Source organism: Stegostoma tigrinum, chromosome 46 (assembly GCF_030684315.1).
Source record: "Stegostoma tigrinum isolate sSteTig4 chromosome 46, sSteTig4.hap1, whole genome shotgun sequence".
NCBI lineage: Eukaryota > Metazoa > Chordata > Chondrichthyes > Orectolobiformes > Stegostomatidae > Stegostoma > Stegostoma tigrinum.
The window spans coordinates 5068604-5208353 of record NC_081399.1 but is presented as its reverse complement, the minus strand read 5'-3'; the positions used below and the strand labels follow the sequence as shown (position 1 = coordinate 5208353).

At 55.6% G+C, this 139750-nt stretch overlaps 3 protein-coding genes across 7 annotated transcripts in view; 2 read left to right on the top strand and 1 right to left on the bottom strand.

Annotated features, from left to right (window-relative positions):
- Positions 1-123, bottom strand: part of LOC125449532 (antigen WC1.1-like) — a 111340-nt gene extending 111217 nt beyond the window's left edge. Inside the window, exon 1 of the mRNA XM_059642791.1 lies at positions 1-123. This exon is cut by the window's left edge and continues 69 nt beyond it. The gene's annotated coding sequence lies outside the window, so the exon portion shown is untranslated.
- Positions 124-18393: 18270 nt separating this feature from the next.
- LOC125449531 (solute carrier family 15 member 4-like) lies at positions 18394-61558 on the top strand. The gene is made up of 9 exons (XM_059642820.1): positions 18394-18821; positions 18894-18996; positions 28099-28382; positions 34875-35019; positions 40332-40427; positions 53520-53688; positions 57285-57443; positions 59453-59611; positions 60674-61558. The coding sequence occupies exons 1-9, from the start codon at positions 18394-18396 to the stop codon at positions 60886-60888; spliced, it is 1758 nt and encodes a 585-aa protein (XP_059498803.1). The 3' UTR covers positions 60889-61558.
- Positions 61559-66806: 5248 nt separating this feature from the next.
- On the top strand, positions 66807-105513 carry LOC125449500 (ribonuclease inhibitor-like). Of its 5 annotated transcripts, none has more exons than XM_059642870.1 (11): positions 66807-67812; positions 76338-76512; positions 78004-78170; positions 84072-84225; positions 86748-87111; positions 91068-91154; positions 93804-93974; positions 97406-97576; positions 101522-101692; positions 103091-103258; positions 105388-105513. In XM_059642870.1, exons 2-11 carry the CDS (start codon positions 76365-76367, stop codon positions 105473-105475), a joined length of 1689 nt encoding a protein of 562 aa, XP_059498853.1. In that variant the 5' UTR covers positions 66807-67812; positions 76338-76364; the 3' UTR covers positions 105476-105513. The 5 variants fall into 5 exon arrangements, with proteins under 5 accessions (XP_059498853.1, XP_059498852.1, XP_059498854.1 ...); XM_059642869.1 differs by lacking the exon at positions 66807-67812 and adding an exon at positions 68389-68478; XM_059642868.1 differs by lacking the exon at positions 66807-67812 and adding an exon at positions 68702-69241.
- The last annotated feature ends 34237 nt before the right edge of the window (positions 105514-139750 follow it).

Here is a 139750-nt window from a genome sequence, read left to right as displayed (position 1 = left end):
CCCATGGGCAATATCACCAGCAAGCAGACAGGAAGGAGGCAGGAGACAGAGGGAGGAGCGAAAGAAAGAGAGATGGAAAATTACGGGTGGGGAGAAATGCAGAGAGGAAGTCAGAGGGAGAGCAAAAAGCCAGGGAAAGATAGGGGCAGGTGGGGAGCGAGCGATCAGCGGTGGTGGGGGAAGGGGGGGGAGGGAAGACAGAGAGAGTGAAAGGAGGGTGGGAGACGAGATGGAGAGGGGAAAGTGGAGGAGAGAGAGAAAGAGAGAAGTGGGGAGGTCAGAGAAGGTAGGTGCAGACAGAGAGTGAACGGAAGGTGGGAGAGGAGATACAGAGGGGAAAGTGGAGGAGAGAGAGAGAGAAAGAGAGAGAGAAGTGGGGAGGTCAGAGAAGGTGGGTACTGACAGAGAGAGTGAACGGAAGGTGGGAGAGGAGATGGAGAGGAGAAAGAGAGAGAAAGACAGAAGGGGGAGTTTAGAGAAGGTGGGTGCAGACAGAGAGAGGGCAGCGAGGACAGAGGTGAAATGGAGTGGGCATTGGTAGGGTGGGGAGGAATGATCGGGGGAGAGGAGAGGGGGTAAAAGGGGGGTGAAGGTTGATAGAGAAATGCGGGGGGGGGTTTTGGTGAAGGGGACAATGGGGGGAAAGCTTTGAAGGGATTGAGGTTCTGAGGAAACAGAAGTTGTCTCAGGTCGCGTCTCAAAGCCTGCGCCGCAGTGAAATGCTTGCCAAAGAATTAATGTGAGAAAGAGAGAGAGAGAAGGAGAGAGAGGAGAGCGACGGGTGGGGAAAGGGTGTGGCCAGGGAAAGATGAGACGCTCAGAGAGCTGGAATACCCCCACGACCCTGCACCTCACGGACAGTTTCAGGGTCATGGGGGACAGCAGAAGCGAGCAGTGAAATACTAGGCAGAAGAAGCTGAGGTCAGGTTCGGAGCAAGATACAACTTGTGACACCGGCCAGCCTCAGGAAGTGGTGAGATGCGGTTGGAATCGGTGGAGGGGAGATGCGAGGGCGGATGGTGGGTTCAGCAGAGGCTCTGTGTGTGGGGGGAGGGTCGGGGGAATGCTGTGTGGGATGGAAGAAAGGGGGCACTAGAACACTGTGAGGGACAAGAACATGAGACTCCGCAAAGCAAAACACAGCTCCCCAGGCCCTCCCACCTTCACCAGAGAGAGAAAATGGCATCAGGACAACAGTTTCTTGGCACATACTGCACTGTCGGAGGGTCAGTGCTGAGGGAGCGCCGCACTGTCGGAGGGTCAGTGCTGAGGGAGCGGGCACGGCCAGAGGGTCAGTGCTGAGGGAGCGGGCACTGCCGAAGGGTCAGTGCTGAGGGAGCGGGCACAGTCGGAGGGTCAGTGCGGAGGGAGCGGGCACAGTCGGAGGGTCTGTGCTGAGGGAGCGGGCACGGTCGAAGGGTCAGTGCTGAGGGAGCGGGCACTGGCAGAGGGTCAGTGCTGATGGAGCGGGCACTGTCAGAGGATCAGTGCGGAGGGAGCGGGCACTGTCAGAGGGTCAGTGCTGAGGGAGCGGGCACTGCCGGAGGGTCAGTGCTGAGGGAGCGGGCACTGTCGGAGGGTCAGTGCGGAGGGAGCAGCCACTGTCGGAGGGTCAGTGCTGAGGGAGCGGGCACTGTCAGAGGGTCACTGCTGAAGGAGCGGGCACTGTTGGAGGGGCAGAGCTGAGGGAGGGGACACTGTAGAAGGGTCAGTGCTGAGGTAGAGGGCACTGTCGGCGGGTCAGTGCTGAGGGAGCGGGCAGTGTCAGAGGGTCACTGCTGAGGGAGCGGGCAGTGTCAGAGGGTCACTGCTGAGGGAGCGGACACTGTCAGAGGGTCAGTGCTGAAGGAGCGGGCACTGTCGGAGGGGCAGAGCTGAGGGAGGGGACACTGTAGAAGGGTCAGTGCTGATGGAGTGGGCACTGTCGGATGGTCAGTGCTGAGAGAGCGGGCACTGCTGGAGGGTCAGTGCTGAGGAAGCGGGCACTGTCGGAGGGTCAGTGCTGAGGGAGCGGGCACTTTCGGAGGGTCAGTGCTGAGGGAGCGGGTACTGTCGGAGGGTCAGTGCTGAGGGAGCGGGCACTGTCGGAGGGTCAGTGCTGAGGGAGTGGGCACTGTCAGAGGGTCACTGCTGAAGGAGCGGGCACTGTTGGAGGGGCAGAGCTGAGGGAGGGGACACTGTAGAAGGGTCAGTGCTGTTGGAGCGGGCACTGCTGGAGGGTCAGTGCTGAGGGAGCGGGCAGTGTCGGAGGGTCAGTGCTGATGGAGCGGGCACTGCCAGAGTGTCAGTGCTGAAGGAGTGGGCACTGTTGGAGGGTCAGTGCTGATGGAGCGGGCACTGCCGGAGGGTCAGTGCTGAAGGAGCGGGCACTGTCAGAGGTGCAGAGCTGATGGAGGGGACACTGTAGAAGGGTCAGTGCTGAGATAGAGGGCACTGTCGGAGGGTCAGTGCTGAGGGAGAATAATTTGATCATAATAACACAAGGTGCAATGACACAGTTGTGGTGATTTGTTCTCAACCCAGCACTAAACGTAAAATTGTCCCGTAGTGCCCAGGGATGTGCAGGTTAGGGTGGGTTGGCCGTGCTAAATTGTCCCATAGTGCCCAGGGATGTGCAGGTTAGGGTGGATTGGCCGTGCTAAATTGTCCCGTAGTGCCCAGGGATGTGCGGGTTAGGGTGGGTTGGCCGTGCTAAATTGTCCCGTAGTGCCCAGGGATGTGCGGGTTAGGGTGGGTTGGCCGTGCTAAATTATCCCGTAGTGCCCAGGGATGTGCGGGTTAGGGTGGGTTGGCCGTGCTAAATTGTCCCGTAGTGCCCAGGGATGTGCGGGTTAGGGTGGGTTGGCCGTGCTAAATTGTCCCATAGTGTCCAGGGATGTGCAGGTTAGGGTGGATTGGCCGTGCTAAATTGTCCCATAGTGCCCATGGATGTGCGGGTTAGGGTGGATTGGACATGCTAAATTGTCCCGTAGTGCCCAGGGATGTGCGGGTTAGGGTGCATTGGCCGTGCTAAATTGTCCCATAGTGCCCAGGGATGTGCGGGTTAGGGTGGATTGGCCGTGCTAAATTGTCCCGTCGTGCCCAGGGATGTGCGGGTTAGGGTGGGTTGGCCGTGCTAAATTGTCCCATAGTGCCCAGGGATGTGCGGGTTAGGGTGGGTTGGCCGTGCTAAATTGTCCCATAGTGCCCAGGGATGTGCAGGTTAGGGTGGGATTGGCCGTGCTAAATTGTCCCGTAGTGCCCAGGGATGTGCAGGTTAGGGTGGATTGGCCGTGCTAAATTGTCCCATAGTGCCCAGGGATGTGTAGGTTCGGGTGGGTTGGCCATGCTAAATTGTCCCGTAGTGCCCAGGGATGTGCAGGTTAGGGTGGATTGGCCGTGCTAAATTGTCCCATGGAGTGCCGGCTTTGCTGTTGGCCCCCAGTTGGAGTTTCCGAAATCCTGGTTGGTCACTGGTCTCCTTTCCAGTTCCCGCCATGTTTCTCCAACATCCTGCGTGTGGCCATGATGTGGGAGATTGATCCTCCTTTCTCCGTGTGTCGGAGGGAAAAGAAATGATAGAGTCTCGGCAACATCATTCTCTTGGGAACGCGCTTGGAAGGTCTTCTGCTCTTGGAAATTCTTCTCGAAGGGTGTCTGATGCCTTGGAACTTTTGAACATAGAACATAGAACATTACAGCACAGTACAAGCCCTTCGACCCTCGATGTTGTGCCGACCTGTCATACCGACCTCAAGCCCATCTAACCTACACTATTCCATGTACATCCATATGCTCATCCAATGACGCCTTAAATGTACCTAAAGTTGGCGAATCTACTACCGTTGCAGGCAAAGCGTTCCATATCCTTACTACTCTCTGAGTAAAGAAACTACCTCTGACATCTGTCCTATATCTTTCACCCCTCAATTTAAAGCTATGCCCCCTCGTGCTCGCCATCACCATCCTAGGACTTTTTTTCCCCAAAGGTACGTTAAGAAGCCCGGTAGATCATAGAATAGCTACGATGGGATCCATTCAGCCTCTCGGACCCACACCAAAGACTAACCCACCCAGGCCCATACTTCTCCCCCACCCCACCCGATCTTTGCAATTCCCAACAAAATGGAGCACAGGCAATTGGGAATGAATTGACGTGTTCCATGTAGCAATCCGACATTCCACTCCCTCGTCAGACAGATGCATCGCGCCGCTGCCCCATGCCGACCTGCCAATTGTCAAGCCGATGGGAGTTTTCGGGTCCCATCGCGAGAACCTTCCACAGAACACCCCCGGGTCTGGTGCTCCCTACTCCTCCCCGACTTCACCCTGCCCCACACCGCCCCGCCATGCCATCCTGGGTCCCCCTCGCGGCTGCCTCCCACGATGTGACTTCCTCAATCCCAGGCTGGGATTTCAGAAATCCCACCAAGCCCTCTCCCGGCACACCCCCACCGCACACAAATCCGGACCCAGTTCGCCACACAGTTGGTGCTTCAGAACCCGCTCTCGTCGCCACCTCTTCGCTTCGTAATTCTTCGGGAACCAGGAAAGAGGCAGAAAAAGAGCAAAAAATCCCAACTAGGAATCATGGCTGATGTCGGCGGCCCCAGCTGCACTGGGAACGGGCTGACCCCTCCACCTGGCACACCACCCTCCCCCAACACACTATCTGGAAGATCAGGCCACAGGTCACCAGACAGTCTCTGGCACGGCCCCCCATACCATCTGTTGACATGTTAAGGGCGTTGAATTCCCAGAATTCTCTCCCTCGTCGTCCTCGATTCCGAAAACCATGCGACCACCACCGCCTGAAGAGGCCACGAGAGACTGGCAGCATCTCTGGGCTTGCCCCTGGGTGCAGGGCCGGGCTAGTATAAGGAAGATGGGGTGAAGGGCCTCCCTCCTGCGCTCCGAGGGTCAGCTCTCAGTGTCTACGCGGGTGCAGCTCGCCCTCTGCTGGTGGGGCTTAGGATTTCAGCCGCCAGGGGAAATTGGGGTGAAAGCGAGGGCGAAGGGCACACGCCAGGGCCACTGGGACAGGGCAATAGGAAAAAGGAATTCAATCCCAGCATCATTTAATGCACTCGGCTCCTAGAGGGTGGTATTGACCCTACCTTCCTGAGGGGGCAACAGAGGAAACTGCAAAAGAGATAGGGAGGGGGTGTAGGGGCAGGAGGGGGTTACAGAGATAGGGAGGGGGTGTAGGGGCAGGAGGGGGTTACAGAGATAGGGAGGGGATGTAGGGGCTGGAGGGGGTTACAGAGATAGGGAGGGGGTGTAGGGGCTCGAGGGGGTTACAGAGATAGGGAGGGGGTGTAGGGGATGGAGGGGGTTACAGAGAAAGGGAGGGGGTGTAGGGGATGGAGGGGGTAACAGAGAAAGGGAGGGGGTGTAGGGGATGGAGGGGGTAACAGAGATAGGAATGGGGTGTAGGGGATGGAGGGGGTTGCAGAGTTAGGGAGGGGGTGTAGGGGTTGGAGGGGGTTACAGAGGTAGGGAGGGGATGTAGGTTCTGGGGGGGGTTACAGAGATAGGGAGGGGGTGTAGGGGATGAAGGGGGTTACAGAGGTAGGGAGGGGGTGTAGGTTCTGGAGGGGGTTACAGAGATAGGGAGGGGGTGTAGGGGCTGGAGGGGGTTACAGAGATAGGGAGGGGGTGTAGGGGATGGAGGGGATTACAGAGGTAGGGAGGGGATGTAGGTTCTGGAGGGGGTTACAGAGATAGGGAGGGGGTGTAGGGGCTGGAGGGGGTTACAGAGATAGGGAGGGGGTGTAGGGGATGGAGGGGATTACAGAGGTAGGGAGGGGATGTAGGTTCTGGAGGGGGTTACAGAGATAGGGAGGTGGTGTAGGGGCTGGAGGGGGTTACAGAGACAGGGAGGGGGTGTAGGGGGCTGTCGGGGGTTACAGAGATAGGGGGGTGCTGTAGGGGCTGGAGGGGATAAAAGAGATGTGAGGGCGGTAGGATCTGGAGGGGGTGACAGAGGTGGGAGGGTGTGTAGGGGCTGGAGGGGGTTACAGAGATAGGGAGAGGGTGTGGGGGATGTAGGGGGTTACAGAGATAGGTAGGGGCTGGAGGGGGTTACAGAGATAGGGAGGGGGTGTAGGGGGCAGGAGAGGGTTACAGAGATAGGGAGGGGGTGTAGGGGCTGGGGTGGTTACAGAGATAGGGAGGGGGTGTAGGGGCTGGGGTGGTTACAGAGATAGAAAGGGGGTGTACGGGCTGGAGGGGGTGACAGAGATAAGGAGGGGTTGTAGGGGCAGGAGGCAGTGACAGAGATAGAGAGGGGGTGTAGGGGCTGGAGGGGGTTACAGAGATAGGGAGGTGGTGTAGGTTCTGGAGGGGGCTACAGAGATAGGGAGGGGGTGTAGGGGCAGGAGGGGGCTACAGAGGCAGGGAGGGGCTGTAGGGTCTGGAGGGGGTTACAGAGATGGGGAGGGGGTGTAGGGGGCAGGAGGGGGTTTGCAGAGATAGGGAGGGGGTATAGGGATTGCACGGGGTGACAGAGATAGGGAGGGGGTGTATGGGGTTGGAGGTGGTTAAAAAATAGGAAGAGGGTGTAGGGGGATGGAGGGGGTTACAGAGATAGGGTGGGGGTGTAGGGGATACAGGGGGTTACAGAGATAGGGAGGGGGTCTAGGGGCTGGAGGGGGTGACAGAGATAGGGAGGGGGTGTAGGGGCTGGAGCGGGGTACAGAGATAGGGAGGGGGTGTACGGGGTGGAGGGTGTTACAGAGATAGGGTGGGAGTGTATGGGGTGGAGGGGGTTAAAAAGATAGGGATGGGCTGTAGGGGACACAGGGTGTTTCAGAGATAGGGAGGGGGTGTAGGGGATGGTGGGAGTTACAGAGAGAGGGAGGGGGTGTAGGGGCTGGGGGTGTTACAGAGATAAGGAGGGAGTGTAGGGGCTGGAATGGGTTACAGAGATAGGGAGGGGGTGTAGGGGCTGGAGGGGGTTACAGAGATAGGGAGGGGGTGTAGGGGCTGGAGGGGGTTGCAGAGATAGGGACGGGGTGTAAGGGCTGGTGGGGGTTACAGAGATAGGGAGGGTGTGTATGGGGCTGGTGGGAGTTACAGAGGTAGGGTGGGGGTGAAGGGGAATGGGGGGGTTACAGAGATATGGAGGGGGTGTAGGGGCTGGAGGGGGTTAAAAAGATAGGGAGGCGGAGTAGGGGATGGAGGGGGTTACAGAGATAGGGAGGGGGTGTGTAGGGGCAGGAGTGGGTTGCAGAGATAGGGAGGGGGTGTTGGGGCTGGGCGGGGTGACAGAGAGAGGGAGGGGGTGTACGGGCTGTGGTGGGTAACAGAGATAGGGAGGGGTGTAGGAGTTGGAGGGGGTTACAGAGATAGGGAGCGGGTGTAGGGGATAGAGGGGGTTACAGTGATAGGGAGGGGTTGTACGGAGATGGTGGGGGTCACAGAGATAGGGAGCAGGTGTAGGGGATGGAGGGAGTTACAGAGATAGGGAGGGTGTGTACCGGCTGGAGGAGGTTACAGATATAGGGAGGGGGTGTAGGGTCTGAAGTGGCTTACAGAGATAGGGAGGGGCTGTAGGGGCTGGAGGGGGTTACAGAGACAGGGAGGGGGTGTAGGGGGATGGAGGGGGTTACAGAGTTAGGGAGGAGGTGTAGGGGCTGGAGGGGGTTACAGATATAGGGAGGGGGTGTAGGGTCTGAAGTGGGTTACAGAGATAGGGAGCGGCTGTAGGGGCTGGAGGGGGTTACAGAGACAGGGAGGGGCTGTAGGGGGATGGAGGGAGTTACAGAGATAGGGAGGGGTGTAGGGGCTGGTGAGGGTTACAGAGATATGGAGTGTGTAGGGGATGGAGGGGGTTACAGAGATAGGGAGGGTGTGCAGGGGCTGGATGGGGTTACAGAGATAGGGAGGGGGTGTAGGGGATGGAGGCGGGTACGGAGATAGGGAGGCGGTGTAGGATCTGGAGTCGGTTACAGAGATAGGGACAGGGTGCAGGAGACGGAGGGGGTTACTCAGAGATGGAGGAGGTGTATGGGCCTGGAGGGGGTTAAAAAGATACAGAGGTGGTGTAGGGTATGCGGGGGGGGGGGGGTTACAGAGATTGGGAGGGGGTGTAGGGGAATGGAGGGGGTTACAGAGATAGGGAAGGGGTGTAGGGGATAAAGGGGGTTACAGAGATAGGGAGGGACTGTAGGGGCTGGAGGGGGTTAGAGAGATAGGGAGGGGGTGTTGGGGGGTGGAGGGGCTGACAGAGATATGGAGAGGTTATAGAGATTGGAGGGGGTTACAGAGATAGGGAGTGGGTGTCGGGGCTGGAGGGGGTTTCAGAGATAGGGAGGGGGTGTAGGGGATGGAGGGGGCTACAGAGATAGGGAGGGGGTGTAGGGGATGGAGGGGTTTTCAGAGATAGGGAGGGGGTGTCGGGGCTGGAGGGGGTTACAGGGATAGGGAGGGGTTGCAGGGGAAGAGGGGGTTACTGAGATAGGGAGGGGGAGTATGGACTTGGAGGGGGTTAAAAAGTTATGGAGGTGGTGGAGGGGATACGGGGGCTTACAGAGATAGGGAGGGGGTGTAGGGGCTGGAGGGGGTTACAGACATAGGGAGGGGGTGTAGGGGACGGAGGGGGTTACAGAAATAGGGAGGGTGTGTCGGGGCTGGAGGGGGTTACAGAAATAGGGAGGGTGTGTCGGGGCTGGAGGGGGTTACAGAGATAGGGAGGGGGTGTAGGGTCTGAAGTGGGTTACAGAGATAGGGAGGTAGTGTAGGGGCTCGAGGGGGTTACAGAGATAGGGAGCGGATGTAGGGGCTGGAGGGGGTTACAGAGATAGGGAGGGGTTGTAGGGGATAGAGGGGGTGACAGTGATAGGGAGGGGGTTTTGGGGCTGGAGGGGGCTACAGAGATAAAGAGGGGGTGCAGGGGCTGGATGGGGTGACAGAGATTGGGAGGGGTTATGAGGATTGGAGGGGGTTACAGAGGTAGGGAGGGGGGGTCGGGACTTGAGGGGCTTTCAGAGATAGGGAGTCGGTGTAGGGGCTGGAGGGTGTTACAGAGATAGGGATGGGGTGTAGGGGGTGGAGGGGATTACAGAGATAGGGAGGGGGTGTAGGGGCTGGGGTGGGTTACCGAGATGGGAGGGTGTAGGGGATGGAGGGGGTTACAGAGATTGCGTGGGGATATATGGGAATGAGGGTAGTACAGAGAGAGGGAGGAGGTGTAGGGGCTGGAGGGGGTGACAGAGAGAGGGAGGGGGTGTACGGGCTGTGGTGGGTAACAGAGATAGGGAGGGGGTGTAGGGGGATGGAGGGGGTTACAGAGATAGGGAGGGGTTGTACGGGGATGGTGGGGGTCACAGAGATAGGGAGCGGGTGTAGGGGATGGAGGGAGTTACAGAGATAGGGAGGGTGTGTACCGGCTGGAGGAGGTTACAGATATAGGGAGGGGCTGTAGGGTCTGAAGTGGCTTACAGAGATAAGGAGGGGCTGTAGGGGCTGGAGGGGGTTACAGAGACAGGGAGGGGGTGTAGGGGGATGGAGGGGGTTACAGAGTTAGGGAGGGGGTGTAGGGGCTGGAGGAGGTTACAGATATAGGGAGGGGGTGTAGGGTCTGAAGTGGGTTACAGAGATAGGGAGCGGCTGTAGGGGCTGGAGGGGGTTACAGAGATAGGGAGGGGTGTAGGGGCTGGTGAGGGTTGCAGAGATATGGAGTGTGTAGGGGATGGAGGGGGTTACAGAGATAGGGAGGGGGTGTAGGGGATGGAGGGGGGTACGGAGATAGGGAGGGGGTGCAGGATCTGGAGTCGGTTACAGTGATAGGGACAGGGTGCAGGGGACGGAGGGGGTTACTCAGAGATGGAGGAGGTGTATGGGCCTGGAGGGGGTTAAAAAGATATAGAGGTGGTGTAGGGTATGCAGGGGGGTTACAGAGATTGGGAGGGGGTGTAGGGGAATGGAGGGGGTTACAGAGATAGGGAAGGGGTGTAGGGGATAAAGGGGGTTACAGAGATAGGGAGGGACTGTAGGGGCTGGAGGGGGTTAGAGAGATAGGGAGGGGGTGTAGGGGGGTGGAGGGGCTGACAGAGATATGGAGAGGTTATAGAGATTGGAGGGGGTTACAGAGATAGGGAGTGGGTGTCGGGGCTGGAGAGGGTTTCAGAGATAGGGAGGCGGTGTAGGGGATGGAGGGGGCTACAGAGATAGGGAGGGGGTGTAGGGGATGGAGGGGGTTTAAGAGATAGGGAGAGGGTGTCGGGGCTGGAGGGGGTTACAGGGATAGGGAGGGGTTGCAGGGGAAGAGGGGGTTACTGAGATAGGGAGGGGGAGTATGGACCTGGAGGGGGTTAAAAAGTTATGTAGGTGGTGGAGGGGATACGGGGGGTTACAGAGATAGGGAGGGGGTGTAGGGGCTGGAGGGGGTTACAGACATAGGGAGGGGGTGTAGGGGACTGAGGGTGTTACAGAAATAGGGAGGGTGTGTCGGGGCTGGAGGGGGTTACAGAGATAGGGAGGTGGTGTAGGGGCTGGAGGGGTTTACAGAGATAGGGAGCGGATGTAGGGGCTGGTGGGGGTTACAGAGATAGGGAGGGGCTGTAGGGGCTTGAGGGAGTTACAGAGATGGGGGGTGGAGGGGATGGAGGGGCTGATTGAGATAGCGAGGGTTTATAGGAATTGTAGAGGGTTACAGAGATAGGGAGGGGGTGTCGGGGCTGGAGGCGGTTTCAGAGATAGGGAGGGGGTTACAGAGATAGGGAGGGGGAGTATGGGCCTGGAGGGGGTTTAAAAGATATGGAGGTGGTGTCGGGGATACGGGGGGTTACAGAAATAGGGGTGGGGTGTAGGGGAAATGGAGGGGGTGACAGAGAGAGGGAGGGGGTGTAGGGGATAGAGGGGGTTTCAGAGATAGGGAGGGGGTGTAGGGGCTGGAGGGTGTTACAGAGATAGGGATGGGTGTATGGGGTGGAGGGAGTTACAGAGAGAGGGAGGGGGTGCAGAGGCTGTGGGGGTTACAGAGATAGGGAGGGGTTGCAGGTTCTGGAGGGGGTTACAGAGATAGGGAGGGGGTGTCGGGTCTGAAGTGGGTTACCGAGATATGGAGGGGCTGTAGGGGCTGGAGGGGGTTACAGAGATAGGGAGAGGGTGCAGGGGAAGAGGGAGTTAATGAGATAGGGAGGGGGTGTAGGGGCTGGAGGGGGTTACAGAGATAGGGAGGGGGTGTAGGGGAATGGAGGGGGTTACAGAGATAGGAAGGGGGTGTAGGGGATAGAGGGGGTTTCAGAGATAGGGGGGGATGTAGGGTGATGGAGGGGGTTTCAGACATAGGGAGGGGGTGTAGGGGACGGAGGGGGTTACAGACATAGGGAGGGGGCGTAGGGGATAGAGGGGCTTTCAGAGATAGGGAGTCGGTGTAGGGGCTGGAGGGGGTTACAGAGATAGGGAGGGGCTGTGGGGGCTGGAGGGGGTTACAGAGATAGGTAGGGGTGTAGGGGTTGGACAGGGTTACAGAGATATGGAGGGGGTGCAGGGATAGAGCGGGTTACTGAGATAGGGAGGTGTGTAGGGGGCAGGAGGGGGTTACAGAGACAGGACGGGGGTGTAGACGTTGGAGGGTGTTACAGAGATTGGGAGGGTGTGTAGGGGCTGGAGGCGGTGACAGAGATAGGGAGTGGGTGTAGCGGCTGGAGGGTGTTACAGAGATAGGGAGGGCTGTAGGGGCTGTAGGGGGTTACAGAGATAGGGAAGGGGTTTCTGGGGCTGGAGGGGGTTAAAATGATAGGGTTGTGGTGTAGGGTATACGGGGGTTACAGAGATACGGAGGGTGTTTCGGGCCAGGAGGTGGTTACAGAAATAGGGAGGGGGTGTAGGGGCTGGAGTGGGTTACAGTGATAGGGAGGGGGTGTAAGGGCTGGAGAGGTTTACAGAGATAGGGAGGGGGTGTCGGGGAAAGAGCGGGTTACAGAGATAGGGAGGGGTGTCGGGTGCAGGAGGGGATTACAGAGGCAGGACGGGGTGTAGACGCTGGAGGGGGTTACAGAGATAGAGAGTGGGTGTAGCGGCTGGAGGGGGTTACAGAGATAGGGAAGGGGTGTACGGGCTCTAGGGGGTTACAGAGATAGGGAAGGGGTGTATGGGGCTGGAGGGGGTTAAAATGATAGGGTTGGGGTGTAGGGTATACAGGGGGTTACAGAGATAGGGAGGGTGTTTAGGGCCGGGTGGTGGTTATAGAGATAGGGAGGGGTTGTAGGGGCTGGAGGGGGTTACAGAGATCGGGAGGGGTGTAAGGGCTGGAGTGGGGTACAGAGATAGGGATGTGCTGGAGGGGGTTACAGAGATAGGGAGGGGGTCTAGGGGCTGGAGTGGGTTACAGAGATGGGGAGGGGGTATTTGGGGTGGAGGGGGTGATAGAGATCAGGAGGGGGTGTATGGGCTGGTGTGGGTTACAGAGATAGGGAGGGGTTGTAGGGGTTGGAGAGGGTTACAGAGATAGGGTTGGGGTGTAGGGGAATGAGGGGGTTACAGAGAGAGGGCGGGGTTGTAGGGGCTGGAGGGGGTTACAGAGATAGGGAGGGAATGTAGGGCTGCAGGCGGTTACAGAGATAGGGAGGGGGTGTAGGAGCTGGAGGGGGTTACAGAGATAGGGAGTGTGTGTACGGGAAGGAGGGGGTTACAGAGAGAGTGAGGGGTTGTAGCGGCTGGGGCTGTTACAGAGATAGGGAGGGAGTGTAGGGGCTGGAGGCGGTTACAGTGGTAGTGAGGGGGTGTAGGAGCTGGAGGGGGTTACAGAAATAGGGAGGGTGTGTCGGGTCTGTAGGGGTTTACAGAGATAGGGAGTGGGTGTAGGGGCTGGAGGGGGTTACTGAGACAGGAGGGTGTGTCGGGGTATGGAGGGGGTTACAGGGATAGGGACGGGGTGTCGGGACTGGAGGGGGTTACAGAGATAGGGAAGGGGTGTATGGGGCTGGAGGGGGTTAAAATGATAGGGTTGGGGTGTAGGGTATACAGGGGGTTACAGAGATGGGGAGGGTGTTTAGGGCCGGGTGGTGGAGGTACAGAGGTTACAGAGATAGGGAGGGGGTGTCGGGTATGGAGGGGGTTACAGACCTAGGGAGGGGTGTAGGGGCCGTGGTGCATCCCGATGGACCGGCGTTGCTATAAAAGTCCGTGCAGACATCTGGAATTTCCTTCGCACCCTGAGGATGTTGGTGTGAATTATGGGTGGGCCAGGATGGGGTACCAGGGGTGGAGTCAGGGGCTCAGGACACAGCTGAACGGTGTGGAGGAAGGGGTATTGCTCACCTATCCCTTCCTGATTGGGGTCGAGGACTGGTTAGACCACTGAACTGCCCTTTCTCTCCATCCAAAACAGATTATTTCCCCCTTTCTTTTTGAAGCATTTGGCTGTCTTTCGTTTTATTCATCCGTTGGATGTGGGGGTCGCTGTCTGGGTCAAAGTTTCTTGCCCCGTCCCTTGTTGCCACACACACACACACACCCCGGCCCCTTGTGAATGCGGGAGTGAGCTCCCTCCTTGAACCATTGCAGTCCGTGTGCTGGTGTGCTGTGGGTTGACCCGCAATGCCCCCCCCCCCCCCCACTTAGGGAGGTAATTCCAGGGATTCTGACCCTGTGTGTAAGAGTGGGAGAGTTCACAAGGAGATTAGTGTCCCAGCTGGGAGAGTTCATCATCGCCTCCCTGGAGTGCACAGTAATTCGCCTTAAGCGTTGCAACCTGGCCAGTAGATTGGAAATGTCTGTGTTTTGTTTTGAGAGAAATAAGGGCAGAAACACACTGATGGACGAAGCAACGGAAGCAGCTGTTACATTCTTTAAAAGGCATTTGGATAAGTACATGAGTGGAGAAAGAGTTCGGAGGGATAGGAGCCAGGAGCAGGCAGATGGGGCCAGCGTGGTTTGGGATTGCGGTCAGCATGGGCTGGTGGGATCTAACGGCCTGTTTCCGTGCTGTAGGGCTCCATGAGTCAATAAGTAGTGAGGCAAAACAGTAAGATATGGTCTAAATTCTACCATCTCCAACAGCTCGTGTCATCAGGATCCTGTTTTTGCTTGTCGGTCTCTTGGAAAGTTTATTCGAGGCTCTGTGCACCTTGATGCGCTGCCTATGCGTGATATCGGCTCAACACTGACGGAAAACGGAAAATTGAGACAGATGGGACTTTAGGGATACAGGAAAGTGAACATGAGGAATGTGCGATCAGCCGCGATCCTGTTGAATGGCAGACCAGACTGGAGGGGCTCGCTCCTGTTCCTATTTCTGTTGGACTTATGAAAGGATGGCAGCAAAGACCTGGGGAGTTGGTGAAGGGTGGGGAGTGGGGCCGACGGAGAAGGAAGGAAAGAGAGGATGAGAACTGAGCACACAATGCTGGCACTAGGGGGGCTTCGGTGGGTTAGCGCCGCTGTTTCACGGCACCAGGGACCCGGGTTCGATTCCACCCTTGGGCGTCTGTCTGTGTGGGGTTTCCACATTCTATCTGTGTATGGCTCTGGCCCAGTTTCCTCCCATGGTCCAAAGATTCGAGTGGGTTCCTAACGTGTCCAGGAACGTGCAGGATAGATGCGTGGGAAAAGTGAAGGTAGGAGCGGGGGGTGTTGGGTTAGGGTGAGATGGTCTTTGGAACGGAATTTGATGCTTCCCACGTGTGTATATGATTCCTGACTCCGTCACAGAGAGAGACAGGGAGAGACTGAAGGTGAGGGATGGAGGCTTGGGAGCAGAACTTGTGCAGGAAACACAGAGAGCAAGCACCCAGGGAATCAGGAAGGGTAAGGGAATGTTGTTCCTTATTTCAGGGGATTTGGAGTCTAAGAGTGGGGAGGTTTTACTGTAACTGTACAAGGTGCTGGTGAGGCCGCAGCTGGAGCACAGCGAGCAGCTTTGCTCCTCTTATTTAAGGAAAGATATTATTTCATTGAAAGCAATTCAGAGAAGGTTTGCCGGGATGATCCTGGTTATAGAGAAACTCACCGAAGTTTAGAAAAATGAGAGGTGACCTAATTGAGATAGATGGGATTGTTAAGGGGCTCGACAGGGTAAATGCTGAGAGGGTGTTTCCCCTCATGGGAGGGTGTAGGACCAGGGGGCACAGCCTCAGACTAAAGGGGCACCAATTTCAGACTGAGATGGGGAGGAATTCCTTCTCCCAGAGCCTTTGGAACTCCTTGCTGCAGGGAGCTCTGTGTGTTCGGAAGGCTGGGATAGTTTCTGGATCAGTTGGGAAGACAGGGGTACAGGGAAAGCACAGGAAAGTGAACGCGAGGGACGTGGGATCAGCCACGATCCTACAGAATGGCAGACCAGGCCCGCTCCTGCTCCTATCCCAAACGGGCTGATGGAGGCGACAGCATATAAGATGGGAACGAAGTTGGGGGTCGGGGGAAGGAAACAGGGAAGGAGAGAGGAAGAATGAGAAGGAGAGAAAACCGCGAGCAGAATCGGGCCGTTCGGCCTGTCGAGCCTGCTGCGCCCTTCGCTCCAGAACCCCGTTGGGAAACCGAGAATGAGAGCGAACACTGAAAGTACGAAAGCAGAATGGTTTTGTGGGGGGTGGCGGGGGGTGGCGGGCGGTGGGGGGGTGGGGGCAGGCAGAGGAAAACCAGATGAAGCAGAAAAGAGAGACTTGGGGGGGTGGGTGGGTGGGGGAGGCCAAAGGAATGGTTGAATGTGGGGGTGGGTGGTGGGGTTGAAAACGTAGAAGCATAAGTTAGGAAGACCCTCATCTGTGGGCAACGGAGTAACATTGAGGAGCGTCAGCAACAGGAGCACGCAGAACCCTGCTACGAGCAGTGCACAGGAAGATCCCACATTGAATGGGAATGAAGTAGTGACTGCAATTCGAGCTGGCTGTCAGCAGGGGCCACCAGTGGACCCAGATTGAGGCTTTCCCAGTCGATCAGCTCAAATGGCGAGGACTAGTGTTACTCCTCCTGGATCCATATCTCCCCCCCCCCCCCACCCCCGCCCCCAGATCCTCAACCCATACGGCGTGGAAACAGACCCTTCGGCCCAACTTTTCCATGCTGGCCAGGTATCTGCATTACCCCAGGGGGGCAGTTGAGAGCCAACCACATTGCTGTGGGTCTGGAGTCACGTGTAGGCCTAGACCGGGTAAGGATGGCAGTTTCCATCCCTAAGGGACATTAGTGAACCAGGTGGGATTTTCCTGACATTGAGCAATCATTAGATCCTTAATTCCAGATATTTTATAGTGGATTCAAATTCCACCATCTGCCATGGCAGGCCCCCAGAATGTTAGCTGAGCGTCTGGATTAATAGTCCAGCGATAATGCCATCACGTCCCCTCACCCCTGGGGCCAGTTCCTTCCCCCCACCCCCCCTCCTCAGTTTTCCAGTCTGCACATTCCCAAGTATGGCTGTTTCTCCCCCTCAGTCTGTGCCCACGTTTTCCTCAGCTCTTACCACCACCCAACAACCCTCACCTACCCACCCCACCCATTCCCAAATCCCCAGCTTTAGTGGGGTTTGTATCAGCCTGCCTCACTTTCTCTCTCTCTCACTCTCTCTATCTACGCCCCTCTCTTTCTCTCTCCCTGTCTGTCTCCCTCCCTCCCGCACCCATCTTTCATTTTGTCTCTCTCATATCTCTCAGTATCTCTCTCGTACTGTCTCTCCCTGTTTCTCACCCTCAAGCTCTCCAGCTGCTTTCTCAGGCTGTCACTCTCTTTCCCTGCCTCTCTCTCTATCTCTCTCTCTCTCTGTCTCTCTCCCTCTCTCTCGTCATGTTCTAAGCCTGTCTCTCTCTGTCTACTTCTCTCTCACTGCCTCACCCCCTGTCTCCCATGCTCTCTCCCTGTTTCTCTCACTCTGTCTCTCCCTATCTCTTACTGCTTCACTCCCTTGCTCTTTCTCCCAACCACCTCCCACCAGTTTCTCTCTCTCCATCTCTCTCCTAATCTCTCTCTCTCTCTGTCTCTCCCTATGTCTCACTGCTTCACTTCCTGACTTTCTCTCTCTATCCATCTTTCTCTCTGTGTTTTTCTCTGTCTCTCAATCTGTTTTGCTCTCTCTGCCTATCTCTCACTGCTTCACTCCCTCTCTCTCACTCTATCTCTCTCTGTCTCTCCCCATCTCTTACTGCTTCACTCCCTCTCTCTCACTCTATCTCTCTCTGTCTCTCCCTATCTCTCGCTCCCTGTCTCTCTCTCTCTTTCATTGCTCTTTCTCTCTCCATCTCTCTCTCACACAATCTCTGCATGTCTCTCTTTCTCTCTTTTATCCCTCTCTCTCTGTCTCTCCTTGTCTCTCACTCTCTCTTTCTCTCTCTTTCATTGTTCTTTCTCTCTCCACCTCTCTCTCAATCCGTCTCTCTCTCTCTCTCCCCCCCTCTCCAGTTGCTCTTTCTCCCTCCACCTATCTCTCAATGTCCGTCTGCCTCTCTCTCTCTCTCTCTGTCTCTCCCTATCTCTCAATCCCTGTCTCTCTTTCCCTCTTTCATTGCTCTTTCTCACTCCATCTCTCTCTCACACACACAATCTCTGCCTGTCTCTCTCTCTCTCTCTCTTTTATCCCTCTCTCTGTCTGTTTCTCCCTGTCTCTCTCTCTCTGTCTCTCGCTCCCACTATCTCAGACACCAGGACGGTGGCGATGGTTTGGCTGGTGGGGGTGGGGGTGAAGGGGGTTGGAGGCTGGAGGTTTGGGTCATGTAAGACAGAAAGAGAAAGAGGAACTGTTACTCACAGGAGGTTGAATACTTGGAGCGGAGTAAATCGAGCGCCGGGTGGAGAGGGGGAGCGGAGCGAGCAAAGGGAGAGAGAGAGACAGAGACATTTGGGGGAGAGAGAGATATTGGGGGGAGAGGGAGAAAGAGAGAGAGATTGGGGGAGAGAGACTGGGGAGAGAGAGGGAGAGGGCGAGAGAGGGAAGAGAGAGAGTGAGGGGAGGAGAGAGAGAGGGTGGGGAGAGAGAGGGCGCGGAGGAGAGAGATATTGTGGGGGGAGAGGGGGAAAGAGAGAGAGATTGGGGGAGAGAGAGACTGAGGAGAGAGGGGGAGAGGGCGAGAGTGAGGGAAGAGAGAGAGTGAGGGGAGGAGAGAGAGAGAGTGGGGAGAGAGAGAGGGGGGACGAGAGGGGGGGAGGAGAGAGAGAGTGGGGAGAGAGAGGGGGGACAAGGGGGGGGGAGGAGAGAGAGGGGGGTAGACAGAGAGGGAAAGGTGGGGAGAGAGAGGGAGAGAGAGAGAGCGGTGGGGAGAGGGAGAAGAAAGAGAGAGAGGTGGGGAGAGAAAGAGGTGGGGGAGAGAGAGGAAGAGAGAGAGGTGAGGAGAAAGAGAGAGGAAAAGAGGAAGGTTGGGGGGAGAGAGAGAAAGAGAGAGAGAGAGTGGTGGGGATAGGGGGGGGGAGAGAGAGAGAGAAGGGGAGACGGATAGGGAGAGGGAGAGGGAGAGAGAGACAGAGAGGAATAGTGCAATGGAACGTGCTGGGGAGAGGCACCCCCTCTTGCCGCGGCGCACAGAGAAGGCGCCCGTGGAGCCTGGGGCCTTCAACGGCCGGAGGCTGGCATGCGGCGCGGTGCTCATGGTCGAAGCCCTGGAGCGGCTGGCGTTCTATGCGGTGGTGGGCAACCTGGTGCTGTACCTGAACGGTTCGGCCTTCGGCTGGGACGGCCCCAGGGCCACCAGCGCCAGCCTGGTGTTCACCGGCGCGGCCTACCTGGCCTCACCATTCGGGGGGTGGCTGGCGGACGCGTGGCTGGGCCGCTACCGCACCGTGGCGGCGGGCCTGGCCCTCTACCTCTTCGGGATGCTGGCCCTGCCACTGACGGCCGATCCGCGGACCCGGGGCCTGGTGTGCGGCAACAGGACGGCAGGACGCCACGGCGACGGGGAGGAGGGGGCGTGGCAATGGGCCGGAGGCCTACCCAGCTTTACCCACCAGGCCCCGTCCACCGGGGACGGGGGCATTGCCAGGGACGCGGATTACTGCCGAGGCTTCATCTATTCGGGCCTAGTGGTTGTAGGTCTAGCTGTGGGCTGCGTCAGATCGAACATCACGCCGTTCGGGGCGGACCAGGTGAGGGGCATCTCTACATCACACCCTCGCACCAACTCCTCAAAACCCCCGGCTCCCAAAATCGGAGGGTCAGTGCTGAGGGAGCGGGCACTGTCAGAGGGTCAGTGCTGAGGGAGCGGGCACTGTCAGAGGGTCAGGGCCGAGGGAGCGGGCACTGTCGGAGGGTCAGGGCCGAGGGAGCGGGCACTATCGGAGGGTCAGTGCCGAGGGAGCGGGCACTGTCGGAGGGTCAGTGCTGAGGGAGCGGGCACTGTTGGAGGGTCAGGGCCGAGGGAGCGGGCACTGTCGGAGGGTCAGTGCTGAGGGAGCGGGCACTGTCAGACGGTCAGTGCTGAGGGAGCGGGCACTGCCGGAGGGTCAGTGCTGAGGGAGCGGGCACTGTCGGAGGGTCAGTGCTGAGGGAGTGGGCATCGGTCGGAGGGTCAGTGCTGAGGAAGCGGGCACTGTTAGAGGGTCAGTGCTGAGGGAGCGGGCACTGTTAGAGGGTCAGTGCTGAGGGAGTGGGCACTGTCGGAGGGTCAGTGCTGAGGGAGCGGGCACTGTCGGAGGGTCAGTGCTGAGGGAGCGGGCACTGTCGGATGGTCAGTGCTGAGGGAGCGGGCACTGTTAGAGGGTCAGTGCTGAGGGAGCGGGCACTGTCGGAGGGTCAGTGCTGAGGGAGCGGGCACTGTTAGAGGGTCAGTGCTGAGGGAGTGGGCACTGTCGGAGGGTCAGTGCCGAGGGAGCGGGCACTGTCGGAGGGTCAGTGCTGAGGGAGCGGGCACTGTCGGATGGTCAGTGCTGAGGGAGCGGGCACTGTTAGAGGGTCAGTGCTGAGGGAGCGGGCACTGTCGGAGGGTCAGTGCTGAGGGAGCGGGCACTGTTAGAGGGTCAGTGCTGAGGGAGTGGGCACTGTCGGATGGTCAGTGCCGAGGGAGCGGGCACTGTCGGAGGGTCAGTGCTGAGGGAGCGGGCACTGTCGGAGGGTCAGTGCTGAGGGAGCGGGCACTGTCGGAGGGTCAGTGCTGAGGGAGTGGTCACTGTCGGAGGGTCAGTGCTGAGGGAGCAGGCTCTGTTAGAGGGTCAGTGCTGAGGGAGCGGGCACTGTCGGAGGGTCAGTGCTGAGGGAGCAGGCTCTGTTAGAGGGTCAGTGCTGAGGGAGTGGTCACTGTCGGAGGGTCAGTGCTGAGGGAGCAGGCTCTGTTAGAGGGTCAGTGCTGAGGGAGCGGGCTCTGTTAGAGGGTCAGTGCTGAGGGAGCGGGCACTGTCGGAGGGTCAGTGCTGAGGGAGCAGGCTCTGTTAGAGGGTCAGTGCTGTGGGAGCGGGCACTGTCGGAGGGTCAGTGCTGAGGGAGCAGGCTCTGTTAGAGGGTCAGTGCTGAGGGAGCGGGCACTGTTGGAGTGTCAGTGTTGAGGGTATTTGTCCAGAGACCTGAAGAGGCTGAGATCAGTGGGATACGAACCCTATTAAATATCTCAATATTTAGAGAACTTTTGGGTGGGTACATGGATGGACGGGTTTAGAGGGATGTGGACCAAATGCAGGTGATTGGAACTAGCTGAGTGGGCATCATGGTGAGCACAGACCAGTTCGTTTTCATGCTGTAATACTCTATGACTCTCCAACTTTAGGCTACAGACAAAAAGAGAGAGGGCAATAAGACAGCCGATAGATAGATAGACAGAGAATCAAACACCAACATCAAAGGTAGCATGTTAGAAAACATTAACAGGAATGGGATAAGGAACAAGCAAAAACGAAATCCTGTGGAGACTTTGTTCCTGAACACACAGAAATAAAGTGGACGCATTAACTGCACAAATTGGCTTGGGACAGTCGGCATTCTAGAGAGATGGTTGCAAGGTGACCAGGGATGGGAACTCACTATGTTCAGAGGTATTTAGCATTTAGGAAGGACAAGCAAGAATATAAAGCTGGTGCATTTCCATTTCTGGTTAAAGAGGACATAAACACAATGCAGAACTGTACAGCACAGGAGCAAGGCCCTTCGGCCCACAATGTCAAACATTACACCAAATCAAACTAATCCCTCTGCCTGCCCTTGGTCTGCATCCCTCCATTTCTTGCACATTCATGTGCTTATCTAAAAGCGCCTTGAACGTCCCTATCGTATCTGCCTCCACCGCCCACCCCTGACAGCGTGTTCCAGACTCCTACCACTCTCTGTGTGCCCCCTCACATCTCCTTTAAACTTCGACCTTCTCACCTTAAATGTACGCCCCAACTTTAGACATTTCAACTCTGACCATCAACCCTATCTCGCGATTTTATAGACTTCTATCCAGTCTCCCCTCAGCCTCTGCTGCTCCAGAGAAAATGACCCAGGCATTTCCAGCCTCTCCTTACATCTCACACCCTCTAATCCGGGCAGCATCCTGGTAAACCGCTTCTGTTCCCTCTCCAAAGCCCCCACACCCTTCCTGTAATGTGGCGACCACAAGTGAACGCAGCACTCTAAGTGTGGCCAAAACAAAGTCTCCTAAAGCTATAAAGCCTCAGTTTTATTGATCTGTACATATTCGCTTCCTAAGATCTGCCTGTGCTGCTCGTAAACAAAACTTTTCACTGTACTTTGGTACACGCAACAATAAATTACATCCATCAGAGATGCGTATTACAAGTGACTTTAATCTGCATGTAGATCAGGCAAATCAAATGAATCATAATAACATAGAACAGGAGGGAAAAACTGTTTCAGTGATAGCAGGAACTGCAGATGCTGGAGAATCTGAGATAACAAGGTGCAGAGCAGGATGAACACAGTAGGCCAAGCAGCATCAGAGGAGCAGGAAGGCTGATGTTTCGGGTCTAGACCCTTCTAGATTCCCCAGCTCAGGGGAACCACCTTCCTTGATTCTAAGAGACAGTAGGAATTGCAGATGCTGGAGAATCTGAGATAACACGGTGTAGAGCTGGATGAACACAGCAGGCCAAGCGGCATCAGAGGAGTGGAAAAGCTGACGTTTTGGGCCTAGACCCTTCTTCAGAAAATTTGGTCTGCTGCGTTCATCCAGCTCTACACCTCGTTATCTCATTCTCCAGCATCTGCAGTTCCTACTGTCTCTTAGAATCAAGGAAGATGGTTCCCCTGGACTGGGGAGTCTGGAAAGGTCTAGACCCAAAACATTAGCTTTCCTGCCCCTCTGATGCTGCTTGGCCTGCTGTGTTCGTCCAGCTCCACACCTTGTCATCTTTAACATAGAAGAGGGATCTCCACAAAGTGTAGCTTTTGTTTTCAGACCGAGGCATTGGGGAACCGAAAACTGGGAGATGTTATGCTGGATGTTAATTGTGACTTGGGGATGAGTGATCATAACGCGATAGAATTCTTTATTAAGATGGAGAGTGAGGCATTTGACTCCGAGAGCCGTGCCCTGAGTCTTCAGAAGGAAAAATACACTGGTACTTCAGAGAACTGAGACAGGGATGGGCCAAGATGGATCTGGAAATGTTACTGTAAGGAATGACAATGGCGAACACTCTAAGGGGTGAATGTCAAAAATTGTTTGACCTATCTGAGTGAGCTTACAAACGGGAGCTAGAAATAGCATTTAGATGCAAAAAAAAGCATACAAATTGGCAAGATAAAAAAAAGAGTGTACCTGAAGATCAGGAACAGTTTTATAAGCCAGCAGAGGGAGGGGAAATTGAAGGATAAGAGTAAGCTTGCAGGGAAGCGGGCTGCAAAATATTTCTGTAGGCCTGTGGAGAGAAAAAGGCTGGTGAATGCTATGATCCTGACAGTCAGAAACAGGGGAATTTACCATGGGGAACAAAGAAATGGTTAACAGACTAAATCCGTACTTCTGTCTTTGCAAAGAAGGCCACAAATAACTTGCTAGAAATAATGGGGCCCACTCAGAGGGAAGAACTGAAGCAAATCTATATTCATAGAGAAACAGTGTTAGAGAAATGCCCAGGGCCTGAGATCCTACACCCAGGAGCACTGACATTTGGATATTTCGGACAGCTAGATGGACGGGAAGGGTTTAGAGGGATACAGACAGTTGGAACTGGCTGAGTGGGCACCAGCATGGACCAGTTTGGGCCAAAGGGCCTGTTTCCATGCTGTAATAACTCTGATGCACACTTTCCAAGACTCAATAGACTCTGGGACAGTTCCTACAGAATGGGAGGGCGATGGGGCAGCTCGTGTAACCCTGCTGTGGATGCAGGAGCAAACAGGGAATTTGAGACCTGCGCGTTCTGATGTCAGCAGTGGGGATGATGCGAGAGCCCGTTATGAAGGATATTAAATCCGAGAGCCAGGGAAAACAGAGATGGATAGAAAATAGGTTCGCAGTCAGTAAGCAGAGAGTAGGAATAAACAGGATTTCTCTTCCCCAAATGGTATGCAATGCAGCAATGGGCACCAGGGCCCCAGCTATTCACAACATTTGTTAATGATTTAGATGAGGCAACCAGGTAGAATATATTCAACTTTGCACACGACAGAGGGAAGAGGATAAGCAGTAAGGAGGATCCAGAGATCATAGCATCGTGACAGCATGGAAACAGGCCATTCAGCCCTACAAGTCCACACCATCGCTCTGAAGGGCATCCCACCCAGGCTCATTCTCCTATCCCTGTAGTTCATCATGTCCAACCCGCACATCCCTGGGCACTATGGGACAATTTAGCACGGCCAACCCCCCCAACCCGCACATCCCTGGGCACTATGGGATAATTTAGCACGGCCAATCCACCCTAACCTGCACATCCCTGGGCACTATGGGACAATTTAGCACGGCCAACCCACCCTAACCTGCACATCCCTGGGCACTATGGGACAATTTAGCACGGCCAATCCACCCTAACCCGCACATCCCTGGGCACTATGAGACAATTTAGCACGGCCAATCCACCCTAACCCGCACATCCCTGGACACTATGAGACAATTTAGCACGGCCAATCCACCCTAACCCGCACATCCCTGGGCACTATGGGACAATTTAGCACGGCCAATCCACCCTAACCCGCACATCCCTGGGCACTACGGGACAATTTAGCACGGCCAATCCACCCTAACCCGCACATCCCTGGGCACTATGGGACAATTTAGCACGGCCAACCCACCCTAACCTGCTCATCCCTGGGCACTACGGGACAATTTAGCACGGCCAACCCACCCTAACCTGCACATCCCTGGACACTACGGGACAATTTAGCACGGCCAATCCACCCTAACCCACACATCCCTGGGCACTACGGGACAATTTAGCACGGCCAATCCACCCTAACCTGCACATCCCTGGACACTATGGGACAATTTAGCACAGCCAACCCACCCTAACCTGCTCATCCCTGGACACTATGGGACAATTTAGCACGGCCAACTCACCCTAACCCGCACATCCCTGGGCACTACGGGACAATTTAGCACGGCCAACCCACCCTAACCTGCACATCCCTGGGCACTATGGGACAATTTAGCACGGCCAATCCACCCTAACCCGCACATCCCTGGGCACTATGAGACAATTTAGCACAGCCAATCCACCCTAACCCGCACATCCCTGGGCACTACGGGACAATTTAGCATGGCCAATCCACCCTAACCCGCACATCCCTGGGCACTATGGGACAATTTAGCACGGCCAATCCACCCTAACCCGCACATCCCTGGACACTATGAGACAATTTAGCACGGCCAATCCACCCTAACCCGCACATCCCTGGGCACTATGGGACAATTTAGCACGGCCAATCCACCCTAACCCGCACATCCCTGGGCACTACGGGACAATTTAGCACGGCCAATCCACCCTAACCCGCACATCCCTGGGCACTATGGGACAATTTAGCACGGCCAACCCACCCTAACCTGCTCATCCCTGGGCACTACGGGACAATTTAGCACGGCCAACCCACCCTAACCTGCACATCCCTGGACACTACGGGACAATTTAGCACGGCCAATCCACCCTAACCCACACATCCCTGGGCACTACGGGACAATTTAGCACGGCCAATCCACCCTAACCTGCACATCCCTGGACACTATGGGACAATTTAGCACAGCCAACCCACCCTAACCTGCTCATCCCTGGACACTATGGGACAATTTAGCACGGCCAACTCACCCTAACCCGCACATCCCTGGGCACTACGGGACAATTTAGCACGGCCAACCCACCCTAACCTGCACATCCCTGGACACTACGGGATAATTTAGCACGGCCAACTCATCCTAACCCGCACATTCCTGGGCACTATGGGACAATTTAGCACGGCCAACCCACCCTAACCCGCACATCCCTGGGCACTACAGGACAATTTAGCACGGCCAACCCACCCTAACCTGCACATCCCTGGACACTACGGGATAATTTAGCACGGCCAACTCATCCTAACCCGCACATTCCTGGGCACTATGGGACAATTTAGCACGGCCAACCCACCCTAACCTGCACATCCCTGGGCACTATGGGACAATGTAGCACGGCCAATCCACCCTAACCTGCACATCTTTGGACTGTGGGAGGAAACCGGAGGAAACCCACGCAGACACGGGGAGAATGTGCTAACTCCACGCAGACAGAGGCCCAAGGGTGGGATCGAACCCGGATCCCTGAGGCAGCAGTGCTACCCACTGAGCCACCACGCCACCGTCTCCAAATGCCATAGCATTGTGGGAACAGGAGCAGGCCCACACGCAACTCCAGACGCACAGTGAGATAGTGAAGCGCCCATGGAATGGCCCAACGGCACCGGGCTAATGGAAGGCTTGGAATTCGAAATCAGAAGGGTCAAAATTTTGGTGGTGGGAATGCATTGGCAATTAAACAGCCGCGCCAAAGCCCCAAATCCTCCCCTGCAACATCTAGGAGTGAGTGCCCGAAACTAGGAGATCTACCTCGCAGTCTAGCCCTGCAATAGCGCCATGCTGCCTTCAGCCAATCTGATTTCACTCCACACGATATCACGAAACGGTTGGGGACGCAAGCTGCATTGTGCCCGAAAACCCTCCCCTCAAAGCTGGAAGGCAGGCCCTTCCATGGGCTCAGGCCGGAGGCCACTCATCCCGTTGACTTCGGTTCTTTCTGGGAGGCGATGGGGAGCCGCAGCCCGGCTGTAAGGGAGCGCGCGCATTAACAGGCTGTCTGGGTGAAGCAGCTTCAAAGCCCGCCACAGCCCAGTTCAGTTGCTCACATCTGGAGTTAAACATGAGGAGTGGGCCGTTGGGCCCCTCGGCTCTGCTGCCCCGTTCATGGATCTCAACTCTGCTTTCCTGCACACTCTTAAACCCATCACGAACGCAATTATGGAAAAAAAACTATCTCCTCCTTAAATTTACTCAATGTTCGTGGGACTCGAGGGACAGCTCCTCCAGAAGGTTTCTGCAAAACAGTGTCAAACTCAGAACCAAGTCCTGCAGGTCAAAATCGCTCTGTCTACGACTTCAGCCTAACATTGTAGCATTCACATCTCAGCACAGCGCTGGTGAGAGTTCGAATTCCGTCCGCGAATCGGAAATATTAAACGAGGGCTTAGAAACGGTGACACAAAATGATCATCAGTTGTTGTTGCAAGCCCATTCTGTTTCGCCACGGGCCTTCAGGAAAGGGTTTCCTTTATATGTCCACCCGGAGATGAGGGCGTCACTGGCCAGGCCAGCATCTATAAGACCATAAGGCATAGCAATGGATGTAAGGCCATTCGGCCCATCGAGTCCACTCCGCCATTTAAATCATGGCTGATGGGCATTTCAACTCCACTTCCCTGCACTCTCCTCGTAGCCCTTGATTCCTTCTGAGATCAAGAATTTGTCGAGCTCTGCCTTGAAGGCATCCAACGTCCCGGCCTCCACTGCACTCTGCAGCAATGAATTCCACAAGCCCACCACACTCTCGCTGAAGAAATGTCGTCTTATTTCAGTTTTAAATTTACCCCCTCTAATTTTAAGGCTGTGCCCATGGGTCCTAGTCTCCCGGCCTAATGGAAACAACTTCCCAGCGTGAACCCTTTCTGAACCATACATTATCTTGTAAGTTTCTATTAGATCTCCCGTCAACCTTCTAAACTCTAATGAGTACAATCTCAGGATCCTTAGCCGTTCATCATACGTTAAACCTACCACTCCAGGGATCATCCGTGTGAATCTCCACTGGACACGCTCCATCCCTCATTGCCCAGAGGGCAGTTCAGTGTCAACCACATTGCTGTGGGCCTGGAGTCATGTGTAGGCCCAGACCAGGTAATGACGGCAAATTCTCGAATGCAGGGCTTCAGTTACTATTGCCAGGGCATCGCCGAGTGGCAAGCCCGCATTATCTAGTGTCCCCAACCGTTTTGCGATATCGCGTGGAGTGAAATCAGATTGGCTGAAGGCAGCATGGCACTATTGCAGGCTAAACTAGTTCTCCTGGTTTCGGGCACTCACTCCTGGATGTTGGTGAGGAGGATTTGGGGCTTTGGCATGGCTGTTTAATTGCCAATGAAATAGGAGCAGGAGCGGGCTACTTAGCCTCGAGCCTTCTCCCCCAAATCAGTGAATCATAGCGGCACAGACCTGTTCTCTCTCCAAATTCAGCATGAGGGGGTGATCTGATCAAGAAGTGGACAGGGGAACAGGACAGGGCCGGACCGAGGTGAATGATTTCCACTGCTCAGAGGTTCTGGAACGAGGGTCTGAGAATGAGGGCTGGGAGAGATGTTAGGGAGCAGGCTGACACGCAGAGGGTGGGAGGGTTTTGGGACTCTATTCCACACACATACAGCAGCAGATGCTGGATCAGAGATAGTAGGATGCTGGAGAATGTGAGATAACAAGGTGTGGAGCTGGATGAACACAGCACGCCAAGCAGCATCAGAGGAGCAGGAAGGCTGACGTTTCGGGCCTAGACCCTTCATCAGTTGATCAGTTTAAATCCGAGAGAGTGATAGGTTTTCTCGTTGAGCGAAGGTATTAAGGGATAAGGGTTGGAGGCACGTTTGCGGGGTTAGGTGCAGATCTGCAGTGATCCCACTGATGGACGGAACAGGGCCGAGGGGCCGAATGGACAACTCTGACATTCCAATGTTACTGAATGGTGTTGAGGCCCTGAGGGGCCGAGTGTCCTGTTCTTGTTGCAGTCTGAACCTATGCTTTGTTAATCCAGGTGACGGACAGAGGGCCTGAGGCTGTGAGGCGTTTTTTCAACTGGTTTTATTGGTTCATCAACATCGGCGCCATTCTGTCCCTCTTCCTGGTGTCCTACATCCAACAGAACATCAACTTCTTCATCGGCTACGTCATTCCCGTTATCTGCCTGGTCCTGGGTCTCCTCATATTCCTCCTGGCCGGACCAACCTTCATCACCAAACAGGCTGATGGCAGCGCGTTCACAGGAATGGCCCGCTCACTCTTCAGATGCTGTTGCCCAGGGACAGGCCGCCTGACCAGGTCAGTCAGCAGAAGGATGGACGGAGGGATGGAGGTGGGAAGGGAAGGATGGTGTCCCTATCCTGTACGGTTCGAAGCCCCAAAGCTCAGGAAGAGGCTGCACCAACCCACCAACGGGGCACGCTCCCTCAACGCTGACCCTCTGACAGTGCCCGCTCCCTCAGCACTGACCCTCTGACAGTGCCCACTCCCTCAGCACTGACCCTCCGACATTGCCCGCTCCCTCAGCACTGACCCTCCGCCAGTGCCCACTCCCTCAGCACTGACCCTCCGACAGCGCCCGCTCCCACAGCACTGACCCTCCGACAGTGCCCACTCCCTCAGCACTGACCCTCCGACATTGCCCGCTCCCTCAGCACTGACCCTCCGCCAGTGCCCACTCCCTCAGCACTGACCCTCCGACAGTGCCTGCTCCCTCAGCACTGACCCTCCGACAGTGCCCACTCCCTCAGCACTGACCCTCCGACATTGCCCACTCCCTCAGCACTGACCCTCCGACAGTGCCCGCTCCCTCAGCACTGACCCTCCGACAGTGCCCGCTCCCTCAGCACTGACCCTCCGACAGTTTCAATTCGCTCCACACTATATAAAGTCACAATTGGAGACATTGGATACTGCGAAGGCTATGGGCCCCTGACAACATCTGGCAATGATACTGAAGACTTGTGCTCCAGAATTTGCTGCTCCCCCTAGCTAAACTCTTCCAGTACAGTTACACACTGGGATCTACCCAACAGTGTGGGAAATTGCCCAGGTATGTCCTGTACACAAAAAGCGGGATAAATCCAACCCGGCCAATTCCCGTCGCATCAGTCTATCCTCGGTCATCAGTAAAGTGATGGAAGGTGTCACTAACAGTGCTATCGAACAGCACCTGCTCAGCAATAACCCGCTCAGTGACGCCCAGTTTGGGCTCCGCCAGGGCCACTCAGCTCCTGACCTCGTTACAGCCTCAGTTCACACATGGACAAAAGAGGGAGAGGGTGAGAGTGACAGCCCTTGACACCAATGCTGTATTCGACCGAGTGTGGCATCAAGGAACCCTGGCACAACTGGAATCAGTGAGTATCAGGGGGCAAACTCCCTGGTGGTTGGAGTCAAACCTGGCACATCGGGAGACGGTGGTGGTTGTCCCAAGATATCCCTGTAGAGTTCCTCAGGGGACTGTCCCAGCCTCAACCTTCTTCAACTGCTTCATCAATGACCTTCCCTCCATCATAAGGTCGCAATTGGGGACGTTGCCCGATGATTGCTCAATGTTCAACTCCATCCATGGCTCCCTCAGATACTGAAGCAGCCCGTGTCCAAATGCAACAAGATCGGGACAATATCCAGGCTCGGGCTGACAAGGGGAAAGTGACATTCGAGCCTCACAAATGCTCAGGCTGTGCCCATCACCAATAAATGATAATCTAACCAGTGCCCCTTGACATTCAATGGTGTTACCATCACTGAACGCCCCACTACCCACATCCTGGGGGCTACCATTGACCAGAAACTCAACTGGACCCACCACATAAACACAAGAGCAGGTCAGAGGCTGGGAATCCTGCAGCGAGTAACTCCCGTCCTGTCTCCCAGCCAAAGCCTGTACCACCATCTACAAGGCACAAGGCAGGAGGGTGAAGGGATACTCCCCACTTGCCCCTGGATGGGGGCAGCTCCAACAACACTCGAGAAGCTCGACACCATCCAGGACAAAGCAGCCCCCGCTCCATTGGCACCACATCCACAAACATCCCACTCCCCCCCACCACCGACGCTCAGTCGCAGCAGTGTGTACCATCTACAAGATGCTCTGCAGAGATTCGCCGAAGATCCCCAGGCAGTACCTTCCAAACTCCACGACCCACTTCCATCCAGAAGGACAAGGGGCAGCAGATACACAGGACCCCCACCCCGTGCACGTTCCCCTCCGAGCCCCTCCCCATCCCGACTTGCAAGTACATCGGCCGTTCCTTCAGTGTCGTCGGGTCAGAATCCCTGGAATTCCCTCCCTAAGGGGACACTGTGGGCCTGCATACATCCCACCATCTCTCGCAGTGAGAAGATCCCTACCATTTGTCAGGAGCAACTTGGGATTGGCCAAATGAAATGCCCACACTTGGTCGAACAACATTCCTGGGCAATTTTCCACATTGTCGGGTAGATGCCACTGTTGTGACTGTGCTGGAACAGTTTGGCAAGGGGGAACGGCGGGTTCTGGAGCACACATCATCAGTGCTATTCTCAGAGTGTTGTCAGGGCCCATAGCCTTTGCAGTGCCCAGTGTCTCCAACCGTTTCTTGCTATCACGTGGAATATCCTGGTCCATTGGCCAGGGGGTTGTCGATTTCAGTGAAATTTATCACACTTTGACAATGGAAGCGAGGGCAGAGATCGCAGGACGCTGGGATCATGGTCCAGGCCCCGCACGGCCTCAAGGGGAGGTCCTGGGAGACTGAAGAATCCCACATTTTATGGCCTTTTCCAGGGACGACCCCAGGAATTGCAGCTCAGTCTATCACACCTCAGCAGCGAGAAGGATCGATCTTTCGCGATAGAAACGCACGGGTCAAAACAGGGATGGATCAATCACCAATAGATTTCAAAATGGGAAATTCTGTTTGAACTAAGTTGCAGGTGGTTTTCCAAGAGGAAGCGGCATTCAGTTGTGGGCGCAATGTTACAGGAAGGATGTGAACAGAGAGAAAGAGCACGGAAGTGATTTATATGGACGGGTTCCAGGAATGAGGAACGATAGTTACGCGGGCAGATTGGGGCCGTTCTCCTGGGAGAGAGGAAGATCTCATGGGCATTGCTCAAGCAATAGGAATGGGCCGTTCCAATCTGAATGGGAACAGGCATGAGGATTTAAAATGATGGGAAACACAGCGAGACAGAGGTCAGGGTAAAGGGAGGAGGCAGGGGGTTGGAGGCAAAGTCGGGGAGTGTGCTGAGGCAGGGTTAGCTGAGGCATTCGATGGTTGTTTGTACGGAGCCAGTGCATGGGGTGAAAACAGGAAGTGGCCACTGGGGAATTAACGTGCAAGTACGCAGGGCAGAATGGCCTCCTGATGTACCTAACAGCTTTGTGCTACTTTCCCTGTCTCCGTAACCCCCTCCATCCCCTACACCCCCTCCCTATCTCTGTAACCCCCTCCAGCCCCTACACCCCCTCCCTATCTCTGTAACCCCCTCCAGCCCCTACACCCCCTCCCTATCTCTGTAACCCCCTCCAGCCCCTACACCCCCTCCCTATCTCTGTAACCCCCTCCAGCCCCTACACCCCTCCCTATATCTGTCACCCCCTCCAGCCCCTACACCCCCCCTATCTCTGTAACCCCCTCCAGCCCCTACACCCCTCCCTATATCTGTCACCCCCTCCAGCCCCTACACCCCTCCCTATCTCTGTCACCCCCTCCAGCCCCTACACCCCCTCCCTATCTCTGTCACCCCCTCCTGCCCCTACACCCCTCCCTATCTCTGTAACCCCCTCCAGTCCCTACACCCCCTCCCTATCTCTGCAACCCCCTCCAGCCCCTACATCCCCTCCCTATCTCTGTAACCCCCTCCACCCCCTACACCCCCTCCCTATCTCTGTCACCCCCTCCAGCCCCTACACCCCTCCCTATCTCTGTCACCCCCTCCGGCCCCTACACCCCCTCCCTATCTCTGTAACCCCCTCCGGCCCCTACACCCCCTCCCTATCTCTGTAACCCCCTCCAGCCCCTACCCCCCTCCCCATCACTGTATCCCCCTCCAGCCCCTACACCCCCTCCCTATCTCTGTAACCCCCTCCAGCCCCTACACCCCCTCCCTATCTCTGTAACCCCCTCCAACCCCTACACCCCCTCCCTATCTCTGTAACCCCCTCCAACCCCTACACCCCCTCCCTATCTCTGTAACCCGCTCCAGCCCCTACACCCCCTCCCTATCTCTGTAACCCCCCTCCAGCCCCTACACCCTCTCCCTATCACTGTAACCCCCTCCAGTCTGTCCCCTAGCTGTAGTTTTGTGAGGAACACTGCAGCCAAACAGTTTCACAGTGAAGTGGAGTGTAAATGGGAATCAGTAGGTTTGAGCCGCTCGTCCCCTCATGTCCTTACTGGCCGCCCGCACTTTAGCCATTTCACTCTCTCACAGGTGAAGGCAACAATGCAAATTGTGCCCAGCTGGCCTGAGCCGGGACAGAAGGCCATTCAGCCCCTTCTCCAGCCTGTTACACAGGGGGACATCAGGAGGCCATTCAGCCCCTTCTCCAGCTTGTTACACAGGGGGGCGTCAGGAGGCCATTCAGCCCCTTCTCCAGCCTGTTACACAGGGGGACATCAGGAGGCCATTCGGCCCTTTCTCCAGCCTGTTACACAGGGAACAGCAGGAGGCCATTCAGCCCCTTCTCCAGCTTGTTACACAGGGGGGCGTCAGGAGGCCATTCAGCCCCTTCTCCAGCCTGTTACACAGGGAACAGCAGGAGGCCATTCAGCCCCTTCTCCAGCCTGTTACACAGGGGGACATCAGGAGGCCATTCGGCCCTTTCTCCAGCCTGTTACACAGGGAACAGCAGGAGGCCATTCAGCCCCTTCTCCAGCTTGTTACACAGGGGGGCGTCAGGAGGCCATTCAGCCCCTTCTCCAGCCTGTTACACAGGGAACAGCGGGAGGCCATTCAGCCCCCTTACACCTACTGTGCAAGAACAGCAGAAAGCCCTGTTCCCCCTCTTCAATCCTGTGAAGCAGCAAATGGGTCGCCCCATTTTGATGCTGATATTTGGGAATATTAATTCAGCGATCAATGTCTGCTATTGAACAGTCCAGGCACAGATTCCAGGAGCAGGGAGGCGATGTGGGAGCTGTACGGGTCTCTGGTGGGACCACAGCTGGGGAATTGCGTTGCACGGTTCCTGTCCGCACTCTCTGCAGGAATTGTCCCGGGGTGGGGGTTGCAGAGGGAGATTCGTCACCCTGGGATGGAGCAATCCAGCGATGGAGAGAGGCTGGATAATCTTGGGCTGTTTGCGTTGGAGCACGAAAGGCTGAGGGAGCATCCTAACAGTGAGATTATGAGGGGCAAGGACAGGATTTCATTTATTGTTGTCACATGTACCGCAATACAGTGAAAAGTTTTGTTGTGCATGTAAACCTGATGAAGCACACCTTTGAGATAGCAAGATTGTCAACATACCTTCAGTCATGGAAAACAGCTAATACCCTTCACTGAAGGCTCAGTCAAAAAAAGGGGGCATGATGCTGAAGTGAAAACAGGAGGGAGATTTGTGCAGAGGGATCTGGGAGTCCTTGCACATGAATGTCAAAAGGCTGGCTTGCAGGTGCAGCAGCGACTTAAGAAGGCAAATGCAACATTTCTGATGAAGGGCCTCGGCCCGAAACGTCAGCCTTCCTGCTCCTGTGATGCTGCCTGGCCTGCTGTGTTCATCCAGCTCCGCACCTTGTTACCTCAAATGGAATATTCATTGCGAGAGGGATGGTGTTTAAAAACAGGGAGGCTATGCTGCAGCTGTATAGGGTCCTGGCAAGACCACACCTGGAGAACTATATACAGTTTTGGTCTGCTTACTTGAGAAAGGATGTACTGGCAGTGGAGGTTCACTAGGTTGATTCCAGAATTGAGAAGGTTGCCTCATGAGTAGACTGGGACTACACTCATTGGAATTTAGAAGAATGATGGGGGAATCATAGAGAAATATATAAAGTTATGAAGGGAAGAGGTAAGATAGAAGCGGGGAGGTTGCTTCCATTGGCAGGTGAAACTAGAACTAGGACACTTAGCCTCAGTAAGGAGGAGCAGATTTAGAACTGAGCTGAGGAGAAACTTCTTCACCCAAAGGGTTGTGAATCTGTGGAATTCCCTGTTCAGTGAAGCAGTTGAGGCTACCTCATTGAATGTTCTTAAGGCAAAGATAGATTTTGGAAGGAATTAAGGGTTATGGTGAGTGGACGGGTAAGGGGAACCAAGTCTACAATAAAGACAGGATCTTATTGAACAGACCACACTTACTCCTGAGGGAATGATGGGTTTTGCTCCCTTCACCCAGAGGGGTTGGGGGCCCGGGGACGGGAGTTGAGGCTGGAGCTCCCGAAAGAAGTCAGGGCTGAGCAACGTTCAGCAAAACGCACGGCGGGCCGGGGTGGCGCAGTGGGGCAGACCCTCTGGGGTTCCACCCACGCAGCCTGACTCTCAGGCCCAAGGGTGCGCAGCACGGTGCGGGGGGTGGGGGGGGGGGGGGGGGGGGGATCCGGGTGTGAGGTGGGGGTACGCCAGGGTGCACAGACACTGGTTGGAGGGTCCGGGAGACGCGGACGCTGCCGCTGTTCCTGGCTAAACATCCCGCGCCCGGACCGGGGACCTCATCGGAAGTCCCGCGTTCAGCTCCGTTTCTCCTTGGAAGCCATTCCTTGTTTGACTCCCCCTTCTCTCTCTCTCTCGCTCTCTCTCTCTTCCCCCAATTCTTTGATAACCACGCACCCTCCACCCCCAACCACTCCTCAACAGATCCCCCTACAGTGACCTATCGGAGGAGATGCTATTTGGCCATGGGAGGCAGCCCGCAGACCCCACTCAGGAGAACGTGAAGGTGTTGAGGAGGGTCATCCCAGTCTTCCTGATGTTGATCCCCTACTGGATGGTCTACTTCCAGGTCAGAGGCGAGGCGTCCCAGTCAGAGGAAGCCAGGGGGAGAAGCGGCCGGGGGGGGTGGGGGGGGGGGGTGGTGGGGAGAGGGAGGGGTGCACGGGTGGGGTAGGGGGTGGGAAGAGGGAGGGGGTTGCAAGGGGAGTGGGAAAGGGAGCAAATGTTGTCAATGTGTTTCAGGGGGAGAGTGACAGTCATGGTGGGAGCCAGCGAATGGGGAGGGGGGTACACATTGGCACAGTGGGATAGGGGCCGAATGGCCTCCTGCTGTTCCCCTGTGTAACAGGCTGGGGAAGGAGCTGAATGGCCTCTTTCTGTTCCCTGTGTAACAGACTGGGGAAGGGGCTGAATGGCCTCCTGCTGTTCCCTGTGTGACAGACAGGGGAAGGCGGGGTGGGTTCCTTTCTGAAGGGAGTGTAGCACTTCCTGTTAGGGGAGGTCTAAGGATCAGTGGGTATGCTGTTACACAGGGAGGAGGGTGTCACTCATTCTCCATCTCACTCGCACAGTAAAGCTCCCTCTACACTGTCCCCCCATCAATCAATCCCCAGGACAGGGACAGCACGGGGCTAGATACACAGTAAAGCTCCATCTACACTGTCCCCCCATCAAACAATCCCCAGGACAGGGACAGCACGGGGCTAGATACAGGGTAAAGCTCACTCTACACTGTCCACCCATCAAACACTCCCCTGGACAGGGACAGCACGGGGTTAGATACTGGGTAAAGTTGACTCTACACTGTCCCCCCATCAAACACTCCCAGGGACAGGGACAGCACGGTGTTAGATACAGAGTAAAGCTCCCTCTACCCGCTCTTTTCGATGAGTTTGTATAGGGACACAGAGAAGATTGAGCAGGACACTGTCGGGGAAGGTGTAACGGAATACCTATCCATCAGTTGGATCCTCATGTGAACCGTGAGCAGGCCGCGATGAGAGAGAGACCCCTCCCCAGTGAGAGAGACCAATCCCCGGTGAGAGAGATTCCTCCCCAGTGAGAGAGACCAATCCCCAGTGAGAGAGACCACTCCCCAGTGAGAGAGATTCCTCCCCAGTGAGAGAGATCCCTCCCCAGTGAGAGAGATTCCTCCCCAGTGAGAGAGACCAATCCCCGGTGAGAGAGATTCCTCCCCAGTGAGAGAGACCAATCCCCGGTGAGAGAGATTCCTCCCCAGTGAGAGATCATTCCCCAGTGAGAGAGACCCCTCCCCAGTGAAAGAGACCCCTCCCCAGTGAGAGAGATCCCTCCCCAGTGAGAGAGATCATTCCCCAGTGAGAGAGATCCCTCCCCAGTGTGAGAGGTCAATCCCCAGTGAGAGAGACCCCTCCCCAGTGAGAGAGATCAATCCCCAGTGAGAGAGACCCCTCCCCAGGGAGAGAGATCCCTCCCCAGTGAGCGAGACCCCTCCCCAGTGAGAGAGACCAATCCCCAGTGAGAGAGATCCCTCCCCAGTGAGAGAGATCCCTCCCCATAAGAGAGATCAATCCCCAGTGAGAGAGATCCCTCCCCAGTGAGAGAGACCCCTCCCCAGTGAGAGAGATCAATCCCCAGTGAGAGAGACCCCTCCCCAGTGAGAGAGATCCCTCCCCATAAGAGAGATCACTCCCCGGTGAGAGAGATCTCTTCCTATTGAGAGAGTACACTCCCCGGTGAGAGAGTTCACTCCCCGGTGAGAGATCACTTCCCAGTGAGAGAATTCCCTCCCTGGTGAGAGAGATCACTCCCCAGTGAGAGAGATCACTGCCTGGTGAGAGAGATCACTTCCCAGTGAGAGAGTTCCCTCCCCAGTGAGAGAGATCCCTCCCCATAAGAGAGATCACTGCCAGGTGAGAGAGATCACTTCCTAATGAGAGAGTTCACTTCCCAGTGAGAGAGTTCCCTCCCCAGTGAGAGAGATCCCTCCCCATAAGAGAGATCACTCCCCGGTGAGAGAGATCACTTCCTAATGAGAGAGTTCACTTCCCAGTGAGAGAGTTCACTCACCGGTGAGAGAGATCACTTCCCAGTGAGAGAGTTCACTCACCGGTGAGAGAGATCACTTCCCAGTAAGAGAGAGATCACTCCCCGGTGAGAGAGATCACTGCCTGGTGAGAGAGATTACTTCCCGGTGAGAGAATTGACTCCCGAGTGAGAGAGTTCACTCCCCGGTGAGAGAGATCACTCCCCGGTGAGAGACATCACTTCCCAGTGAGAGAGTTTACTCCCCGGTGAGAGAGATCACTTCCCAGTGAGAGAGTTCACTCCCCGGTGAGAGAGATCACTTCCCAGTAAGAGAGAGATCACTCCCCGGTGAGAGAGATCACTGCCTGGTGAGAGAGATCACTTCCCAGTGAGAGAGTTCCCTCCCCAGTGAGAGAGATCCCTCCCCATAAGAGAGATCACTGCCAGGTGAGAGAGATCACTTCCTAATGAGAGAGTTCACTTCCCAGTGACAGAGTTCCCTCCCCAGTGAGAGAGATCCCTCCCCATAAGAGAGATCACTCCCCGGTGAGAGAGATCACTTCCTAATGAGAGAGTTCACTTCCCAGTGAGAGAGTTCACTCACCGGTGAGAGAGATCACTTCCCAGTGAGAGAGTTCACTCACCGGTGAGAGAGATCACTTCCCAGTAAGAGAGAGATCACTCCCCGGTGAGAGAGATCACTGCCTGGTGAGAGAGATTACTTCCCGGTGAGAGAATTGACTCCCGAGTGAGAGAGTTCACTCCCCGGTGAGAGAGATCACTCCCCGGTGAGAGAGATCACTTCCCAGTGAGAGAGTTTACTCCCCGGTGAGAGAGATCACTCCCCAGTAAGAGAGAGTTCACTCCCCGGTGAGAGAGATCACTCCCCGGTGAGAGAGATCACTGCCCAGTGAGAGAGTTCACTCCCCGGTGAGAGTGATCACTGCCCGGTGAGAGAGTTCAGTTCCCGGTGAGAGAGATCACTCCCCAGTGAGAGAGATCACTCCGCGGTGAGAGAGATCACTTCGCAGTAAGAGAGAGTTCACTCCCCGGTGAGAGAGATCACTTCCCAGTAAGAGAGAGTTCACTCCCCGGTGAGAGAGATCACTTCCCAGTAAGAGAGAGTTCACTCCCCGGTGAGAGAGATCACTGCCCGGTGAGGGAGTTCAGTCCCCGGTGAGAGAGTTCACTCCCCGGTGAGAGAGATCACTTCCCAGTGAGAGAGTTCACTCCCCGGAGAGAGAGTTCACTCCCCGGTGAGAGAGTTCACTCCCCGGTGAGAGAGCTCAGTCCCCGGTGAGAGAGATCACTCCCCGGTGAGAGAGATCACTTCCCAGTAAGAGAGAGTTCACTCCCCGGTGAGAGAGATCACTTCCCAGTAAGAGAGAGTTCACTCCCCGGTGAGAGAGATCACTGCCCGGTGAGGGAGTTCAGTCCCCGGTGAGAGAGTTCACTCCCCGGTGAGAGAGATCACTTCCCAGTGAGAGAGTTCACTCCCCGGTGAGAGCGTTCACTCCCCGGTGAGAGAGTTCAGTTCCCGGTGAGAGAGTTCACTCCCCGGTGAGAGAGTTCAGTCCCCGGTGAGAGAGTTCAGTCCCCGGTGAGAGAGTTCACTCCCCGGTGAGAGAGTTCAGTCCCCGGTGAGAGAGTTCACTCCCCGGTGAGAGAGTTCAGTCCCCGGTGAGAGAGTTCAGTCCCCGGTGAGAGAGTTCACTCCCCGGTGAGAGAGTTCAGTCCCCGGTGAGAGAGTTCACTCCCCGGTGAGAGAGTTCACTCCCCGGTGAGAGAGATCACTTCCCAGTAAGAGAGAGTTCACTCCCCGGTGAGAGAGATCACTTCCCAGTGAGAGAGTTCACTCCCCGGTGAGAGAGATCACTCCCCGGTGAGAGAGTTCAGTCCCCGGTGAGAGAGTTCACTCCCCGGTGAGAGAGATCACTCCCCAGTAAGAGAGAGTTCACTCCCCGGTGAGAGAGATCACTTCCCAGTGAGAGAGATCACTTCCCAGTGAGAGAGTTCAGTCCCCGGTGAGAGAGATCACTTCCCGGTGAGAGAGTTCACTCCCCGGTGAGAGAGATCACTTCCCAGTGAGAGAGTTCACTCCCCGGTGAGAGAGATCACTCCCCGGTGAGAGAGTTCAGTCCCCGGTGAGAGAGTTCACTCCCCGGTGAGAGATCACTCCCCAGTGAGAGAGATCACTTCCCAGTGAGAGAGAGTTCACTCCCCGGTGAGAGTGATCAATCCACAGGGAACAGCCCCAAGGCGGTCGGTGATTATTAATGTCTCTGTCTGTGGGCTCTCACTCACGGAGCCTCCGCCATCCGTTCAATATCCTCCGGCAATCACACCCCCCCGTCTCTGTAACTCCCTACACCACCACCCCATCTCTGTAACCCCCTCCAGCCCCTACACCCCCTCCAGCCCCTACACCCCCTCCAGCCCCTACACCACCTCCCTATCTCTGTAACCCCCTCCAGCTCCTACACCCTCTCCCTATCTCTGTAACCCCCTCCGGCCCCTACATCCCCTCCCTATCTCTGTCACCCTCTCCAGCCCCTACAAGCCCTCCCTATCTCTGTAACCCCCTCCAGCCCCTACACCCTCTCCCTATCTCTGTAACCCCCTCTGGCCCCTACACCACCTCCCTATCTCTGTAACCCCCTCCAGCCCCTACACCACCTCCCTATCTCTGTAACCCCCTCCATCCCCTACACCCCTCCCTATCTCTGTAACCCCCTCCAGCCCCTACACCCCTCCCTATCTCTGTAACCCCCTCCAGCCCCTACACCCCCTCCCTATCCCTGTAACCCCCTCCATCCCCTACACCCCCTCCCTATCTCTGTAACCCCCTCCAGCCCCTACACCCCCTCCCTATCTCTGTAACCCCCTCCAGCCCCTACACCCCTCCCTATCTCTGTAACCCCCTCCAGCCCCTACACCCCCTCCCTATCTCTGTCACCCCCTCCAGCCCCTACACCCCTCCCTATCTCTGTAACCCCCTCCAGCCCCTACACCCCCTCCCTATCTCTGTAACCCCCTCCAGCCCCTACACCCCCTCCCTATCCCTGTAACCCCCTCCAGCCCCTCTATCCTGTGTGGAATGTCGGAAAGTTTCCTGAAGTATTACACCTGTTTGTCTTCCCTTTGGACCCCGCTGCAGAACATTTTTATCTCTGACCAACCGTCTGTCACCACCCCCAGGCCCCACCACCGACGTCTTCCGTGGGGGCGACATGTCAGTTTTTGCTTGATGTATGGTTGCCTGCAGTGTGTCACGTTGTTCAGCCACAGTCAGGATGCTATGGAAATGCAGGACATTGTTGTTGCAGTGTGCGATGGTCTCCCTGTCTCTCTCTCTCTCTCTCTCTCTCGGTGCAGATGGAGAGTACGTACGTGCTCCAGGCTGTACATCTCCAGCTTCCCTCCCTGTTTGGGGACCGTCCGACGCACAACGGCACAGAGCATCTGCAAACAGTGAGTTCACAATCTGACCTTTCTACACTCAGCCCCTTCTCCAGCCTGTTACACAGGGACTAGAGGCCATTCAGCCCCTTCCCCAGCCTGTTACACAGGGACTAGAGGCCATTCAGCCCCTTCCCCAGCCTGTTACACAGGGACTAGAGGCCATTCAGCCCCTTCCCCAGCCTGTTACACAGGGACTAGAGGCCATTCAGCCCCTTCCCCATCCTGTTACACAGGGACTAGAGGTCATTCAGCGCCTTCCCCAGCCAGTTACACAGGGACTAGAGGCCATTCAGCCCCTTCTCCAGCCTGTTACACAGGGACTAGAGGCCATTCAGCCCCTTCTCCAGCCAGTTACACAGGGACTAGAGGCCATTCAGCCCCTTGCCCAGCCTGTTACACAGGGACTAGAGGCCATTCAGCCCCTTCCCCAGCCAGTTAAACAGGGACTAGAGGCCATTCAGCCCCTTCCCCAGCCTGTTACACAGGGACGAGAGGCCATTCAGCCCCTTCCCCAGCCTGTTACACAGGGACGAGAGGCCATTCAGCACCTTCCCCAGCCTGTTGCACAGGGACGAGAGGCCATTCAGCCCCTTCCCCATCCTGTTACACAGGGACTAGAGGTCATTCAGCGCCTTCCCCAGCCAGTTACACAGGGACTAGAGGCCATTCAGCCCCTTCTCCAGCCTGTTACACAGGGACTAGAGGCCATTCAGCCCCTTCTCCAGCCAGTTACACAGGGACTAGAGGCCATTCAGCCCCTTGCCCAGCCTGTTACACAGGGACGAGAGGCCATTCAGCCCCTTCCCCAGCCAGTTAAACAGGGACTAGAGGCCATTCAGCCCCTTCCCCAGCCTGTTACACAGGGACGAGAGGCCATTCAGCCCCTTCCCCAGCCTGTTACACAGGGACGAGAGGCCATTCAGCACCTTCCCCAGCCTGTTGCACAGGGACGAGAGGCCATTCAGCCCCTTCCCCATCCTGTTACACAGGGACTAGAGGCCATTCAGCACCTTCCCCAGCCTGTTACACAGGGACTAGAGGCCATTCAGCCCCTTCCCCAGCCTGTTATACAGGGACTAGAGGCCATTCAGCCCCTTCTCCAACCTGTTACACAGGGACTAGAGGCCATTCAGCCCCTTCTCCAGCCTGTTACACAGGGACGAGAGGCCAATCAGTCCCTTCCCCAGCCTGTTACACAGGGACTAGAGGCGATTCAGCCCCTTCTCCAGCCTGTTACACAGGGACGAGAGGCCATTCAGCCCCTTCCCCATCCTTTTACACAGGGACTAGAGGCCATTCAGCCCCTTCCCCAGCCAGTTACACAGGGACGAGAGGCCATTCAGCCCCTTCCCCATCCTGTTACACAGGGACTAGAGGCCATTCAGCCCCTTGCACATCCTGTTACACAGGGACTAGAGGCCATTCGGCCCCTTGCCCATCCTGTTACACAGGGACTAGAGGCCATTCAGTCCCTTCCCCATCCTGTTACACAGGGACTAGAGGCCACTCAGCCCCTTCCCCAGCCTGTTACACAGGGACTAGAGGCCATTCAGCCCCTTCCCCATCCTGTTACACAGGGACTAGAGGCCATTCAGCCCCTTCCCCAGCCTGTGACATGGGGACTAGAGGCCATTCAGCCCCTTCCCCAGACTGTTACACAGGGACGAGAGGCCATTCAGCCCCTTCCCCAGCCTGTTACACAGGGACTAGAGGCCATTCAGCCCCTTCCCCATCCTGTTACACAGGGACTAGAGGCCATTCAGCGCCTTCCCCAGCCTGTTACACAGGGACTAGAGGCCATTCAGCCCCTTCCCCATCCTGTTACACAGGGACTAGAGTCCATTCAGCCCTTTCCCCAGCCAGTTACACAGGGACTAGAGGCCATTCTGCCCCTTCCCCATCCTGTTACACAGGGACGAGAGGCCATTCAGCCCCTTCCCCAGCCAGTTACACAGGGACTAGAGGCCATTCAGCCCCTTCCCCAGCCTGTTACACAGGGACTAGAGGCCATTCAGCCCCTTCCCCAGCCTGTAACACAGGGACTAGAGGCCATTCAGCCCCTTGCCCATCCTGTTACACAGGGACTAGAGGCCATTCAGCCCCTTCCCCAGCCTGTAACACAGGGACTAGAGGCCATTCAGCCCCTTCCCCATCCTGTTACACAGGGACTAGAGGCCATTCAGCCCCTTCCCCATCCTGTTACACAGGGACTAGAGGCCATTCAGCCCCTTCCCCAGCCTGTTACACAGGGACTAGAGGCCATTCAGCCCCTTCGCCAGCCTGTTACACAGGGACTAGAGGCCATTCAGCCCCTTCCCCAGCCTGTTACACAGGGACGAGTGGCCATTCAGCCCCTTGCCCAGCCTGTTACACAGGGACTAGAGGCCATTCAGCCCCTTCCCCAGCCTGTTACACAGGGACTAGAGGCCATTCAGCCCCTTCGCCAGCCTGTTACACAGGGACTAGAGGCCATTCAGGCCCTACTCCAGCCTGTTACACAGGGAACAGCAGGAGGCCATTCAGCCCCTTCTCCAGCCAGTTACACAGGGACGAGAGGCCATTCAGCCCCTTACCCAGCCTGTTACACAGGGACGAGAGGCCATTCAGCCCCTTCTCCAGCCTGTTACACAGGGACTAGAGGCCATTCAGCCTGTTCCCCAGCCTGTTATACAGGGACGAGAGGCCATTCAGCCCCTTCTCCAGCCTGTTACACAGGTACGAGAGGCCATTCAGCCCCTTACCCAGCCTGTTACAAAGGGACGAGAGGCCATTCAGCCCCTTCTCCAGCTTGTTACACAGGCACGAGAGGCCATTCAGCCCCTTCCCCAGCATTTTACACAGGGACTAGAGGCCATTCAGCCCCTCCTCCAGCCTGTTACACAGGGACGAGAGGCCATTCAGCCCCGTCCCCAGCCTGTTACACAGGGACGAGAGGCCATTCAGCCCCTTCCCCAGCCTGTTACACAGGGACGAGAGGCCATTCAGCCCCTTCTCCAGCCTGTTACACAGGGACTAGAGGCCATTCAGCCCCTTCCCCAGCCTGTTACACAGGGACGAGAGGCCATTCAGCCCCTTCCCCAGCCTGTTACACAGGGACTAGAGGCTATTCAGCCCCTTCCCCAGCCTGTTACACAGGGACAAGAGGCCATTCAGCCCCTTCCCCAGCCTGTTACACAGGGGAACAGCAGGAGGCCATTTGGACCCTTCTCCAGCCTCTTACACAGGGAACAGCAGGAGGCCATTCAGCCCCTTCTCCAGCCTGTTACACAGGGGGACAGCAGGAGGCCATTCAGCCCCTGCCCCAGCCTGTTACACAGAGGGGCAGCAGGAGGCCATTCAGCCCCTGCCCCAGCCTGTTACACAGGGACTAGAGGCCATTCAGCCCCTTCTCCAGCCTGTTACACAGGGACTAGAGGCCATTCAGCCCCTTCCCCAGCCTTTTACACAGGGACTAGAGGCCATTCAGCCCCTTCCCCATCCTGTTACACAGGAACGAGAGGCCATTCAGCCCCTTCTCCAGCCTGTTACACAGGGACTAGAGGCCATTCAGCCCCTTCCCCAGCCTGTTACACAGGGACGAGAGGCCATTCAGCCCCTTCCCCATCCTGTTACACAGGGACTAGAGGCCATTCAGCCCCTTCCCCAGCCTGTTACACAGGGACTAGAGGCCATTCAGCCCCTTGCCCATCCTGTTACACAGGGACTAGAGGCCATTCAGCCCCTTTCCCAGCCTGTAACACAGGGACTAGAGGCCATTCAGCCCCTTCCCCATCCTGTTACACAGGGACTAGAGGCCATTCAGCCCCTTCTCCAGCCTGTTACATAGGAACGAGAGGCCATTCAGCCCCTTCTCCAGCCTGTTACCTAGGGACTAGAGGCCATTCAGCCCCTTCTCCAGCCTGTTACACAGGGACTAGAGGCCATTCAGCCTGTTCCCCAGCCTGTTATACAGGGACGAGAGGCCATTCAGCCCCTTCTCCAGCCTGTTACACAGGTACGAGAGGCCATTCAGCCCCTTACCCAGCCTGTTACAAAGGGACGAGAGGCCATTCAGCCCCTTCTCCAGCTTGTTACACAGGCACGAGAGGCCATTCAGCCCCTTCCCCAGCGTTTTACACAGGGACTAGAGGCCATTCAGCCCCTTCCCCAGCCTGTTACACAGGGACTAGAGGCCATTCAGCCCCTTCCCCAGCCTGTTACACAGGGACTAGAGGCCATTCAGCCCCTTCGCCAGCCTGTTACACAGGGACTAGAGGCCATTCAGCCCCTTCCCCAGCCTGTTACACAGGGACGAGTGGCCATTCAGCCCCTTCCCCAGCCTGTTACACAGGGACTAGAGGCCATTCAGGCCCTACTCCAGCCTGTTACACAGGGAACAGCAGGAGGCCATTCAGCCCCTTCTCCAGCCAGTTACACAGGGACTAGAGGCCATTCAGCCCCTTCCCCAGCCTGTTACACAGGGACGAGAGGCCATTCAGCCCCTTACCCAGCCTGTTACACAGGGACGAGAGGCCATTCAGCCCCTTCTCCAGCCTGTTACATAGGAACGAGAGGCCATTCAGCCCCTTCTCCAGCCTGTTACCTAGGGACTAGAGGCCATTCAGCCCCTTCTCCAGCCTGTTACACAGGGACTAGAGGCCATTCAGCCTGTTCCCCAGCCTGTTATACAGGGACGAGAGGCCATTCAGCCCCTTCTCCAGCCTGTTACACAGGTACGAGAGGCCATTCAGCCCCTTATCCAGCCTGTTCCAAAGGGACGAGAGGCCATTCAGCCCCTTCTCCAGCTTGTTACACAGGCACGAGAGGCCATTGAGCCCCTTCCCCAGCGTTTTACACAGGGACTAGAGGCCATTCAGCCCCTCCTCCAGCCTGTTACACAGGGACGAGAGGCCATTCAGCCCCGTCCCCAGCCTGTTACACAGGGACGAGAGGCCATTCAGCCCCTTACCCAGCCTGTTACACAGGGACTAGAGGCCATTCAGCCCCTTCCCCAGCCTGTTATACAGGGACGAGAGGCCATTCAGCCCCTTCCCCAGCCTGTTACACAGGGACTAGAGGCTATTCAGCCCCTTCCCCAGCCTGTTACACAGGCACGAGAGGCCATTGAGCCCCTTCCCCAGCGTTTTACACAGGGACTAGAGGCCATTCAGCCCCTCCTCCAGCCTGTTACACAGGGACGAGAGGCCATTCAGCCCCGTCCCCAGCCTGTTACACAGGGACGAGAGGCCATTCAGCCCCTTACCCAGCCTGTTACACAGGGACTAGAGGCCATTCAGCCCCTTCCCCAGCCTGTTATACAGGGACGAGAGGCCATTCAGCCCCTTCCCCAGCCTGTTACACAGGGACTAGAGGCTATTCAGCCCCTTCCCCAGCCAGTTACACAGGGACGAGAGGCCATTCAGCCCCTTCCCCAGCCTGTTACACAGGGGAACAGCAGGAGGCCGTTTGGCCGCTTCTCCAGCCTGTTACACAGGGGAACAGCAGGAGGCCATTTGGACCCTTCTCCAGCCTCTTACACAGGGAACAGCAGGAGGCCATTCAGCCCCTTCTCCAGCCTGTTACACAGGGGGACAGCAGGAGGCCATTCAGCCCCTGCCCCAGCCTGTTACACAGGGTGACAGCAGGAGGCCATTCAGCCCCTGCCCCAGCCTGTTACACAGGGACGAGAGGCCATTCAGCCCCTTCCCCCGCCTGTTACACATGGACTAGAGGCCATTCAGCCCCTTCCCCAGCCTGTTACGCAGGGACTAGAGGCCATTCAGCCCCTTCCCCAGCCTGTTACACAGGGAACAGCAGGAGGCCATTCAGCCCCTTCTCCAGCCTGTTACACAGGGACGAGAGGCCATTCAGCCCCTTCTCCAGCCTGTTACACAGGGGCTAGAGGCCATTCAGCCCCTTCCCCAGCCTGTTATGCAGGGACTAGAGGCCATTCAGCCCCTTCCCCAGCCTGTTACACAGGGAACAGCAGGAGGCCGTTCAGCGCCTTCTCCAGCCTGTTACACAGGGACTAGAGGCCATTCAACCCCTTCTCCAGCTTGTTACACAGGGAACAGCAGGAGGCCATTCAGCCCTTTCTCCAGCCTGTTACACAGGGAACAGCAGGAGGCCATTCAGCCCCTTCTCCAGCCTCTTACATAGGGGAACAGCAGGAGGCCATTCAGCCCCTTCTCCAGCCTGTTACACAGGGGAACAGCAGGAGGCCATTCAGCCCCTTCTCCAGCCTGTTACACAGGGGAACAGCAGGAGGCCATTCAGCCCCTTCTCCAGCCTGTTACACAGGGGAACAACAGGAGGCCATTCAGCCCCTTCTCCAGCCTGTTACACAGGGGAACAGCAGGAGGCCATTCAGCTCCTTCTCCAGCTTGTTACACAGTGAACAGGAGGAGGCCATTCAACCCCAAATGCCTTTTGAACGTTCCCATTTCCAGTTTGTGAGACGGGCCCCGAGGACACAGCAGTCAATCATTTATTTTCTGCCCAGCTCCCACCCTCAATGGTTCACAGCTCTCTGCGAGGCACACACTCACACTCAAACATTCCCACTCACACACTCCCACTTACACACACACTCACACACACACACACACATACACACACACACACTCACACACACGCACACACACACACTGACACACGCACACAGACTCACATGCACACACGCTCGCACACACACACACACACACACACATACACTCACTCTCACACACAGACACATGCACACACACTCACACACACACACACACATACACTGACACACACACACACACACACACACACACATACACTCACTCTCACACACAGACACATGCACGCACACATGCACACACACACACACTCACACACACACACACAGACAGGACTCAGTTAGCCCTGTCAGAGTGGAACCCGTGCTTTCTCAGTTGGTAAAGAGTGGGGCGGTCCCACTGTGGTCACAACATGAGGCGTCACTCTTTATTTTTGTCTGTAATTTCAAATTCCCCTTTCCTCATAACGCAGAACTGATTGAAAGTGAAAGGGGATGTAGCTGTACTCAGACTTCAACAATTACATTTGGACAATGGCATCCAAGTTGCCGTCTTCCTAAATGTGGCTCACCCAGAAGGATTACCCGCTATTCGGCCCATCACACCCACACTGTCCCTCTGAGGAGCATCCCACCTAGACCGACGCTATTCCTCAAAACCTGCATTTCCCCTCAACAAACCCACCCTAACCTGCACATCCCTGGGCACTACGGGACAATTTCGCACGGCCAATCCACCCTAACCCACACATCCCTGGGCACTATGGGACAATTTCGCACGGCCAATCCACCCTAACCCACACATCCCTGAACTGTGTGAGGAAAACCACACAGTCAAGGGAAGGTCCTGCAGACCCCACAGTACCAGTTGCCAAGGCCGTGATCGAACCCAGCTCGCTGGTGGTGCTAACCACTGAGCCAGTGTGCCACACCTGTTGGGGTGCCAACGAAGAGAAGTAATCCAGAAAACACCAAAAAAAACACCCGTCATTTCATTCATTGATTCTATTGAAAGTTTCTACATTTCTTTTTTGCCCTTAATGTTGATGGATTCCAAGCAGTTGTTTCATGTGTAAATATTTCCAACTTTCCAGTTTGTGAGTGACTTGGGGAAACGAGGGGCCCGTCCTCTCACTGCCGGCCTTTTGAAAGATTCCGAAAGTTGCGGGGAAGCTGGAAATCTGAAAGAGAGGCATAAATTGTGAGAGTAACTCCGCAGACCTGGCAGCATTGTCAGAGAGAGAAAACATGTTTCCTGCTGGTGGTCAGGACTGTGCTTTCTGTCTCTCTCACCCTCTCTCTGCTCCACAGATGCTGCCAGACCCTGCCGAGTTTCTCCAGCAATTTCGGCCCATCTTGCGCAGGTTTGCCCCTGCCTGATTTTGAGCACCGCGTTTCAACCTCCCCCTTTCATCGTCCACGCTTGCATTTGATTCTGACTTGATCTATTTTCGTCACGTGCACCACGATACAGTGAACAGTGTTGTTTTATGCTATCCAGGCAAATCAAGCCATCCAAGGGATTACAAAGCTGGGGAAGGGACGTTCAGTGGTCTACCACTGCCCCCTGCATTCACAAAGTTGACCAAAAGGGTCCTTGTGCTGATCAGACTCCTCAGTCGTCCTTCTCTAGATGCTTCCACTGGTTTGCAAGAGGCATGGAGTGACTGGCTCACACTTTGAAAGTCTCTAACTTATCAGACCTGGCAAACAACTGTCAAAGTTGGTGTGGGGTTGGGCGAGTAATAACCTGGGTTTCCTCCCTTGATTTGATTTATTATTGTCACGTGCTACAGTGAGTACTTTTGTTTGCAGCCAGTCTGGCACGGTGCTGGGGGAACACAGCAGGTCGGGCAGCACCAGAGGAGCAGGAGAGTCGGCGTTTCGGGCCTAGACCCTGTGCTGTCCAGACAAACCATGCGTTACAGAAGTGCGTCAGGGTAACAGGCCAGAATCCAGGGCTCGGTGTTACAGCAAGAGAGAAGGCGCGGAGAAGGGATTGCTCCAACACACGCGAGATCCGTGGATAAATCCGATGTCAGTGGGGAAGAAGCTGTCCTTAAATCTGTCGGCACGTATTTGCAAACTTTTGCCTCCCCCCTACCCAAGGGAAGAGAGTGGGTGGGGGCGAAAGTGGTCTTAGATGATGTTGGCTGTTTTCCCGAGGCACTGGGAAGTGTAGAGGGAGTCAGTGGGTGGAAGGCTGTGCGAGGGACGGTGCTGTGACTCTCAGTAACTTCTCGCAAACCAAGCCGTGGTGCATCCCGATGGACCGGCGCGCGGACATCTGGAATTTCCTTCGCACCCTGACGATGTTGGTGTGCATTATGGGTGGGCCAGGACAGAGCGTTCATCATATCCGCTCCTGGGAACTCCACACGATGCGGTGGGGGAGCGGGGGGGCACCCCCTTTGGGTGTCGGATCGTGAACAGCGACGACACAGAGTACTGGAGGAAGCGTTCAGTTGTAGGGCCTTTCCATCAGGAAGAACTGCTGGACCCAGAGACAACAGGAAAAAAACGGGTCGGTCCAGAGACAAAAGATCAATCGAAGAAGGGTCCCCCACCCCGAAAACACTGGCTTTCCTGCTCCTCGGATGCTGCCTGACCCTGCTGTGTTCCTCCAGCTCCACTCTGCGTCGTAGCTCCCTGAGTTGCCACCCAGGTGGATAAAGCTAAGAAAGCATGTGGTGTTTTGGCTCTCATTATCAGGGGGATCGAGTTTAAGAGCCGCGAGGTTATGCTGCAGCTCTACAAAACCCTGGTGAGACCACACTTGGAATATTGTGTCCAGTTCTGGTCGCCCTATTATAGGAAAGACGTGGAGGCTTTGGAGAGGGTGCAAAGAAGGTTTACCAGGATGCTGCCTGGACTGGAGGGCTTGTCTTACGAGGAGAGGTTGACTGAGCTCGGACTTTTCTCTCTGGAGAGAAGGAGGAAGAGAGGTGACCTGATTGAGGTGTACAAGGTAATGAGAGGCATGGATAGAGTCGATAGCCAGAGACTTTTCCCCAGGGCAGGATTGACTGCCACGAGGGGTCATAGTTTTAAGGTGTTAGGAGGAAGGTATAGAGGAGACGTCAGAGGGAGGTTCTTCACCCAGAGAGTTGTGAGCGCATGGAATAGTTTACCAGTGGTAGTCATGGAAGCGGAGTCATTAGTGACATTTAAGCAACTGCTGGACATGCACATGGACAGCAGTGAATTAAGGGGAATGTAGGTTAGGTTCTTTTATTTTTGGGTTAGGAATATTCCACGGCACAACTTCGTGGGCTGAAAGGCCTGTACTATGCTGTACTTTTCTATGTTCTATGTGAAACGGAAGAGTTAGCTGCTGACTTTCGGAAGCTGAGTGCAGGGGACGACCCTCCCTGCATCAGCGTTGCTGAGGACGATTCTCTCGAGGGAAACTTTGCAGATTGAGTCAGTAGTCAGGAAGGCAAATGTAATGTTGGCATTTATTTTGAGAGGACTTGAATATAAAAGCAGGGATGTACTACTGAGGCTTTACAAGGCTCTGGTCAGGCCACATTTGGAGTATTGTGTGCAGTTTAGGGCCCCATATCTCAGGAAATATGCACTGGCCCTGGAGTGGGTTCAGAGGAGGTTCACGAGAATGGTCCCAGGAATGGAAAGCTTAACATTTGAGGAACATTTGAGGGCTCTGGGACTATACTCATTGAAATTTAGAAGGATGAGGAGGGAATCTGATTTAAACTTACAGAATACTGAATGGTCTGGACTGAGTGGATGTTGGGAAGATGCTTCGATTGGTTGGAGAGTCTAGGATCTGAGGGCACAGCCTGAGAGTAAAGGGAAGACCTTTTAGAACGGAGATAAGGAGAAAATTCTTCAGCCAATGAGTGGCGTTTCTATGGAATACACTGCCACAGAAGGCTGTGGGAGGCCATGTCGTTGAGTACATTTAAGACTGAGATAGACAGGTTCTTGATGATCAAGGGTTACAGAGAGAATCAGGAGAACAGGGTCGAGAAACTTATCAGCCGCGATTGAATGGTCTAGTTTCTGCTCTGATGCATTCCGATCTTCAAATATAACAAGTTGACTGAGTCGAGCCCCTGGGACTATCGATCAGCAACAAACTGTCCTGGTCCGGCCAGCTCAACAGCGCTGTCCAGGAAACATCAGCTTCCTCAAGAAGGTCAGAGCCCTCGTGCCCATTTTGATAAATGCACCAAAGAATGTATCCTATCTGGAGGATTCACACAGCTTGGTATGGTAACTATGCTTCCGAAGATCTCAAGAAAATACTGAGAGTCGCGAACGTAGCCCAGTCGAGAGCACAAAGCAGCCTTGCATCCATTGGCTGCATCTGTGCTTCCCACCGCGTCTCAGCCAACATCATCAAAGATCCCCTCTTCCCCCGACCCAGTCACACCCCCGACCGTGGGGCGGACGGTACAAACGTTTGAAATCAGATTCAAGAGCAGCTTCTTCCCTGGCTGCGAAGGGGCCCCTTTTCAATCATTTCTCTCTCTGCGCTCAGTTCTGCCGCCCCTCTGCTTGACACTGTACCTCGCTGCAACGGGCGACAATACATCGAGGAATGTCGGCTTCCTCGCAGCATCTCATCGCTGTTTAAGATCTGGCCCTCGATGGATTCCAAGGGGGTCAGTCCCGGAGTGCCCTGGGTCCCCGAGCCACTGAGCAAAAGGTTTCCTTTCTCTGGTTCTGTCTGGGTTATTAGCCTCATGTTGGCCACGGCATGTTGACGCGAGTGGGATCAGCCCTGAAAGAGATTCAAGTCAGCACCAGGGATGAGCATCGGCACGGTGGCTCAGTGGTTAGCAAGGCTCCCTCACAGCACCAGGGACCCAGGTTCAATTCCACGTCCTCCCTCTGTCTGTGCGAAGTTTGCCTGCTCTCCCCGTGAGCGTGCGGGGATCAGCCCAAACTGGGGTGGGGGGGCGGTGCAGGCTAGGGTGGGTGGCCTGTGCCCAATTTGGACGAAGATGGGTTAGCCACAGAGTGTGCAGGCCGAGCGAATTAACCACAGGGGTCGCCGAAGTGTGAGTGTGGGAGCTCGACGGGCTGAGCGGCCTGCTTCCGCACGGTGGGGTGCATTTGCAAATCGAAGGGCCGTGGTCAAGTGTTGTCGCTCCAGCTGGGATGTTCACATCCGAGTTTTCCGAAAAGCCTTTCGAGAGGAATCTTGAGGAGGACAGATCCAGGATTATTTCACACCCCCTCGGAGTGAGCAGACACCGACGATGAAATCCCACATCAATTCCAGTGCCCCAAGGGAAATGTTCAGAAGCTTGAGGGACAGACAGTACAAAGCCTGACACCTTAAACCAGGCTATGACCATTTCCAATAAATGACAATCTAACCACTGCCCCTTGACATTCAATGGTGTTACCATCACTGAACCCCCCACTACCCACATCCTGGGGGCTACCATTGACCAGAAACTCTCCTGGACCCACCACATAAACACAGCGGCTACAAGAGCAGGTTAGAGGCTGGGAATCCCGGAGCGAGTAACTCCCGTCCTGTCTCCCCCCAAAGCCTGTCCCACCATCTACAAGGCACAAGGCAGGAGGGTGAAGGGATACTCCCCACTTGCCCCTGATGGGGGCAGCTCCAACAACACTCAAAAAGCTCGATACCATCCAGGACAAAGCAGCCCCCGCTCCATTGGCACCACATCCACAAACGTCCCACTCCCTCCCCCGACCGATGCTCAGTCACAGCAGTGTGTACCATCTACAAGATGCTCTGCAGAAATTCACCAAAGATCCTCAGGCAGCACCTTCCGAACCCCATGACCCACTTCCATCCAGAAGGACAAGGGGCAGCAGGTACATGGGACCCCCACCCCCTGCATGTTCCCCTCCGAGCCCCTCCCCATCCCAACTTGCAAGTACATCGGCCGTTCCTTCAGTGTCGCTGGGTCAGAATCCCTGGAATTCCCTCCCTAAGGGGACACTGTGGGTCAATCCACAGCACATGGACTGCAGCTGTTCAAGGAGGAAGCTCACCCCCGGACCTTCTCAAGGGGGGCAACTAGGGACGGTGGTGCGGGGGGGGGTTAATAAATGCTGGGCCAGGCGTGCGATGCCCACACCTGATGAAGGAATGAAATAGGAGTGTATAAATCTTTTCAGCCATGTTGAACCGAGCTGGGCATCTGCAAACTTGTCTCAATGACCCTGATATCCCCTTGCTCACAATCTCACCCAGTTTTCTGCGTCCCTGGCAAACTTTGAAATGTTGTGTTAGTTCTCCTCCTCCAGACCGTAGCTTCGGGGCATCAGGCCCCGCTCCCTGCGCGGCACCTCTGTCCGAATGTTAACAGTGGATTCTTGCAGGCATCATTTGAAGACCCAGGACCCACTCGCGATCAATTCTCCACCCTGCAGAAAAACTCCTCAAATCCCAAGTGGAATCATATTTATTCCACACCAGTCTCCCGTCAAATAAAGGGGAGAGGCGTACTCAAGAAGGAGGCATTGAAATGGCCATGAGAGGCCAGGCTGGGATAGTAGAGGGAGGATGGAAGGGCTGGAAGGCCTCCGAGAGACACAGGCGCTAACGCTGTCTTCCTGTCTGTTAGTTCCCAGCGGCCTGGCTGACCATGTTCGACGCCGTCATGCTATTACTCCTCATCCCTCTCAAAGACACGGTCATCGACCCATTCCTGACAAAGAGGAATCTCCTCCCGACGCCCCTCACCCGGATCAGCCTGGGAATGATCTTCGCCATGTTCTCCGCCATCGCTGCAGGTAACGCCGGGGGGGGGGGTGCTCAGCGCCCGATGGTCGTCCGTCTCGCACACCCCTCCTCCATTCCCATACAACCCCCCCCTCCGTTCCACTACAACCCCCCCTCTATTCCCCTACCCCCCTCCTCCATTGCCCTACACCCCCTCCCTATCTCTGTAGCCCCCTCCAGCCCCTACACCCCCTCCCTATCTCTGTAACTCCCCAACCCCTACACCCGCTCCCTATGTCTGCAACCTCCTCCATCCCCTCTACCCCCTCCCTATCTCTGTAAACCCCTCCATCCCTTACACCCCTCCCTATCTCTATCACCCCCTCCAGCCCCTACACCCCCTCCCTATCTCTGTAACCCCCTCCATCCCCTACACCCCGTCCCTATCGCTGTAGCCCCCTCCAGCCCCTACACCCCCTCCCTATCTCTGTAACTCCCCAACCCCTACACCCACTCCCTATGTCTGCAACCTCCTCCATCCCCTCTACCCCCTCCCTATCTCTGTAAACCCCTCCATCCCTTACACCCCTCCCTATCTCTATCACCCCCTCCAGCCCCTACACCCCCTCACTATCTCTGTAACCCCCTCCAGCCCCTACACCCCATCCCTATCTCTGTCACCCCCTCCAGCCCCTACACCCCTCCCTATCTCTATCACCCCCTCCAGCCCCTACACCCCCTCACTATCTCTGTAAGCCCCTCCAGCCCCTACACCCTATCCCTATCTCTGTCACCCCCTCCAGCCCCTACACCCCCTCCCTATCTCTGTAACCCCCTCCAGCCCCTACACCCCCTCCCTATCTCTGTAACCCCCATCAGCCCCTACACCACCTCCCTATGTCTGTAAACGCCTCCAGCCCCTACACCCCCTCCCTATCTCTGTAACCCCCTCCAGCCCCTCCCTATCTCTGTAACCCCCTCCAGCCCCTACACCCCCTCCCTATCTCTGTAACCCCCTCCAGCCCTTAAACCCCTTCCCTATCTCTGTAACCCCCTACCCCCCTCCCTATCTCTGTAACCCCCTCCAGCCCCTATCCCCTCACCTACCCCTCCCATGCGCACACACCTTGTAACTTTTACGTTTAGTCATTAATGGGATGTGGGCATCTGTGGCCCCGCCCAGCATTTACTGCCCCCTGCCCCTAGTTGACCCCCTTGAGAAGGTCCAGGGGTGAGCTGCCTCCTTGAACTGCAGCAGTCCATGTGCTGTGGGTTGACCCACAGTGTCCCCCTCAGGGAGGGAATTCCAGGGATTCTGACCCAGCGACACTGAAGGAACGGGGATATATTTCCAAGTCGGGATCGGGAGTGGCTCGGAGGGGAACTTGCAGGGGGTGGGGGGTCCCATGTATCTGTATTTTGTGCATTAGTCTTCTGCCATCGTGGGAGATGTTTGACGCAGAAAGCTTCCAGTCCCCTGTGAATTGGGGCATTGAAGAAAGATGCGGGCTCTGACTTTGAGTGTTTGAAAGACACTGTTCGGGGTGTCACAGTTGGTTGTCGAGCCCAGCCCTTTTTGGAAGTATATCCTGGCACCGCAGGGGGTGCAGGGGTGGTTTGTGCAAGTGTTCAGAGATGGGAGACCCATTCCCGAAGATGGATTGGCGGGGTTGGAAACCGAAGAGGGTCTTGCTGCCGTGGAGATCTGATAGAGGTTTTCCACATCGTGCTGGGGCTGGACAGACCGGAGAGGGGCCGAAGGGCCGTTCCTTCCTGTTAGGTCAGTGACAAGGCTTGGATCAAAGCGTTTGGCTGAAGATTTGATTCGATTTGATTCGTCGCTGTTGCACGCGCCTTGGTAGAGTGGAAAGTTTTGTTTTGCGTGCAAGTACAGGCAGACCGTGGCAAACAAAGTGCATTTGGGAGATAGAACAGGAGGAGGGGTCCCATTCATCTGCATAATAACAGCCTCCAGCATCTGCAGTTCCTACTATCTCTGAAACAATTTTAACCCCATCCTCTGATGCTGCTTGGCCTGATGTGTTCGTCCAGCTCTGCATCTTGTTATCTCCGATTCTCCAGCATCTGCAATTCCTACTGTCTCTTAGAATCAAGGAAGGTGGTTCCCCTGAGCTGGGGAGTCTAGAAGGGTCTAGACCCAAAACATCAGCCTCCCTGCTCCTCTGATGCTGCTTGGCCTGCTGTGTTCATCCAGCTCTACACCTTGTTATCTCCAATTCCCCAGCATCTGCAGTTCCTATCGTCTCTCAGCATCAAGGAAAGTGGTTCCCCTGGGCTGGGGAGTCTGGAAAGGTCTCGACCCGAAACGTCAGCTTCCCTGCTCCTCTGATGCTGCTCGGCCTGCTGCATTTATCCATCTCCACACCTTGTTATCTCAGATTCTCCAGCATCTGCAGTTTCTGCTATCCCTCTGCTCCTCTGATGCTGCTGGGCCTGCTGTGTTCATCCATCTCCACACCTTGTTATCTCAGATTCTCCAGCATCTGCAGTTCCCACTGTCTCTAAGGATCAAGGAAGGTGGTTCCCCTGGGCTGGGGTGTCTAGGAGGGTCTAGGCCCAAAACGTCAGCCTTCCTGCTCCTCTGATGCTCTTGTTATCTCCAATTCTCCAGCTTCTGCAGTTCCTATTATCCCCATACTTGAACCTGTAGTGTGTTCGAACTCCTGTATCTTCTGCCTGACCAAAGAGGTTGGAACACGTGGTGTTTGATGATATTGACCGCCTTCCTGAGGCAGTGGGTGGAGTGGATGGTTGGATGGTGTGATGGCCTGGGGCTGCGTTCTGTCATTTCTTACGGCCCTGGGCAGAGAGGCTGCCCTCCCGGGCCGTGAGGGTGACGTCGAGCTGACTCAGTCACAGCTTTCGAAAACAAGGGACGGTCCTCAGTGAATGGGTTAGGAAGCTCAGAGGGGCAGTGGGGATGGTGGCACGCTTGCTCACAGCTCGCTGAAAGTGGCGGGGCAGTGTTAATAAGATGCTGAGGAGGGGGCCAGCCGAGAGTCGGGGCATGGATCCCGGGAGCAGGGAGGCAACGTGGGAGCCCTGAGGGACTTTGGTGGGACCACAGCTGGGGAACTGTGTTCTGTTCCCCGCTCCCTGCGGGAAGTGGAGTTGGAGGGGGGTGTGCAGAGGGAGATTCGTCGCGGGAGAGAGGCTGGATAGTCTCGAGCTGTTTGTGTTGGAAGGTTTGAGGGGTGGGGAACGGATAGGAGTGTGTAAGGTTACAAGGGACACAGACAAGCTCAACATGAAGCAGCAGTTCTCCTCAATCGAAGGGCCGTGATCAAGGGACATCATTTTAAGGTGGAAGGCAGGAGGTCTTGAGGGAAAAACTTTACCCCGGGGGTGGGGGCATTTGTTATTCCCTGCCTGGGAATGACATTTGACATTAGATGCCCCCACAACCTTTGAACAGCACTTGAGTGACCTCTTGAAGTGCCATGGCATCCAACGGGCCTTAGGCCTAGCGCAGGGAAGTGGGCCTAGTGTAGGCCACGGGCGCTGGATCGATGGGCCGAAGGTGTCGGGAGTTCTTCGGTGGCGGGGGGGGGGGCAGGGGGGATGGCGCGCGGGGGAGGGCAAGAGGGTGGCGTCGACGTAGCTTCTGACCTCCTCCGCCCCGTTTCCCTCCTCCTTGCTCTGACAGGCGTACTGGAGAGCCAGCGTCTGGTCCACGTCCGAAACAATGAGACGGTCAGCCAGACGGTGGGGAGCACCACGTACGTGGCCGCCCGCCTCGCGATCTGGTGGCAGGTGCCCCAGTACCTGTTGATCGGGATCAGCGAGATATTTGTCAGCATCCCGGGTAAGACCAACCCACCTCGCAAAGGCGCGCCAACCCATCGAGCCATCCGGCGCGGAAGCAGAGCCTCCTCCACCCCTCTACCCCCTCCCTGCCGCGGTATTATCGCCTGACAGTTTTACGCCAGATGACGTCCCGGGGACCCGGGTTCGAACACCGCCACGGCCCGTTGGCGGAATTTGGATTCGGTAATTGTCTGGCTTTAAAAATCCGATGATGACCGTGAGTCTGTGGCTGGGAAAAACCCCATCTGGTTCACTAATGTCCGTTTAGGGAAGGAAGCTGCCATCCTGACCTGGCCTGGGCCTACATGTGACTCCGGACCCACAGCAATGTGGTTGACTCCGAGCTGCCCTCTGGGCAATTAGGGATGGGCAATAAATGCTGCCGGGTCGGAGATGTCCTCATCCCATGATGAACAAGATAAATAAAACAATCCAACTCATCCATTCTGACCCAGATATCCTAAATTAATCCGGTCCCAGTTCCCAGCATTTGGCCCATATCCCTCTATGCCCTTCCTATCCACGTGCCCATCCAGGTGTCTATTAGATGCTGTAACTGTACCAGCCCCCACCACTTCCTCTGGCAGCTCATTTCATACACACGCCACCCTCGGTGTGGAAAAAGTTACCCCTCAGGTACCTTTTAAATCTTTCCCTCTCACCTTAAACCTAAGCCCCTCTAGTTTTGGACTCCCCTGCCCTGGGGGGAAAGACCTTGTGTAATCACCCTCTCCACGCCCCTCATGATTTTATAAATCTCTATAAGATCACCCCCTCAGCCCCCAACGCTCCAGGGAAAATAGCCCCAGCTTATTCAGCCTCTCCCTGTAGCTCAAACCCTCCAGCCCTGGCAACATCCTCGTAAATCTTTTCTGAGCTCTTTCAAATTTCACAACATCCTTCCTATAGCAGGGAGACCGGGACTGAACGCAGTTTTCCCAAAGTAGAGTAAGGGAGCCGAAAACTAGAGGGGCATAGGTTTAATACAGTCCCCTGAGGAATTCCTGCAGAAATGTCCTGGGACAGCCACGACCATCTTCCAATGTGCCAGGTATGACTCCAACCGCCGGAGTGCCTACCCCCAATACCTGCAGATTCCAGTTGTGCCAGGGTTCCTCGATGCCACACCCAGTTGAATGCAGCCTCGATGCCAAGGGCTGTCACTCTCCTCTCACCCTCTAAAATTCAGCTTTTTGTCCATGTGTGAACCGAGGCTGTAATGAGGTCAGGAGCTGAGTGGCCCTGGCGGAACCCAAACTGGGCGCCACTGAGCGGGTTATTGCTGAGGAGGTGCTGTTCAATAGCACTGTTACTGACACCTTCCATCACTTCCAGCACTGACCGAGGATAGACTGATGGGACGGGAATTACATGTGTCCTGCTTGTGTTGTGTAGTGGACATAGAACACAGAACACAGGACATAGAACATAGAATAGAACACAGAACCTAGAACGTAGAACATAGAACACAGAATAGAACACAGAACATGGAGCATAGAACACAGAACATGTAACACGGAACACAGAACATAGAACGTAGAACATAGAACACAGAATAGAACACAGAACATGGAACACGGAACACAGAACATAGAACGTAGAACATAGAACACAGAATAGAACACAGAACATGGAGCATAGAACACAGAACATGGAACACGGAACACAGAACATAGAACGTAGAACATAGAACACAGAATAGAACACAGAACATGGAACACGGAACACAGAACATAGAACGTAGAACATAGAACACAGAATAGAACACAGAACATGGAACACGGAACACAGAACACGGAACATGGAGCATAGAACACAGAACACGGAACATGGAATAGAACATAGAGTATAGAGCACAGAATAGAACACAGAATGTAGAACAGCACTGCACAGGCCCTTCGGCCCACAATGTTGTGTATTAGATGGACTTGGGCTATTTTCCGATGCGATTGTTATCCTGTTCTCTGTCATTAATTGTCCTCATCCCTTGTTTCCTTTCCGGGAAAGGTTTGGAGTTTGCCTATTCCGAAGCCCCCAAATCCATGCAGTGTGCCATCATGGGCCTCTTCTTCTTCTTCTCCGGGATTGGTTCGTTTGTTGGGTCCGGGCTCCTGGATCTAGTATCATTCCCATCCATTGGCTGGCTGAACTGCCAGCTGGACCACGGTAAGTGTTCCAATTGGGCAGCTCAGAGACAGGGGGAAGGGGGCAGCATGACAGTGAGGGAGAGGGAGACAGGTTCAAGGGGAAGGAACGGAGGGGAGCGGGCAATCAAATACAGGGTGACAGTGCCCGCTCCCTCAGCACTGACCCTCCGACAGTGCCCACTCCCTCTGCACTGACCCTCCTGCAGTGCCCACTCCCTCAGCACTGACCCTCCTGCAGTGCCCACTCCCTCAGCACTGACCCTCTGACAGTGCCCACTCCCTCAGCACTGACCCTCCTGCAGTGCCCACTCCCTCAGCACTGACCCTCTGACAGTGCCCACTCCCTCAGCACTGACCCTCTGACAGTGCCCCCTCCCTCAGCACTGACCCTCCGACAATGCCCACTCCCTCAGCACTGACCCTCTGACAGTGCCCACTCCCTCAGCACTGACCCTCTGACAGTGCCCACTCCCTCAGCACTGACCCTCCTGCAGTGCCCACTCCCTCAGCACTGACCCTCTGACAGTGCCCACTCCCTCAGCACTGACCCTCCGACAGTGCTCGCTCCCTCAGCACTGACCCTCCGACAGTGTCCACTCCCTCAGCACTGATCCTCCGACAGTGCAGGTCCATTGCAGGATGTGAGGTTGGGGGGGGTTAGTGAATGACATTGATGGGGCTGGGGCTGGTGGCTGACTGTTGTGATGTGGAGCTCTGGGAAACAGGAACCGAGCCGTGTGCTGGGGGCGTGGGTGAAGCGGGCTGAGGAGGTGGGTGCCACTTTCAAGCAGAAACGCCAACGTGCCCTGAACGGGCCGAACGGCCTCCTCCTGCATTGAAATGGTGCCTCGTACATTTCACATCCGCAGGAAAATATTTTAGACGCGTACAGGAGCATTCAGTGGGGCCCTTAGGAAATGCTAGTGAGATCAATTGATAAGTGGATGGGCCAAGGCGCAGGAGGATGTTGGGATTGTGTTGTCCAAGTGCTAGCAGGGGCAGGATGGGTAGAATGGCCCGCTCACTACCCCGTGTGACTTGTATTCTGTCTCCTTCCTCCCCCAAACCCCGTCTCCTGAAGGGAACATCAACAGTTGCCATATGGACTATTATTTCTATCTCCTTGCTGGCCTGCAGTGCGCAACATTGCCGCTGTTCATCTCTCTCACAGTCTGGCATGAGAAAGGCCGGGACAGCAGCTCTCGGCCCCCTGTCTGTCAGGGCCTGCGCTCGGGGAGACCTGCCCCCAGCTCCAGGAGCTCCCCGGCCCGTTTCCAGGCAGGCCGCAGGGTCTAGGAGCGAATCTGACGCTCACACACCCACCTGCACACACTCCGGCACTCTCACACTCACCAGCACACACTCCGGCGCTCACACAGTCACCGACACACACTCCGGCACTCTCACACAATCACCGACACACACTCCGGCACACACAGTCACCGACACACACTCCCGCACTCACACAGTCACCGACACACACTCCGGCACTCTCACACAATCACCGACACACACTCCGGCACTCTCACACAATCACCGACACACACTCCGGCACACACAGTCACCGACACACACTCCGGCACTCTCACACAATCACCGACACACACTCCGGCACACACAGTCACCGACACACACTCCGGCACACACAGTCACCGACACACACTCCCGCACTCACACAGTCACCGACACACACTCCGGCGCTCACACAATCACCGACACACACTCCGACATTCACACACTCACCTGCACACACTCCGGCACTCACACACTCACCAGCACACACTCCGGCGCTCACACAATCACCGACACACACTCCGACATTCACACACTCACCTGCACACACTCCGGCACTCACACACTCACCAGCACACACTCCGGCGCTCACACAATCACCGACACACACTCGAACACTCACACTCACCTACACACACTCTGACACATTCACACAATCACCTGCATACACTCCAACACCAACACACACACACACACACACACACACAAACAGACACACACAGAGACACACACACACACTCACACACACAGACACACACACACACACGCACACACACTCCTCTCTCCCTCTCACACACACACACACAGACACACACACACACTCACACACACAGACACACACACACACACACACACTCCTCTCTCCCTCTCACACACTTCTCTCTCACACACACACACAGACACTCACACACACACAGACACAGACACACACACACACTCACACACACACACACACAAACACACACACACACTACACACACACACTACACACACTCACTCACACTCACACACTCACAGACACACAGACAAACACACACACACACACACATACACACTACACACACACTCATACACACACATACTCTCTCACACACACACACACTCACACACACACACTCACTCACTCACTCACACTCACAGACAGACACACAGACAGACACACACACACACACTCATACACACACACACTCTCTCACACACACACACACTCACACACACACACTCACTCACTCACACTCACACACTCACAGACAGACACACACACATACACACACACACACACTACACACACACACTACACACACACTCATACACACACACACTCTCTCTCACACACACACACACACACACTCACTCACTCACACTCACACACTCACAGACAGACACACAGACAGACACACACACACATACACATACACACACACACACTACACACACACACTACACACACACACTCATACACACACACACTGTCTCTCACACACACACACTCACTCACTCACACACACACACACACACACACAGACACACACAGACAGACAGACAGACAGACACACACACTCACACACACACACACACACACACAGACTCACACACACACACACACACACACACACACACACACACACACACACACATACACACACGCACACACACAGTTGCCTATCCCAGATGACTGAAGCCTTCTGCAGCAATTCCCCCAAATGCCTCACCACTCGCCTCTCGGAAGGAGTGAGCTCCCATTGGATCTGACCGGAACAGGAATGGGTCTCTCTGATCTGACCTTGGGAATACAGCGAGGGAGGGGAAACTGGCAACGAAGCAGGGAGAGCGCTGGGCGAGGGGGCGTGCGCTGTATTGGGGGTGGTCCATGTGGCGTCCTCAACGGGAACGTCAATGTGAGCTGGAATACACAAACCAGTTGGCAGGGGTGTTGGAGGTGGATGGGTGTGAGGTGGGGGTGGGGTGGATTTGGGGGGGGGGTGGCGGTCGCTATTATTGCGGGTTGCCACCGTGTCACATCTCGGGATTGTAGGGCAAAGAGTCAGGACTAGCAGTTTGTTTGAAGAGGTTTTAGGGATGATAGATTGAGAGAGAGAGCAAGAGAGGGAGAGTGAAAGAGACAGAGAGAGAGGGAGAAAGAGACAGAGAGAGGGAGCAAGAGATGGAGAGAGAAAGAGACAGAGAGAGATAGAGAGGGAGGAAGAGAGAGAGGGACATAGGAAGAGACAGAGAGAGATAGAGAGAGAAGGGGAAGAGAGATGAAGAGAGTGTGGGAGAGAGATAGAGAGAGTGGGAGAAAGAGACAGAGAGAGATATAGAGAGAGAGGAGGACACAGAGAGAGACAGAGTGAGAGACAGAGAGAAAGAGAGAGAGAGACAGAGAGAGACAGAGACAGAGAGTTAGAGAGAGATAGACAGAGAGTGACAGACAGAGAGAGACAGAGACAGAGTGTACAGAGAGAGAGAGGGGAGATAGAGAGAGAGAGAGACAGAGAGAGAGGGGTGGGGGGAGATAGAGAGCTGGGTGGGGGAGATGCTGGTGGAATTGAGAGAGAATTACCCGCAGGCAGCCGAAGGCCAATGCACTGATGGTGGGAGATTACAGTCAGAGCGGCCAAAATTTCAAACCTACAGAAAATGATGAAGCCCGTCAGCCCCGCTGAGGCTGCCTTGTCACTCCAAGTCATGGCTGATCTGATTGGAATCTCAAATCCAGATCCCCACTCACCGCGAAAAGTACCCGCGTCTCAATGGCCTGAAATATGGTCATCGACAATTCAAAGTGTCTGGCTGCAGATCATAGAGGGGGCGGGGGGGGGGGGTTAACAGAGATGGGGGGGTGTAGGGGCTGGAGGGGGTTACAGAGATAGGGAGGGGATGTAGGGGCTGGAGGGGGTTACAGAGATAGGGAGGGGGTATAGGGGCTGGAGGGGGTTACAGAGATAGGGAGGGGATGTAGGGGCTGGAGGGGGTTACAGAGATAGGGAGGGGGTGTAGGGGCTGGAGGGGGTTACAGAGATAGGGAGAAGGTGTAGGGGGACGGAGGGGGTGACAGAGATAGGGAGGGGGTGGAGGGGCTGGAGGGGGTTACAGAGATAGGGAGGGGGTGTAGGGGCTGGAGGGGGTTACAGAGATAGGGAGGGAGTGTAGGGGCTGGAGGGGGTTACAGAGATAGGGAGGGGGTGTAGGGGCTGGAGGGGGTTACAGAGATAGGGAGGGGGTATAGGGACTGGAGGGGTTTACAGAGATAGGGAGGGGGTGCAGGGGCTGGAGGGGGTTACAGAGATAGGGAGGGGGTGTAGGGGCTGGAGGGGGTTACAGAGATAGGGAGGGGGTGTCGGGGCTGGAGGGGGTGACAGAGATAGGGAGGGGGTGTAGGGGCTGGAGGGGGTTACAGAGATAGGGACGGGGTGTCGGGGCTGAAGGGGGTGACAGAGATAGGGAGGGGTTGTCGGGGCTGGAGGGGGTGACAGAGATAGGGAGGGGGTATAGGGGCTGGAGGGGTTTACAGAGATAGGGAGGGGGTGTAGGGGCTGGAGGGGGTTACAGAGATAGGGAGGGGGTGTAGGGGCTGGAGGGGGTTACAGAGATAGGGAGGGGGTGTCGGGGCTGGAGGGGGTGACAGAGATAGGGAGGGGGTGTAGGGGCTGGAGGGGGTTACAGAGATAGGGACGGGGTGTCGGGGCTGGAGGGGGTGACAGAGATAGGGAGGGGGTGTAGGGGCTGGAGGGGGTTACAGAGATAGGGAGGGGGTGTAGGGGCTGGAGGGGGTTACAGAGATAGGGAGGGGGTGTAGGGGCTGGAGGGGTTTACAGAGATAGGGAGGGGGTGTAGGGGCTGGAGGGGCTTACAGAGATAGGGAGGGGGTGTAGGGGCTGGAGGGGGTTACAGAGATAGGGAGGGGGTGTCGGGGCTGGAGGGGGTGACAGAGATAGGGAGGGGCTGATGGACAGAAGTATTATAAACAAACATATAACTTTCAAAACCATGCTGTTGCTTAAAGGTGTAAGCTCACGAGAAACTGTACAATGATGAAAACACGGCCGGTTTGAATCAGAGCATGTTTCAGATTGACTGAATACAGTGGTGTGTGGAAGATGGGAGAGCACTGGAAATGCTTTCTGTCTTGTGTCTTTATTTTGGATATCAGGGAGAGAGTAGTACCGTGACATACCACGATGCACTGTTTATCTGTTCACTGTGTTTGATGGTGTTTGTGAAGGTTAAAATTAAGCGTGGGAGCAGTTCCGCCTCTCTAAATGTGATGTTCTCACTTGTCATTTGCAAATCTGTAAATAAATGGGTTTGTGTGTGTGGGACGATGGACCCTGGGTCTAGCATTCATGGACTGGCATTTCTGGATGACGGTTACCGGCAGAGATTCGCAGATTACAATGACAGTGACCGAGTTCCACACAGTGACATCCCACAGGCACACCATCCATGAATAGGCAAGCTCCCACAGCGATGTTGGGTTGAAACAATAAAATGTCATCCCAGGAAATGTCTTACAATCTTCCTGGATGCGGATCCAACAGGAATTTTTAACGAAGGATATGGACCAGTCCTTGGAACAGCCTGTTCTGGGGGCAATGAAGAGAAAGTGATTTGGAATTGAGATGCACTGGACAGTTGTTCCAATGGCAAGCACAGAAAAGATGGGCCAAATGTCCTACTCACTATAAGCAGTCCCACATAAACTAGCGAGATCTGTACTGGAGAGAGACAATTCACATCACACCTCCCTACAGCAAACATATTCAGGTTAGGGTGGATTGGCCGTGCTAAATTGTCCCATAGTGTCCAGGGATGTGCAGGTTAGGGTGGGTTGGCCGTGCTAAATTGTCCCATAGTGTCCCAGGGATATGCAGGTTAGGGTGGGTTGGCTGTGCTAAATTGTCCCATAGTGCCCAGGGATGTGCGGGTTAGGGTGGGTTGGCCGTGCTAAATTGTCCCATAGTGCCCAGGGATGTGCGGGTTAGGGTGGATTGGCCGTGCTAAATTGTCCCGTAGTGCCCAAGGATGTGCAGGTTAGGGTGGATTGGCCGTGCTAAATTGTCCCGTAGTGCCCAGGGATGTGCAGGTTAGGGTGGATTGGCCGTGCTAAATTGTCCCATAGTGCCCAGGGATGTGCGGGTTAGGGTGGGTTGGCCGTGCTAAATTGTCCCATAGTGTCCCAGGGATGTGCGGGTTAGGGTGGGTTGGCCGTGCTAAATTGTCCCATAGTGCCCAGGGATGTGCAGGTTAGGGTGGGTTGGCCGTGCTAAATTGTCCCATAGTGTCCAGGGATGTGCAGGTTAGGGTGGGTTGGCCGTGCTAAATTGTCCCGTAGTGCCCAGGGATGTGCAGGTTAGGGTGGGTTGGCCGTGCTAAATTGTCCCATAGTGCCCAGGGATGTGCGGGTTAGGGTGGGTTGGCCGTGCTAAATTGTCCCATAGTGCCCAGGGATGTGCGGGTTAGGGTGGGTTGGCCGTGGGAAATGCAGGGATCGTGTCTGGGGGTGGCTCTGGGTGGGACGCCTTTCAGTGGGTCAGTGTGATTGCGTTGGGATGCATGGACTCCTTCCACCCTGCATGGATTGTATGATAAACGAGGGATACATGATGAATGGTGGGACCCTGGAAAACATGGATCTCCACAGCCCCCTGCATGTCTGGCACATTTGGATACAATGCTTATGAAGGCAGATGGTAACCCAGCCTTTATTAGCTGAGGCCGAGAGTTGAAGAACATGGAAGTGACGCTGGGAACTGGATAAAACTCTCGTCGGGCCCACACGCAGCGAGAGCCTTGTGCGCGGATGTTGAATCCACATTATACAAGGGGATGTGACAGCACTGGGGAGAGGGGCGCAGAGAGACAGACATTTACCGGGATGCTGCCCCGGGCTGGAGAGTTTCAGTGACAGAGAGAGAGAGAGATGTGGACAGGCTGGGTTTACCTTCGACTAGAGGAGATTAAGAGAGGGGACATTGTGGAGGTGGGAGACAGAGAGAGTGTGCATGTGTGTGAGTGAGAGTGAGAGAGTGTGTGTGTGTGTGTGTGTGTGTTTTGAAGTGTGTGTGTGTCTGTGTGTATGAGTGTGTGTCTGTGTATTTGTGAGTGTGTGTGAGAGAAAGAGTGTGAGAGAGAGTGTGTGTATAAGTGTCTGTGTGTCTGTGTATGAGAGTGTGTGTTTGTGAGTGTGTGTGTGAGAGAGAGTGTGTGAGAGAGAGTGTGTGTATGTGTCTTTGTGTATGTGTGTGAGTGTGTGTCTGTGTGTGTGTATGAGAGTGTGTGTGAGAGAGAGTGTGTGTGTGTATAAAAGCCTGTGTGTGTGTCTGTGTGTATGAGTGTGTGTCTGTGTATGAGAGTGTGTGTTTGTGAGTGTGTGAAAGAGAGAGTGTGTGGGTGTGTATAAGTGTGTGTGTGTGTATGAGAGTGTGTGTGTGACAGAGTGTGAGTGTGTGTAAGTGTGTATGTATGTGTGTATCTGTGTATGTATGAGACTGTGTGTGTTTATGTGGGTGTGAGAGAGGGTGTGAGTGTGTTACTGTGTGTGTGTGTGTGTGTGTGTGTGTGTGTGTGTGAGTGTGCAAGTGTGAGAAAGACTGAGGGACACCCTAAGGGATGGATTTAAACCCGGAAACCATGGACCGAGGAGATGTTCCGATAGTGGCCTTGGAGCCGGACGCTTCAGGCTCAAGCACAGCCAATGTTGAAGGAAACATCGTGGTCAAAACCTGCTGAGCGCCCATCGCAGCCCTTTCCGACTCACACCAACGGTGGGAATGAAGAGCCAGGAAGAGATTCCCGGGAGGAAATCGGACCCTGGACCATCAGTCTCCGTGGGCACAGGCCATAACCAGCCGTGGCAACTCGAGTCCTTTGGTGGACTTTGGTGCCCATGGATGTAGTGGGGGCCTACCTCTTGTACCGGCCAAGGTGGGTGCCCAAGAACTGATGGGTAGAGAACAGAAGGAGCACAAGATGATGTTTCAGGGTTGGGGGGTGGTGAGTTCATGGCAACTGTAAAGACACACCATTCAGGAGCTAGACGGTCACACAGAGCGTGATGAGAACACAGGACGTGGGGGAGCCTTGGCTGGCCCAGCAGAAACGGCCGCAGGGCTGTGAACCCAGAGGTCGGTGGAGGGGGTGCACGGGGACCCTCCAAGGCAGATTGCGAGTTTGGCAAAGTTCCGATTTTAAGAGCCGAATGATGACCATGAGGGAAGGGAGAAATGCCGTCTGGGTCTCCAAAGCCCTTTGGGGAAAGGAAACTTGGTCTACATGTGACTCCAGATCCACAACTGCTCCCTTTGGGGAGTTAGGGGAGGGCAGTGCAGGACGGCAATGTTAGAGAGGGGGCTGACACAGAACTTTGTGACGCCGGCCCCTCCTGTAAACAGCCTATAACTTTCCTGTTCGCGTGCGCTGTTCTGTTCTGAAATTTGGCCCAGGGTGGGGGACAGGCTCCAAGTGTTTATCTCCCCTGGGGAGGGGCACATCCAGAGGGCTGTCCTGTCCCGATATGGCTAAACCTCCCACTGAGTCACACCCTACAGTCAGTGGGCTGCCATTTCCTGGAAGGCCCATCACAAGCTCAATGTGAGTAAGGGATACTTTTAAGAACAGGGTTGGGGTATTCTGAGATGTGGCCGGTTATTGGCGCGATGCGGGGAGGAGTCGGGGTGTTGGGGGGGGAGTTGGGGAGTGGGGGGGCTGCGTGAGAAGGTTTTCTGATGAAGGGTCTCAACCCGAAACGTCAGCTTTTGTGCTCCTGAGATGCTGCCTGGCCTGCTGTGTTCATCCAGCTCCACACTTTGTTGTCTCGGATTCTCCAGCATCTGCAGTTCCCATTATCTCTGATAAAAGTTTAACCCCACGTCAACCCAAAATGCGTCCTAGACCCGAAACGTCAGCTTTCTGCCTGGACCCTGCTGTGTTCCTCCAGCCCCGTGCTGCCGCAGCTGAGGCCTGAGGGAGCTGGGAGGATAATGTTGGGCAGGAGGCCCACAATGAATGGAGCTCTAGCCGCAGAGACAGACAGGCCAGCGGGATCACGGGTGCGGCAGAAATGCCCAACGTGAGGCTGGATGAGCGCAAGCGGGGAATTTTACCAAACGGGAGGAGGACATTCGACACACCAAGCCTGCACCAGCCCCCATTCTTCAGCCCGAAGCGAAGAACTTAACCAGGATGTTGCCGGAAATGGGAGGTTCGAGTTATGAGGGGACCCAGTTTATCAACTGGAGCGTCAGAGGCTGAGGGGTGACCTTACAGAGGTTTAGAAAATCGTGCGGGGCATGGATAGGGTGAGCGGCAGGTGGATTTCCCTCGGGATGGGGGTTTTCAAAGGCACACTTTTAAGGTGAGACAGGAAAGATTTCAAAAGGGCATGGGGGCAATTACTTTACACAAAAGAGGGTGGTTCATGTGTGGAATGAACTCGCGGATAAATTTAAGGATGTGGGTACAATTACAGTGATTAAAAGGCATTTGGAAATGTACAGGATTCGGAAAGGGCTGGGAGGGATAGGATCCAGGTGGGACCGCTTGAGTTTGGGATTAGGGTCAGCACGGACTGCTCAGACAGAAGGGCCTGTGTTCCATGCTGCGTGACAGTGCCCGATCTCTCAGCACTGACCCTCCGACAGTGCCCGATCCCTCAGCACTGACCCTCCGACAGTGCCCGATCCCTCAGCACTGACCCTCCGACAGTGCCCGATCCCTCAGCACTGACCCTCCGACAGTGCAGCACTCCCTCGGCACTGACCCTCCGACAGTGCCCGATCCCTCAGCACTGACCCTCCGACAGTGCTCACTCCCTCAGCACTGACCCTCCGACAGTGCCCGCTCCCTCAGCACTGACCTGCCGACAGTGCCCGCTTCCTCAGCACTGACCTTCCAAAGGTGCCCACTCCCTCAACACTGACCCGCCGACTGTGCCCACTCCCTCTGCACTGACCCTCCGACAGTGCCCGCTCTGTCAGCACTGACCCTCCGACAGTGCCCGCATCCACAGCACTGACCCTCCGACAGTGCGGTGCTCCCTCAGCACTGACCCTCCGACAGTGCCCGCTCCCTCAGCACTGACCCTCCGACAGTGCCCGCATCCACAGCACTGACCCTCCGACAGTGCCCGCTCCCTCAGCACTGACCCTCCGACAGTGCCCGCTCCCTCAGCACTGACCCTCCGACAGTGCCCGCTCACTCAGCACTGACCCTCCGACAGTGCCCGCTCCCTCAGCACTGACCCTCCGACAGTGCCCGCTCCCTCAGCACTGACCCTCCGACAGTGCCCGCATCCACAGCACTGACCCTCCGACAGTGCCCGCTCCCTCAGCACTGACCCTCCGACAGTGCCCGCTCCCTCAGCACTGACCCTCCGACAGTGCCCGCTCACTCAGCACTGAGCCTCCGACAGTGCGGCGTTCCCTCAGCACTGACCCTCCGACAGTGCCCGCTCCCTCAGCACTAACCCTCAGACATTGCACGCTCACTCAGCACTGACACTCCGACAGTGCCGCTCCCTCAGCACTGACCCTCCGACAGTGCCCACTTCCTCAGCACTGACTCTCTGACTGTGCCCAATCCCTCAGCACTGACCCTCTGACAGCGCCCGCTCCCTCAGCGCTTACCCTCTGCCAGTGCCCTCTCCCTCAGCACTGACCCTCCGACAGTGCACGCTCTCTCAGCACTGACCCTCCGACAGGGCCTGCTCTGTCAGCACTGACCCTCCGACAGTGCCCGCATCCACAGCACTGACCCTCCGACAGTGCGGTGCTCCCTCAGCACTGACCCTCCGACAGTGCCCGCTCCCTCAGCACTGACCCTCCGACAGTGCCCGCATCCACAGCACTGACCCTCCGACAGTGCCCGCTCCCTCAGCACTGACCCTCCGACAGTGCCCGCTCCCTCAGCACTGACCCTCCGACAGTGCCCGCTCACTCAGCACTGAGCCTCAGACATTGCACGCTCACTCAGCACGGACACTCCGACAGTGCCCACTTCCTCAGCACTGACTCTCTGACTGTGCCCAATCCCTCAGCACTGACCCTCTGACAGCGCCCGCTCCCTCAGCGCTTACCCTCTGCCAGTGCCCGCTCCCTCAGCACTGACCCTCCAACAGGGCCCGGTCCCTCTGCACTGAACCTCCAACAGTGCCCGCATCCACAGTACTGACCCTCCAACAGTGCCCGCTCCCTCAGCACTGACCCTCTGACAGTGCCCGCTCCCTCAGCACTGACCCTCTGCCAGTGCCCGCTCCCTCAGCACTGACCCTCCAACAGTGCCCGCTCCCTCAGCACTGACCCTCTGACAGTGCCTGCGCTCTCAGCACTGACCGTGCAACAGTGCCCGCATCCACATCACTGACCCTCCGACAGGGCCCGCTCCCTCTGCACTGACCATCTGACAGTGCCCGCTCCCTCAGCACTGACCCTCCAACAATGCCCATCCCTCAGCACTGACCCTCCGACAGTGCAGCACTCCCTCAGCACTGACCCTCTGACAGTGCCCGCTCCCTCAGCACTGACCCTCCGACAGCGCCTGCTCCCTCAGCACTGACCCTCCGACAGTGCCCGCTCCGTCAGCACTGACACTCCGACAGTGCCCGCATCCACAGCACTGACACTCCGACAGTGCCCGCTCCCTCAGCACTAACCCTCCGACAGTGCCCATCCCTCAGCACTGACCCTCCGACAGTGCCCGCTCTCTTAGCAATGACCCTCCGACAGTGTGGTGCTCCCTCAGCACTGACCCTCCGACAGTGCAGCGCTCCCTAAGCACTGACCCTCGGACAGTGCCCGCTCCCTTAGCACTGACCCTCCGACAGTGCCCGCTCCCTTAGCATTGACCCTCCAACAGTGTGGTGCTCCCTGAGCACTGACCCTCCGACAGTGCAGCACTCTGTCACCACTGACCCTCCGGCAGTGTCCACTCCCTCAGCACTGACCCTCTGACAGTGCCCGCTCCCTCAGCACTGACCCTCGAACAGTGCCCATTCCCTCAGCACTGACCCTCCGACAGTGCCCGTTCCCTCAGCACTGACCCTCCGACAGTGCCCGCTCCCTCAGCACTGACCCTCCAACAGTGCAGCGCTCCCTCAGCACTGACCCTCCAACAGTGCCCGCTCCCTCAGCACTGACCCTCTGACAGTGCCCACTCCCTCAGCACTGACCCTCCGACAGTGCAGCGCTCCCTCAGCACTGACCCTCCAACAGTGCCCGCTCCCTCAGCACTGACCCTCCGACATTGCGATTCTCCCTCCGCACTGACCCTCCAACAGTGCCCACCCCCTCAGCACTGACCCTCCGACAGTGTGGCGCTCCCTCAGCACTGACCCTCCAACAGTGCCCACTCCCTCAGCACTGACCCTACGACAGCGTCCGTTCCCTCAGCGCTGACCCTCTGCCAGTGCCCGCTCCCTCAGCGCTGACCCTCTGCCAGTGCCCGCTCCCTCAGCACAGACCCACCGACAGTGCCCACTCCTTCAGCACTGACCCTTCGACAGCGCCCACTCCCTCAGCACTGACCCTCCGACAGCGTCCGCTCCCTCAGCCCTGACCCTCCGACAGTGCCCGCTCCCTCAGCACTGACCCTCCGACAGTGCCCGCTCCCTCAGCACTCAACCTCCAACAGTGCCCGCTCCCTCAGCACTGACCCTCTGACAGTGCCTGCTCCCTCTGCACTGACCCTCCGACAGTGCCCGCTCCCTCAGCACTGACCCTCCGACAGTGCCCGCTCCCTCAGCACTGACCCTCCAACAGTGCCTGCTCCCTCTGCACTGACCCTCCGACAGTGCCCGCTCCCTCAGCACTGACCCTCCGACAGTGCCCGCTCCCTCAGCACTCAACCTCCAACAGTGCCCGCTCCCTCAGCACTGACCCTCCGACAGTGCCCTCTCCCTCAGCACTGACCCTCCGACAGCGCCTGCTCCTTCCATCAGTCTGAACTTTACTTGTGGATCTGCTTCAAGATATGTATTCGTGCTGAGTCCCTCTCCTTCTACGGTTCTTACCCTGTGTCTTTTCCTTTCTCTGTCTACTTCTGCGTCGTATCTCCCTCTCTTTCACTCACTTCTTTCTTCCTCTGTCTCTCCTTGCCATGCTTCTATTCATTCTCTCTCTCTCTCTCTTTGTCTATTTGCTTTCAGTCTCCTGTTGCACCCACTCACCTTCATTTCTCCTCCCTCTTTCTCTCTTGCTTTGTGGTCTCTCGTATCCTGTAAGTATGTCGCACTCGCTGTCTCTCACTCTTCCCGACCCCTTCCTCTGTCTGTCCGATCTCTGTCAGTTTTAGTTTGCAGCTTGCTCTCACTGTGTGTATGTCCCTCTCTGTCTGTCTCCTCTCCTGCTTTGTCTCGCAGACTGTCCGCTTTCTTTCTGCCCTCCATGCGTTTTCTTGTTGACTTTTTCATCTTCATTTGTCTCTCCTGAACCTTCTCACCCAGTCCCTTTGTCTTACTGTCCCTCTATTTTCCTCCCCCTGTTTCCTCCCCTCTTCCTCATTTGGATCATCCCCATTTGGAGCTCGATGCATTGGAAATGTCGAGAGATGACACACGCTCAACAGTACAATTTCGAGCGGAGCAGAGGGACTCCTGTGCTTAACTTTCTGAAGTTAGCTGGGCCAGTTGAAACAGCGTTTACGAGGGTCACTGGGATCCTTGACTACAGAGTACTGAAGCGAGGAAATCATGGGACATTGTCACAAATCATGGGTCAGATCGCATCGGGGCTAATGTGTTCAGCTCTGGGCACTGTATTTGTGGAAGGACGTTAAAGCCTTGGAGAGAGTTCAAAGGAGATTTGCTGGGATTGTAGCAGGAATGAGGGGCTTTAGATACAAAGTAAAAATCATCAAGCTCTACGGCATGAAAACAGACCCTTCGCTCCGTCTTGTCCATGCTAACCCAATATCCTTAACTAATCTAGTCCCACTTTCCAGCATTTCCCTCTCAACCCTTCCTATCCATGTACCCATCAGATGCCTGTAACCAGCCCCCACCACTTAAGCTCAAACCCTCCAACATCCTGGTAAATCTTTTCTGAACCTTTTCAAGTTTCACAACATCCTTCCTGTAGCGGGGAGACCAGAACAGAGCGCAGTATTCCGAAAGTGACCCTAACCAAAGTCCTGTACAGTCGCAACATGACCCTCCCAACTCCGAGACTCAATGCACTGACCCATAAAGGCCAGCGGACCGAACACCTTCTTTGCTATCCTATCCATGTGGGACTCCACTTTCCAGGGACTATGACCCTGCACTCCAAGCTCTGTCTGTTCAGCAACACTCCCCAGGGCCTCACCATTAAATGTATAAATCTTGCCTTTCCAAAAATGCAAGACCTTTCGTGGGAAGCTCCGAATTCAGAGCAATGTATTTGAGCCTGCCTACTATTGAAAATGGCCAAGAGGTGGTCCTCAATGGGCCTGGTTAACACAGCTTTCTCAAATACTCAGTAAAAACCGAAAGAACTGCGGATGCTGTAAATCAGGAACAAAAACAAAGTTGCTGGAAAAGCTCAGCAGGTCTGGCAGCATCTGTGGAGGAGAAAACAGAGTTAATGTTTCGGGTCCAATGACCCTTCCTCAGTACTGATGGTGCCTGAGAAAACATCAGTTTATATGCATAAAATCGGGAGGTGGATGGGGTAGGGAGTAAACGATAGGATTGAGCCTAAAGAGAGAGAAAGACAGTTGGACAGACACAGAGTTAATATCGGTCTGGCTGGGAGGGTGGATAGTTGTTAATGGGGACTGTTAGTGACTAATAACAGGGGGTGTGTAATGGCAGGCTGTGGTAACAAGGGGTGTGTGGGGTTGGGGGCTGGTACATGGGAGAGTTTAGGCCCTAAAATTATTGAACTCAATATTGAGTCCGGAGGGGTGTAGGTCCCCAAGCGGAAGATGAGATGTTGTTCCTCCAGCTTGCCCTGGGCTTCACTGGAACACTGTAGTGAGCCAGAGACAGAGATGTTGGCCAGGGAGCAGGGTGGTGCATTGAGGTAGTTCAGGGATAATGGGAACTGCAGATGCTGGAGAATCCGAGATAACAAAGTGTGGAGCTGGATGGACACAGCAGGCCCAGCAGCATCTCAGGAGCACAAAAGCTGACGTTTCGGGCCTAGACCCTTCATCAGAGAAGGAGGAGGGGGAGAGGGTTCTGAAATAAATAGGGAGAGAGGGGGAGACGCACCAATGTTGTTCAGTGTCTTTTTTTGTGAGCAGAACATAGATAATCTGCAAAGAGGTCACCATATGAATAATATATGTAATAGAAATGTTTACCTGTTCAAACACACCGAGATCCTGCTCGACAATGATCATCTTGTGTACACATTGCCAGGGTTTGCTCACCTCACAGAAGGGTCACCTCGCTCTGAGGAATTCAGTTACATTTTACTGCAGCTCCTGGTAGATACGACAGATGGTGCGTTGACCCCACCCCCCAACCCGATAGCGAGAGGATTGGAGGACATGACAGGCGTATCCTGCCGCAGCCATATGAGGGGGGGGGGGACGGGTGTGGTTCTTGGGGAGACTCCCACCTGGAGGATTGTGCAGAGCTGGGGGTCTCCCTTACCTGAGGATGGAGGTCCTGGCGATGGAGGGGGGAGAGCAGCGACGAGTTCCCCAGACTGACCCCTGGGATGGCAGGGCTGACGTACAGAGAGAGGGAGACGGGATCAATTCGGATTATATTCCCGGGATTTAGAATAGTTGGGGGGTGGAGTTTGATAGAAACCTATAAAATTCTGATGGGATGAGACAGGGTAAACACAGGAGGGATGTTCCCTGTGATCTGGGGGGGGGGGGGTCACAGTTTAAGGATACAGGGTGGGGACGTTTCAGACTGAGATGGGGGAGAAATGCACAGAGAGTGGGAGCCCCTGGAATTCGAGGATAAAACACTGAATGTTTTCCAGAAGGATTTAGTCAGTGTAACTCGGGATACAGTGGGTTATTGGCAGGGGTGGGGGGGCGCGGAAGGAGGGACAGGGGACTGAGCTGGGCGATTAGTCACGATCCTATGCAATGGGGGCAGCAGGCTGAAAGGGCTGAATGGCCCACTCCTGACCTTTTTGCTGTGATTGTCAACGTAACATCAAACACTCACAGGCATGCCGTTAAGCTGGGACAATTCCGATGCGGTTGGGCCCAATTCCGATAGCCTGCCATGCTGCTGCTGGAGGGCTCGGGAAGATGGAGTGGGAGGTTCCACACCATCGACTCACTGGGCAGTGAAACAGTGAGGGCATCCCTCGGGAGGTGTGACAGAAAGGTCTAAATTATTTTAGAGAGGAGCAAAATACTGAGGCAGTTGAGAGAATGGGCGTTGTCCACTCTTTGGCTGTATTAAAATGTGCAGGAGGAGGTTCGACGGGCAGCAAGGTCTACTTTCCAGGTTCCGAGGCCGGACCTGGGTTTTGGGAATGTTGTGACAGTGAGGAATATTACAGGAGGATCCAGACAAAGGGAAATACACGATGACGGAGCGGGAGGCGAACGTGGATGCACCAGAGATGCTGGGAGCAAGAGCGGCGAATGATGGAACGTTTTCGGGACTAGGGGCCATCATGGAGGAAGGGGACGATTGGCCACATGAGGTCACGGGAAGGCCGGCATCACCAGAAGGTCAGCCATTAAATGTTCTGCCTTTCTATAGCGCCCGGAATGTCAATAAACATTACAAGAAACTCCTTGGATGGCTTCCATAAGCAGTTTAACACTGAGGGAGAGAGAGGGAGGTTAGAACAACGCACAGAGAATCAAATCAAAGAGCCAGTTCAAAAGGATTCCTGAAAAATAAACAGGAGGTCAACTGATAGGGCAGAGGGGGTGAGTACTGAGGGAAAAACCACACTGTCGGGGGGTTAGTACTGAGGGAGCGCCACACTGTCGGGGGGTTAGTGCTGAGGGAGCGGGCGCTGTCGGAGGGTCAGTGCTGAGGGAGTGGGCACTGTCGGATGGTCAGTGCTGAGGGAGCGGGCACTGTGGGAGGGTCAGTGCTGAGGGAGCGGGCACTGTCGGAGGGTCAGTGCTGAGGGAGTGGGCACTGTCGGAGGGTCAGTGCTGAGGGAGTGGGCACTGTCGGAGGGTCAGTTATGAGGGAGCGCTGCACTGTCGGAGGGTCAGTGCTGAGGGAGTGGGCGCTGTCGGAGGGTCATTGCTTTGGGAGCGGGCACTGTGGGAGGGTCAGTGCAGAGGGAGCGGGCACTGTCGGAGGGTCAGTGCTGAGGGAGTGGGCACTGTCGGAGAGTCAGTGCTGAGGGAGTGGGCACTGTCGGAGGGTCAGTGCTGAGGGAGCGCTGCACTGTCGGAGGGTCAGTTATGAGGGAGTGGACACTGTCGGAGGGTCAGCGCTGAGGGAGCGGGCGCTGTCGGAGGGTCAGTGTTGAGGGAGTGCCGCACTGTCGGAGGGTCAGTGCTGAGGGAGTGGGCACTGTCGGAGGGTCAGTTATGAGGGAGCGCTGCACTGTCGGAGGGTCAGTGCTGAGGGAGTGGGCGCTGTCGGAGGGTCATTGCTTTGGGAGCGGGCACTGTGGGAGGGTCAGTGCAGAGGGAGCGGGCACTGTCGGAGGGTCAGTGCTGAGGGAGTGGGCACTGTCGGAGGGTCAGTGCTGAGGGAGTGGGCACTGTCGGAGGGTCAGTGCTGAGGGAGCGCTGCACTGTCGGAGGGTCAGTTATGAGGGAGTGGACACTGTCGGAGGGTCAGCGCTGAGGGAGCGGGCGCTGTCGGAGGGTCAGTGTTGAGGGAGTGCCGCACTGTCGGAGGGTCAGTGCTGAGGGAGTGGGCACTGTCGGAGGGTCAGTGCTGAGGGAGCGCTGCACTGTCGGAGGGTCAGTTATGAGGGAGTGGACACTGTCGGAGGGTCAGTGCTGAGGGAGTGGGCACTGTCGGAGGGTCATTGCTTTGGGAGCGGGCACTGTGGGAGGGTCAGTGCTGAGGGAGCGGGCACTGTCGGAGGGTCAGTGCTGAGGGAGCGGGCACCATCGGAGGGTCAGTGCTGAGGGAGTGGGCACTGTCGGAGGGTCAGTGCTGAGGGAGCGCTGGTCTCTACTTCAGTGAGCACCTTTGTTTTGTGGTTTATTTCCTGTTGATTGGCCTGAATGTGTCTTTTCCAGATGCCAACACTGGGATTAAAGGAGCAGAGGACATTCCCTCAGACATACATCTGTACAGTGTGAGCAGATTCTACTGTCAGCGCCTCCTACAGGCAATGAATGAGTTCACAGACAGAGTCACAGTCACACCACTCGATCAGGCTTTGTTCTACAGCCAGGAGCAGGAGGTACAGTTACCCTTCTGTGGAATCATCCCAATGACCTGGATGTGGTTTTGAGAATTGGATGAGGATATGATGCCAAGTCAGACAATGTCGATTTAGATTTTACTGGGAGAAATGCTCACTGACATACGATAAATTCAACACAAGGACATTCAATTCTCCCTTGAGATAATTACCTTCACGCATTTCCGTAGGGCCCTGAGATGTAGGAGCTGGAGTAGGCCATTCTGCCCATCATTTCCACCTTGCCTTTCAATGAGATCGAGGCTCATCTGATGACCCTTAATTCCACTTGCCTCCTTACTCCACTTAGAATCTCGTTTCTACTTAAGAATTCCAGACACTCACTCCCCTCAGAGGGAAGAAATTCCTCCTCCAACTGGTAGGCCCCCGTATTCTGAGATGAGAGCCCACCCCCCCGAACCTGTTGGCCCTGGACTCTCGCACAAGTAGAAACTTTTCCACATCCACCCTGTCATGCCCTCGAAGAGGCTTGTGTGTTTCAGTGAGGTCCCCTCTCAAGTTCTCCTGTATTCCAGTGATTAGAGACCAGCCTGTGCTCATAAGGCAGTCCCTGCAGGCCGGAGCGACCCTCCTCTGCGCGGCTTCCGAAGCCAATCTATCATTCCTGTTCAATCACCTATCCCCTCGCCCCACCCCAAGCTGCATTCCCATTTCCTACCTACTGACCCCATCCCACGCCTTGACCAGTCCGGATTGACCTATCCCCTCCCTACATCCCCACCTACACTCACTTCTATCCCCACCTCTTTGACTTGTCTGTCTCCTCTCCACCTATCTTCTCCTCTGTCCATCTTTGGTCCGCCTCCCCCTCTCTCCCTATTTATTTCAGTTCCCTCTCCCCCTTCCCCTTTTCTGATGAACGGTCTAGGCCCGAAATGTCAGCTTTCCTGCTCCTATGATGATGCCTGGCCCTGCTGCCTTCCTCCAGCTCCACACCGTGTTCCCTCAAACGTTCCCAACTCCGCTGAATGCCGTGGGCGGCACAAGGTGAAATGATTCACGTGAGCGACAGCGAGGTAACGTCTGCGCGGAAGCACAGAATGGTAACGTGGCAGAATTGGGCCATTCAGCCCATCATGACCGCCCCTGCTTCATTCAATCTGATGCCTTTATCCCCATCTCCCGTTCCCATCGAAATAACCATCCCCAGTTCCCGCTCCGCCTCAGTTCAAGCTGCTCCCACTAAATTTCCAGGCAGTATAGCGCACAGTTTGGGTCTGCTTACTTGAGAAAGGATGTACTGGCACAGAAGGAGGTGCAGAGGAGGATCACTAGGTTGATTCCAGAATTGAGAAGGTTGCCTCATGAGTAGACTGGGACTACACTCATTGGAATTTAGGAGAATGATGGGGGAATCATAGAGAAATATATAAAGTTATGAAAGGAATAGGTAAGATAGAAGGGGGGAGGTTGCTTCCATTGATAAGTGATAATGGGAACTGCAGATGCTGGAGAATCCAAGATAATAAAATGTGAGGCTGGATGAACACAGCAGGCCAAGCAGCATCTCAGGAGCACAAAAGCTGACGTTTCGGGCCTAGACCCTTCATCAGAGAGGGGGATGGGGAGAGGGTTCTGGAATAAATAGGGAGAGAGGGGGAGGCGGACCGACGATGGAGAGAAAAGAAGATAGGTGGAGAGCAGAGTATAGGTGGGGAGGTAGGGAGTGGATAGGTCAGTCCGGGGAGGACAGACAGGTCAAGGAGGTGGGATGAGGTTAGTAGGTAGGAAGTGGAGGTGCTGCTTGGGGTGGAGGAGCGGGATAGGTGAGAGGAAGAACAGGTTAGGGAGGCAGAGACAGATTGGACTGGTTTTGGGGTGCAGTGGGTGGAGGGGAAGAGCTGGGCTGGTTTTAGGATGCGGTAGGGGGAGGGGAGATTTTGAAGCTGGTGAAGTCCACATTGATACCGTTGGGCTGCAGGGTTCCCAAGCGGAATATGAGTTGCTGTTCCTGCAGCCTTCGGGTGGCATCATTGTGGCACTGCAGGAGGCCCATGATGGACATGTCATCTAAAGAATGGGAGGGGGAGTGGAAATGGTTCGCGACTGGGAGGTGCAGTTGTTTATTGCGAACCGGGCAAAGCGGTCCCCAAGCCTCCGCTTGGTTTCCCCAATGTAGAGGAAGCCACACCGGGTACAGTGGATGTAGTATACCACATTGGCAGATGTGCAGGTGAACCTCTGCTTAATATGGAAAGTCATCTTGGGGCTTGGGATGGGGGTGAGGGAGGAGGTGTGGGGGCAAGTGTAGCACTTCCTGTGGTTGCAGGGGAAGGTGCCGGGTGTGGTGGGGTTGGAGGGCAGTGTGGAGCGGACAAGGGAGTCACGGAGACAGTGGTCTCTCGGAAAGCAGACAAGGGTGGGGATGGGTGGTGGGGTCGGATTGTAGATGGCGGAAGTGTCGGAGGATGATGCGTTGTATCCGGAGGCTGGTGGGGTCGTGTGTGAGAACGAGGGGGATCCTCTTTGGGCAGTTGTGGCACGCGTTGGGTGTTAGGAATGTGTAGCGGGAAATGCAGGAGTCACGGAGGAGGGCGTTCTCGACCACTGTGGGGGGAAAGTATTCTAGGTAGCTGTGGGAGTCGACGGGCTTGAAATGGACATCGGTTACAAGCTGGTTGCCTGAGATGGAGACTGAGAGACCCAGGAAGGTGAGGGATGTGTTGGAGATGGCCCAGGTGAACTGAAGGTTGGGGTGGAAGGTGTTGGTGAAGTGGATGAACTGTTTGAGCTCCTCTGGGGAGCAAGAGGCGGAGCCGATACAGTCATCAATGTACCGGAGGAAGAGGTGGGGTTTGGGGCCTGTGTAGGTGTGGAAGAGGGACTGTTCCACGTAAGCTATAAAGAGGCAGGCATAGCTGGGGCCCATGCGGGTGCCCATGGCCACCCCCTTAGTCTGTAGGAAGTGGGAGAAATTGAAAGAGAAGTTGTTGAGGGTGAGGGCGAGTTCGGCTAGGCGGATGAGGGTGTCGGTGGAGGGGGACTGGTTGGGCCTGCGGGCCAGGAAGAAGCGGAGGGCCTTGAGGCCATCTGCATGCGGAATGCAGGTGTATAGGGACTGGACGTCCATGGTGAAAATGAGGTGTTGGGGGCCAGGGAATTGGAAGTTCTGGAGGAGGTGGAGGGCGTGGGTGGTGTCACGGACGTAGGTAGGGTGTTCCTGGACCAAAGGGGAGATAATGGTGTCCAGATAGGTGGAGATGAGTTCGGTGGGGCAGGAACAGGCTGAGACAATGGGTCGACCAGGGCAGGCAGGTTTGTGGATTTTGGGAAGGAGATAGAAATGGTCCGTGCGGGGTTGGGGAACGATGAGGTTGGAGGCTGTGGGTGGGAGGTCCCCTGAGGTGATAAGGTCATGAACGGTGTTGGAGATGATGGTTTGTGCTCGGGGGTGGGGTCATGATCGAGGGGGCGGTAGGAGGAGGTGTCGGAGAGTTGGCGTTTGGCCTCAGCGATGTAGAGGTCTGCGCCATACTACCACTGCGCCACCCTTATCTGCAGGTTTGATGGTGAGGTTCGGGTTGGAGCGGAGGGAGCGGAGGGCTGCCCGTTCTGCGGGAGAGAGGTTGGAGTGGGTGAGAGGGGTGGAGAGGTTGAGACGGTTAATACCTCTCACCCATCCCTTCCTCCCACCCCAAGTCGCACCTCCATCTCCTACCGACTAACCTCGTCCCACCTCCTTGACCTGTCCGTCTACCCTGGACTGACCTATCCCCTCCCTACCTCCCCACCTATACTCTCCTCTCCACCTATCTTCTTTTCTCTCCATCTTCGGTCCACCTCCTCCTCTCTCCCTATTTATTCCAGAACCCTCACCCCATCCCCCTCTCTGATGAAGGGTCTAGGCCCGAAACGTCAGCTTTTGTGCTCCTGAGATGCTGCTGGGCCTGCTGTGTTCATCCAGCTTCACACTTTATTATCTAGGTTGCTTCCATTGGCAGGTGAAACTAGAACTAGGACACATCTCAATAAGGAGGAGCAGATTTAGAACTGAGCTGAGGAGAAACTTCTTCACCCAAAGGGTTGTGAATCTGTGGAATTCCCTGTTCAGTGAAGCAGTTGAGGTTATCTTGTGGAATATTTTAAAGGCAAAGGTAGATAATAGAATGAATTGAGGATTCAGAGAAGCATAGAACCCCTACAAAGTGCAAACAGGCTTTTCGGCCCAACAAGTTCATGCAGACGCTCACATCATCCGACCCAGACACATCCCCCTATAATCCATCTAATCAACACATTCCTGGGCACTATGGGGCAATGTAGCACAGCCAATCCACCCTAACCTGCACATCCCTGGGACACTATGGGACAATTTAGCACAGCCAACCCACCCTAACCCGCACATCCCTGGGCACTACGGGACAATTTAGCACGGCCAACCCACCCTAACCTGCACATCCCTGGGCACTATGGTACAATTTAGCACGGCCAACCCACCCTAACCCGCACATCCCTGGGCACTACGGGACAATTTAGCACGGCCAATCCACCCTAACCTGCACATCCCTGGGACACTATGGGACAATTTAGCACGGCCAACCCACCCTAACCCGCACATCCCTGGGCACTATGGGACAATTTAGCACGGCCATCCCACCCTAACCTGCACATCCCTGGGCACTATGGGACAATTTAGCACGGCCAACCCACCCTAACCCGCACATCCCTGGACACTACGGGACAATTTAGCACCACCAATCCACCCTAACCCGCACATCCCTGGGCACTACGGGACAATTTAGCACGGCCAATCCACCCTAACCTGCACATCCCTGGGCACTATGGGACAATTTAGCACGGCCAACCCACCCTAACCCGCACATCCCTGGGCACTATGGGACAATTTGGCACGGCCGCACATCTTTGGACTGTGGGAGGAAACCGGAGCACCCGGAGGAAACTCACGCAGACATGGGGAGAACGTGCAAACCCCACACAGACAGTCGCCCGAGGCAGTTATCGAACCCGGGTCCCTGGCGCCGTGAGGGAGCAGCGCAGACCACTGAAGGGGTGGGTAAGTGGAGCTGAGTCCACGATAAAAATGAGCCCTGATCTTAGCGAGCGGTGGAGCCGGCTGGATGGGCCTACCCTCTGCTCCTAATCCTTATATTTTTGTTTTCACACATTGCCTTTTCCTTATTGATCACGCCACTTCAGATTAGTGCCCCTCTCGCTCGTGTTCCTTTTCCAAGCGGGAAACACTTCTCCCCGATCCGTTTGGTGATTTCGGAAACCTCTGTCAGACCTCCTTCTCCTGTCCTTTTTCTCTCCAAGGAGGAGAGAGCCAAACTTCATTCCACCATCACTGAAAGAGGGGCACAGTTGGTATCGTTGGCACATTTGTGATAAAGAGTGAGGTCGACGAGTGCGGTGGGCACCAAATCTCAAGATTGCCAAGCCTACCATGAAGTCACGTTCTTCTCTAGCTCTCCCCCTCACTTGAGGCATGGTGCCCATCAGGTTAAACCTCCCCCCATCTCCAGTCATCTCTCTCTGTGTGTCTAATGAGCAACTTTGTGGTCCTCAGGACTGTGACTGTGCTATCATATCACCTAAACCTCATGCCGAGAACTGAACGTCGCTGACACACCAACCCAAAACGCAATGGCCCCAATGTTGACATTCGGTCGTATGTCTCCCGTCAATTCGAGAGAGGCGAGAATGTGGAAACCGCTCCCAGAGTTTGGGGGCAGAGGTGGGGCTGGGGTTGGTACGGTCGAGGGGGTAGCAGTGTAGAGAGGTGGTTGGGAGGGGCGGCACAGGGGCGAGATGATGGCGGGGCAGCAGTCTCGTGCACAGAGTGGAGACTAGCCCCGAGCTATCGGGCTGAACGGCCACTCAATTGAGCTCTGGAGTCAACGCTGTTCTGTGCTTTTCCAGGGAGTGGAAGCTGGGAAGGACAGTTCGACCCATTTCCTGAAGCTGCTGGAAGAGAGAGATAAGCCGTTCGGAGAAACCATGGTGCATTTCTTGGAGAGGTTGAGAGAAGTCAAGCAGGAACTACAGAGTGTCTTGAAGGATATTAATGATCGAGGTATGCACAGCTCCAAAGGACCAAATTCTGATTCCCTTCCAGTAATTATCCAATTGCTCTTTGTAAGCTAATTGCTCTGTACCTGTGGGCAACTTCTCCTCACTCACAACTCACAGGCTCATAGAATCATAGAGTAACACAGCGTGGATCCGACCCTTCACTCCAACACATCCATGCCAGCCCATAATCCCAAACTAAACTAGTCCCATGTGCCAGCATTTGGCCCATGTCCCTGCGAACCCGCCCCCTTCATCTACTCTTCCTGCTCCAAACCCTTCCCATTCATCTACTCTTCCTGCTCCGAACCTTTCCCCTTCATCCACTCTTCCTGTTCCGAATCCTTCCCATTCATCTACTCTTCCTGTTCCAAACCCTTCCCATTCATCTACACTTCCTGCTCCAAACCCTTCCCATTCATCTACTCTCCCTGTTCTAAACCCTTCCCCATCATCTGCTCTTCCTGTTCCAAACCCTTCCCATTCATCTACACTTTCTGCTCCGAACCTTTCCCCTTCATCTACACTTCCTGTTCTAAACCCTTCCCCATCATCTGCTCTTCCTGCTCCAAACCCTTCCCATTCATCTACACTTCCTGCCAGGCCTGCTGTGTTCCACCAGCCCCACACTGTGTCCCTCCAGCCCCACACTATGTTCCTCCAGCCCCACACTGTGTTCCTCCAGCCCCACACTGTGTCCCTCCAGCCCCACACTATGTTCCTCCAGCCCCACACTGTGTTCCTCCAGCCCCACACTATGTTCCTCCAGCCCCACACTGTGTTCCTCCAGCCCCACACTGTGTTCCTCCAGCCCCACGCGCTGTGTTCCTCCAGCCCCACGCTGTGTTCCTCCAGCCCCACACTGTGTTCCTCCAGCCCTGCGCTGTGTTCCTCCAGCCCCACACTGTGTTCCTCCAGCCCTGCGCTGTGTTCCTCCAGCGCCACACTGTGTTCCTCCAGCCCCACACTGTGTTCCTCCAGCCCCACACTGTGTTCCTCCAGCCCCACGCGCTGTGTTCCTCCAGCCCCACGCTGTGTTCCTCCAGCCCCACACTGTGTTCCTCCAGCCCCGCACTGTGTCCCTCCAGCCCCACACTATGTCCCTCCAGCCCTGCGCTGTGTTCCTCCAGCCCCACACTATGTTCCTCCAGCCCTGCGCTGTGTTCCTCCAGCCCCACACTATGTTCCTCCAGCCCCATGCTGTGTCCCTCCAGCCCCACGCTGTGTTCCTCCAGCCCCGTGCACTGTGTTCCTCCAGCCCCACACTGTGTTCCTCCAGCCCCACGCGCTGTGTTCCTCCAGCCCCATGCTGTGTTCCTCCAGCCCCACACTGTGTTCCTCCAGCCCTGCGCTGTGTTCCTCCAGCCCCACACTGTGTTCCTCCAGCCCTGCGCTGTGTTCCTCCAGCGCCACACTGTGTTCCTCCAGCCCCACACTGTGTTCCTCCAGCCCCGCGCTGTGTTCCTCCAGCCCCACACTGTGTTCCTCCAGCCCTGCGCTGTGTTCCTCCAGCCCCACACTGTGTTCCTCCAGCCCCACACTGTGTTCCTCCAGCCCCGCGCTGTGTTCCTCCAGCCCCGCGCTGTGTTCCTCCAGCCCCACGCTGTGTTCCTCCAGCCCCGCACTGTGTTCCTCCAGCCCCGCGCTGTGTTCCTCCAGCCCCACGCTGTGTTCCTCCAGCCCCACACTGTGTCCCTCCAGCCCCGCGCTGTGTTCCTCCAGCCCCGAACTGTGTTCCTCCAGCTCCGCGCTGTGTTCCTCCAGCTCCACATTTTGGTTATCCAAGCCTACCTAACCTTGTCTTCATCACTGAAATTTTCTAGGCCTGGTAGAAACCTCCTGTGCACCCCCTCCCCCCGCCCCGCCTCCTCCAGTACCATCACTTAGAACTTATCCAACACAGAAACAGACCCTTTTGGAACAAGTTGTCATCCTTCCCATAATATGGTAACCAGATGCGCACAGAGTACGCGAACTGCGATCTGACCAAACCTTTGTACGGCTCCATCATGACCTCCCTGCTTCTGCAACCTACGCCTAGTTTAAGAGATACTTCTTCTGGAAAAGTACGTCCAGTTCTGGTCGTCAGAAGGACACAATTAAGCTGGCAAGGGATCAAGAAGAGATTTACCAGGACGCTGCCGGGAATGGAGGGTTTGAGTTATGCTGGGATAGCTTGTGGCTTTTCTCATCGGAGCGTCGGAGGCTGAGGGGTGACCCTATGCAGGTTTATAATAGCACCAGGGGCATGGAGAGGGTGGATGAGAGGCGTCTTATCCCCAGGGTGGGGAATTGCAAGATGAGGGGTCCAAATGAGGAGGAAAAAAGACACAAGGGGCAGTTTTTTTGGTTTTAAACACAGAGCGGGGGCCGTGTGTGGAATGAAATTCCTGAGGAAGCGGTGGACGTGGACACAGCTGTAATGTTTAAAAGACATTGAGATAAGTGCGAGGATGGGAAAGGGTTTGGAGGGATGTGGGATGGAGCGACCCATTCTGAAACGCTATCAGTTGGCTTGATTTCCAGAAGGGTGTGAGGAAGCTCCCGACAAGTGGGGCGAGCGTGCCCGGGCCTGGGGCACGGACGGCGCCAGCCGGCAGCGGGAGGCTGGGATTGAGGAGGCCGTGAGGAGGAAGAGGAGGTTGCTGGAGGCGATGCACTTCATGGCGGACAGCTGCAACAGCAGGCTTCTGCAGATGGGCCGGATCGCTCTGGGGGACCCTCTCCACCCTGGGAGGGCGCTGAGGCTGTGCCCTCTGGATTGCTCTGTGTTGGCGGTGAGCCTAGCCCCGATGGCTACCATCGAGGAACTCAATCTCGGCCATTGTTGGATTGGCCCAGAGGGTCTGCAGAGATTATCCGCCATATTGCCTCAGTGTCGGAGCCTCAGGTAAGGTCTCGAAAAGCCTCCGTCTGAAGGCGCAATCCAATGTGAGGCTCTCAGGCTGCAGCAGAATTGGGCCATTCAGCCCATCAATGCTGCGGTGTCTATTGATCGTGTCTGATATTTTTCTCAACCCCCATTCTCCATCTCACCATCGATGCCCCTCACCACCCAAGAACCTGTCTACCCCTGTCTTAAATGCACTCCACTTGGCCCCCGCAGCCCTCTCTCGATGGCAATGAAGCCCGCACACTCCCCACCCTCTGACCGAAGAACTTCCTCCGCATCTCCCCTCTAAAGGGGTCGTCCTGAAGCTGTGCGCTCGGGTCCTGGTCTCTCTCTGCCGGTAACACTGTACTCCATAAGTTTCCATCAGATCTCCCCTTATCCTCCTGAACTCCATCGCGTACGGGCCCAGAATCCTCAAACACTCCTCATACGACAAGCCCTCCATCCCCCGAGGGTCGTTCCTGGAAACCTCCCTCCGACGTCAGCTCATCTTTCCGCAGATTTGGGAGCCCAAAACCGCTCGCAATATTCCAGATGTGTTCTGACCAGAGCCTTGACACAGCCTCTACACCCCCTGCTCTTGAATTCTAGCGGGAGGCTAATGTTGCATTCCCAACTGAACCTGCGTGTTATCCTCCAGGAGAAATCCCAAGCCAGGGCTCGCTGGTCCATCCATGCTGCAGCTTTCCGAAGCCTTTCCCCCTTCAGACATACCGCCTGAGGGGTCCTGGTTCCTCATTTCCTCATGTTGCATTCCATCAGCCTCTTCTTTGCCAACTCTCCTGGTCTATCCAAGCCTCCTCTCCACCTCCTCACCTCAGGCTCTCCCCTTGCACCGTCTGCAAGGTCAGCAGCTCTCGGTGAACCCTGTCCCAGGCCATTCCCGTGCAACGCGAAGAGCTGTGGTCGCAACCCTGACCCCCCTCGTGATACTACATCGTGAGAAAAGGACAGATTTGTCCACTCACTCTCCTCCTTCTGCCAGCCAGCCAATCCTCTACCCATGCCAGTGTCTAGCCCCCAACTCCATGGGCTCAGCAGTAACTCCAAGGTGATCGACTGGGGAAACGGGGAGGAGGTGCGGGCGCCCCCCCCCCGACAATGGGCCAGTTGCTGAGGGTAACCTGTTTTGCAGGAGTAGTGAGGAGTGAGGGAGGTACTTTGACGCCCCCCCCCCCATAGTGAGGGGATTGGAGGACAAGGGCAGGGCATATCCTGCTGCAGCTGTATGGGAGGGAAGAAGTCCTTGGGGAGACCCCCACCTGGAGGATTATGCAGAGCTGGGGGTCTCCCTTACCTGAGGATGGAGGCCCTGGAGATGGAGGGGGGAGAGCAGCGAAGGGTTTCCCAGACTGACCCCTGGGATGGCAGGGCTGGCGTACAGAGAGAGGGAGACGGGATCAGTTAGGATTATATTCCCAGGATTGAGAATAGTTGGGGGGCGGAGTTTGATAGAAACCTATAAAATTCTGATGGGATGAGACAGGGTAAACACAGGAGGGATGTTCCCTGTGATCTGGGGGGGATTGGGGGGGGGGTCACAGTTTAAGGATACAGGGTGGGGACGTTTCAGACTGAGATGGGGGAGAAATGCAGAGAGAGTGGGAGCCCCTGGAATTCGAGGATAAAACACTGAATGTTTTCAAGAAGGATTTAGTCAGCGTAACTCGGGATACAGTGGGTTATTGACGGGGGGGGGCGCAGAAGAAGGGACAGGGGACTGAGCTGGGCGATTAGTCACGATCGTATGCAATGGGGACAGCAGGCTGGAAGGGCCCATTCCTGTTTCTATTGTCAGCGCTTAAAATATTCCTCAAGGCCAGGATGGAATGCAGGGCTGACTGAAATAGGATGCACACATGACCAGGAATATTCACCCATTGAAAAAATGCACCCATCTCTCAGAACCAAACCTCCGACTGCGCCCACTCCCTCAGCGCTGACCCTCCGACAGTGCCCACTCCCTCAGCACTGACCCTCTGACAGTGCCCACTCCCTCAGCACTGACCCTCCAACAGTGCCCACTCCCTCAGCACTGACCCTCCAACAGTGCCCGTTCCCTCAGCACTGACCCTCCGACAGTGCCCGCTTCCTCAGCACTGACCCTCCGACAGTGCCCGCTCCCTCAGCACTGACCCTCCGACAGTGCCCGTTCCCTCAGCACTGACCCTCCGACAGTGCCCGCTTCCTCAGCACTGACCCTCCGACAATGCCCGTTCCCTCAGCACTGATCCTCCGACAGTGCCTGCTTCCTCAGCACTGACCCTCCGCTAAAACTGTAGACGGTGCGAGCCAGACCACAGCTGAACACAGCGAACAGTTCGGGTTCCTTATCTCGGGAAATGTGGACTGGGTTTGGATTGGTTTCTGCACTCATTGTAGTTTAGAGAGGAATGAGGGGTGACCTTATTTACGCTTATGAGACCCTGAGGGGACATGACATCTGTGGAAAGGATGTTTGCCCTTGAGGGTGAGCCCAGGGAATTTGGGGCATAGCCTCAGGATAAACATTTGCCTGTTGGAGACAGAGAGGAGGAGGAATCCCTTCGCTCAGAGAGGAATGAATGACTCTGTGGGATTGTTTACCGCAGGGAGCTGATGAGGCTGGGGCCCTGTATGTCGCTGGTGTGGACGTGTCGATGGTTGTACTGTGATGGAAAATGTCAGTAGTCGCACAAACACAGGTTGTGGGAAAGGATTTAGAGCACAGAATGTAGAATGTGGAACAGTACAGGCCCTTCGGCCCACAATGTCATGCCGACCTATTATCCCACTAAGATCAAACTACCCTGCACACCCTACACTTTACTGTCCTCCATGTGCCTATCCAAGAGTCGCTTAAAAGTCTCTGAAGCATCTGACTCCACGACCACTGCCAGCAGCACATTCCACACACCCCCCACCCTCTGTGTAATGAACCTCCCTCTGACATCTCTCCTATACCTTTCTCCAATCACCTTAAGATTATGACCCCTCCTAATAGCCATGTCCTCCCTGGGGAAAAGTCTCTGACTATCCACTTTATCTGTGCTTCTCATCATCTTGTACATCTCTATCAAGGCACCTCCCATCCTTCTTCGCTCCAATGAGAAAAGCCCGAGCTCCCGCAACCTTTCCTCATAAGAGCTGCCCTCCAGCCCAGGCAACATCCTGGTAAATCTCCTCTGCACCCTCTCTAAAGCTTCCACATCCTTCCTGTAATAAGGTGACCAGGAACTGTACACAATATTCCAAGTGTAGTCTAACCAGAGTTTCATGCAGCTGCAGCATACCCTCACGGCTCTCAACCTCAATTCCCTACCAATGAAAGCCAACACACCAGACGTCTTTTTTACAACCCTATCAACTTGTGTAGCAACTTTGAGGGATCTATGGACGTGGACCCCAAGATCCCTCTGCTCCTCCGCACTGCCGAGAATCCTGCCGTTACTCTGTGACCCCATTTACATACACATACTAATCAATTAAATCCTACCAACTGATTAATAAAGATTTAACAGCGTCTCAGGGTTGTTTAATTCATCCTCATCAGTGGTGTCACCCTTTCAACTTTGACATATAAGGTCTGAGCCTGATGCGACCCCTCTCACTAGCACCTGAAGGAGGAGCAGGGCTGTGAAAGCTTGCGCTTTCAAATAAACCTGTCAGACGAGAACCAAAGGTTTTTAAAACCAGCCGGCGATTCAAGAAAGGGCGGGAAAGCAGAGCTGAGAGTTATCAGGTCGAACTTGGCCGCGTGGAATGGGGCAGCAGGCTCAATGGGCCGAAGGGCCCGCTCCCGGTCCCGCGGGCCTGTCGACTCTCTTGTCAGCTCGAGCCAACGATTTCCACTGCGCGCCCCCCCACCCCCCAACCCCGTTCCTCCCTGGGCAATGTGCCGGTGTCCAAATGGGAGTTGGGGGGGGGGTGCAGTTTGGTTGTTCATGGGATGCTCTGCGATGTTGTGTTTGCAGGTTGAACTGGAACGGCCTGGGAGACTCGGGAGCGAAAATACTGTGCTCCGCGCTACGCGAGCCGGCCTGCGTCGTCCGGGAGCTCTGGTGAGTCACGGGGTTCACGGGGATTTGCTGCCCGCCCCCCCCCCCCCCCACCTTTTACAAGGCCCTGAACCCCAGGGCCAGAGGTACGTTCAGAGTCAGCCATTTTAGCATTCTGTAGGCCGCAACGTGGGGAGGGCCTGAGGCTTGCAGCCCCAAAATGGGGGACCGTGAACCGGAGTGGGACGGGGTGGGGCGGTGGTTTGCGAGAATTTACTAGGCCGCAGCTCGCCCAGCTTCTTATCTCCAGAATGTTCCGGCTTTCACCCTGTCTCAGTGATCTGAACTCCCAGAGCTCCCTACCCAGTTGATCAGCCCGCTGGTCCTGTACCTCCATCCCAAAAACACCGCACTTGTTGTGGGGGGGTTTGTTCTGAGGAATTTCAGGTCAGGCATGAGACCAGGAGAAGGCCATTCAGCCCCTACTCCAGCCTGTTACACAGGGAACAGCAGGAGGACATTAAGCCCCTTCTCCAGCCTGTCACACAGGGATCAGCAGGAGGCCATTCAGCCCCCTTCTCCAGCCTGTTATACAGGGAATGGGAGGAGGCCATTCGACGTCTTCTCCAGCCTGTTACACAGGGAACAGGGAGATAGACCTTCAGGATATCCCTTCTCCCTGTCTGCTGTAAAGGAATATTTCCAGGCCTCGCCTCATCAATGTGAGGTGCTCCATCTTTGTTCTGGATGAGCCTAGCCCTCAGGCCTCCCAACAACGCAGGAAATAATAACTCCCCACTGACCCCATCATCTCTGATCACAGCGAGGACACCCAGCCCCCTGCCCCCCCCCCCCCACATCAACCCGACTGAGAAGTACCAACATCAATGTGGATTTCACAAGCTTCAAAATCTCCCCTCCCCCCACTGCATCCCAAAACCAGCCCAGCCTGTCTCTGCCTCCCTAACCTGTTCTTCCTCTCACCCATCCCCTCCTCCCACCTCAAGCCCCATCCCCATCTCATACCTACACCTCATCCCCCTCCCTTGACCTGTCCATCCTCCCTGGGCTGACCTATCCCCTCCCTACCTCCCCACCTACACTCACCTTTACTGGCTCCATCCCCGCCTCTCTGACCTGTCTGTCTCCTCTCCACCTATCTTCTCCTCTACCCATCTTCTATCCGTCTCACCCTCTCTCTCTATTTATTTCAGAACCCCCTTCCCCCTCGCCCATTTCTGATGAAGGGTCCAGGCCCGAAACCTCAGCCTTCCTGCTCCTCTGATGCTGCTTGACCTGCTGTGTCCATCCAGTTCCATACCTTGGTATCTCAGATTCTCCAGCATCTGCAGTTCCTAATGTCTCTAAGAATCAAGGAAGGTGGTTCCCCTGGGCTGGGGTGTCTAGAAAGGTCTAGATCCGAAATGTCAGCCTTTCCTGCTCCTCTGGTGCTGCTTGGCCTGTTGTGTTCACCCAGCTCTACACCGTGTTATTGCCGATTCTCCAGCAGCTGCAGCTCCCACTGTCTCTGATCCAACTCCAGGTGTGCTGCTCATACCCATCACTTCACCCTTTGAGCCCTGTGGCAATTTGCGTCCCTCGACACACACTACCCCCTCCCCTCCCCTTCGGACTCAACGACTTCTGAGGGAGGATGGTCTATCAACGGGTGAGGTCTCTTCCGAAATACCGTGCCTGGGGTCTGGTCCTCCCCGTTATCGGAAGGATATGATTAAACTGGAGAGGGTTCAGGAAGAGATTTACCAGGATGTTGCCGGGAACGGAGGTCTTAACTTAAGGGAGAGGCTGGATAGAGTGGGGCTTTTTTCACTGGAGCTTAGGAGGCGGAGGGGTGACTTTCTAGAGGTTTGTAACATCATGAGGGGTATACATGAGGTGCCTTCTCCCTCAGGTGGGAGATTTCAAGAGTTGGGGGTGGGGGGGCATGTTTTTCAAGGTGAGAAACTTAAAGCAGACATGAAGGGACAATTCAGCTTCGTGCAGAGAGCGGCTCCTGAGGTTGCAGGTTACAAAGTGTGAAGGATATTTGGGTAAGACCATGAGTGGGAAAGAACAGGGCTCGAGCGCAGGCTGGGGAGGGGGACTGGTTTAGTTCGGGACTACGGTCAGCATGGATAGGATGGGCCGAAGGGCTGTTTCCGGGCTGGCTGACTCTATGATGGTGTGAACTATCATTTTGAACTATATTCCCCGGAATTTTGAAAGAACGAGGTAGAATCTCACGAAAACCTGCAACATTCGAATGGGACTCGAAAGAACAAACACAGCAAGGACATTCCCAATGATAATAATCGGAGGCAGGTGGGGGCTGGCTTAGTTTGGGATTATGGTCAGCATGGACTAGATGGGCCCGATGGTCTATTTCTGTCCCGCGTGACCCCATGACATGGGGAGTGCAGAACCCGGGTGGGAAACGCAGGAAGCAGCTGAGGACGGAACGTGGAGCCCTTTTCGGGAAGGAGTTGGAAATGTTTCCCAGGGCTAAAAACAATATTAGGGTCTGGGGGAGAAGAAAACTGGGAACAGGGGGCCGTGTCAGAAGATCGGCAACGGCGGGCCGAATGGCCTGCTCCTGCTCGCATTCTCCGTGTCTAAAAGGCTGCAATTGAACGCAGAGGGTTGGGGTGGGCTCCCAAAACATGTTGTTCAATCCTGATCAGTGTCTCCCCAACACCCACACTTTTCTAACAGGGTCGACTACAACAAGCTGACGGGAACCGGAACCAGAAGCCTCGCGTTCGCAGTGCTTAAGAACCAGTCATTGCAGTTGCTCAGCTTAAGCTACAACAAGATCGGAGAGGCTACGATGAAGCTGCTGTGCGACGCTCTGAGGAGGCGGTGCTGTACCATTCAGTCCCTGAGGTAAGCGACGGGATCCCTCGGTGTGAGGCAGGGTCTGTACACTCCAGTGTCTCAGACTTAGAAGGCAGCCGCAAGGCCTGCCCCTTCCCACCACCGACATCAACTCCTAAACACCACGTCCCAGCTCGCATCGAGACCTAGACCCCACCGATGGCAGTTACCTTCTCTGAATTGAGTCTGTATGATTGTAGTTTTATGGGTAACGCGTCCACAACGTGAAAATCACATCTCGTCAACTATAGATGTCGTGGCTTTTTCACATAAATCAGTTCATCGGTCTGTTATATCTCTATAAATCACTTGTGTTGGAGAAAGCATAGTATTCTATCAAACATTTTGCTTCTTTAGAGTGTTCAGTCTGATGGCTGGAAGCTGAACTTTTGAATTGTTTTTTGGCTTTGAGTTTTTTATTTAAATTTTACTCCTCATTCCTTTAGTCACTGTCAGTATACTTTGACTAGCCTCCTTCCCATAGTATTATTTAACATTGATACACATCGCTCGCTGCTTTTCCTCACGACTTGAGGACTCAGCGCATAATTCGTTGAGTTTGTACTCATCGCGATAAAGTCCGACGGTCCTGTCTCCATCGATGCAATTTTGAGCTTTTGTCCTTCTTTTAAATCATCCATTCAATTCTACATTGGCTGCGGATCGTTTTCCAAATGCTCACATGTTTGCCTGGTGCAACAAGGGCCCTTCAGCCCATCGAGTCTGTACTACCAAAACTCTATCAATCCCACTTTCCCACTCCAGGCCCCGAAGCCTCAAATGCTGTGCAACCTCAAGGGCTCACCCAAACACTGTTTAAATACAGGATAACAAGGTGTGGAGCTGGTTGAGCACCGCAGGCCAAGCAGCATCATAGGAGCAGGTGGAGGAGGGTCTAGGCCCGAAACGTCAGCCTTCCTGCCCCTCTGATGCTGCTTGGCCTGCTGTGTTCATCCAGCTCCACACCTTGTTATCTCCGATTCTCCAGCATCTGCAGTTCCCACTATCTCAGAAACTGTTTAAATACTGCCTGCCCCAGACCCCCATTGCCCTCTCAGTGAACAAATCCTCCCTAAACCTCCTACCTTCTGCTTTAAAAGTGGACCCAAACCCCTGCCTTGTTCCTGATGCTTCAATTGAGGGGGAGCAGCTTCTTTCTATCCCTCGTAATCTTACACCCTCCCATCAGATCCCCGCCTTCCCTGCTCTAAATCAAACTAACCTGAGCTAATGCAGTCTCTCTCCCTCGCTGAAACGCTCCATCCCAGTGCGACGTCCTGGTAAATCTCCCTCCGCACCCTGCTCCAGTACAATTCCCATCCTTCGCACAGAGAGAGGGGGGCCAGAACCCGACACACACACACACACACACACACACACACACACACACACACACACACACACACACACACACACACAGCGCCAGCTGTGGTCCCACCAAATTCCCGTTAAGCTCCCACATCGCTACCCTCCCCCACCAGGCTCCTAGAATCTGCACCTCGACTGGGAAAGGCAAGAATTCAGTCTACTCTCTCATTCATACTATTAACATTCGCGCCACACAAATGCCCAGGCTGTGCCCATCACCAATAAATGATAATCTAACCACTGCCCCTTGACATTCAATGGTGTTACCATCACTGAACCCCCCCACTACCCACATCCTGGGGGCTACCATTGACCAGAAACTCTCCTGGACCCACCACATAAACACAGCGGCTATGAGAGCAGGTCAGAGGCTGGGAATCCTGCAGCGAGTGACTCCCGTCCTGTCTCCCCACAAAGCCTGTCCCACCATCTACAAGGCACAAGGCAGGAGGGTGATGGGATACTCCCCACTTGCCCCTGATGGGGGCAGCCCCAACAACACTTAAGAAGCTCGACACCATCCAGGACAAAGCAGCCCCCTCTCGATTGGCACCACATCCACAAACATCCCACTCCCTCCCCCACCAACGCTCAGTCGCAGCAGTGTGTGCCATCGACAAGACGCTCTGCAGAGATTCACCAAAGACCCTCAGGCAGCACCTTCCAAACCCCACGACCCACTTCCATCCAGAAGGACAAGGGGCAGCAGATACATGGGATAGAGGAGAAGATAGGTGGAGACGAAACAGACAGGTCAAAGAGGTGGGGATGGAGCCAGTAAAGGTTGGTGGGAGGTAGGGAGGGGATAGGTCAGTCCAGGGAGGACAGACAGGTCAGGAGAGCCGGGATGAGGTGAATAGGTAGGAAGTGGGGATGGGGCTTCAGGTGGATGGTATTATCGCTGGATCGTAAATCTAGAGGTCAGGGTCATTTTCTGGGATCGTAGGTTCAAATCATGGTAGGTCACGGAATTGGAATTCAAAAAAGTATTTTTTTTTGGAAAAACCCATCTGGTTCACTCATGTCCATGAGGGAAGGAAACTGCCATCCTTCCCTGGTCTGGGCCTACACGTGACTCCAGGCCCACAGCAACGTGGTCGGATCTGAACTGCCCTCTGGGGCAATTAGGGATGGGGCAGTAAATGCTGCCCGGTCAGCAACTCCCTTGTCCCGTGAATGAAGTTCTTTAAAAAAAGAGCGCTCGGTGTCGCTCAGAATTAGGAATACAGATCGCAGTTGTTGGGTGAAAATCCTGGAAATCCCTTCCCAAGGGTCGATCCCTAGCACGTGGACTGCAGGAGTTCAAGGGGGCAGCTCACCACCGCCTTCTCAAGGGGGCAACTAGGGACGGGAGGGGTCAATAAATGCTGGATAAAAGTTTAATCTCTGTCACTGGCTCAGGGCTGTATTTTGGGATCATAGGGATGGGGCTGCGCCGATGGGATTCCGTTCCCCGCGACCAGAGTGTTATATGCCAATTCCACACGGTCAAAAGGGGATCCAGTCGCCGACTCGATCTCTGAGATGCGCAAGCCTACGTCGAGCGAGGGATCCCAAGGGGTAGGGGCCAAGGGTGGGACTGTGAAGCCAGGCCACAGATTCCTGGCAGGGCAGAGCCGGGGGGCTGAATGGCCTCCCACGAGACATCTGAGCAGCCGTAACATGGCCGCGCCTGCAGTGCAGCTAACGCCCCGCGGATGACGGCTTCAAATGCCAGCACCGGGGCCAGGTGTTGGGGGTGAGTTGGGTTCTCTGGGTGGGGGGGGTAGTGCCCATCCCTCTGATACAGGGGAACAACAGGGTGCGTAACGTCCCCAAAACCTGCAACCCCCACCTTTCTACCCCTTCGAAAGGAGTGAATAAGCAGGTGGGGGCTGTGATTCCAGGTGCATGGAGAGCTGGATGGTGGGGGGGATCTCGACCCGTCCCGGGAATCTCGGGACCCGACGGGCCGCCTGAAGGATCCCGGCCTCGGGAAGAGGGAGGCGGGCCGCCGTTCCGGGGCTCAGTGCCGTCTGGCAGTGTTTTCCTTGTGAGTGACTCCCCACCCCGGGGCGTGTTGTCTCCCTCAGGCTGTGCGGGACGGGGGTGACCAGCGCGGGCGTCAGGAACCTGACCTGGGCTCTCTCCGCCAACCGCTCGCTCACCGAGCTGGACCTCGACCACAACCGGCTGGGCGACCCGGGGGTCTCGCAGCTCTGCGCGGCCCTCATCAGACCCGACTGCAGGCTTCGCACCCTCAGGTCAGTGAGTACACCGTCCGCTGAGGCCGTTCGGCCCCCTTCTCCAGGCTGTTACATAGGGAACAGGAGGCCATTCGGCCCCTTCTCCAGGCTGTTACACAGGGAACAGGAGGCCATTCGGCCCCTTCTCCAGGCTGTTACACAGGGGACAGGAGGAGACCATTTAGCCCCTTCTCCAGGCTGTTACACAGGGGATAGGAGGAGGCCATTCAGCCCTTCGAATCACCTCCAGCAGACAGTAGAGAGGGCGACCAATTGGAATCCGATTTCAATCTGCCTGCCCTGACTATGTGTCCCAGCATGCCCTGGGGAAGAGACAATCTCGCGGGGCCCAGGGCGACAAGAGGCCGCTCAGAAAGTGGCCACTCGGCCTTCAAAGCCATGTCAGCCCTGAACAATGCTGTTCCTCGACGGTTCTGGCTGCGAGCCTCCTTTCTCGCCGAAATGGCCGCTCCCCACCCACCAAACACCGACCCCGGTCCCCCCCCACCAAACACCAACCCCGCTCCCCCTATCAATCACCGACCCCGCTCCCCCCACACAAACACTGACCCCGCTCCCCCCCCACCAACCCCGCTCCCCCTATCAATCACCGACCCCGCTCCCCCCACCACCAAACACCGACCCCGCTCCCCCCATCAATCACCGACCCCGCTCCCCCCACACCAAACACTGACCTCGCTCCCCCATCAAACACTGACCCCGCTCCCCCCACCAAACACTGACCTCGCTCCCCCCATCAAACACCGACCCCGCTCCCCCCCGCCCAAACACCGACCTCGCTCCCCCCATCAATCACTGACCCCGCTCCCCCCACCAAACACTGACCTCGCTCCCCCCATCAAACACCGACCCCGCTCCCCCCCAACCAAACACCAACCCCTCTCCATCCCCAAACACCGACCTCGCTCCCCCCCCACAAAACACCGACCTCGCTCCCCCCATCAAACACTGACCCCGCTCCCCCCACCAAACACCGACCTCGCTCCCCCCATCAAACACTGACCCCGCTCCCCCCACCAAACACTGACCTCGCTCCCTCCATCAAACACCGACCCCGCTCCCCCCCAACCAAACACCAACCCCTCTCCATCCCCAAACACCGACCCCGCTCCCCCCCACCAAACACCAACCCCGCTCCCCCCATCAATCACTGACCCCGCTCCCCCCACCAAACACTGACCTCGCTCCCCCCATCAAACACGGACCCCGCTCCCCCCCAACCAAACACCAACCCCTCTCCATCCCCAAACACCGACCTCGCTCCCCCCATCAATCACTGACCCCGCTCCCCCCCCACAAAACACCGACCTCGCTCCCCCCATCAAACACTGACCCCGCTCCCCCCACCAAACGCCGACCTCGCTCCCCCCATCAAACACTGACCCCGCTCCCCCCACCAAACACTGACCTCGCTCCCTCCATCAAACACCGACCCCGCTCCCCCCCAACCAAACACCAACCCCTCTCCATCGCCAAACACCGACCCCGCTCCCCCCCACCAAACACCAACCCCGCTCCCCCATCAATCACCGACCCCGCTCCCCCCACACCAAACACTGACCCCGCTCCCCCCCACCAACCCCGCTCCCCCTATCAATCACTGACCCCGCTCCCCCCACCACCAAACACCGACCCCGCTCCCGCATCAAACACCAACCTCGCTCCCCCCATCAAACACCAACCCCCATTCCCACCCCCACCAAGCACCGACCCCACTCCCCCCACCAAACACTGACCCCGCTCCCCCCACCACCAAACACCGACCCCGCTCCCCCCTCACCAAACACCGACCCCGCGCCCCCAGCCAAAACCGACCCCGCTCCCCCCCGACCACGCTGCCCCCCCCAACCAAACACCGACCCCGCTCCCCCCCGACCAAACACCAACCCCTCTCCATCCCCAAACACCGACCCCTCTCCATCCCCAAGCACCGACCCCGCACCCCCCACCAAACACCAACCCCGCTCCCCCCCAACCAAACACCAACCCCTCTCCATCCCCAAACACCGACCCCACACCCCCCCAACCAAACACCGACCCCTCTCCATCCCCAAACACCGACCCCTCTCCAACCCCAAACACCGACCTCGCACCCCCCACCAAACACCAACCCCGCTCCCCGACCAGAAACCAACCCTATGCCCCCCTCAAACCCGGTTCCCTGACCAATGCCAATCCCGCTCTCCCCACCAACCCGCTCTCCCCTAACACCACTTGCCCCCAACAACCGCACTCCCCCAACCAAACCCGCACCCCCCACCAAATACCAACCCCACCCAAATCTGCACCCCGCCACAGCCCCGCTCCCCCAAACAAACACCGACCCCACTACGCACCTGCCACACCCACACACTCCCCAACCCCGGCCCCCCCACAACCCCGCTCCACCCACCAACCCCACTTGCACCCTCATCTACCCGTGCCCACCAAGCACCCTCCGCACCCCCCCACCGCCGCCACCCCACCCAACCAAACCATCTCCTCCAGTTCCCCACTCCCGCTTCTGGAAACCCGTTTTCGCCCGTCTCTTTTGAATCAACATCCTGTCGCAATCCGGAAGTCTCCATGGAAACTCACCTTTGACCTTTCCTTCTGGGAGGGGAACAGTCTCTGGGATCTCCACGTGGGGCCGAGAGCCCTCTCCCCTCTTACCATTCCGGTCAATCTCTGCCCCTCCAATTCCATGAGCCCTTGACGTTGTCCCAATGGCTCCCATGGAAGGGAAGACAACGCTCCTGCTGGGACCCAATTGGGAACTCGTTGAGATTCAGCCAAGCACCCCCCTCCACCCCGCCCCAGGCCTGGCTAGCTCAGTCAGGAGGGCATGTGCCTCTTAACCTCAGGGTTCAAGGCCCAGGCTGCGGCTGGGGTGGCTCATAGGGTGGTTCAGTGATCAGCACCGCTGCCTCACGGCACCAGGGACCCCAGTTCGATCCCACCCTCGGGCGACTGTCTGTGTGGGAGTTTGCACCTTCTCCCCACGTCTGCTTGGGTTTACTAAATTGTCCCATAGTGCCCAGGGATGTGCGGGTTAGGGTGGATTGGCCGTGCTAAATTGTCCCATAGTGCCCAGGGATGTGCAGGTTAGGGTGGATTGGCCGTGCTAAATTGTCCCATAGTGTCCCAGGGATGTGAGGGTTAGGGTGGGTTGGCCGTGCTAAATTGTCCCATAGTGTCCCAGGGATGTGAGGGTTAGGGTGGGTTGGCCGTGCTAAATTGTCCCATAGTGTCCCAGGGATGTGAGGGTTAGGGTGGGTTGGCCGTGCTAAATTGTCCCATAGTGTCCCAGGGATGTGAGGGTTAGGGTGGGTTGGCCGTGCTAAATTGTCCCATAGTGCCCAGGGATGTGCAGGTTAGGGTGGGTTGGCCGTGCTAAATTGTCCCATAGTGTCCCAGGGATGTGAGGGTTAGGGTGGGTTGGCCGTGCTAAATTGTCCCATAGTGTCCCAGGGATGTGAGGGTTAGGGTGGGTTGGCCGTGCTAAATTGTCCCATAGTGTCCCAGGGATGTGAGGGTTAGGGTGGGTTGGCCGTGCTAAATTGTCCCATAGTGTCCCAGGGATGTGCGGGTTAGGGTGGGTTGGCCGTGCTAAATTGTCCCATAGTGCCCAGGGATGTGCAGGTTAGGGTGGGTTGGCCGTGCTAAATTGTCCCGTAGTCCCCAGGGATGTGAGGGTTAGGGTGGGTTGGCCGTGCTAAATTGTCCCGTAGTGCCCAGGGATGTGTGGGTTAGGGTGGATTATAGGTCTGGGTGGAATGTTCAGAGGTTCAGCGTGGATGTGTTGGGCTGAATGGCCTGGTTCCACGCTTTGGGGATGCTATGATTTTGTTAGCCACACACACGCACGCGTGCACTGGGCCCCCACTGAAGCACAGTTTTGATTTGAAGAAGCAGCCTATTTGCCTGTCTCTGCCTCGCACTCTCAGATCCGTCTCTCTTCAGGCTCGGCAATAACAAGCTGACAGCCCTGTGCACACTGCCGTTGACTCAAGTACTCAGCGCAAACCGTTCGCTCACGCAGCTCAGTCTGAGTTACAATCGGCTCAGCACCGTGGGATTGAGGAGGCTGTGTACAGCTCTGAGGGCACCAGCCTGTCAGATCCAGAAACTGGAGTGAGTCTACTGCTTATTTTTCATTCTTCACTCGTGGAGTGTTTGGGCATTGGTGCCTGGGTCCAGCATGTATTGCCACTGGATCAAATGATCAATTGGTCACGGGTTTTAATCATCGATTGGTTGTTGGGTTAAATCATCAATAGGGGTGCTGTTGGGTGTGGAGGAATTTCAGAAGGAATGAAGAAACCCAGGTTTCGCATTGATGAGCAGTTAAGAGGTCCAGTTGCCAAATGATTCGTTGACCCCGTCACTTGAAAGGAAAGGGTCCAGAACCAGTAACAGAATATTAAGGTGTACAAGGAATGGAATGCTGGAGAAGACTGAGTGGGGGGCAATAGGTGAAACATTTAATAATGATGGGAAAGCCATTCAGTACACCATGGCTATGTGCTGGCTCTCTGACAGTGTTACTTAATCAATCTCAAAGCCCAATGCTCACTAACCAAATTTAAAAACCGAAAGAACTGCGGACGCTGTAAATCAGGGACAGAAAACAGAAATTGCTGGAAAAGGGCGGCACGGTGGCTCAGTGGTTAGCACTGCAGACTCACAGTGCCAGGGACCCGGGTTCGATTCCGGCCTCGGGTGACTGTCTGTGTGGAGTTTGCACATTCTCCCTGTGTCTGTGTGGGTTTCCTCCGGGTGCTCCGGTTTCCTCCCACAGTCCAAAGATGTGCAGGCTAGGTGGATCGGCCATGCTAAATTCCCCGTAGTGTTCAGGGGTGTGTGGGTTATAGGGGGATGGGTGTGGGTGGGATGCTCCAAGGGGCGGTGTGGGCTTGTTGGGCCGAAGGACCTGTTTCCACACTGCAGGGAATCTAATCTTAAAAAAAAAAGCTCAGCAGGTGTGGCAGCATCTGTGAGGGGGGAGAACATCACAGTTAACGTTCCGGGTCCGGAGACCCTTCCTCACGGCTGATTGTGGCTGGGAAAACGTCAGTTTGTGTGTAGAAAATAGGGAAGTGGGTTAGGGAGGAAACGATAGGATCGAGCCCAAATTTGTTTACGAAAGCTCTACAATACCGGTGAACTAAAGCTGAATGGCACATTTTGAGGCGGGGGGGGGGGGGGGGGGTGGGGGTGCAAACAAGATGATAACCAGGGAAAGACAGGAGTGTCAGAGCATGAAAGAGATGAAGACAGAAGTAGGGGAGCCTACCAGGAGAGAGAGTGAGAAAGAGAGAGAGAGTGTCTGTGTGAGAGATATATGAATCATGCTCTCCTCCTTGTGGATGGAGGTGTGTGTGGATTGGGAAGGTGGGCACGGGAGACTGAGTAATTCGCTGTAGTATTTCTGTGACAAAGGAGGGAGCGTGCGTTTTAAGGGAGTGTATGAGAGTCACCAGGATGTGTCTCTACCTTTAACTTCCTGCCTTCACCTTGATGATTTTGCAGGCTCGATGACAACGGTCTCCAAGACTCATGCGCCAAGGAACTAGCCTCAGCCCTCAGTAGGAACCAAAAGTTGAAAGCACTATATTTGAACAGGAACAGCTTCAGTGACCAGTCCATCCCTGCTTTCAGCCATCTGGTAGACAGCTGCAAAAGCCTGAGATACCTCTGGTAGGTGCATTCATCCTCACACTTACAGTTCAATTTCTCTTCCTTTTTCTTTGAAATGAGGGCAAGAGAAGCAGGGGATGGATGGAGTCAGGCTCACACAGCCGAAGGGCAAAAAACAAACCCAACAGAAGTTGCCAGAAACGCTCAGCAGGTCTGTGGAGGGTGAAATCAGTTAACATTTTGGGTGCAGTGAACCTTTCTCAGGGCGGGGAGGGGATTTAGTTTTTGTATGTTCGGTTGTCTCAGCTGGGATTGAAGCTGCTGGATGTAGGAAATCCAGCAAAAGCAAAAAAGAGGTGGAAGTGAGTGGAAGAAATTGGACTGTCCCCAAGCATCAAAGTGTCTGAAGGTTAGCGACAGAAGTGGACTATGTTGGGAAAATTGGACCGACGCAGAAGTCGAGCAAACGGGCAGTTTTCTTTCAGTGAGAGGCAAGTCAGACCGAAAACATTTGCACCAGTGACGATGCAATTTAGCTGTCTCCGCAACAGTCGGGGCAGAGGAACAGGAGCACAGTTTGGCTAAGAAAGCACCAAGAGAAGTTGCAGAAGATTTAAGAAATCCGACAGGAAGACGGAATGCCAAGCCGGTAAATGCCAAGCTGCGTCACATGTTCTTTAGGGAAGGAAACTGCCATCCCTTACCTGGTCTGGGCCTCCATGTGACTTCAGACCCACAGCAACGTGGCTGACTCTTAACTGCCCTCCGGGGCAATTAGGGATGGGCAATAAATGATGCCCTGGTCAGCGACACCCTCATCCTGTGAACGAATAAAGAAAAAAGTTTCAGGGTTTTGTGAAGAAAGATCCACTAAACACAATCACAAACAAATTCAGAAGTTGTCAGAAGAATGACCAGTTGGTCATGGAATGAACTTTTCACTGGGCTTTGAGTGTCAGGAAGTTTATTGCGAGGATAAACAGGTTGAATATTTATTTCTGATATCTGCGATAAGACCATGATAACAGTTCTTGAACTTTGTTTTAAAAGTTCTCTTGTTGGATGAAGGTGTTGTTGGCATTTATTACACTCCCCCCACCACCCCCCCCGCCCCGCCGCTTGAGAAGGTGGGGGTGAGCTGCCTCCTTGAACCGCTGCAGTCCACGTGCTGTGGGTTGACCCACAGTGCCCCCCCAAGTAAGAGAATTCCAGGGATTCTGACCCAGCGACACGACGTATTTCCAAGTCGGGATGGGGAGCGGCTCGGAGGGGAACGTGCAGGGGTGTCGGCTGGGGTGGGGGGGGGAGGTGTGGTGTCCCATGTAGCTGCTGCCCCTTGTCCTTCTGGGTGGAAGTGGGTCGTGGGGTTTGGAAGGTGCTGCCTGAGGGTCTTTGGTGAATCTCTGCAGAGCGTCTTGTCGATAGCACACACTGCTGCGACCGAGCGTCAGGGGGAGGGAGCGCGATGTTTGTGGACGCGGTGCCAATCGAGCGGGGTGGCGGGGGTAGGAGGGAGCGGTGGCGGCTGCTTTGTCCTGGATGGTGTCAAGCTTCTTGAGTGTTTGTTGGTTCTGAAGCCCTTCCAGGGGCGAGTTTGTTTTTTGTTGGAACATGTTTAATCACAGTGATCGGTCACGGAACACATTCCCAAGGGAATGGCCCTTGTCCTAGTTTTTAACAAAGAGCAATGATTGTCGGACACAGAAGGACACAAAATACTTTACACCAGAAATTCATCTGGCATAGCCTTATAAATGCAGCAGCTACAAGAGCAGGTCAGAAGCTAGAAATAGTGCACAGAATAACTTAGATAAGAGGTGAGTTATTCTGTTCACTATTTCTAGCTTCTGACCTGCCGTTGTAGCTGCTTCATTTACGTGGTGGCCCCAGTCGAATTTTTGCTGTAAGATGTTTTGCATCCTTCTGTGTTTGATTAATCATTGCTCTTTTTGTTAAAGGAAAGCAGGGGCTGCCCCTTGGGAATATATTCGGTGACTATGATCCCAGTGAGATTAGACACGCCACAAACTTGAGTCTGTCAGGTCGAGCTTCGTTCTGCGAAGGCACTCTGACCAGTCTCACCTTCAGCTGGGATCCGGCGGCAGGTCCGGGGAGCTTCCTCCAAGGGCTCGTTCTCCCTTTTTACACCCGGGGTCCTGAGTTTCTGTTCTATCTTCACACCCTGACAGGCTGTGGAGAAATCAGTTCAGTGCGAACGGCCGGGCCGAGCTGCAGTCGCTCCATCAAGACGTGCGCGGAGCCACCGTTTTTGTATGAATGCCGGAAGCCATTTCTACTGCTCAATAAATAGTTGACGTGGGTGCAGTCTCGTTATTTTCTGACCTTTTCTTTATTTGAGGGCTGTTTCGGGGCCGGGGGAGGGGGCTGGGAGGGAGGCGGGGGTTAAGTCATTTCTCGGCTGGTGTCGAGATGAACCACACTGCCGTTGTGTCGAGTCGCTGAGAGTGTTTTACAGTCGGGGACCTGACCTGCAGGCTTGCTATTTTCAATCTGATTCGCTTTCCTTGCAAGGCTGGTTAATACGGAACAGCATCGCAGCCACAATCTCTGACCCCCTCCCACCCAAAGCGTCCAACCTCATCGTTCCCCAACCCCGCACTGCCCGCTTCTGTCTCCTTCCCAAAATCCACAAACCCATCCGCTCCTGCCCCACCGAACTCGTCTCCACCTATCTGGACTCCATTTTCTCCCCTTTGGTCCAGGAACTCCCTACCTACATCCGTGACACCACCCACGCCCTCGACCTCCTCCAGGACTTCCAATTCCCTGGCCCCCAACACCTCATATTCACCATGGACGTCCAGTCCCTATACACCTGCATTCCGCATGCAGATGGCCTAAAGGCCCTCCGCTTCTTCCTGTCCCGCAGGCCCGACCAGTCCCCCTCCACCGACACCCTCATCCGCCGAACTCGTCCTCACCCTCAACAACTTCTCTTTCGATTCCTCCCACTTCCTACAGACTAAGGGGGTGGCCATGGGCACCCGCATGGGCCCCAGCTATGCCTGCCTCTTTGTAGGTTACGTGGAACAGTCCCTCTTCTGCACCTACACAGACCCCAAACCCCAACTCTTCCTCCGGTACATTGATGACTGTATCGGCGCCGCCTCTTGCTCCCCAGAGGAGCTCGAACAGTTCATCCACTTCACCAACACCTTCCACCCCAACCTTAAGTTCACCTGGGCCATCTCCAGCACATCCCTCACCTTCCTGGACCTCTCAGTCTCCATCTCAGGCAACCAGCTTGTAACTGATGTCCATTTCAAGCCCACCAACTCCCACAGCTACCTAGAATACACCTCCTCCCACCCACCCTCCTGCAAAAATTCCATCCCCTATTCCCAATTCCTCCGCCTCCGCCGCATCTGCTCCCACGATAAGACATTCCACTCCCGCACATCCCAGATGTCCACGTTCTTCAAGGACCGCAACCTCCCCCCCCACAGTGGTCGAGAACGCCCTTGACCGCGTCTCCCGTATTTCCCCAACACATCCCTCACACCCCACCCCCGCCACAACCGCCCAAAGAGGATCCCCCTCGTTCTCACACACCACCCCACCAACCTCCGGATACAACGCATCATCCTCCGACACTTCCGCCATTTACAATCCGACCCCACCACCCAAGACATTTTTCCATCCCCTCCCCTGTCTGCTTTCCGGAGAGACCACTCTCTCCGTGACTCCCTTGTTCGCTCCACACTGCCCTCCAACCCCACCACACCCGGCACCTTCCCCTGCAACCGCAGGAAATGCTACACTTGTCCCCACACCTCCTGCAGTGCCACAATGATGCCACCCGAAGGTTGCAGGAACAGCAACTCATATTCCGCCTGGGAACCCTGCAGCCTAATGGTATCAATGTGGACTTCACCAGTTTCAAAATCTCCCCTCCCCCCACCACATCCCAAAACCAGCCCAGATCGTCCCCCCCACCCACTGCATCCCAAACCAGTCCAGCCTGTCTCTGCCTCCCTAACCTGTTCTTCCTCTCACCCATCCCTTCCTCCCACCCCAAGCCCCATCCCCATCTCATACCTACACCTCATCCCCCTCCCTTGACCTGTCCATCCTCCCTGGGCTGACCTATCCCCTCCCTACCTCCCCACCTACACTCACCTTTACTGGCTCCATCCCCGCCTCTCTGACCTGTCTGTCTCCTCTCCACCTATCTTCTCCTCTATCCATCTTCTATCCGTCTCACCCTCTCTCTCTATTTATTTCAGAACCCCCTTCCCCCTCGCCCATTTCTGATGAAGGGTCCAGGCCTGAAACCTCAGCCTCCCTGCTCCTCTGATGCTGCTTGACCTGCTGTGTCCATCCAGCCCCACACCTTGTGGACAAAGGGTCGGACAAGCACCATCCCAGGGGCAGGGAAGAGGACGTTTCGGGCCGAGGCCCCACACCTGGTGATCCCCGATTCTCCAGCATCGGCAGGTCACACCGTCACAGAGAGAGACCCCGCAACCTGCGGCAACAGGGTCACCCCTTCCCCAGCCTGTTACACAGGGGGACAGCAGGAGGCCATTCAGCCCCTTCTCCAGCCTGTTACACAGGGGGGCAGCAGGAGGCCATTCAGCCCCTTATCCAGCCTGTTACACAGGGAACAGCAGGAGGCCATTCAGCCCCTTCTCCAACCTGTTACACAGGGGGGCAGCAGGAGGCCATTCAGCCCCTTCTCCAACCTGTTACACAGGAAACAGCAGGAGGCCATTCAGCCCCTTCTCCAGCCTGTTACACAGGGGGGCAGCAGGAGGCCATTCAGCCCCTTCTCCAACCTGTTACACAGGGAACAACGGGAGGCCATTCAGCCCCTTCTCCAGCCTGTTACACAGGGAACAGCGGGAGGCCATTCAGCCCCTTCTCCAGTCTGTTACACGGGGGACAGCAGGAGGCCATTCAGCCCCTTCCCCAGCCTGTTACACAGGGGGACAGCAGGAGGCCATTCAGCCCCTTCTCCAGCCTGTTACACAGGGGGGCAGCAAGAGGCCATTCAGCCCCTTCTCCAGCCTGTTACACAGGGGAACAGCGGGAGGCCATTCAGCCCCTTCTCCAGGCTGTTACACAGGGAACAGCGGGAGGCCATTCAGCCGCGTCTGCAGCCTGTTACACAGGGGAACAGCAGGAGTCCATTCAGCCCCTTCTCCAACATGTTACACAGGGGTCAGAAGGCCATTCAGCCCGTTCTCCAGCCTGTTACTCAGGGAACAGCAGGGGGCCATTCGGCCCCTTCTCCGGCCTGTTACACAGGGGTCAGGAGGCCATTCAGCCCCTTCCCCAGCCTGTTACACAGGGGGACAGCAGGACGCCATTCAGCCCATTCCCCAGCGTGTTACACAGGGAACAGCAGATGGCCATTCAGCCCCTTCTCCAACCTGTTACACAGGGGTCAGGAGGCCATTCAGCCCGTTCTCCAGCCTGTTACTCAGGGAACCGCAGGAGACCATTCAGCCCATTCTCCAGCCTGTTACACGGGGAACAGCAGGAGGCCATTCAACCGCGTCTGCAGCCAGTTACACAGGGGAACAGCAGGAGGCCATTCAGCCCCTTCTCCAACCTGTTACACAGGGGTCAGAAGGCCATTCAGCCCGTTCTCCAGCCTGTTACTCAGGGAACAGCAGGGGGCCATTCGGCCCCTTCTCCAGCCTGTTACACAGGGGTCAGGAGGCCATTCAGCCCCTTCCCCAGTCTGTTACACAGGGGGACAGCAGGACGCCATTCAGCCCCTTCCCCAGCCTGTTACACTGGGGACAGCAGGAGGCCATTCAGCCCCTTCCCCAGCCTGTTACACAGGGAACAGCAGGAGGCCATTCAGCCCCTTCTCCAGCCTGTTACACAGGGAACAGCAGGAGGCCATTCAGCCCCTTCTCCAGCCTGTTACACAGGGGTCAGGAGGCCATTCGGCCCCTTCTCCAGCCTGTTACACAGGGAACAGCAGGAGGCCATTCAGCCCCTTCTCCAGCTGGTTACACAGGGGTCAGGAGGCTATTCGGCCCCTTCCCCAGCCTGTTACACAGGGAACAGCAAGAGGCCATTCAGCCCCTTCTCCCGCCTTTTACAGGGGAAACAGTGTGAGGACGCCATTCAGCCGCTTCTCCAGCCTGTTACACAGGGAACAGCAGGAGGCCATTCAGCCCCTTCTCCAGCCTGTTACACAGGGAACAGTAGGAGGAGGCCATTCAGCTCCTTCTCCAACCTGTTACACAGGGGACAGGAGGCCATTCAGCTCCTTCTCCAACCTGTTACACAGGGGTCAGGAGGCCATTCAGCCCCTACTCCAGCCTGTTACACAGGGAACAGCAGGAGGCCATTCAGGCCCTTCTCCAGCCTGTTACACAGGGAACAGGAGGAGGCCATTCAGCCCCTTCTCCAACCTGTTACACAGGGGGACAGCAGGAGGCCAGTCAGCCCCTTCTCCAGCCTGTTACACAGGGAACAGGAGGAGGCCATTCAGCCCCTTCTCCAGCCTATTACACAGGGAACAGGAGGAGGCCATTCAGCCCCTTCTCCAGCTTTCTTTTTTCCCCCCTCAAGCCCGTTCACGCCCTCCCTATCTCTGTAACACCCTCCAGCCCCTATACCCCCTCCCTATCTCTGTAACCCCCTCCAGCCCCTACACCCCCTCCCTATTTCTGTAACCCCATACACCCCTACACCCCCTCCCTATCTCTGTAACCCCCTCCATCCCCTCCCTCTCTCTGTAGCCCCCACCAGCCTCTACACCCCCTCCCTATCTCTGTAACCCCCTCCAACCTTTACACCCCCTCCCTATCTCTGTAACCCCCTCCATCCCCTACACCCCCTCCCTATCTCTGTAACCCCCTCCAGCCCCTACACCCCCTCCCTATCTCTGTAACCCCCTCCAGCCCCTACACCCCCTCCCTATCTCTGTAACCCCCTCCAGCCCCTACACCCCCTCCCTATCTCTGTAACCCCCTCCAGCCCCTACACCCCCTCCCTATCTCTGTAACCCTCTCCAGCCGAGACGGTTTCGGGAGACCCCTTTGGAAATGCCCCTTGTCGTGGCGAGGTCCCGGAGCAACAGGACGGAGTGGTACGTGATTCTCTCTCCCTGTGCCCACCCCCCCCCCCCCCGCGCCAGGGACAACCTCATTGTGCATTAGTCTATCCGCAGCACTGAAAGTTGTCATCAAGCCCCTTGGTTTTACATGGAGAACGGAATTCCGACCAAACTGCGCCCCCTCCCCACACCCCCCAAAAACACTAAATGACAAACAGGGACGATAAGTGGGAATGCAAGAAATTTACGCTGAAACATTCGCAAAAACCCGGGCCGGGTTGGCAAACGGGGGCTCAGGTTCAGGAGCCTTCCCCTCAGGGAGTTTGTTCAATGAGTGTCCCCCTACTCTTCCTCAGGGAGTTGTAAAAGGGAACGCTGTGCTCTCCCCATTCACGTGATTGTGACCCTGCCATCGTCTGAATGACTTGAGTCGTCTGTGCCACCTCACTGGGATCTTTCTGTGCATCCGCCCGTTGCCCAGCTGCAAACACAGCAATACGGCTCGGCCGTTCTGCCCGCCACCCCATGAGAGCTGCAGTCTCACTCCATCTGCTTTGGACCCATATCGTCACATAGCACAGGAACAGACCCTTCGGCCGAACTTGTCAATGCTGGCCAGTTACCCGAAGCTAAGCTAGTGCTGGTTTTGCCAGCATTCGGCCCATATCCCTCTCAACTCTTCCTGTTCGTGTCTTTATTCATTCACAGGATGAGGGTGTCGATGGCTCGGGCAGCATTTATTGCCCCGTCCCCAATTGCTCTCATTGCGGTGGGTCTGGAGTCACATGGAGGCCCAGACCTGGTAAGGATAGCAGTTTCATAGAACATAGAACATAGAACAGTACAGCACAGAACAGGCCCTTCAGCCCACAATGTTGTGCCGACCATTGATCCTCATGTATGCACCCTCAAATTTCTGTGACCATATGCATGTCCAGCAGTCTCTTAAATGACCCCAATGACCTTGCTTCCACAACTGCTGCTGGCAACGCATTCCATGCTCTCACAACTTTCTGCGTAAAGAACCTGCCTCTGACATCCCCTCTATACTTTCCTCCAACCAGCTTAAAACTATGACCCCTCGTGCTAGCCATTTCTGCCCTGGGAAACAGTCTCTGGCTATCAACTCTATCTATGCCTCTCATTATCTTGTATACCTCAATTAGGTGCCCACTCCTCCTCCTTTTCTCCAATGAAAAGAATCCGAGCTCAGTCAACCTCTCTTCATAAGATAAGCCCTCCAGTCCAGGCAGCATCCTGGTAAACCTCCTCCGAACCCTCTCCAAAGCATCCACATCTTTCCTATAATAGGGCGACCAGAACTGGACGCAGTATTCCAAGTGCGGTCTAACCAAAGTTTTATAGAGCTGCAACAAGATCTCACGACTCTTAAACTCAATCCCCCTGTTAATGAAAGCCAAAACACCATATGCTTTCTCAACAACCCTGTCCACTTGGGTGGCCATTTTAAGGGATCTATGTATCTGCACACCAAGATCCCTCTGTTCCTCCACGCTGCCAAGAATCCTATCCTTAATCCTGTACTCAGCTTTCAAATTCGACCTTCCAAAATGCATCACCTCGCATTTATCCAGGTTGAACTCCATCTGCCACCTCTCAGCCCATCTCTGCATCCTGTCAATGTCCCGCTGCAGCCTACAACAGCCCTCTATACTGTCAACGACACCTCCAACCTTTGTGTCGTCTGCAAACTTGCTGACCCATCCTTCAATCCCCTCATCCAAGTCATTAATAAAAATTACAAACAGTAGAGGCCCAAGGACAGAGCCCTGTGGAACACCACTCACCACTGACTTCCAGGCAGAATATTTTCCTTCTACTACCACTCGCTGTCTTCTGTTGGCCAGCCAATTCTGTATCCAGACAGCTAAGTTCCCCTGTATCCCATTCCTCCTGACCTTCTGAATGAGCCTACCATGGGGAACCTTATCAAATGCCTTACTGAAGTCCATATACACCACATCCACAGCTCGACCCTCATCAACTTTTCTAGTTACATCCTCAAAGAACTCGATAAGGCTTGTGAGGCATGACCTACCCCTCACAAAGCCGAGTTTCCTTCCCTAAAGAACTCTAGTGAGCCAGATGGTTGTTTGTTTCAGCAATGGATTCACGGTCAGATTATTAATTCCAGATATTTTGTTGAATTCAAATTTCACCATCTGCCCTGGCGGGGTTCAAACCCAGATCCCCAGAGCATTACCTGGGTCTCTGGATTAACAGTCCAGCAATAATACCACGAGGCTGTCGCCTCCCCCTGCTACACCCATCCAGATGCCTTTTAAATGCTGTAACTGTACCAACCTCCACCACCTCCTCTGGCAGAGAGAGAAAAAAAAATTACCTGCCTCAGCTTTAAAATTAACAACTTAATCCGATATCTCCTGCCAATTTGTGGAACAGAATTCTACCGCCCTTTGTGTGTTAAGCTGCTCCCGAACGCTCTGGCCCTCAGACTCTGTTCCCTCGTTCCAGAGCCTCCAACCAGTGGAAATTGTTCACTTGCCCTGCCTTGTCCTGTTAACATCTTAAAGTCTTTGATCAGATCACCCCTTAGATTTCTAAATTCTAGAGAAAAACAGGCCTCCCCTTGTAACCTAACCCTACACTTCCAAGAGTAGTGGGAGCTGCAGATGCTGGAGAATCTGAGATAACAAGGTGTGGAGCTGGATGAACCTCAGGCCCAGCAGCATCAGAGGAGCAGGAAGGCTGATGTTTCAGGTCTAGACCCTTAGATTTCTGAAGAAGGGTCTCGACCCGAAATGTCAGCCTTCCTGCTCCTCTGATGCTGCTTGGCCTGAGGTTCATCCAGCTCCACACCTTGTTATCTCAGATTCTCCAGCATCTGTGGTTCCTACTGACTCTAAGAATCTAGGAAGGTGGTTCCCCTGGGCTGGGGTGTCTAGGAAGGGTCCAGGCTCGATACGTCAGTCTTCCCTGCTCCTCTGATGCTGATCGAGCCCCACACCTGGTTATCTGCTATACTTCCAAGTACCATCCTTGTCAACTGATGGAAACAGTTGTTTTGTTATCCACGCCCTCTTTCCCCTGCGGACTGAGGCAACAGGAGGGAGTCGGACACTTGCAAGTTGTTTCTTGGCTGCATTGCTCCCCTCCGGCCCCAGGAGCATCCTTCCACACCTTTGGGAGACATTTCCAATAGCATCACCCACCCCCCTGGAAATGTGGCAACCAGCGGTTGGGTTGGCTCTAGAGTGGCGTTGGAAACTAGTTGTGGTGTTTGTGTGCGAGGGGGAGGGGAGGGGAGGGTGGAGAGTGGTGCCAGGTGGGAGTCAAAACCATGTCTTAAGGCTGTGACGTCAGGTGGTGGGCCCCACCAGTTGAGGAGGGTGCGTTGCCCTTTTAAGAGGCCTCCCTGATCAGCTTCAAGTCGCGCCGCGGTATCTCGGGGCCCCGGAGCCCCATGTCGTGGCAGGACCCGCTTGATGTCTCTCTCGTCGGCCACGATGATGGAGTCGGAGCTCGGCGGCGGTAGCGGCGACTCCTCTCTCGCCTGGACCCCGGCATAACTCGGCTATCCCCGGCCGGGAGACTCGCCGGCTCCCCGACCGGAAATCCGGCCCCTGCTTCCGGGAAAACCCCCCCTCCTACGGATGGGGCCGCGGACACCGGCAGTGCGCATGCCCAGCCCCGCCATGCCGCCGGCAACGCGCATGCCCAGCCACGCCACGCCGCAGGAAACGCGCCTGCGCCTTGGCCTCAGCACCACAGGACCGCCGGGTCCGGCGTTGCGCGTGCGCCCTGCCTCCCAAGGTCCGCGCTGGACCCTGGACGTTTGCTTGGGGAACCCCGTTAATGGAGGGTGGAGAGGGGAAACCTGTTGATGTGCCCCTGGGTGTTGGACAGGGAGGCCCCACTGCCGTGCCCCTGGGTGTTGGACAGGGAAACCCCATTTCTGTGCCTTCGGGATTGGAAGGATCGGGGGATCCCTGGGGGCCAGAGAAGGAGGCCCCGTACCCGTACTCCTGAGGGTTGGACAGGGAGATCCCGTCTGTGTGACCCTGGGAGCTATACAGGGAGACCCCGTTAGTGAACCCCTGCGGGTTTAGGCAGGGAGACCCCGTCAGTGAACCCCTGGGGGTCTCGGCAGGGAGACCCCGTCAGTGAACCCCTGGGGGTCTAGGCAGGGAGACCCCGTCAGTGAACCCCTGGGGGTCTAGGCAGGGAGACCCCATCAGTGAACCCCTGGGGGTCTAGGCAGGGAGACCCTGTTAGTGAACCCCTGGGGGTCTAGGCAGGGAGACCCCGTCAGTGAACCCCTGGGTGTCACTCAGGGAGACCCTGTTCCCGTACCCTGAAGGGTCACTCACTCCCCCCCCCCCCCCCATTAGGCCTGGAGCCTCACGGTGATTCCCGCTCTCCCCTGGCATGGATACCCCCCCCCCCCACCCCATTAGGCCTGGAGCCTCACGGTGATTCCCGCTCTCCCCTGGCATGGATACCCCCCCCCCCACCCCATTAGGCCTGGAGCCTCACGGTGATTCCCGCTCTCCCCTGGCATGGATACCCCCCCTCCCCACCCCATTAGGCCTGGAGCCTCACGGTGATTCCCGCTCTCCCCTGGCATGGATACCCCCCCCCCCCACCCCATTAGGCCTGGAGCCTCACGGTGATTCCCGCTCTCCCCTGGCATGGATACCCCCCCTCCCCACCCCATTAGGCCTGGAGCCTCACGGTGATTCCCGCTCTCCCCTGGCATGGATAACCCCCCCCCCACCCCATTAGGCCTGGAGCCTCACGGTGATTCCCGCTCTCCCCTGGCATGGATAACCCCCCCCCCACCCCATTAGGCCTGGAGCCTCACGGTGATTCCCGCTCTCCCCTGGCATGGATACCCCCCCCCCCACCCCATTAGGCCTGGAGCCTCACGGTGATTCCCGCTCTCCCCTGGCATGGATACCCCCCCCCCCCATTAGGCCTGGAGCCTCACGGTGATTCCCGCTCTCCCCTGGCATGGATACCCCCCCTCCCCACCCCATTAGGCCTGGAGCCTCACGGTGATTCCCGCTCTCCCCTGGCATGGATACCCCCCCCCCCACCCCATTAGGCCTGGAGCCTCACGGTGATTCCCGCTCTCCCCTGGCATGGATACCCCCCCCCCATTAGACCTGGAGCCTCACGGTGATTCCCGCTCTCCCCTGGCATGGATACCCCCCCCCCCCACCCCATTAGGCCTGGAGCCTCACGGTGATTCCCGCTCTCCCCTGGCATGGATACCCCCCCCCCCCACCCCATTAGGCCTGGAGCCTCACGGTGATTCCCGCTCTCCCCTGGCATGGATACCCCCCCCCCCCACCCCATTAGGCCTGGAGCCTCACGGTGATTCCCGCTCTCCCCTGGCATGGATACCCCCCCCCCCACCCCATTAGGCCTGGAGCCTCACGGTGATTCCCGCTCTCCCCTGGCATGGATAACCCCCCCCCCACCCCATTAGGCCTGGAGCCTCACGGTGATTCCCGCTCTCCCCTGGCATGGATAACCCCCCCCCCACCCCATTAGGCCTGGAGCCTCACGGTGATTCCCGCTCTCCCCTGGCATGGATAACCCCCCCCCCCATTAGGCCTGGAGCCTCACGGTGATTCCCGCTCTCCCCTGGCATGGATACCCCCCCCCCACCCCATTAGGCCTGGAGCCTCACGGTGATTCCCGCTCTCCCCTGGCATGGATACCCCTGACCCTGTGACAGGCAGATACCCCAGACCCTGTGGCACTGCTCCCTCTGCCAGCCAATGCCAGCTCTGTCGTCCTCCAACAGCACCTGCCCCTCACTCACCAACCGCGTACCCCCCAAACCTTGCCTCCACCTTCGTGTTGATCAGTGAGGCTGCTGCAGAGTTGACTTTTTTTAAAGTTTCTTTTTCTGTTTTGTTATCAAATGTCTCTGATAATTTTACCCCACTCTGTGTTCGTGCCCCCTGACTACCACCCTGTCACCCTGAGCCTCTTCTAGGGTGAAGAAGTTACCCTCCTCCCTCCGGACAAACCTCAGGGGATCTCTCTCCCACTGCAACTCTCTTGTAATCCCTTCGGCCTCGCAAAATCTTCCCCTCCCCCCCCACTGCATCCCAAAACCTGCCCAGCTCGTCCCCGGCTCCCTAACCTGTTCTTCCTCTCACCCATCCCCTTCCTCAAACCCCAAGCCCCATCCCCATCTCATACCTACACCTCATCCCCCTCCCTTGACCTGTCCGTCCTCCCTGGACTGACCTATCCCCTCCCTACCTCCCCACCTACACTCACCTTTACTGGCTCCATCCCCGCCTCTCTGACCTGTCTGTCTCCTCTCCACCTATCTTCTCCTCTACCCATCTTCTATCCGTCTCACCCTCTCTCTATTTATTTCAGAACCCCCTTCCCCCTCGCCCATTTCTGATGAAGGGTCCAGGCCTGAAACATCAGCCTCCCTGCTCCTCTGATGCTGCTTGACCTGCTGTGTCCATCCAGCCCCACACATTGTTATCTTGTAAATTGTTCTCCTCCTGTCTGGAATACGCATCAAACTTTTATCAAACTGTTTGACTTTCTCTCCTGTTTTTATGCGTTCCAGTGAATATGAGTTCTCACTTTTAACTTCATTTTTAACTGTTCTTGGTGTTTCTAATCACTTTTATTTTTAACCTATCTCAAGTTTTTTTTCTGATTTGGGAGGGTTTTGTGTTTTAGTGTATAAATCGGTCTCTAATCCACGTGAGGGGCCCTGTTAGCACGTGCCCTTGGGTCTGCTCAGAACGAGTGAATCCTGTGAGCCTCAGTAGAAACGGGCTGTGCGCCGAATGTCAACAAACGGATTCCTTTACTCCAGGCCTCCGAATGTTCCTGAGACTCTGTCTCCAAGTGAAGTTTCTCTGCTCAGTCGGCAGGTATGCGGTGTTTCTTCGGGGATCAGAGTTGGGACCGCAATTGTTTACAATTTACGTAGATGATTTGGAGTTGGAGACTAAAGTTGGTGTATCAAAATTTGCAGATGACACTAAGGTGTGTGGTAGAGCAAAGTGTGCAGAGGACAGTGAAAGTCTGCAGAGAGATATAGATAGTCTAAGTGTCTGGATGGATAGATATAGATATCTATAGATAGTAAAGGTCTGGCAGATGGAGTACAATGTTGATAAGTGTGAGGTCATCCATTCTGGTAGGACTAACAGCAAAATGGACTGTTTTAAATGGGAAAAAAATTGCAGCATGCTGCTGTGCAGAGGGACTTGGGTGTCCTTGTGGATGAATCGCTGAAGGTAGGATCGCAGGTGGAGCAGGTGATTACAAAGGCAAATGGAATTTTGTCTGCCATTGCTCGAGGGATGGAGTTTAAAAACAGGGAGGCTATGCTACGGCTGTATAGGGTCCTGGTGAGGCTACACCTGGAGTACTGTGTACAGTTTTGGTCTCCTTACTTGAGAAGAGATATACTTAGCACTGGAGGGGGTACAGAGGAGATTCACTCGGTTGATTCCAGAGTTGAGAGGGTCAGATTATGAGGAGAGACTGAGTAGACTGGGATTATACTCATTGGAATTCAGAACAATGAGGGGAGATCTTATAGAAACATATAAGATTACGAAGGGAATAGATAAGGTGGAGGCAGAGAGGTTGTTTCCACTGGCAGGTGAAACTAGGACTAGAGGGTATTGCCTCAAAATGAAGGGAAGCAGATGTAGGACTGAGGTCAGGAGGAGCTTCTTCACCCAAATTCCACTGTGGAATTCTCTGCCCAGTGAGCTGGTTGAGCTACCTCACTGAATGTTTTTAAGGCAAGCCTAGATAAATTTTTGAACAGTAAAGGAATTAAGGTTTATGGTGAGTGGGCGGGTAAGTGGAGCTGAGTCTCAAAAAGATCACCCATGATCTTATTAAATGGTGGGGCAGGCTCAAGGGGCCAGATGGGCTACTCCTGCTCCTAGTTCTTATGCGATTGTTTTCTGGATATTTCCACCTCTGGGCTTCTGAGCACTTTGAGAACAGCATACCGGGGGTTTTACGTGCCCTCGGCGCCCAACAGCTTTCTGCTCCAGGAATTTTTTCAAAGCCTTTTCTTCCCCCAGCTCTGCCTGTATCGGAGACCACTAAACTGAGGCTTTTTGTTTCAACTGAATCTGCTCCTCAACCTTCTGGATCGTTCCACCTTTTCCTGATAATGAACAGCCATCGCCAGGCACAAGCGGATTTCAGTCTCCCCTGTTCTTTCTGACACACTGAGCCATCACCTCGTGTCTGCTCTGAGGCAGTGAGCAATTATTAAAGTTCAAGTGAGCAACCAAGTTCCAGACCTTCCATTACCACTTACAATGTCCTTACCTTGATCAAACAGTAAAATAAAGTACAAACCCTGTGGATCATTCAAGCCAAATGTCCAATTATTAATGTATCACAAATGTCTTTAAAACGCTGAGGATGTAAAATTCTACTCAAGTTAAACTTGAAGCGTTTCGCTTGGAAAACATTCCGAACATGAGGACTAGGAGCAGGATTAGGCTCAAGGTCGCAGCCAGTTAACACAAAAGCTCAGCTCCTCTGCCTGCCATCTCTGCGGATATTTTCAGAGATCCAGAAAGCACAGGGGCCCATGTTAGAGATTTACCACCCTCAGGTTAGCTGTGAGTGTAGACTTCCCTCAACACTTTTCTGACAGTCTGTGACCCTTGTATGCTAAGTGTCAGAAGGGAGCAGGCTCAGCATAGTCACAGGGTGAGATAGATCCTGCATTAACCTGGCTGGAGGTCCTCAGCCCTGTAGCTGATGCTAGTATCGAGAAACCGGTTGAGAGTGGCAGATGCATGTGGACAGTGCAGTGCTCCCTCAGCGCTGACCCTCCGATGGCACGGCGCGCCCTCTGTGCTGACCCTCCGATGGCGCGGCGCCCCCTCAGCGCTGACCCTCTGACAGTGCCCACTCCCTCGATCCCACTGGTGAGGTGTTGGCGGTTGAGTGTGTGGTTTGAATTCTTTGCCCGGGTACTTTGTGGCTTGGAACATGTGTCACCTCATCGCGCTGACGCTGTCTGGGAAAGGGCTGGATCTGTCTCTCTCTCTCTCTCTCTCCCTGTTACAGACTTTGCCTGAGCCCCTGTGTGCGATAAAGCGTTGTCTCTCTCCTTCGCTCACAACTCCCCACCATGAACAAACCGGAACGTTCGCTAAATAACACGTCTGACACACAAGTTGTTGAAGCACAGACAAAATTTAATTATTCTCGACTAACATTGCCTCCAGCTCAGTCAGACCCCTTCAGAGATGGGTGGAGGAGCATCAGTGACTCCGAGAAGTTTGGGGCTCAGGACTGTCCGAACACAGAGCCAGGGGCTCTACATATCAATAGCACAAGACCAACATCCATGTATGTCGGTGGGAATACTCCCCAGGGAGTACAGGCCAGAGTCAGAGGCAGTCATTAATTTGTGAGGTTCCTCTGCTCACGGGTAGAATTTGGGAATAGTCTCTCAATTCAGCTTCATTCATTGATTTCCAAATCCAACCCTCTTGTTTGTTAGAGATAATGGGAACTGCAGACGCTGGAGAATCCGAGATAACAAGGTGTGGAGCTGGATGGACACAGCAGGCCAGGCAGCATCTCAGGAGCACAAAGGCTGACGTTTCGCCTAGACCCTTCCTCAGATGGGTCAGCTTTTGAGCTCTCGTTTGTGACCTTGTTCTCTCACGCCCTCTTATCTCCACCCCCCCAGCTTTCCATTTCCCTTTCTATCCCAATGCCTTTCTTTCTCCGTTTCCCTCTCTCATTCTCGCTGCTTCTCCCTCTTCGACTCTCTTCTTCATTCTCTTCCACGAAGTCACTGTTTATCTTCCTGGGCTCTCTCTCTCTCTCTCTGCCTGACAGCCTTGCACTCGCTCTCTTCCTCCTCTCCCCTTCCTTGCTCCCTCCCTTCCTTCCGTCCCTTTCTTTCGCTCTCTCTCTCTCTCCCCCCGTCCTCTAGCCTGTGAATTCTTGCCTTCAGTCTTTCCCTGACGGGGCACCTTTGGGAATTCTGGGCTGCGATTCCCACCCAACAACGCTCCGCCGAGGAAAGAGAGTCGGCCATTCTGCCCCTCAATCCTGTTCTTGCCATTTAATAAAACCATGGCCAATGTGGTTTTAACCTCAACCCTACAATTTCCCCCATACTCCCCTGATCGCCTTTAGCATAATCCGCCCCTTTCCACCTTAAAAATGTCAAAAGGTTTTATATCTATTGCCTTCTGAGGGAAATATCCAAATATTCACAGCAACCCCACCCCACTCTCCCCGCGCCCCCGCCCCGCCACGCAAGAGTAAAAATGTTTCCTCGTCTCCAGTTTAAATTGTTTTGAAGCCCGTTCTAAATCCATTCGTGAGAGAGAAAGGGTGGAGAAAAAGAAACACATCCTTTGCACATCAGGCCCAGCCCAGCCCCCTCAGGATCTTGTATATTTCGACAGAGTCACCTCTGATGCTATCGGACCGATACCTGGGATTGTAGGACTGGAGAAAGACTGGATCGGTTAAGATTATGTTCACTGAGGTTTCGTAGAATGTTGGGTGGCCTCAACAAAACCTGAACAATCCTACTGGGATGAGGCAGGGCTCAAAAGAGAAGGATGTTCCTGGTGATCGAGGTGGGGCTCTCAGTCCAAGAGTACAAGGTAGGCCAGTTGGGACGGAGATGTGGGAGAACAGTCTTTGAGTGGGGGAGTGTGTGGAATTTTGTGCCACAGAAAGTGGTTGAGGAGGAATCAGTGGATGTTCTCCAGAAGGAGTCAGATATAGTTCTTAGGGCTAAAAGGGTCGAAGGACATGGGGGTGTGGGGAAGCGGGAGCAGTGGGACTGAGATGGATGGCTGGCCATGGTCATATCGAATGGGGCAGCAGGGCCGAATGGCCCACTGCAGCTCCAGTCTTCCTCTTTTCAACTCTGCGGTCTTAACTCATTAGCTCCTTCCAGGGATTAGCCCGTTAAATCCTCTCCAAAATTGTTCCCAATGCAACAGCATCCTTCAGTCAGGATGGAAGTGCTTCCTAAACCGTGTTCTCCCCACTTGGAATATTGTGTTCAGTCCTGGTCACCTCATTATAGGAAAGATGTGGAAGCTTTAGAGAGGGTGCAGAGGAGATTTACCAGGATGCTGCCTGGGCTGGAGGGCAGCTCTTATGAGGAAAGGTTGAGGGAGCTCAGGCTTTGCTCATTGGAGCGAAGAAAGAAAAGAGGTGACAAGATGATGAGGCATAGATAGAGTGGATAGGCAGAGACTTTTTCCCAGGGAGGACATGACTATTACGAGGGGACATAATTTTAAGGTGATTGGAGAAAGGTATAGGGGAGATGTCAGAGGGAGGTTCTTCATACAGAGTGAGTTGGGCATGTGGAACGCGCTGCCGGCAGTGGCAGTGGAGTCAGATACTTTAGGGACTTTTAAACAATTCTTGGATAGGCACATGGAGGATAGTAAAGTGTAGGGTGTGCAGGGTCGATCAATCTTAGGATAATAGGTTGGCACAACATTGTGCGCTGAAGGGCCTTTACTGTTCTGTGTTCTCCTCCACCTCAGTCGTTGTGATCAGAACAGGGAGTCCTGGAATTCCTGGAGAAAGGACATATTCCAGCCGACCTGGGGGGTTGGGGGGCAAGTGGAGGGAGACAAGGTTTGATTGGACCTGGAATTGGCCTGGTGGCAGAGAGTGATGGTCGAGGGACGTGTTTGTGATGGGATGTCTTGTGTCTCACAGGGGTCAGCGTTGGGGGCGAGAGCTTTCGGAGGTTTAGAGTTGAACGGCACGGAGAGTTAATCGGCCATTTCTCACAGTTTGGGTGGGGTGCAGTAGCGAGGAGGTTCACCTGAGATTACAGGAGGATAGAGACGGGCTGGTCAGGGAGGCAGGTCAGCGTTGACTGGAACTCAGTCCGGGTATATGTGAGGGAGTGCGCCTGGCTGGGACAGACACAGCATGGGAACACACGATGACCCTGGGAAGCACAGACGATTGTAGGGACTGTTCGTATCCACCAATCCCTTTGGGTTTCAGAACAGGTGGATAAAGTGGTCAACAGGTTCCTTTATTAGCTGAGGCCGAGAGTTGAAGAACATGGAGGTGATGCTGGAAACTGGATAAAACTCTGGTCGGGCCCACAGACAGCGAGAGCCTTGTGCGCGGATGTGGAATCCACATTGTACGTGGGATGTGACAGCACTGGGGAGAGGGGACGCACAGAGAGAGAGATTTACTGGGATGCTGCCCCGGGCTGGAGAGTTTCAGTGACGGAGAGAGAGAGACGTGCGTTGTTTTCCTTAGAGCGAGAGGGGGCATGATGGAGGTGGATAAAATGACGAGGGGTGTAGGCAGGGAGAAAACTCTCACCTTGATTGACCGGGGGTACAGACCGAAGGGGCAGGAGGTTTCAACGAAATCTGTTTTCACCCCAGAGGGTGGGTGGGGAAATCTGGAGCTCACTACCTCTGTGGGTGGGAGAGGCAAAAGTCCTCATCACATTGGAGAAGGCTTTAGATGAGCACTTGTGATGCCAAGGCTATGGGTCAAGTGCCAAGGAGATGGGTTTGGGACAGAATAGGGGGTTGTTTTGGACCAGTGATGGGCTGAAGGGTCTCTTTCTGTACTGAACATCACAACGAGACTGTTGTCACCATCACCAGGCCATGTCCCCGGGAAGGAGTTGATATCCGGGCGATTCATGATGGCAGGCACAGCGACAGGGCCCAGCGATAGGAAGTGATTGGTCTTCAGGAGGAATGCACAATGTCACGATCAGGGAGTGTCGGCTCAGGAACCAGAGATGTCGAGCTGTCTGTTGATTGCCCTCCGCCTCAGCCTGTGCCTCGAGGCGGGGGCGAAGCCGAAGGTCACTCAAGACAGCGAGACACATTTGTGGTATTGGAGGCAGAATCCACCACCTGCACACTCCGCATGGTGATCACGCCCTGTGGGGGCAAGGGAGAGGGTCACTGTGAGACTGTGGGGGCGGGGGGGAGAGAGAGCAAGCTGGTATGGAGGGCCTGACAGAGATATGGAGGGGGTTACAGAGATAGGGAGGGGGTGTAGGGGCTGGAGAGGGTTACAGAGATAGGGAGGGGCTGGAGGGGGTGACAGAGATAGGGAGGGGGTGTAGGGGCTGGAGGGGGCTACAGAGACAGGGAGGGGGAGCATGGGCAGAGGGGGTTACAGACACAGGGGGAGGTGTGGGGGGGGGGTTACAGACACAGGGAGAGGTGCCGGGGGGGGGGGTTTACAGACACAGGGAGAGGTGCGGGGGGGGTTACAGACACAGGGAGAGGTGCGGGGGGGGTTACAGACACAGGGAGAGGGGCGGGGGGGTTACAGACACAGGGAGAGGTGCGGGGGTGGGGGTTACAGACACAGGGAGAGGTGCGGGGGGGGTTACAGACACAGGGAGAGGTGCGGGGAGGGTTTACAGACACAGGGAGAGGTGCGGGGGGGGTTACAGACACAGGGAGAGGTGCGGGGAGGGTTTACAGACACAGGGAGAGGTGCGGGGGGGGTTACAGACACAGGGAGAGGTGCGGGGGGGGTTTACAGACACAGGGAGAGGTGCGGGGAGGGTTTACAGACACAGGGAGAGGTGCGGGGGGGGTTACAGACACAGGGAGAGGTGCGGGGGGGGTTACAGACACAGGGAGAGGTGCGGGGGGGATTTACAGACATAGGGAGAGGTGCGGGGGGGGTTACAGACACAGGGAGAGGTGCGGGGGGGGTTACAGACACAGGGAGAGGGGCGGGGGTGGTTACAGACACAGGGAGAGGTGCGGGGGGTTACAGACAGAGGGAGAGGTGCGGGGGGGGGGTTACAGACAGAGGGAGAGGGGCGGGGGGGGTTACAGACACAGGGAGAGGTGCGGGGGGGGTTACAGACACAGGGAGAGATGTCATGCACTTTGTTCCATAACTTAATGCCACTATTGTAGACTTGCAGTCCCTGTCTATTGGAATACCCAGGTAATGACCCCCACCAGAGCCTGAGCTGAACAGCTCCCTATCACAGTGTCGGTGACAGAATGGGAGACAGTGAGACTGAGGGATTGAGTCAGAGAGAGCTGGATGGATTTGCAAACCCACGACATGACTGAGACAGAATGAGAGAAAGCCAGAAGTAGAGAGGTGGATAAAACAAGAGAAGCCGTGAAACAGAGGGACTTGGGGAGTGAATAAGAGACAGAAACTGGAAGAGAGAGAAAATCTGCGAGATTCTTGTTAAAGAAGATGAAGGGCATGAGAAAGACAGGAAGGATGTGGGATAGGCAAGACACCTCAGAGAGAGAAACACAGAATGTGTTGGAAAAGCTCAGCTGGTCTGCCAGCATCAGAGGAGAGAGAGAGTGAATGTTTCCAGTTTGGTTTGACTTCTTCAGAGAGGGAGAGATGGGGTGGCATTGAGAGGGAGAGTTAGAAAGGGACTCTGGTTGTGAGAGTTGAAGAAGCTAGATAAACAGAGAGAAAGGAATGGAGCGAAGAGGAGAGAGAACAGGGAGGGAAATGCGGATGGTGAAACTCAACGAGATATGACAAAACAGAGAGAGGGGGAGAGAGGGAGCCGTGGACAGGGCTGAGGGTGAAAGGCTGGGGAGTTTGGTCAGGGATAACGTTAGAGAGAGTGTGAAACTCACCTTGTCTTCTTGGGTAAGTAGTTTATGTTCAATAACCAACACAGTGACGGATATCCCCAAAGCAGCGACCAAATACACCAGGAATGCAACCTTCATCAGGAAGGACAGGATCTGGAAAACACGAGGCATGCAGTGACAAAAAGCCACACAAGAGGTGAACTGCAATCCCCCCCCTTGACTTTTCCATCCTCCGCGCATCTGAGGGCAACACATTCCCATCTGCGGGGGCCGAATGGATCCACGGAACCCACGAGCAAGTGGGTAGCCGAGGGGCAGACTCCCCCCTCGCCGTGGCTGGGCAGTGCTCTGTCCCGTGAGGAAGGGCCTGCCCAGAACATCCCCCAAAAGAAAAGCCAATGTGCATGTGACTTGTGGCAGGACAGGGGGCCAGGGAGACGGAGGGAGGACGACCCGTCCCAGATATAACACACCGTTGTGGCTGAGAGCGACGAACGTTCGCCTGTGAGGGTCACTCACCCAGTAGCGGTAGACCAGAGCAAAGATGACAGTGACCGCGACGTCGAAGGACAGTATGAGGATACTGAATCCAATCAGGACGCAGGTGATGATGTTCATTCCAAAGGAAAACTTCGCCTGGCCGTGAGAGGAAAGCGGACACAGAGCGGGAGCTCGGTCAGAGCAGGAGGAAACGGTTCAGCTGCATCTCGACCCCATTACACACAAATACAAGGACATACAAAAAGAAGTGACACCAGGTTGCAGTCCAACAGGAATAGAAACAGAAGTTGCTGGAAAAGCTCAGCAGGTCTGGCAGCATCTGTGAAGCGGGAACCACAGAATCCGGGGAACCACAGAATCCGGTGACCCACAGCCCAACAGGGTCAGCTGAAATCACAAGTTTCACACTGTTGCTCCTTCATCAGGGGAATTCTCACTTCACCTGGAAAGGCGCAGCGCTCCGAAAGCTAGTGATTTCAGATCAACCTTTTGGACTCTGGGTCACCGGACCTGAAACATTAACTCTGCATTTCCCTTCACAAAGGCTGCGAGACCTGCTGAGCTTTTCCAGCAACTTCAGTTCCTATTCCTGTTGGACTGCAACCTGGTGTTGCGTGATTTCTCACTTTGTCCTCCCCAGTCCCAATACCAGCATCTCCACGTCACGCTAAAAGAATGTAGTGATGGCACTACACCCAGTGCCCGCTCCCTCAGCGCTGTCCCTCCGACATTGCCCGCTCCCTCAGCACTGACCCTCCGACAGTGCCCGCTCCCTCAGCACTGTCCCTCCGACAGTGCCCGCTCCCTCAGCACTGACCCTCCGACAGTGCCCGCTCCCTCAGCACTGACCCTCCGACAATGCCCACTCCCTCAGCACTGACCTTCCGACAGTGCCCGCTCCCTCAGCACTGACCCTCCGACAGTGCCCGCTCCCTCAGTGCTGTTCCTCCAACAGTGCCCGCTCCCTCAGCACTGACCCTCCGACAGTGCCCGCTCCCTCAGCGCTGTCCCTCTGACAGTGCCCGCTCCCTCAGCACTGACCGTCCAACAGTGCCTGCTCCCTCAGCACTGACCCTCCGACAGTGCCCGCTCCCTCAGCACTGACCCTCTGACGGTGCTCACTCCCTCAGCACTGACTGTCCAACAGTGCCCACTCCCTCAGCACTGACCCTCCGACAGTGCCCGCTCCCTCAGCACTGACCCTCCAACGGTGCCCACTCCCTCAGCACTGACCCTCTGACGGTGCCCACTCCCTCAGCACTGACCCTCCGACAGTGCCCGCTCCCTCAGCACTGACCCTCTGACAGTGCCCGCTCCCTCAGTGCTGACCCTCCGACAGTGCCCGCTCCCTCAGCACTTACCCTCCGAGAATGTACACTCGGAGCAGCAGTTTGTGCTGGACAATAACTTGCTGAACCCCTCCTTTGAGATAGGAATATATCGTGGCCACATTCCATCTCCTCAGGCTAGATCTCAAGGTTTTCGGGGAATGTTTAAGAGCATAAGAAAGCATCAGCAAACTCACCAGAATTTTGTTGGTCTTCCTGTTTTCAGAGGAGATGGTCAGCGACCCAGCAATGATCAGCTGGAGCGAGAGAAGACATTCCCAGGATTGGCAGTGAGACAACAGGTGACACGGCAGTGAATTCATACAGTGTCAGGTCACATAGAAACTCAAAACAGGTTGGCTTTAAAACTCAAAAATAACAATACAGATGAAACCCAGTTCCCAGTCTCTGTATCACACTGCGAGTCACTGTGTACAGTTCTTGTCACTGTATCTCACTGGGAGTCACTGTGTACAGTTCCTGTCTCTGTATCACACTGGGAGTCACTGTGTACAGTCCCGGTCTCTGTAACACACCGGGAGTCACTGTGTACAGTTTTGGATAGTCTCGGTACATGTCTGACAATGATTTTTGGGAGAGGTTAATGAACTGAGAGGTGATCCCTTTCACGACCGACTCGGAAGATTTTCCGTGTTTTGCCGGGAGAGTGAGACGTTATTGGGATGGCCTTTGTTAAAACAGCACAAAAATGCACTCTGCATGGTCACAGATTTGTTCAATTGTAGTGTGAGGCCATTCAGCCCATTGTGCCTGCCCTGTTTCTCTCACCTCTGCTAACCTCCTTACTGTTCTCTCACGTCCCTGCACATCACTCATAGAGTCATACAGCACGGAAACAGACCCTTCGGTCCAACCAGTCACTGCTGACCATAATCCCAAACTCAGCCAGTCCCTGCTCCTGGCGCAAATCCCTCCAAACCCTTTCCTATCCATGTACTTATCTAAATGTCTTTTAAACCTTGTAACTGTTCCCCCCACCACCACTTCCTCAGAAGTTCATTTCCCACACAAACCACCCTTTTGTGTGTGTTTAAAAAAAATGCCACCCCCCTATCTGTTTACCTTTTCTCACCTTAAGAGTATGCCTCCCTGCCTTGAGTACCCCCTACCCTAGGGAGAAAAGACACACCCCTGTTTATTTTGTTAACCCTTATGAGATCACCCATCGGCTCCTGACACTCAAGGGGAAGATCGCCCCGGCCTATCCAGCCTATTTTTCTAGCCCAACCCCTCCATTCCTGGCAACATCCTGGTGAATCTCTTCTGAACCCTCTCCTGTTTAATCATATCCTTCCTACAGCAGGGGAGATCAGAACTGGACATAGTGCTCCAGGAGATGCCTCACCAACGTCCTGTACAAACTCAACGTGACGCCCCCAACTCCGACACTCAAAGGTCTGAGCAATGTAGACAAGTGTGCGCAACACCTTCCTCACCCCCCTGTCTACTTGTGACGCCAACTTCGACCCTGTCAACGTCTGGGCAAATCGTAGCCAGCCCCGGCCCTCCCCGAACAAATCCCAGGAGCATGCCGACCAGAGATCATCAGTTCCTTCCCAGGCTGCCGAGCAGCCCTGCATCTGCCGTAGTATTGTTCTGGGACGGTTCAGTTGAGAGGTCTCCCCATTTCCAGCCGCACAGGGCTGGCACCGGTAATTTGCACCCGCCAACCCAGGCGGTAAAATTCTCCTCCAACGTGGGCATGTTTTGAGGGGCCCAGGGCGTGTGCCAGGCAAGAGGGAGGGGGTTGGTTTGGCAGATCAGGGGCAGGAGGAGAAGCCTCCACCCCACCACCCCAAGACAGGCCAAACGGGTGGGGGGTGGTGTCCCAAGCCGAGACTTACCGGAAAACCGCTCCACCACGGAGTTCCAGTGCTGGCCGCGATGGACAGGTCAGCGAAGAGGAAACCTCCGAATGAGACCAGGCTGATTCCCAGCACGATCTGGGCTGACTGCGAGACAAAATGCAAAGCCAACATCATTCTCACCGTGGGCACAAAAGTGGGGGGCTAGTTTTCGGTGGGTGGGGGTGAGAAACAGAACCCACCCGTTCTCTGCCGACCTCCACCCCACCCAGCCAGCCACAGCGTTGGGAATTGGAGACATCTCAGCAGGGCAGAGGGAGAGAGGAGAAAGCGATGGAAGGCAGGCAGGGGCCAGAATGAGGATAAGGAGGGAGGTTGGAGGGGTGAGGGATGGGAAGACAGGCTTGGTGGTGGAGGCAGGGGGAGTAGCAATGGAGATAGACGCTAAATCATAAGATGTAGGAGCAACACTAGGCCATTCAGCCCATCGAACCCACTTCACCCTTTGGTGAGTCTTGCCTTCCTGATTTTATCCTTGATTCCCTCAATCGTTGAACATCCATCCATCACAGTTTTCAATGATTTCGAGACAGAACTGGCTCGAAGGTAGAAGACAGAGCCTGGGGGTGGGGATGTTGCTTTTCAGACTGGAGGCCTGTGCCCATCAGTGCTGGGTCCACTGGTTAATTTCACATATGAATGATTTGAATGTGAACATAGGAGGCTATGGTTGGTTAAGCTTGCAGGTCACACTAAAATTGGAGGTGTAGTGGACAGGTTACCTCAGAGTATAAAGGGATCTTCATCAAATGGGCCAAGGAGAGGCAGATGGAGTTTAAATGATAAACGTGAGGCGCTGCACTTTGGAAAGGCAAATCAGGGCAGGACTTATACACTTCACAGTAAGGTCCTGGGGAGTGTTGCTGAACAAAGAGATGCTGGGGGGAGAGGGCAGGTTCTTAATCCTGGAAAGTGGAGTCCCAGATAAACAGGACAGTAAAGAAGGTGTTCGGTACGCTGGCCTTTATGGGCCAGTGCATTGAGTGTAGGAATTGGGAGGGTCGTGTTGTGGATGTACAGGGCATTGGTTAGGGCCACTTTGGGAATACTGCGTTCAGTCCTGGTCTCCCCGCGACAGGAAGGAGGTTGTTAAAATTGAAAAGGTTCAGAAGCAATTTACAAGGATGTTGCCAGGGTTGGAGGGTTTGGTCTATTGGGAGAGGCTAACCAGGCTGGGCTATTTTCCCTGGAGTGTCGGAGGCTGAGGGGGCCCCCTTATAGAGGTTTATAAAACCATGAGGGGCATGGATAGGGTGAATAGACAAGGTCATTTCCCCAGGGTGGGGGAGTCCAAAACTAGAGGGGCATTGGTTTAAGGTGAGACAGGAAAGATTTAAAAGGAAGCTGAGGGGCACAGAGGGTGGTGTGTGTATGGAATGAGCTGCCAGAAGAAGTGGTGGAGGCTGAGACAGTTACAGCATTTAAAAGGCATCAGCGTGGGGACATGAATAGGACGGGTATGGGCTAAATGGGACCAGATTAATTCAGGATATCTGGACAGGTTGGACCAAAGGGACTGTTTCTCTGTTGTATGACCCTGTTGCTCTATGACGCAGCTTTAACGATGCACTGTGGTTAAAATAAATCTCTGCAAAGGTGAGCAGGGCAGATTTGAAGGAAAAAGTGGATGGGAAGAGAAAATTGAGAGAGAATGAAAGCAAAAGATTGGTATTTTAATGTCCTGTATCCCACTGTCTGCATTTTCCTGATATTCATTGGGCCAGGCCTTTCTGCTCAAATGATGGTCCGTCACACAGAACGGTGTGAGAGAGAACAGGAAGATGAATGAAGTGAGAGGAGAAGAAATGCAAAAGGAAGCAAAGAAGGACTGCTCCAGCCAACATGAGGGAACCAGCAGTAAGGTTATGTCAAGGGCTAATCCCTGACCATTAATGTCAACAAAAATCACAAAGACTAAGGGGCAACGCTGTGAGTGTCAGAGATTCATAACACACACTGGCATACCACAGATTTCAGCTCAGCAATGCAGGTCTAGAATCAGCCAGTGAGGGAGCGCCGCGCTGTCGGAGGGTCAGTGCTGAGGGAGCGGGCGCTGTCGGAGGGTCAGTGCTGAGGGAGCGGGCACCGTCGGAGGGTCAGTGCTGAGGGAGCGGGCACTGTCGGAGGGTCAGTGCTGAGGGAGTGGGCATCGGTCAGAGGGTCAGTGCTGAGGGAGCAGGCATCGGTCGGAGGGTCAGTGCTGAGGGAGCAGGCACTGTCGGAGGGTCAGTGCTGAGGGAGCGGGGCTCTGTCGAAGGGTCAGTGCCGAGGGAGCGCCGCGCAGTCGGAGGGTCAGTGCTGACGGAGCGCCGCACTGTCGAACGGTCAGTGCTGAGGGAGCGGGCTCTGTCGGAGGGTCAGTGCCGAGGGAGCGGGCGCTGACGGGGGGTCAGTGCTGAGAGAGTGGGCATCGGTCAGAGGGTCAGTGCTGAGGCAGCGCCGCGCTGTCGGAGGGTCAGTGCTGAGGGAGTGGACACTGTCGGATGGTCAGTGCTGAGGGAGCGCCGCACTGTCGGAGGGTCAGTTCTAAGAGAGTGGGCGCTGTTGGAGGGTCAGTGCTGAGGGAAATGGCACTGTTGGAGGGTCAGCGCTGAGGGAGCACTGCACTGTCGGAGGGTCAGCGCTGAGGGAGCGGGCACTGTCGGAGGGTCAGTGCTCAGGGAGTGGGCGCTGTCGGAGGGTCAGTGCTGAGGGAGTGGGCACTGTCGGAGGGTCAGTGCTGAGGGAGCGGGCACTGTCGGAGGGTCAGTACTGAAGGAGTGGGCGCTGTTGGCAGGTCAGTGCCGAGGGAGTGGGTGCTTTTGGAGGGTCAGTGCTGAGGGAGTGGGTGCTGTTGGCGGGTCAGTGCTGAGGGAGCAGGCACTGTCGGAGGGTCAGTGCTGAGGGAGCGGGCACTGTCGGACGGTCAGTGCTGAGGGAGCGGGCACTGTCGGAGGGTCAGTGCTGAGGGAGTGGGCATCGGTCGGAGGGTCAGTGCTGAGGGAGCGGGCACTGTCGGAGGATCAGTGCTGAGGGAGCGGGCACTGTTGGAGGGTCGGTGCTGAGGGAGTGGGCACTGTCGGAGGGTCAGTACAGAGGGAGTGGGCACTGTCAGAGGGTCAGTACAGAGAGAGTGGGCACTGTTGGAGGGTCAGTGCTGAGGGAGTGGGCACTGTCGGAGGGTCAGTGCTGAGGGAGCGGGCACTGTCGGAGAGTCAGTGCTGAGGGAGCGGGCACTGTCGGAGGATCAGTGCTGAGGGAGCGCGAACTGTCGGAGGATCAGTGCTGAGGGAGCACCGCACTGTCGGAGGGTCAGTACTGAGGGAGTGGGCATTGTCGGAGGGTCAGTGCTGACGGAGCGGGCAGTGTCAGAAGGTCAGTGCTCAGGAAGTGGGCTCTGTCAGAGGGTCAGTGCTGAGGGACTGGGCACTGTTGGAGGGTCAGTGCTGAGGGAGCACCGCACTGTTGGAGGGTCAGTGCTGAGGGAGTGTGCACTGTCGGAGGGTCAGTGCTGAGGGAGCGTTTGCTGTTGGCGGGTCAGTGCTGAGGGAGCGGGCACTGTCGGAGGGTCAGTGCTGAGGGAGTGGGCTCTTTTGGAGGGTCAGTTCTGAGGGAGTGGGCGTTGTTGGAGAGTCAGTGCTGAGGGAGTGGGCACTGTCGGAGAGTCAGTGCTGAGGGGGCGGGCACTGTGGGAGGATCAGCGCTGAGGGAGCACTGCACTGTCGGAGGGTCAGTGCTGAGGGAGTGGGCACTGTCGGAGGGTCAGCGCTGAGGGAGCACTGCACTGTCGGATGGTCATTGCTGAGAGTGTGGGCACTGTCGGAGGGTCAGCGCTGAGGGGGCGGGCACTGTGGGAGGATCAGTGCTGAGGGAGCACTGCACTGTCGGAGGGTCAGTGCTGAGGTAGTGGGCACTGTCGGAGGGTCAGCGCTGAGGGAGCACTGCACTGTTGGAGGGTCAGTGCTGAGGGAGTGGGCACTGTCGGAGGGTCAGCGCTGAGGGAGCACTGCACTGTCGGAGGGTCAGTGCTGAGGGAGCACTGCACTGTCAGAGGGTCAGTGCTGAGGAAGTGGGCTCTGTCGGAGGGTCAGTGCTGAGGGAGCACCGCACTGTTGGAGGGTCAATGCTCAGGGAGTGGCTGAGGGAGCGCCACACTGTTGGAGGATCAGTGCTGAGGGAGCGGGCACTGTCAGAGGGTCAGTGCTGAGGGACTGGGCGTTGTTGGAGGGTCAGTGCTGAGGGAGTGGGCGCTCTTGGCGGGTCAGTGCTGAGGGAGCAGGCACTCTCAGAGGGTCAGTGCTGAGGGAGTGGGCTCTTTTGGAGGGTCAGTGCTGAGGGAGCGGGCACTGTCAGAGGGTCAGTGCTGAGGGAGTGGGCGTTGTTGGAGGGTCACTGCTGAGGGAGTGGGCACTGTCGGAGAGTCAGTGCTGAGGGAGTGGGCACTGTCGGAGGGTCAGTGCTGAGGGAGTATGCACTGTCGGACGGTCAGCGCTGAGGGGGCGGGCACTGTCGGAGGGTCAGTGCTGAGGGAGTTGGTACTGTCTGAGGGTCAGTGCTGAGGCAGCGGGCACTGTCTGAGGGTCAGCGCTGAGGGAGCACTGCGCACCAAAAGATGGCACAATGAAGCCACATTTCTCGGGTGCTGAGTTGATGTACCATCTTCTAACTAATACCAATGCGGCATGCCCATCCTGAGCCAATGACAAAGGGGACCATCCTCATGTGTGCACTCACCCCCAGTCCCTTCACAAGCCCCTCGCTGTGCAGCCCCGTTGCCCTCCGGCTGTCCTCCCTGTGGTGCTGTTGCACACGTGTCCTGGGAAAGACGCTGCTTTTGCACCCGTCATTCATTCCTGTCGTCTCTTCCGATTTCTCTGCCCTGGCCATCCCGGTCTTTGGCTGCACCTACAACAAAACCAGACCCTGTCACAGCGCTTCAGAGGCCCGCGCTCTATCGGACAACGCAAAGTCTCTGCGCAGTACCTCCATTCGGCCCTGCAGTCCACCCTGCCACCCTTGCCAACAGACACAAGCCTCCATGGCACTTGCCCCGTCCAATGCTCCAGAGACAGGATTCAGATGGGGAATACCGTGTCCAATTTTGAACCCCACATCCCAGGAAGGACATACTAGCCCTGGAGTGTGTCCAGCGGAGATTCACGCGGATGATCCCTAGAATGGTAGGTTTAACATATGATGAACAGCGAAGGATCCTGAGATTGTACTCATTAGAGTTTAGAAGGTTGACGGGAGATCTAATAGAAACTTACAAGATAATGTATGGCTTAGAAGGGGTTCACGCTGGGAAGTTGTTTCCGTGAGGCCGGGAGACTAGGACCCGTGGGCACAGCCTTAGAATTAGAGGGGGTAAATTTAAAACTGAAATAAGACGACATTTGTTCAGCCAGAGGCTGGTGGGCCTGTGGAATTCATTGCTGCAGAGTGCAGTGGAGGCCGGGACGTTGGATGCCTTCAAGGCAGAGATCGACAAATTCTTGATCTCAGAAGGAATCCAGGGCTACAGGGAGAGTGCAGGGAAGTGGAGTTGAAATGCCCATCAGCCATGATTTAAATGGCGGAGTGGACTCAATGGGCCAAATGGCCTTACTTCCATTGCTATGGCTTATGGACCAGACTCTGTGATGGGGAGAGACTGGGGGAATAGCCTGGGTGTTTTCGCTTCCTGTGGAGCCTGTGGGATCCCATCTGCTCGAGGTCAGGCAGAAATGGGAGAGGCACGGATGTGGTGTTTATCGTGAGAGCCTTAGCCCCCCATCCCCAAACCCCCCCTCCGAAGCCAGACCTCAGGTCATCCGAGGCGAGGACTGAGTGGCTTAGAGGGGGTCTGAGGAATGGTTTGGACCCCCAGTGGGGGTAGAAGGAGAGGCTCCTATGAGCATTTGGATGGGAGTTTAAAATGCTAGTAGGCTGTGGACCAGGAGCAGAAGGATAGGACCAGCACAGGAAGAAGGGCCACGCGACCCGAAACGTTAACAGATTTTCTCTTCACACATGCTGCCTGAGCTTTGTTTCTGATTTCCAGCATCTGCAATTCTTTCAGCCTTTATTTAGTGTGGTTTGGTATTTATTGAACGGCATAGTTGGGCCAAAGGGCCTGTTTCTGTGCTGCAGGACCCTGTGGGAAAAGGATGCAGAGAGAGAAACTTGTCAGGATATTGCCCTGGGTTTGAGGGAGAGATTTGGACAGACTGGGGATGTTTTCCTCAGAGCACGAAGAGATTGGGAGGGGGCAATGACCAGGGGATGTAGATCGAAGGTAAGGGGCAGCAGGTTTCGAGGGAAGGGGGAATGTGACGGGGTTTCCAGAAGGTGGAAGGGGGATCTGGAGCTCGCTGCCTCTGAGGATGGGAGAGGCAGAAACCCTCATCACATTGGAGAATCATTCAGACTGGCATTTGTGATGTGAAGGTTATGGGCCAGCGCTCCTAACACAGGCAGCATGATGAGTGCTTCTACCTCACTGCACCAGGGATCCGGGTTTCATCCCACCCTTAGTCAACTGTCTGTGTGGACTTTGTACATTCTCCCTGTGGCTGCGTGGGTTTCGTCCGGGTGCTCCGGTTTGCTCCCACAGCCCAAAGGTGTGCAGGTTAGGGTGGATTGGCCATGCTAAATTGTCCCGTAGTGCCCAGGGATGTGCGGGTTAGGGTGGGTTGGCCGTGCTAAATTGTCCCGTAGTGCCCAGGGATGTGCGGGTTAGGGTGGGTTGGCCGTGCTAAATTGTCCCGTAGTGCCCAGGGATGTGCCGGTTAGGGTGGGTTGGCCGTGCTAAATTGTCCCGTAGTGCCCAGGGATGTGCGGGTTAGGGTGGGTTGGCCGTGCTAAATTGTCCCGTAGTGCCCAGGGATGTGCGGGTTAGGGTGGGTTGGCCGTGCTAAATTGTCCCGTAGTGCCCAGGGATGTGCGGGTTAGGGTGCATTGGCCGTGCTAAATTGTCCCGTAGTGCCCAGGGATGTGCGGGTTAGGGTGGATTGGCTGTACTAAATTGTCCCGTAGTGCCCAGGGATGTGCGGGTTAGGGTGGGTTGGCCGTGCTAAATTGTCCTGTAGTGCCCAGGGATGTGCAGGTTAGGGTGGGATTGGCCGTGCTAAATTGTCCCATAGTGCCCAGGGATGTGCGGGTTAGGGTGGGTTGGCCGTGCTAAATTGTCCCATAGTGTCCAGGGATGTGCGGGTTAGGGTGGGTTGGCCGTGCTAAATTGTCTCATAGTGCCCAGGGATGTGCGGGTTAGGGTGGGTTGGCCGTGCTAAATTGTCCTGTAGTGCCCAGGGATGTGCAGGTTAGGGTGGGATTGGCCGTGCTAAATTGTCTCAAAGTGCCCAGGGATGTGCGGGTTAGGGTGGATTGGCCGTGCTAAATTGTCCCATAGTGTCCAGGGATGTGCGGGTTAGGGTGGGTTGGCCGTGCTAAATTGTCCCATAGTGCCCAGGGATGTGCAGGTTAGGGTGGGTTGGCCGTGCTAAATTGTCCCGTAGTGCCCAGGGATGTGCAGGTTAGGGTGGATTGGCCGTGCTAAATTGTCCCATAGTGCCCAGGGATGTGCGGGTTAGGGTGGATTGGCCGTGCTAAATTGTCCCATAGTGTCCCAGGGATGTGCGGGTTAGGGTGGATTGGCCGTGCTAAATTGTCCCATAGTGCCCAGGGATGAGCAGGTTAGGGTGGGTTGGCCGTGCTAAATTGTCCCATAGTGTCCCAGGGATGTGCGGGTTAGGGTGGATTGGCCGTGCTAAATTGTCCCATAGTGCCCAGGGACGTGCAGGTTAGGGTGGGATTGGCCGTGCTAAATTGTCCCATAGTGCCCAGGGATGTGCGAGTTAGGGTGGATTGGCCGTGCTAAATTGTCCCATAGTGCCCAGGGATGTGCAGGTTAGGGTGGATTGGCCCTGCTAAATTGTCCCATAGTGTCCAGGGATGTGCGGGTTAGGGTGGGTTGGCCGTGCTAAATTGTCCCGTAGTGTCCAGGGATGTGCGGGTTAGGGTGGATTGGCCGTGCTAAATTGTCCTGTAGTGCCCAGGGATGTGCAGGTTAGAGTGGATTGGCCGTGCTAAATTGTCCCATAGTGCCCAGGGATGTGCAGGTTAGGGTGGATTGGCCGTGCTAAATTGTCCCATAGTGCCCAGGGATGTGCGGGTTAGGGTGGGTTGGCCGTGCTAAATTGTCCCATAGTGCCCAGGGATGTGCGGGTTAGGGTGGGATGGCCGTGCTAAATTGTCCCATAGTGCCCAGGGATGTGCGGGTTAGGGTGGATTGGCCGTGCTAAATTGTCCCGTAGTGCCCAGGGATGTGCGGGTTAGGGTGAGTTGGCCGTGGGAAATGCAGGGTTACAGGGATAGGGTAGAGGGATGAGTCTGCTCTTTGCAGGGAAGGTGTGGATACCATGGGCCAAATAGACTGCTTCCGCACTGTCGGAATTCTATGGAGGGGTCAGGTGGTTGGTTTGCCGTTGGGTGGGCTCCAAATCCCCCACTGGCTGAGGTTCCCCATGAAAGACTCTCATTCTCAACCTCTGCCCTCACTTGAGGCTGTGCTGACCCTGCATGATGATTTTACCCTGCTTGGTTTCGACCAGGTCAAGCTCAATGGGCCGAAGGGTCTTGTCTCTGTGCTATAAATCTCTCTGACTGGGGCCTGGGCCATTCCTTGTGCCAGCCCTGAGAGGTAGCTTTATACATTTATCCTGAAGAGTACAGGGAGGGAAACATCTCTCTCTCGCTCTCTTTCTCTCTCTCCTTCCATCTCTCTTGCTATCATTCTGTCTATCATTTTCTCTCTCATTGTTGCTCTCTCTCCTTCCATCTCTCTATCATTTTCTCTCCCTTTGTCGTTCTGTCTCCTTCCATCTGTCTATATCATTCTTTCTCTCTCTCTCTCCCTCCTTCTATCTTTCTCTTTTTGTCTCTCTATCTATCGTTCTCTCTCTTTCTCTCTATCTGTTTCTCCTTCCCTCTCTCTCTCTGTCATTTTCTTTCTTTGTCGCTCTCTCTCTCCCTGTCATTCTTTCTCTCTCTCTCCTTCCACCATTCTCTTTATTTCTCCCTCTATCATTCTATCTCTATTTCTCTCTGTTTCTGCTTCTCTGTCTCTCCCTGTTCTCTCACTTCGTCTTCCTCTCTTTCCCCAAACTCTCCTTGTCTATCGCCCTCCCTCCCTTGCTGTATCTCTCTCCCTCTCCTTCTCTTCTGGCAGCCCCCAAACTAACAGGAAGGTGCGTCTGTCCATTAGGCCATTCAGCCCGTCCGATTTACCCCCTGCTAACCATCCGAGAGTCTCTTTTGCTGAACCGAATGCCAGACCAGCCCTTCGCACGAGAGACAAACCGATATACTCCACCTCAACATTTCCGAGCTTTGATCAGATTCAAACTGTGAAGACAAGGGGAAGCAGAGATAGATAGAGCGAGAGAGAGATAGAGTGTGAGAGAGATTGAGCAAAAGACAGCGAGTGAAAGAGAGAGTGAGATAGAGCTAGAGAGATAGAGCAAGAGAGAGAGATAGAGCAAGAGACAGAGAGCGAGAGATAGAGCAAGAGATAGAGAGCGCAAGAGAGAGAGATAGAAAGAGCAAGAGTGAAAGATAGAGAGAGCGAGAGAGAGATTGAACAAAAGAGAGCGAGTGTGAAAGAGAGAGCGAGATAGAGCTAGAGAGATAGAGCAAGAGACAGAGAGAGAGAGAGATAGAAAGAGCTAGAGTGAAAGACGGACAGAGAGATAGAGCGAGAGAGGAGAGAGATAGAAGCAGCGGAAAACCTTGGAGGGACACACAGCATTTCGGCTGAGAGCCGCTGCCGGATGTTCCAAACTTCAGGCGAGCTCCTGTTTTATTTCCCCTTCGCGCTGAGATCGTGCAAGTAAACGAGAGACAATTCACATAAACAGCAGGAGGCCATTCGGCCCCTTCACCAGCCTGTTACACAGGGAACAGCTGGAGGCCATTCAGCCCCTTCTCCAGCCTGTTACACAGGGGAACAGCTGGAGGCCATTCAGCCCCTTCTCCAGCCTGTTACACATGGAACAGCAGGAGGCCATTCAGCCCCTTCTCCAGCCTGTTACACAGGGGAACAGCTGGAGGCCATTCAGCCCCTTCTCCAGCCTGTTACACAGGGGAATAGCTGGAGGCAATTCAGCCCCTTCTCCAGCCTGTTACACAGTGGAACAGCGGGAGGCCATTTTGCCCCTTCTCCAGCCTGTTACACAGGGGAACAGCTGGAGGCCATTCAGCCCCTTCTCCAGCCTGTTACACAGTGGAACAGCGGGAGGCCATTTAGCCCCTTCCCCAGCCTGTTACACAGGGAACAGGAGGAGGCCATTCAGCCCCTTGAGAGCCCAGTTTGGGTCTGATCCATTACACATCCCCTCCCACCTCGGTTTCTGCACCCCCCCCATCCGCCCAATACCCCCACCACCCCGCTTCAGGTGTGAGTGGTATAACCTGGGGATTGATAGACAGTCTCCCGCTCTCCTGGCTGTCACTGCTGCTGGGTGCCTGCTCTCTGCTCGGACTGAGTAGTGGGAGTGGGGTTGGTGCTGGGGGTGGAGTTGGGTGGTGTGGGGGGAGGGTGGGTGGGTGTGGGGGGTGGCTGCATCAGCTCGTGGCCTTGTGACTGACAGAGAGCGAGGCACTGGACAATATGTTCCTGATCAGCCTGCCTTGTGAAAACACACAGTAACAACGCACTCCCCCCCTCCCCCCCACAACCTCCACCCCCACCCCCACCCCGTGTCACTAACCCCCACCCCCACCCTGTGTCAGTCCCACCAACCCACCTCCACCCCGTGTCACTAACCCCCACCCCCACACTGTCAGTCCCACCCCCACCCTGTGTCACTAACCCCCCACCCCCACCCTGTGTCAGTCCCACCACCCCCTCCCCAAACACCCGCCCCCACACTGTGTCACTCTCGCCACCCCCCTCCCCAAATCACACACCCCCACACTGTGTTACTCCCACCACCACCCCAAAACCCCCACCCCTTGTCACTCCCACCTCCTCTCCCTGCCCTGGGTCAGTCCTACCTCCCCCTGTGTCACTCCCACCTTCCCCCCTGGGTCAGTCACATCACCCCCTGTGTCACTCCCACCTACCCCCCCCCCCACCTCCCCCTGTGTCATTCCTGTCCTCCCCGCACATCCCCCCCCCGATCAGTCCCACCTCCCCCCGTGTCACTCCTGTCCTCCCACGCCCCCCCCCCCCGCGATCA

Excerpts from the sequence above, each read along its gene's own strand:
- LOC125449531 (XM_059642820.1), top strand. The coding sequence starts at position 18,394 with ATGGAACGTGCTGGGGAGAGGCACCCCCTCTTGCCGCGGCGCACAGAG. Across the intron at positions 35,020-40,331 it reads ACTGGATGGTCTACTTCCAG|ATGGAGAGTACGTACGTGCT; the intron begins GTCAGAGGCGAG and ends CTCTCGGTGCAG. Across the intron at positions 57,444-59,452 it reads GATATTTGTCAGCATCCCGG|GTTTGGAGTTTGCCTATTCC; the intron begins GTAAGACCAACC and ends TTTCCGGGAAAG.
- LOC125449500 (XM_059642870.1), top strand. The coding sequence starts at position 76,365 with ATGACGGAGCGGGAGGCGAACGTGGATGCACCAGAGATGCTGGGAGCA. Across the intron at positions 93,975-97,405 it reads TGTACCATTCAGTCCCTGAG|GCTGTGCGGGACGGGGGTGA; the intron begins GTAAGCGACGGG and ends TGTCTCCCTCAG. Across the intron at positions 97,577-101,521 it reads TGCAGGCTTCGCACCCTCAG|GCTCGGCAATAACAAGCTGA; the intron begins GTCAGTGAGTAC and ends GTCTCTCTTCAG.